General features: G+C 32.4%; 2 protein-coding genes and 1 long non-coding RNA gene across 10 annotated transcripts; 2 read left to right on the top strand and 1 right to left on the bottom strand.

Annotated features, from left to right (window-relative positions):
* Positions 1-4,016: 4,016 nt before the first annotated feature.
* On the bottom strand, positions 4,017-74,480 carry LOC123707333 (innexin shaking-B). Of its 7 annotated transcripts, XM_045657337.1 has the most exons (6): positions 74,392-74,480; positions 73,263-73,399; positions 72,304-72,463; positions 10,141-10,360; positions 6,306-6,429; positions 4,017-5,976 (listed from the first exon to the last, which is right to left on the bottom strand). In XM_045657337.1, the coding sequence occupies exons 1-6, from the start codon at positions 74,431-74,433 to the stop codon at positions 5,571-5,573; spliced, it is 1,089 nt and encodes a 362-aa protein (XP_045513293.1). In that variant the 5' UTR covers positions 74,434-74,480; the 3' UTR covers positions 4,017-5,570. The 7 variants fall into 7 exon arrangements, with proteins under 7 accessions (XP_045513293.1, XP_045513233.1, XP_045513266.1 ...); XM_045657277.1 differs by lacking the exons at positions 72,304-72,463; positions 73,263-73,399; positions 74,392-74,480 and adding exons at positions 30,075-30,831; positions 62,332-62,625; XM_045657310.1 differs by lacking the exons at positions 72,304-72,463; positions 73,263-73,399; positions 74,392-74,480 and adding exons at positions 30,075-30,728; positions 62,332-62,625.
* A 7,383-nt stretch (positions 74,481-81,863) lies between these two features.
* On the top strand, positions 81,864-86,103 carry LOC123707350. Its single transcript, XM_045657349.1, has 6 exons — positions 81,864-82,027; positions 83,163-83,317; positions 84,229-84,319; positions 84,859-85,005; positions 85,314-85,433; positions 85,867-86,103. The coding sequence occupies exons 1-6, from the start codon at positions 81,962-81,964 to the stop codon at positions 86,095-86,097; spliced, it is 810 nt and encodes a 269-aa protein (XP_045513305.1). The 5' UTR covers positions 81,864-81,961; the 3' UTR covers positions 86,098-86,103.
* Positions 86,104-88,466: 2,363 nt separating this feature from the next.
* LOC123707357 lies at positions 88,467-91,776 on the top strand. Of its 2 annotated transcripts, XR_006753485.1 has the most exons (4): positions 88,467-88,787; positions 90,601-90,762; positions 90,871-91,115; positions 91,557-91,776. It is a non-coding gene; the product is annotated as an uncharacterized LOC123707357 (long non-coding RNA). The 2 variants fall into 2 exon arrangements; XR_006753484.1 differs by having other exon boundaries at positions 90,601-91,115.
* Positions 91,777-103,661: the final 11,885 nt, after the last annotated feature.

The following is a 103,661-nucleotide window of genomic DNA, read 5'->3' as shown; positions in this document are numbered from 1 at the left end:
AAATGATGGGACCTGGTAAATACTCTTATTAATGGAGTTTTCTCGCTTACCCAGTTCTCACATATCCAGGTTTGACAGTACTATATACCTACTAAAAAACAAGAAAAAATGCCTAAACCTATTTGACACCTATTATGAGTAATTGCTCCGAGCTTACACGAGACCGCTATCTCGGCCCCGGTAAAATAGACCCACCGTTCAACTCTTGTTCGTTGGAATCTTCGAAGAGTGCTGGAGGGCAGAAAACTACGAATTTTAGAACAGGAACTTTAAAGATGCCATCTGACCGTAGCCGGTTTGAGCACATTGGAAGAGAAGCCACGGCCACATTAACTCAGAAAAACAATACCATATATCTGGGTAATGAAACAAAAGTTTCTGTGAGGTGCAAATTCTAAGCGGTGGAACAGACGACACAGTGCTTGGCTAATCCTATTAGCGTTAGAATAATGACCTTCAAACTCCGCCTTACAAAGCCACTGGAATAGATGCGATCTCTATTGAGGTATTCAAAGCGCTAGGCGAGATTAAAGGTATGCTAATAATGATAACATCTGTTGTAAGGTAAGGAAATCAGGAGAATTGCCTAAATAGTGTTATTCTATTTTCATAACTCTACACAAGAAAGTTTCTATAATAGATAAAGGTCTAATAGGTATCCCTATTCTATATCTCTCTGATATCACATGCAGTGAAAGTGTTACTTCATGTATAAATAAAATCTTTGAAGCCGGTTTTGACTACCCCATCAGAGTTGAATTTTTTACCTAGCAAGAAGTTATCTAAATTTCGAAAGAAATTGTAATTTATTGGAGCAATGTCCGGGGAGTGTGCTGGATGTCTTAGACATTCCTATGGAACCTCCTCTGATTTGGTAGTAATGTGTTGTGCCGTGTGTGTGCTAGCGTTGTCATGAAACAGCAGTGGCCTAGAGCACTTGACCAGCCTTGGATGTTGAGCAGCTAGCTTTTCCATCATAGTTTGCAGTTGCTGACAATAGACATCTTTACACTAGTGCATGACTCCCAATTCAATCGCACCGAATTCAACCGAGTAAATTTTCGATTAGGGCACGATTTGGCTGGTTCAGCCATTGCTACGATCGCTTCCTACGTTATGATTCGATTTAAAATCCCTTCATTATTGTTCCGGTTGAATAATGTAACGCAGCATTCGACGCGCATTTGTCGATTTGCTTCTCTCAATTGCTGAGGTTCCCACTTTTCAAACTTCTTCACCGTCCCAATTTGTTGCTAGTGTATTAATACAGTTTTATCTCTAACACCGCAGCCTGCAGCTAATTTTCCTAAAATCTTGATTATCAACTTTGGTTTCCGGACGTCGCCGCCGCCACACACATAATTAATCCTTCGAGCCGATTCTCTAGCACTGGTGCCACTGTGCGTATCTCGTACTTGCATGTTTTCCATTTTATAAATAGAGTAACGAAAAGATAAAAAATAAAGCGGTAAAATTAAATGAATCATCATTTCGAAAAACAAATGTACGAATAGCTGTAAAAATAGAATTTGGAATTTCTAACCAAAGAGGAGAGGAGACCTATATTTGAGGTCAAAGTGGCCAGTAGGACAAAATTCCAATGTCATATGTAAGGACCTAAAATGTTCCTATATGGCACGGCAGGTTGGCCGCTAAAATTAGGAGACAGGCGACAGGGTGAAGCTCTGATGATATTATAGTGTCGGAGACGGCTCCTACCTAATAAAAGCATGGACGACTTTCCGGATCAGCAATTCCATCTTCAAAGAACTTATAATTTCTTCCTCTAGATCATCTAAATTCGAATTAATCTATTTTGATTATAATTATTTATAAATAGAAAATTAAAACAAATTAAGTTTAGTCCCGGTGTCAGTGTACTTTTTACGCTGGCAGCATTTCCTTGCTGAATTGCGCTGTATTGATACTTATTCGTTGAGAGCAGTAGTTCTGGGGTACCACCGGTATTATCCACTAGGCGCCAACTTAAATCTTTAATTAGCACCTCTGCACTTTAACCAATCGGCTAAGAGTTAACTCCATTGGGAAGAAAAATCGAGGTTAGAGGAAATATTGATTAAATAATTGTTATTTTTGTTGGAGAGTTTTCGTTAATCTGAATTCGAAAGTATAGATAAATCGCTTCTTGTTGATAAAAGATAAATCAATTAAAATAATTTTGCTTCAGCTAAAAGCAGCTTCACATCTTTTAGTACATACATACGATACATAGGTTCGAACTCTTCGATTTACCTCTTATTAAGGGCTAGATTCAAAAAGAGACAGTGTTGTCTGATACGTAAAAAATGTATTGGCCTATCCTAAAGTAGATTTTATAGAAGTAATACGATTTTTTACAAACATACAAAACAGCATGTTAAAAGTAACATGTTTTGCAGAGTCAAAAGAAAACTGTTTAAAATTTTATCAGTGCCTGTAGCGTTGGAACTAAGTACGAGAATTTTGGCATCCTTTGCGAACGTACGCTAACTCAATATTTATATCACCCTATTGATTAGCAAGCTTGTGCCAATACCACTAAATATAAAAAAAACAGGAATATAGTACAAAGTTAAGTCTTAGTGCACGTATACGATTTAGCATGAAGTGTATTGTTATAGCATAATTTAAGCTGTCATGTTTTTGACATATGGAAGTAATAGATATTTAGTGCTAAGTCTCAACGGTGAATGTTCTTTTTATTTTGTAGTGTAGTTAAGACTCAGTTTCCGCGCTTAGACGCCAATTCCGTTGTGGGTAAATTCTTGGCGAATTAAGCCAGCCTAGGTCCTTTCGGAACCTTAAAAGTTTTCTGGGTACTTCGCAGGCTCCATGGAGCAACCCAACTGCTCCAAGGAATTAGCTCGTTTTGAAGCCACATCCACGCATTACAGGACTACGTGGGTGACTGATGATCATTATTTTGAGATTAATTCTCTAGAGGCTTAAAAGTCACTACCGGAAGGGCAAGGGAAGGAGTGGGTATGGGTCAGCCGGCAGCATTCTCGATCTTCTCTTTGTAAACTCTCCGGCAGCATCATTGCCGAGAGGTCCACTGTAAGGAAAACTTGTTTGACAGGGTCATTGCCTCCAGTGCATGGTGACACTTCGGTATTAGTTTGTTGTGTGTCTTTTTGTTATGTAACGGCATGACCAAAGACGTACTGTCAGGTACGAGTTTATTACTGCTACTACGGTTACAGTAGCTCATAAAAACCAACAAAATTAAAAAAAAATATGATTGCTTTGTGAATGCGGCCGTAATTTATTCGTATATGAGGTAAACATATTAAGTAAGACTAACACAATAAGTTGATGTTTTTAGAAATTATATTTTACCATCTGGTATATATGTAAATGTTAATATGTTTATTAAAATTTTGTTTATACAAAATAGAACGTAACTGAAATCAATAACGACTAGTAAAAAAGTACAATTTAAAGTTTTATCTTGCTAATAATAATCATTTGTCTGAGTTTTCACCTTTACGGGTAAAATATGTTTTAAATTTTATTTATAGGTTTTGGAAACCTCTTTGTAGTGGTAGGAATATTCTTGTTTCAGTGTCTTGTTAAAGACTCGTAGCCGTTGCTTGCATCAGTATGGACCACCCAAAGCATTGTATTCTGGTCATTGTCTTGTAGACAAGAGTTAAAAATAAACGAAATGAATTATGTATTGAATTTGGGAATGCTAGGTAGACTGATGTCTAGAGAAGCTGATCCCAAAAATACGTGTATGTAGTATTGTTATTTTAAATAGATATTAAGATATCACCATTGTCTTTTTAAACTGACTAAGTTTGTCTAACTTTGTTCGATAAAAACTATTATCAAAATATTGTATTTTTATGTGTCATGTGTGTAATACACAAGTAAAATGAATACTTTGTTCTTCATTGTGATTCTGTGACTCCAAGGATAATATTCCTCTCCACTGGATTTACGATAATTTTTATTAAAGGTGGGAGTCGTACTTTTTAAAAGGGACAAAAATAAAACGATAAAAAATATTTTTCCATAATTTATTTGGTATCGCTCGCGGTAACTTCTTTTCTTGACATCCCTCTATTTGGCACAATATTTGGCGTTTATGATTCTAAATACAATACTGTCATTCAATAAATAATTCATGATTTATTATGTCGACCAGACATAGAGAATGGAAGAGCATCTGTCAAAAAATCTGTAGACACGTGTTGTCTTTGTCTTACATTTTTATCAGACCGATCCATTCGTTATGTCTAAGCCGACGTATATAAACGAGTACTCAGTGACTAGAAACAAGTAGATTATGCGCTTAGATCTGAAATTACCAAGAGTCAGAAATATTGAATACTCTTATTGTGAGAATTCGCTTGATTTCCGTTACCGTACAATCTTATTCAAGCTTTCAGAGCTAAGCGCTAGCAGTATAATATAAATATTAAATTTAAATGCGCTATCCTTAATGTTCAATTAACTCTAGTCCAATGGCAGTATTGGTGTATATAATAATTTTTATAGTATATTTCTGAGTTAGCTAATATCAATTGGCAAGTAAAGAAAATCAGTGAGACTAACATTACATCGTTACAGACAAACAACCTTTACACTTATATTAGAAACTACTAAGTATTAAACACAACAACTTCCCGACGTTTCTCGTCTAACATTTTAGCAGATACCTTCTAGATCTAGAGCGTTCTGAAATAGAGCCGAAATAAGCCGAAATCTATTTCAGATATCACCTAGATGTAACAGATAGTATTCCTGTTTCATTCCGTTGATAGAAAATCTTTTTATACGATTTTCTTTCAGTCGCATTTCGAATTTATTAACCAACTAAATGAGCAACCTGTATATAAGAAATTTTACTTACAACTCCATTTATTCTTATTTCAAATTACTCATTCGTTTTGCGATTTCGTTAATGTCTTTTGACGCGCAAAAGTTCTGACACTCTTGTGTCGTCAATTTATTGCCAATTTTCCTTAAACCTAACCATCTTACATCATCGATTAAATATTTAATTATTGCTTTAATTTCATATTGGTCTGAAATATGCTGCAAGTGAGAAATCGTGTAAAAAGACAAGTGGTGTGCTATCTGTGTGCTTATCTTCAATATATTCGCTAGTTTATAGAAACGAAGCGGTCTCGACAAACAATTTCTAAGAGCAGCCAAACTACTATTAAAAGTACTTCTAAAAGTTGAACACTAGACACTCTAACGGGATAGCCGTCTCCGATGACTTTTAAAGGCTTTTGACAGAATTCATCCTGAGATCACGTTCTTAAACATAAAGTACAATCTATTATTGCTTTTTAGAATTGCACTATTAAGTTTACAAATACAGCTTAACAACTCTCTTTGATATACAAGTACACTCCACGGCTTGCATTGTCCAGCGTGGGCGTGGGATGCCTCAAGGCCATCGATTAGGTCCGCTAATTTAATGTTCATATGTGAACGAGGAAATTTTGAAGTCTATTGACACTTTATGAATTACAGCGCACTTAGACGGGAGGGTCCATGTGGCGCTGTAACGACGTCAGTCACGTGTGGAACACCCACCCTGGGACCGGAGGTCACGCGTCAGGAACACCGTGGATATGATGTTGATAGTTGTGATTTAATTTGTTTGCGAACTCATTCATGATATCCCTGAATATGACCGAGTCGAGGTTTTCCCCGAGGATGTATAGGAGGTACCAATCCCCCATCTTGCTCCGGCGCACGATCGTGTCTACATTGTCTCGTCTGACGAGTCTGAATCTCATTCTCATCATGTAAACGCGCATGCGAGGGGAGAAGATGATGACGATTCTGTAGATGAGTGTGATTAAGGTGAGGATGCCGAGGATGACGAACCAAAACCAGAGGAACACGTAGATCTTCTCGTTGACGACGTTCAGCGGCAGAATGCAGAGCGCGTCGTGGCGCTCCACCTCGCCCGACGAACCGAATTTGTTGAATAATGTGCATTTTACCATTCTGAAAGATACATATATTATATTGTAATAAATTAATAAAGGCCGGGTTAATAAAGATGTGTTTAAATATATCATAGTTACTTATTGAGTTAGTTAATTTTAATGTAAAATATAAACGTGACCTTGCAGGCTGAAAGGTAAAAATGAAAGGAGGAGACTGAATGTCAGGGGATGTTTTTATTTTATTATCAAGTTGAATTTATAAAATATTTTTAAGTCTAGTTTGAACTTGAGCTTAAATTGCTTTAATTACACTTGTCTATTTTAATTAATGTTAAGTTATGGTTAATACATTTTAAAAGTTAAGTATATTTTAATCAAAAAAAATACCTAGGAAATATATAAATCATCGGATCGATTCTGTCTTCCTGATCAGATTCCATGTAGGCTATCACATCTAGCCCAAAAGTCATGAACTCGCCGTCAAAGAAGCGGTTCATAAGGAACATTTGCCCTGAAATAAACAATTAATAATAAGTAAAAAATGATTTTCTAAAGGGGACTGTTTTCACTGATTGGTCTCGCAGGAAATTGCAATCATATGTGGTCTGCGACATATGTGTTTGATGTCTTTTCTACAGTACGATTTACATAGAACTTCCACCGTTACCTTCTGGAGAGACACCATGGATTGACTACTCGGTCGTGTACTTACCGCTCTTCAAAAGCGGATATTTCTTTTTAAATTTAATTTTTACTAACCGAACGCGATGTAATTTTACTAAAGATTTCTAACCGAATCTAACACAAAGCCACAGAGCTTCGCACATTAAATGTTATATAGTTTTATTATTAATATATAAAAATTCCAAAGACCGCATAATCATGACTAACAATATGTATGAAATATGATTTATGCCTAAATTACACATATGTTATATTATAAACAGAATGAGGCTAATCCCTATCATAGATTCTTTAAATCATTTTTAAAACTCGTGAACTATTGAATACAAGAGCCATTTTAAGCATGCTGGATTTACGTCAATTCGCATATCACGTTTCGTAATATTTTACAAGCATATTAATTCTAGTCTATTAACATTTGTATTTACAATTTTCTTAACCTATAAAGTTATACTAAAATAATTAAAAATTATTGAAAGGAATATAAAAACAAGTTTGTTCCCTGTGGCATACACTGCCACAAACACAAAAACAAACTTTGCATGCCTTTATAGGCTATAATTATATTATAATATTTATCTTAAAGGTCACTACAGTAGCCCAATAGTTCTATATGTTTGACCAATTATTACACGACTGTTTGAAATATCTTAGTTCTATGTACAGCTAGTTCTTAGCGCATTGTTACAAATTGATCCTCTTAAACAAATATACCCGTAGACGCTTCGCATGTATGTTTCGCGCTCGTACAGGTTTCGACTTTTGGTCAATGATTTTGGGTACGTTTTTATTAGGATCATTGTTATGCGATATGAATCTTTCTGATAAACATTTACGTGAGCCACAAAGACGGACGACGTTTTTCTAACTTGAACACGTACCAACGAACCATGCATAACATAAGGTGGAAGTTTTGTATTATTATTTTTCGATTTATATACGATATTATTATAAATTAAACACTAGTTATTGGCTTTTCGTATTAATTGTTCTATCTTCAACATACGTTAAATCTGTTTTATACATCAAAATCCTGGAAGCATTTGATAACTGTAAACAATTGAATTTAGAATTCTTGACCAAAGAGGAGATATTTAAGGTCAAAGTGGCCAGTAAGGACTGATAATGCCAATAAAATTTTAGTCCAGGTTATTTTTGAAGGTTGACATATTTGACAGTGGTCCAGACCATATTGTAACATAAAAAAAACTCAATAAGGATTACATAATTATTAATTTTATATTTTTATTATATTTAATATAAAATTACATAAATAAACAGTACACGAGCTCGGAGAGTGAAGGCCTCCTACAAAGTCTTCCAAATTTAAACCCCATTATTAACCAGTTATTTATCGATCTTCCAACGTATTACAGTTAGTGCCTCTTCAGCACGACTCTAGTATAAAGAGGTCGTCCCATAATAACTGGCCAACATTGTATTTGACTACAATATATTAAGCCATTTTGAATCATTCAAAACATGCTTATTATTCGATGCGAGCCACTTCCGTTTCAATAACAAAAATAAGGGCTCCGATTTGGGATTTTGCTGGTTATGCTGCTTTCTGGCGGGCTATTAAACTAGTTTAAAAGATTTATTTTATTTATTTAATAAACGTCATCACTATCTTATATTCTATAATGATTTCAAATAATCATAATAGAATATAAGATAGTTTATTATATTAATCATAAGCAACTGCAACAACTTAATCATAGGCAAATGACATCACTTGCCTATCCTGTTCATTTCTATTTAGTTCCACTCTCTGCCACCTACACCAAACTTTCAGTATATCGTCTGCAAACAACAAATTTGATGATATTTTCCAGTCTTTTGAAAAATAGTTTGGAAGAGTGTAGTGTAAGCTAGCATATAACATTATTCACATTTCAAATATTGCAGCTTTTTTGTTTCTGTCAAATAATCGTAAGAATGGTTTAAACATTAGCCAGGTAGTTTATAAATATCATTTAGGCCGCTAATTAAACGGCGCTGTTTAGTAAAGTGGCTAGGCTGTTGACTGAAGGGCTAATTAAACTAGTTAGCTACGACATGTATACAAAATGCATAAATAGCCATTAATTAAGCTGTTCTTGTCTGTTCTGTCTTTACCTATGCCTAAAATTGCATCGTGTTGTAAAAACAATATTTTCATTATACTTTATGATTAATGGCCACGCGTTTTAGTCCACGAAAGGCAGCCAGCTGTCGTGAAAGCGTCCTGAATCACAAACTAGTAGGAGCGTGAAGCTTCAAAACAATTATGAAAACCAGCTCATAGTATCGTGGTCTGTGCGAGCAATCTTGATAGCTCTTGAATATAAAAGCCTTATTATTTCTTAATATCGGATGCTAAACATTTGCAGATATAATACGTAAATATGATAGTATGAAAAACTTGAGACGCGCACCGTGGGCGTATAATCGATATAATATTTTGTATGAAGAACTACGTATATAAAATTTTAAGGTTTTTCTCCATGATGTTGAAGCTTCATGACACCACAGTCTTACGTCAGCATTATTAAGTATAAATAAAATTTAATATTGTTCATATTATTCCAGAAACGTCGTTCTATAAATAACAAATTTACTATAAAATTGTGTGATCCCAATTAACGCAGAGCCTGAACATTTAGAGTTACATTATTAAATTGAATGCATTTTTTACATCCTTCATAATAACTTTCTATACAACTAGCGGAATCACCAGGCATTATCATATACACGTCTTAGTAAAAATAACGTATCGTAACTTATGAATATTTAATTTCATCAAATATTCATAAGTTATTTTTACCTTAACGTAAAAACAATTAGTTACAATGATGCACATATATATTCATTAATAATAAAGACAATCAATAATTCTATATAAAACTGCATTCCAAACAATTTAATGTTACGTAAAAATAGTTCGAAATATAATTTCTCTCCACAAAATGGCTGATATTTACTCATTAAGTAGCGTGCATCAAACTGTCAACACATTTCACAGATTTTAGATTTGTATAAAAGTTGAATTTCATTTTGAAACGAAGTGTTGGCATCGTTGCGCATTGCACATTTTAATTCCTTTTTTGTGCAGATACAAGCTCGCTAAAGTGGATCCTATAAAATTTATTTTTATACAAATAAGTACATTTAAGCAAATAGTGTAGCTTTCTTTATTATAATTTACAGTTATAATAGTTATTATTTATACTTGAAAATGCTTAGATTATTTTTTTCACATGTAACATTATCAAGAGATCTATGCTATTGATACATATTTCAGAATGCTGTAATTTTCAATCTTAAAAATATTTTTGTTATATTTCAGCGATAAAACTTGGGCACCATTGGAAATACTATAATATTTATAAAAAAATAAACAATAGGTTAAATAATTAGGTAATTTTAATGTCACAATGTTACCCGTTATAACAATATTAATCTAAACTTCTCAACACAGGATATAGGACTGCAATCGTTACTAAGACAAAGCTCTGACAGAAATTCTAAATTATTTAGAACCAATAAGCCAACTTACCAATAACATTGACAAGAGCGAGCCCCTCGCACAGATAATAACGGTAGGCCCACCAGTTGTGGTAGCGCAGGTTCTCCCACAGATAATCCAGTATCAATTTCTTCTTCGTCTTCTTCTCTATCTCGGTGCACACACCTACGTCCAGGTCCATCATAAGGGCCCTGATTTTTCCTCCTTCCCATGACTTCCATAACCACCGTGGAGCGTAGAATAACATGGCCTGAAACAATGGGATTATTTTAAATATTCAAAAAACTTCGACCAGAGTTATATACAATTTGTTCTGAATGAACACCAACAATAACTACACAATTTATTTAAAAAATACATAATATACATGAAGGTAAATAATTTCCATCTGTATCAACTATTAAGTATAGTACTCTTTGACGTACACATGACTTTATCAAACGTCTCGATACGGCCTAGATTAGCCAACCGTTAAGAATAAGAAAAATTCACAAGTCATATTCGCAACGTAAGCAAACAAACATTAAACCTCCATTCATTAGTACTAACAAAGAAACTTTAGCGTTGCAATTTCCCGGCGACAGCAAGGGTTTTCATGGTTTTCCGAGCTTTCTAGAGCATCTTATGTGAAGCGTAGTCTCCGATACCTGTGTAAGGGTCCTTGGTCACGTAGGCATCAGGAGGAAAAAGTAGGGAATGTAGGGAAAATTTGCTAGCTCGGACGGCTGAGACTGAGCAAGTCAAGTGCTGTTGAGTGTTTGCACGATTTGCAATTATGCTGGCGCTAAATAAATTCTATGAAACAGTTCCATTTTTTATATAGGAATTAATAAATCAATTATTCAGTGCTCATAAACAGTTTTTCAAAGCGTTTAGAGGTGCCAATTATATTCCAAACAGATAAATATGTCCAACAATGCCAGTAACGTCATACATTGGTTAAGGTATAATAAGTGTTGATACTATTCATTTAAAAATAAAATATAAAAATAGCGTGTATTGGAGTACCATAATAAAGATTAGATTATTTTTATATTTAATATTAGACACGACCTCCGACTCAGTGAAGTCCTCATCCCCATTGTTTTAATTGTCTCTCATATTGGCTATTACTTTCTAATATTTCCCCGCTATCTCTTTTCTTTCTGTTAAAACATTGATAATGATGATAAAATTGTATAAATCAGAATGTGAGTCAGTTTTTTTGTATCAAGATTTATTTTTGCTACGATAACATAGTCACGCGTATTAACTTGTAGTGAATATTTGCTGACTTCAAATAGGGAAACTCGAACAATAACGCAACAAGTGATGGATTCACGCTCAAATGGAGCTGTTCATTCGCTCGAAAAGATAAGAACAAATATGCTCAGCACCTGCTCTGTGCTTACTTTATCTCTTAGACTATTTGTAGATATATTTTATGAGCTCAATTTCTGCTTTGTTGAAGGCCAAAACTATTAGACTTTTCGATACGTAAGTCGGAGTACGCTGTCTGTCATGCTACCGAAGCCTTCGGTTTGCAAAAGCTGGCAGCTTTCAATTAAAAAATAATTCATTTTTTTTAATTTCGTTCCGAGTGGCAGAACAAGCATTACACAACAATTATATTAAGTTTCAATGATATTGGTTACAGTAAAATTCACTGTCGAGATTTAGAATGGTGTGGATGCAAGTTAAGCCTTGTGGTATCACATTTGGACGGTTCTTTCTATATATGTGCCTATTTCACACGTGCTATTACGAATTACGAACGTGACAGTTACTTAAAGAGAAAAAAAGGAATTAATAAAAGATATACAGCATACCTATGGAACACATTTAATCTACGCATAATACCTAATTGACATTTCTTGGGTTCGATTTCTTTATAACAACGGATATTTTAGTAAAACATCTTATAGTTTTGCTTTATAGAGTCTTTATAAACACGAATTATTTCGACGTTTGGAGTTCTCAGCAGACGTGATCAGCGAGAGAATAATACTCGTTTTAAAATACGAATGTATTATGCACTATAAAAATATTATGTTCAAAGACAGTTTAAAATAGACAATCATTAGAATTAAAAAAATTTAAATGTAAAGGAAAATTTCAACACGAATTTTCTATTTTCCGCTCTTAGGTTTCATTGTAAATGGAGGAATTGTATTTTCATTAAATGCAATGTTTTAAACACCGGCTGAGAGTGGAATAACATTTAGAAAGTTGTTTGTGTCTTACGTTTTTAAATAATTACGCGAGAATATATTTTTATACTTTACTAGTGACTTGACTTTCCATTAGTTTTATAAAACAATGTATTATCTATCAAAAGAGCAGTGGTGGCTGATGTCTACGTGCGACTCTTGATCCTGAGATCATAGGTTCGATCCCCGGCTATGCACCAATGAACTTTCTGTTGCATTTAACACTCGCTCGCATGGTGTTAAGCAACATCAGAAAACAGATTATTAAAAACAAGATTTTCACTAAAATTTTACATACATTCACTAAAAATCTTAAACAACATCCTGTCCACCTGTCCAATACTGATACAAAAAATATTATTTTGCAAAAATAGTTGAATTATAAATTGTGTTATGTAGAAATTATTACCAAGTATAGTTAGCATTTCAAAAAGAACAGACTGGCTACCACGACACAGGGAAGCAGGATAGGGAATATTCATAGTTTTTTCTCTCTTTCTAGATACAGAAATATGGTTTACATTTAATGGAAGGAAACAAAAGAAAGCATATTAATGTATTTTCGTGCTTCATCTCGAACTAAATGTTTTGTGTACTAAAATAAATATGTTTATTGTTAATTCACATTTGTTGTGTAATTCATTATAAATTTACTTGAACAATATAAAAAAGTACCGATACATGATAATTTTAAAATTTGCTCGCAGGAAACGGAAACCATGGGGAATTTATTCTTAAAGCGAAACGATTCCTTTACTTGGCAAATGGATACAGTTAACATATATCAATATAGAAGTAGAAAACATATATAAAGTTTATTCATTGTCAAAGTAAATAGAGCATATTGTATTTTCTTTTATATTTAAGATTTATGTTGTGTCTCCGTCATTTATTTATTTTAGAAAAAAATAGATAGTGTGGATTAAAGTTAGTACCGCGTTTGTTACAAAAACATTTTTTTTTACAATATTTTAACTATCAAATACCATACTAAGTTTAAATTAGGGGCAGGAGGCTAACGAGCAAGCAGTTTACAAGTGCGTTGCCCGCTTTTAAGTAAAGTATCACTACCAATCGAACTCACAGTGTAGGTAATGTTTAAAGTAGGATATAATTTCTCTTATTTGATTATAGGTTTTCCTACTATACATGACAAGTTCAGTGCGAAAACTTAACCGACCTATATGTAACCAACTTTGTCAAGAGGTGGTAAGGTACGTATGAGATAGGAAACAATAACAATACATCATAAGTGTTTCTTCGTATTGAACAGTCCATAAAAGCTATGTTTTTGCTCGAGGCGTGCTGAATTCAGGGTTACCAGCTAATTGGCAGCACATTGGCACTGCGCGCCAATTGCATGGAAATTCACAAGAGTTATTGGCCAGTTTATTAGTTATCGGGAGATTTATTTTGACTGGTAACATTGACGCGAACAAATAATGTTGCCAGTGTTTCATGATTTTTAGTAGATCGCTGTATACTTAACAATGTAAGATTTTACAAACATATCCTATTCTTATGTTAAATTGTATGGAAGTATGTTTTCAATTCAATTTGTTTCAAGTGTTTGTTAAATTTCATGTTAAATTGCTCGCTCGTGATCAAGGAAATATTTTTTCATATTTCTGTGGTAGGATGATGTGTAGGTAAGATGATGGTAGAAATACAGGTAATGTTCTTTCTTCTCAGCCTAAAGCCAGAAAGATGCAAATAACTTATAGAATTATGAAGTGTAACTTCTTTAGACGCATGAGGGTAAAATTTTGACGGAAACGCCACGAAGATGTGCAGAGTTTTTGTCGAAGAAAATTGGCGATTGAGACCGATTGAGAGAGAGAGTGAGAAAAAATACACGCTATTGGTTGATGTATTCATTTAGTAGTTACATATTAAAACTTTAGATGGCAATTCTGTCGCATAACGTTTTGTACAGTAAACGCAGATTTTTTATTTATTTATATCATTAGCACGTATACAGCGTGTTCGATCCTTTGGCGTTGCGTAGAGATGTGGGGTCATTCTGCATCTTCTACCGCATTTACCATGACGAGTGTTCAGCTGAGTTTCATCATCGTACGTCGAGGCAGAATACAAAATTCCACCCGTATCACCTCGACGTCCGCCGTTTCACGACTGGGCGTTTTTCGAGCCAACTTTTGCCGAGCACCACCGCTATATGGAACCATCTGCATACTGAAGTATTTCCGAACCAATTCGACTTAGGGTCCTTCAAGAAAAGAGCGTACCAATTCTTAAAAGGCCGGCAACGCACTCGCGAGGCCTCAAGCATTGAGTGTCCATGGGCGGCGGTAACACTTAACATCAGAGGGGCCTCCTGCCCCCTGTTCTATAAAAAAATCCAATTGATTACCTGTTAATTCTCCCATTCATGATAGGCAACTTCGAGTTATCCAAGTGGGCCTATTGTTAAAAAGTCATGCCTTTAGTGATTTAGCTAATAAACCAACCACACCAATAAGTTTTTCAATGAGGTTCCTAATCATTTAGTCAGTTGATTTATTCCACATTAATGTGTATAGAATTACATGACCTCTCTCTTCTAATAAGACAATATTTTGAATTTCGCCCTGACTATTGAGGGATAGCTACACTGGCCAATTAATTAAAGGTGTTCGGCTCATTAATTATAAAAGTTGCATGTGTTGCATTTGAAGAGATCTCAATCAGATCTCGAGCGCTGGCAGCGATGAAGAGGAACCTTGTACGACACACAAATTACACAGACCATTTTATGCAATGATTTCAGAATCCTATATGTATAATCAAACGTTTAACCTAATTGTTCACTTACTTAAAATATTCAGGTAGAAATGCAATCTAACACACATATAAAGAATTTATTAATTTTACTTCAAAGACTAACTATAAGGAACATAGATAGTATATAGCAAAGTCAGAAAGAAAATTTGAATTACAATAAATCCCATACTTCTTATAGTCTCATCTCCTTTCGAAAGTAGGCGATCATGATGGTACTAAAAATAAATTGAGAAATTCACTTATTTAATTACTTCCGAGTTGAATAAAAATTATATATCTTGGTAAATTTTGTTCGCCCATACGTTTTATTGTAAAAATATTTTATTTACCAGCCAAAGAGAATGCCGATTAATTCTAATCAGCATTTCCCGATAAATTTTCACCCAATTTCATATAAAACTGTACTTGATTAAGCACCATTCCTTGTCAGCATTTCTGCCTCTTCAGAGCGACCTATCTCTGCCAGACCAGTAGGTCAAGATATTTATAGGTGTAAAAGTGAGCAAATTTTATATCATTTATATTATTAACTAGAGACTAGATCTGAGTTCCACTGGTTCTCTAACTAAGGTAACTCTGTGTGTGACTTTTGGTATTCCACAACAGCGTAATTCCAAGTAGGAATGGGAATTCTACACTATTTTATTTTATTAAAATATAATTGTGACAGATTATTTTTTCAATTTGTTGAATTATTCTAAATGCCTGGACTGTATAATAATTATTTGAACATACAAATATACAGTACTAACAATATTCTTAACCTTCATAGTAATAATAATAACTTGGAAACAGCTGTGCACTGAAATATTTCCGAACCAATTCGACAATTACGGTCCTTCAAGAAAAGTGCGTACAAATTCTTAAAAGGCTGGCGACGTGCTCGCGAGCCCTCTGGCATTGAGAGCGTCCATGGGCGTTATTACTTAACATCAGATGAGCCTCCTACCCGTTTGCCCCCTTTATAAAAAAATATTAAAATTAAAATTGTAATCGTAGAAAATAAAACAAATTTAAAAAGTTTGGTCCCTGTGGCAGTGTACCTTTAACCATGGCAGCATTTTCTCTCTGTGGATTTATTATTATATTAACTTTTATTTAGTTTGTTTCGGACTCGTTTTGGGTCGCAGACTCAGCGGAGTCAGTAATTGAGTAATAACACGATTCCAATTAGTTTATTATTAAGTTTATTATAAATTAAATTTGTACCCATTTAGCAAAACATTCGTAAGTAGAACCGTCTTGATACACGCTGGAACAAATTAATTATAAGTATGATGTTTATATTTTTATTATAAAATTCTAGAAATGGCTAGTTAGATTAAACTTTCAAAAGTGTGCATCGCAGAATGTCTGTCGTTAATTTTAAATTTGTTAGAGAATTTAGGCCAGACAGGTGCTAATTATTCCCACTAACTAACTTGTTACTAGCTCATTACAATAATCTTAACTAATAACGCTAATTTTTGTATTTTAACAACCAAGGCGTGAGAATGTTTGATGACCAATACCCACTCTACAATATAAGTCCATTATCAGAATATAATGGACTAAATAAAAAAAAACAGCACAAAAACGATTCTCGTACAATTCGTTAATATTGTCTTTGGTTTACAAGTACTTCAAGAAAAAATGCTAAGAAGAATTCCAACTGTCGATTTATGTAAATAATGTCCTAAAGCAATTCTTTAATATAAAAAAAATATGGCGCTACAACCTTTTTAGGTCTGGGCCTAAGATTTCTGTATCTGTTTCATGATCATTTATTAATCTAATATGCAAGTAGGTGATCGGCCTTCTGTGCCTGATGCACGCCGTCGACTTTTTGGGTCTAAGGCAAGCCGGTTTCCTCACGAGTTTTCCTTCACCAGTCAAGCGAATGTTAAATGCGCACATATAAAGAAAGTCCATTGCACAGCCAGGCATCGAACCTACGACCTCAGGGATGAGGTCGCACGCTGATCCACTATGCCAACACTGCTTCAAAATTTTATTATAAAATTCTAGATTGTTTATTTGTTATTGTAGAATTTTTTAATTGTTTAATATACAAATTAGAATACAAAGTTTTCTGATTATGGAATACTTTATTATAATCTAGAAGACGGCTGGATCAATCCGAGTTTTTTTTTAATTTATTCCTCGTACTTTGAGAAAGGATTTTATGTAGGGTTTTCCGAACAGTTTCCATGGGGTTATAGCAAAATGTTCCAAATGTTGGTGTGTGTAGCTGTAGCTAATTGAAAAGTCTAAGAAAAGAATCAGGCCAGTGGTAAATAATTTATGCCGTGAAATAATCACACTTATTCAAATAGCGTAAATTCCGGAATTTTAAACTAAATTCTAAATGCCATAATTTCATACAACACAGTTTAAAATTACAGCCTCCACTTGACCGGAGATTTTAAAATTTCCTGCCTCCTGATTTCAGAAGCAGCCGAACGTGTCGACACACTAATCGTCTCCCTCACACTTTTTCCTCTTAATTAGTTCATCAGGGATATTATTCTTCTAATTATTATACAGTTTTAAAGAACTAAACGCTAATGAGCAAACGTGGTTGGAATGTACAATTTCGTTTTAATATTAACTGCGATTAATGTTAACTGCAAAAATCCAATAAGAAAATAATATGATTTAGATTTTGTGACATATTTGTAAATCGTAACGTTTAGAATTCGATATTCTTTAAAGGGATGTTCCCGATGATGTTGATATGACGGAGAATGTTTATGTTACAGGGAATCGAACTAAGGATATCCTTTCTGTAACTTGGTAGTATTAAAAGAAGTCTTTACGAAATTAAGATAGACTTAACGCACAGATCACTAAAGGTCAAAAACATAAAGCGAAGTTAGGTAGCGTTTTATGTGTCTACACATATCTCTAACAGTGGCAATGACAATTACCGGCAAAAAAGATTCTCTCTTACTTAGATTTTTAGACCTTTAGATTTTTTTAATAAATTGTGTGCAGTAGAAAAAAGAGACAAAATATCTGGTTATTTCGTTCTGTTTGTCAAATCAAATATAAAATATAAATAATACAAAAGCGAAAATTATCATATTCCATTGATTTGCAGATTAATTTCATTACTTTTCATGATTGTCGTTGATCTACGTTCAAGATACGTTTTCATAAATTGAACGTATAATAAATTAACATGAATATGTTGTTACATAGGTTCTAAGAGTGAAATATTCAGAAACGAGGCCTAACGCTAACTATGACTCCAAAATGTCTGTATGTCGGTCTGTCTCGTTTCTTCCTTCTGTTCTTCCTTCCTTGATACCTTGATGAAGAACTACCGGAAATTCTGTTTTATTACGAAATTCAAATATTCGATGTGATGCATTTGATAAAGCTTATCATAACATACACTTCTAGTCGTAATCCCACTATATATTATATAGAATATATGAACGTACGATTATAGTTGTGTACAAACATCACGCACGCACTTACTCCTGAATGCTTTCAGTTCTTATATTGTTCTGTCAATAAATAAGTGATATTATTTGTCTCTTTTAATTTAGTATATAATACCGTATAGATTTATATATATAGATAACATATCTGTCAGCGGCGGTATTATCTGTAAGGATATGATAATTTGGCATAATTGAGCACTTTCCCACGCTCAAGTAGGCATATTATTTATGCCTTCATTAGCATTTCCAAGTATAGGCCAGCCCATAATTCAGACTAACTGCGTTTTGGTAAAACGAGCGGTTAACGCAACACGTTTAGTGCGACTCGCTGCGTTTCTCTATTTTTAATTCTACAACACAAGAGTAATTAAAAATAATAGGTAAGGGATACTTGAAAAATCTTTGAAAACAATTTTGTGTTATTTGAAATTTCTAACAAATTTTCATTCAGATATCTTACGAATAATTTATTCTCCATTTAGTACTATTAGTCTAATGGGTAAAGCTGCAACTTCTGAAGTCGCGATTCCGCGTTAGCTGTGCTCCATGATAGGCAAATGATTTAATGTCTTAGAGCTAAAAATTAAGCCCCGCCTGCCCTATTAGATTTTGACTTACTATAAAGAAAAATGTCACATCTATATGTCGTACATTTTTGTGTAACACATTCATCCGACTTCCAGTTCTCTTGCCATGTTTTCCCCAAAGGTACGGAACGGTAAGCCGTACGAGTAAAAACGGGTTGGAATGTACAATCAAGCCGTGTTATATACGATTTTACTCTATTCAAGCTACGCTTATTGTGTAGATATTTCAAAAATAAATCGCCTATTAACTGTTATAAAAACAAAAACAAAATAAAATGAATGCGTGGCTTCTGAAAGGTCAAACACGAGAGCTCTTCAACAAACGTCTGTTTGTTGCAAGGTCAACCGATCGAACCTCTTCATCAGGCAAATCGTTTCTTTTAATGTAACCGAATGAAATACAAGGCCGTGTGGTAATAGACAGGGTGGAAATAGACCTGTCTTGATAACGAAAACTATTATCAATTACACTGTGTAATTGTTGATAGTTTCAGGTTTGGCTTAATAAAATTTATTTTGAAAATCAGAAACAAAAAAATGATCTTCATACAATTAAATATTTTAAACAATAGATTAATTGATACAATTTTTGATCTCAGAACTGTAATAACACCTTGTATTTTTTTTTTAAATTACGCGTTCAGTTTTCAACTCGGTGGTTGAGCGTTTGAAACACGGTTGTTTAATGGATTTTTCTGTATGTATATTCTCTTCTATCAGGTAAACATCGTAAGAAAACCGGCCATAGAGCCAAAAATCAGTCAGGCAGAGCAGGCTGACTTTTATGAACAATAAATAATCGCGAAACAGCTACAGAGTCTCACTCTCATTTGGTGAAATAGAAATCCCTATAGAAATAGGCGTGTAAAAAATATGAGACAGACGGACTAACACTTTGTGTACTGTCATTAATAGGGTACACAAGGGTGGTGGTGGCTTGTAGCCTTTAGTTTAGTACTGGTGTCACTTTGTCTTTATTAAAAACAATTTTCCGGACAAGCTGAAGTACGTCAAGTAATGTTAATAATTAAAAATAAACTAGATAAGCAAGTAAGGATACAGCAGGTACAGCCTATAAAGAGGATCACCGTGATAGTTTAACAAAAACAATTACTAGCTACGCCGTAGGCATATTGTAGCATGTTTAACTGTATTTTATTATTTAATAAATCACAGTTCCGAAACGTTATATCCAATATAGTACAGAACTAAATTCATACCTGTTTTAGAAATTATAAAGAATCTGATAAATTATTGTAACACTACCGATGATGATAGTATTGATATTTTAGAAATCATTATAGCAGGAATATATCCAAGAGTGGGCCCCAATCATTGGAACAATACCTTTATTTAGATTGGCAATGAACAAGGAGAGATTTCGAATTTCGAACCTTTAAGAATTGGCAGAGAAATAATCATCATTATTCAAAATTCAAAATCATTTATTCATATAGATAACACAATGTACACTTTTAAACGTCAAAAAAAGAAATGTCTATGATTTCATAGACATGTTTTCTTCTATGTTTGCTTGCTTCTAATTTTACATGTACTGCCAGTTCTCAAATCAAGGGCGTAGAACGAAAGAGAAGAACTGGCAATAAAGTCGCCGCCACTCTTTTTAATCGCCAAGTTCAACCATTACACCATGTTCCACATGATATCTTAAGTAATGAATAATTATAAAACAAATATTTGTCCTCTATCAGCAGAAGGCATGGTGAAATAGGAGCACGCACGTGGGAACAACACGGAAATATTATTATTATTAAAAACACTTTAAGATTGAAATTAGACTTTGTGCACAGCAGGTATTCGATCACATGACCTCAGAATTACGAACCTGATTGAGCTTAAGTATCACGTGTATGGTACTAAAATATAGTACCATAATTCTTCAGTAATCATTAATGTACTAGATATTTAATTAATCCATAATACTCCGCAGTGATCGAAATTGGATAAAATCCTACTACATACTTCCACGAAAAAATGTCTATGGCAGATAGTAATTAGGGCGGCGGCCTCCAATCAAATGAATTGAGTTAAATATAAATTTAATCTTTATTAAATAATATTTATTTAAATTGCTGAGGTGACGTTCTCGCTTCGAGGCGAGTTGTTGTTCTGCGATGTACTTAATAGCGAAAGTATAAAAAAATAAATCAATGGCGCTACAACCTTTTAGGTCTGGGCCTCAGATTTCTGTATCGTTTCATGATCGTTTGTGAATTGAATACGCAAAGTAGGTGATCAGCCTTCTGTGCCTGACACACACCGTCGATTTTTTTCTGTCTAAGGCAAGCAGGTTTCCTCACAATGTTTTCCTTCACCGTTCGAGCTAATGTTAAATGCGCACATAGAAAGAAAATCCATTGGTGCACAGCCGGGGATCGAACCTACGACCTCGGGGATGAGAGTCGCACGCTGAAGCCACTAGGCCAACGCTGCTCTATAGCGAAACTATAGCCAATAGAATAAATGCGACACATTTTAACCCAGACAAGATGATATTTGTATTTATTTGTGCAAATCTAATTGTTTTAAAAATTAACGTAGCTTCTTATTGGAGGCCTATTCAAATTGCTTATTTTTTAAGGTTTACGATGGTTATATTGTCGAGGAATCTTTTAATAATAGAAGTAAAAAAGGATTTTTTTAATAGAATTATTTTTTTGTTAAAATTAAGAATAGTTTGAATTTTTTGAATAGTTGACTTGAATAGTGTTCAAACACGACTAAAACTATTTTTTCAATTGATTCGATCGATCGACTTTTATGCCCGCCTTCCACTGCGTATGGACCCATTACGGACTCCGCTATACTCGTAACGATGACATTCATACATTTGCTTCCACCAAAGCGAAGCCGGCATTAAACCTTGCTAACATTACAATGAAATTTTAATGATTGTATGTTGGGTGGAAGACCTTTAGAAAATACAACCTTGAGAACTTCTCTTTGTTTGATAGAATCATGAAAAATTATAGGGTATATAACATCATCCTTCGGTGAAATTAACTCTAGTGAAACGCTGTAAAAGATAACCTTTATTAATGAAAATAACAATCAGTGTAATTGTATTATTTTTACTTATTTAGATTAATAATTTTTAATTATTTAGACTTTACAGAATTTTCCCTGTAAAGTCAATACTGCTATAAGATATTTTGGGATATGATTTAAAGAACAACAAACACGAGTGTAATTGACGGTCTGTTTATAATAAAGAGAAAACAGTATTATTGTTTCCGAGACTTGATATTTTTTTAAAGTTTACTGCGTCCCAGATAATCAAGGTCACGTTTGTTTATAGAAATAAGAAAATTGAGTCATATAGATATATACAAAACCTTATAAAGACGTAGGCCTCAGATTTCTGTGAGACATTGTCTTTTTTAAAAGTTACTTAACTTTTGTGATCAGCGTTTTGTGTCTGACACAGGTCGTCGAGTTTGGGTCTTAGGCATGTCGGTTTCCGCACGATGTTTTCCTTCACCGTAGGAACCATTATTAAAAGCGCAGATATACAGAAAGTACATGGGTGCATAGCTGAGGTTCTACCTTTCGACTTAGTAGGCGGTGAGACGGACGCTGATCCACCTAGACCATACCATATAAAAATAATAGTTCTCCTACAAATTGCTTGTTTCATGTAATAAGAAGAATAATAGAAGGCAAACGGGCAGGATGCTCATCTAATGTTAAGTGATACCGCCGCCCATGGACACTCACAATGCTGGAACGCTCGCAAGTGCTTTGCCAGCCTTTTAAGAATTGGTACGCTCTTTTCTTTAAGGACCCTCAGTCGAATTGGTTCGAATACTTCACTGGGCAGCTCCACATATTAGAGGACCCGACAAAAACTACCTTAAGAAAGACCCAGTACATGATGTTCAAGTTATATAATATTTAATTATTTTGTCATCACACAATTAATTATTATAGTTATTATTGAAGTGAAACTTCTTTATCGGTCTTGGAAAAAAAATTACCGTCACATTTTTTCCGTTACGAGTCTTGCCTCTACCACGGTTCATTCTAAAAGATTTGAAGTCATTAATAAAAAATATATAATAAGCATAACAATGATAGTAATAATTCTATTACAATTAATGAATTTCTGTAATAATTCTGTAATAAGGTAAAATGAAATAATTGTATTATTTGTATTCATGTCTATGATAATAAAATCCTTTTGTTAAACTTTATCTAATTTAACTTAATTTAACCAATTTCTATAAAGTTGCATACAGTAGTTAATTTTTCGTAAAATAAGGTCATAAAGAAGTTTCACTTCTTACGTGGGTACACATTTTTATTTCACTAAAAACTTATTCCAAAAAATAAATTTACCCGTTTACCAGCCGTTTACTTTGTTCTATGATTCACATGATTTAACCTTTTATTACATTTACTTTCAGAAATTCGTGTACATATACGCTTCTAGTTGGCAAAGAAAGTATCATTCTTTTAAGTACCTAGTAAATATAACAATTAAGTTCAATTAATAAAGTTCGTTTACAATACGTATGAACTTTAATTAACTTATCATCAATTATTTTTAGTAGAAATAAATCCCGTAGTGCCCTTATTAAAGTTTCATTTATACCTGAATTCAAAAACAAAAACATGGAGTTCAGTATATGTTTAATATATTATGCTATGTATTAAGATAATCAGAAAGCTAATGTATTATTTAATGCCAGTTGACAATCTCGTGAATAGTGGTCAATAAAAACTAAATTAAGTATACATTTATTGAATCACTGTGAAAGGTACAGAGCCGAAAGTTTAACGAGTAAACGTTCATTAATAAGCTTTTTATAAAGTTGATGATTATTTAAATCATCCTAATCCTTGGGATTGATTTGCTCCAGTTGAAACAATTTGTATGACTCAAAACATAGCGATTAAAAAGAGTGGCGGAAAGTTTCTTGCCCGCCCTTGACTTGTGAACTGGTAGTAAATGTAAATTTACAATTAATTTAACTTCTTTAATTTTACTTGTTTACCTATATAAATAAAGTTATTTTGAGTTTGAGTAAGACAAATGTATCAATTGAATTGCATGACTATGTTTACACTTAACGTGGTTAAATCAGATCTGGAATACTGGGAATTCAAATCGTCTGTCAGTTTACTTATCGTTAATTACAGGAACCGGTAACGTTACTCTTATTCCAGTATAAAAATAGTATCATTTCCCGTTATGGGTGTAAATTATGTTTAAATTAGGTCGCGGTGTAATGGTGTCTGGCGTCCGCGCGCCGCTCAGGATCATTTGTACTTTGCGCTGATTATCTTCAAGGCTTTATGAGCTTAGGACGAGTTCACATTACATTTTAAGGGAATCTAGAGTTTATTTAGAGTATCAGAGAGCTCGATTGATTGCAGGATTCTCTCTGAACGCATACAACTCTGTCAATATGTCTAATTAGTGTGGATAAATGAAAATTCAAAACTGTCAAACTTTCATGTGTACCTGTAGTAATAAACTAGAACAAACCCGTAAATATTTTGTTTTATTACAGATAATCACTTTAAGCGTAGCTTTTATTAATTTAATTATGTAATTTATTATTTTTACATAATTGATTCTTCTAATATTTTAGAATTTCAACACTTATTTATTTATAAAAGCTTGCCAATGTTCGGCCCACTGATACATTGGTACAAGGATAACAAATACAATCTTTAATGTGACAAGTACTTATAGGCAATCATACCATACACGAAAAGATAATAAAAAAATAAACAAAACAATTGAATTATTAAAACTTAACGAAAATTGATTTTAATGTGTGAGGGGTGCAACTATTGATATCCAGACCGCTCTTCTATCGGAATGCTCAATATGGATATCCGTAAGTTTTGGCCAAAATACGAAAGGGACAAATGGAATGATACCTGGGGTATCCAGTAGAACACTATAATGTGGTTAACAAATTATAAAACAATGCAATAATTAATGTAAATTCAATCATTTACACATAAACAATAGAAACTCCAAATTATACGCCACACATTCACATCCTTAATAAGTCATTTTGTATTTGTGTACTGCAAAGCTGAATTCGCTGCCACAAAAAATGCTTAATCAGATTTTGTGTGAAATGTGTTCTGCCCTATAAAGTCAGAAGAAAAATTAGCATGTTGTTGGATTTACGGAGCCACATTTCGCGATCTCGACTGCAGCTTAGCCTGATGTTATTATCACCGCTTTTGGAATTGCTAATGAGCCGTACTTTATGTCCTTACGACTTTCTAGGTCTTACTTATTAGATTATCTGTTTATTGTCCGTCCCAACTTCTGTATACACAACAGGAACAAGACTTGCATTTGCGGTATCTCGGGTACATAGTGTCAAAATATTGTAGAACACTAAGACTGTTAGGAACATTATCTTAGCCTAAAGATATCTACTAGTATTTTGGAAAATGTATCATCATAATATTATACTTATTAGCCCAATAATAATTATAATAATTACAATAATAATTATTTATTACAATAATTATTATTGTATAGGCTAAATTATCATTCATGTAAAGGCACACTTTCTTTGTAAACTTTATTGAAGGAAGAAAAAATTGAATTGACCCAGTGCAAGTTACATTTGTTATGACTGTTTTGAATACATCGTGCTACCAAAATATAAATATGTTGATGTGTGTTAGGCACAGAAACTACTTGTTTATGAGTAAAAATTGTCTATGCAGTTATTTGAATTCTCAAAGGGATGTACCGCAACCGGAACATACAATTTTAACACAACTAAATTAATTTTCTTAAAATCACATACATATTTAAGACATAACCGGAAAATCAGATTATCTTTCGTAATAGCTTAGACAAGGTGAGTAATACAGAAACGAGGCCGAAGTAACAAAGGTGTTAATCGCGAGCTTAGTTCCGTCATTAGCACTATCGAAAACCGACTGTACCCTTTTTGTTCACATTATATAATTATTATGGCATCATGGTTTCCAGTGTTCGATTTCTTAAACAAAATAATTATCATAAAATATAAAAAATTCAAAATTTAGATTTATAAAATACTTAGGTTTTATTCCGGATAAGCGAACAGTTTCTATGGGGTAGCATAGCAAAATTTTCTATATATATGTATATAGCTGCCAAAAACAAAGGCTAAGTAAAAAACATAGTTTTAATATATATTTGTTTAAGAAGCAAATCGTCTGTTTTATTGGTATGTAACTTACATGTGGTATATATTTAATCATTATTTTACTGATACCACTATTACCACTGTTTCGGAAGAAATCAAACCCTCTTTACAAAAATTACTTTTTGCTTTATCTCCCAATTTATGAGACAAAAGGTTTTTAATTATTATTTAGTTAAACAAATTAGTGTAGGCGATTAGATTTTTCACTAAGAATAACACACATGAACGGTTATGAACGTCAGTTAAGCCTGTTTACATTCTGTTCAAAGAATTGCCTTGACAAGTACAGCTTAGTAGCTCTATCGGGTTCAAATTTAATACAAATGAATATAGTTTTATTCCATTTTCTTAAAATGTCTATGGGGTATATGTCGATAATAATAATTACAGAAATGTAATACTTTATCTATAGTTATTCTGGAAGGAGGAGAGCAGTTTGCCCTAGTGGCTTCAGCCTGCGACTCACATCCCTGAGGTCATAGGTTGGAGCCTGTGCTGTGGCTGTGCACCATGTACCATGGCTGTGCACCATTGGTCTAATTATCTATGTGCGCATTTAACCATTGCCACAGACCACATTCAAAAAATTTAAGGCCTAACCTTCCATTTTTTATTCTGAACGGTGGAGGACTAACATAAATGCTGACGTTTGCTTTTTAAATCAATCGAAATCGGACTTAAAATTATGAATTTAACTAACATTTAATAAATATATTAAATACCCGTGATATTGGGTTATTTTAATAATAAAATATTGCTTCATAAATTGAGTATATTTATAAAAGCCATAAACCAATTAATTGATTTTTGTTACAACATTATCTCTAATAATAATTTGCGGTACTATATCCACATGTTACCGACGCTAATATTGAGTAATGCCTTTTGGCACCAATCATGATATTAAGCGGTAATAATACTACAATGGCTCAGTGGTGTCTATGGAATAGATAAACAAGGATCTAATAGTAGAAACCGCAAGTATACTATTGAACCTATAAAACTAAAAAGCTGGTAAGACACCGTCAAACAAATAATATTTCCAACAAACTAGGCCTCCTGGTAGTTCTGCTAACAGATGGCGTAGTCTTGCTCTTTCACGAATTTTTTAAACGATATTGGCATGTGTTTAGACGAATCTAAACGTATTTTGATTTGATTGAATGCTCAATTAAGAAGGCAATGCCCTCCCAAAAAGCTACGACTCGTAATAGTAACGGCTGGTGGTTCCTGTCTAAAAGTTTCGGTTTAATACAAACTATTCACGTAACTCCGTCGCGTTCCGTATACCTTCAGTATATAACACAAATTACCAAATATATATTTAATGTATCTAAAAAAATTATAGAAGATATTAAAAAAAACTCTAGTATCAGTTTTTAGATATGATGGCTTTGTTATTCCTCTTTTCAATGCATCCTACAATTTATTATATATGTACATATCTTTTTTAAGTAGGTAATAATTGTTAACTGCGTTTTATGTTTATGTTTGAATGTGTATTCTGTTTTTGACTTTTGTGTATAATGTATGTAATTGTATAGATGTTGTATAGTAGCTGTTGGAATACTGATAAGAAAATAAATTAATAAAAGGTTAGGTTAAATATGAAAACATATTACATTTGTAGACGTAAAAACTAAGTAAATAAAAAATCCTACTAAACTGTTATTTTCTAAACTATCCTTAGACACTTTTAACCTTGGTAATAATACCAGAAATATTCACGGCAAGAGCAGATTACTCTGCTTTCAAATTTATGTTTATTCACTGATAAGAGATCTGGGTTATGGATTATTTTCACTATCTATAAAGTATTATGGGGTACCGAAATAACTATGACCACGTTTATACTTCGCCTGATCGTGAGACATTTCACTATAGTCTGTGGTTTAGTTAACTAAGGCAACCTTATAAAACCTCCTTACACGAGTGCCAATTAGACAATTTATATCAAAACTACTTCTAATACAAAAACTATTGTCTATGACATATAATTCAAAGATAAAATTTCTATATTGTTTTTGAACCTTATTTTTTTATTTTATAAAAAAAAATATTTATAAGGCACTGCTGTGTGATAGAAAGATGATCTAAGCATGTAAGTCGTAATTAGTATAAGTAAAAAAGTAATTATATTTCTTAGATAAGATTCTTTAGATTATTCTATTATCTGTTAACTAATATAACTGTGTAACATGACAATAGATAAAAGGTTGAAATGGACAAAAATAATTATACATTGGCAACCACGCGATGGAAAAAGGAAAAGAGTAAGACAGAGCAAGAGATGGGCACACGATATAAAGAGAATAGGAGGCACAACTTGGACAAGAAGAGCTAATATCCGAAAATGAAACGGGTCATATTATGTATTAGAATTAAGTTTTATTGTGAAACTTAAGTAAGTATAAATATATTTTACTGGGTGTCACCAATAAAGGCTTCATAATAATAATAATATAACTGTTAATGTTTCATTAATTTGTTTGTGAGTCTGTAGAAAATGCGCTAGATTTGGCTTTTCATTCATAGTTTAATTCTGAGATATTTTTTCAAGATATAAGTGATTGTTATCCTACGTATTTAATAGTTCCTATAAATATTTTTGAAATTATAATTTGTAAATGTAAATAATTGAACACGTTTTTAACAATTACAAATTACTTTATTCTAATATTTGAATTTATAAAGAAAAGCTTGTCGCAATAGAGCAAGGCGCGCGAAACTATAACACCTATAAATAGAATATTTATCAGGACCGTTTTACAATTTTTATTACTGCTCTTTAACGGGCCGTTAATCTCGCTAATCTCGTGATCATAAGGAATTTGTAATCAAAATATTGGCCGGCTTTGATCGTCATATTTTGTGCCTAGCTTACAATCACTGTAATTCTATAGTGTCCAATTATTCCTTGACAGTATTTGTCAATCAAAACAATATCATTATAGACATTGTTAATAACTATATATTTATCAATAGTATATATATATAGGTACTTTGCAGTAAAGGACGTAATACAATTTAAAAACGCTGTTAAAAAATAATGTCATAATAAAACCCTATTATTTCATATATTGTACATTTAAGCAGCCTTAAAACATTACACGCAAATATGTATGAACATATTTATTCAAACACTTTAAAATGCCTGATTTCACTGCTGACCTCAGGATCCATTAATTTCACGTAACTTTGTGATCGGTTTCCATTTGATAAATTGAAAATTTTCTTTAAAAAATCGCATATAGAGATATTGTACTCGTAATTTATTTGAAAATGTTATTTTAGTCTTACCATTGAACCCAAAACCTCAGAATTAGCCACATTAATACAGTAATCAAAGTGATTTACGATATACATTACATATTTAATCTCGCGGAAGAGATTGAGTTGTAACTCATTTCAATTTCCTCTAAAAATCTTTTGATGAATGACTGATATCTTGCATCCTCATAAGTTATAAACATACGATATCATTAGACGTAGTATGGACAAGGCCTGCCCTGATAATTTCATATAAAACATATAATTTATACATAATTTTTATTTGTTTATTATGTTTGAGACCAATGGGGAGTACTATTAATTAGTAGGCAGTGTATTAATAAAAACTAGCTTTGTAGAATATAAGTTAAATTTGTATCGAAAAGATGGATATAATGTAATCCATATTATTATATATTATTTAAATATAATAAAATAAGCTGGCGATTTATTTATTTATAACCAATTCTTATTCGTTTATTAAATATAAATTAAAATAAAACTCACCTGAAAGAATAGGCAAAAACACACCCATTGGTAGTATTTATAAATCTTCCTATCACTCATATCTTCCTTCCCTTTCTCTCGGCTGTTCCCGATGCCTGGGTATGGCACCTCGACGCCGACCTTCTTGTTGAAGAAGCTCTTAAGGGTGTACGTTGAATGTATCCAGCAGTATGTGTTCAACACGTCCTCTGGTATATCCTTGGTGTGGATGCAGTCTATTGGATTTCCGACGTACTGTCTGGTCGTGACGATAAGGCTGAACGAGATCAGTAGTATGACAGTTATAGAATAATGTAGCCTAAACACCGGTGAGTCGATGTGTACATAGTTCACCTTTATGAGATTTTTTAATCCGCGAAAAACGTCTAACATCTTAAATTCAGTCCACACCACACTTTGAATCCATTCACTAACATTATTTTACTCTATTTATTGTTGTAAGCACCAATTGAATCGATAGTTCGATGTTGTTAAGGCACTTTTTAATTTGGCAGTGTTGTCATTATCAAGCGCACCGTTCTTGTATCTTTTTTGGTATTTTTATAAACTTTATGAACGATACCATTGTGTCATATTTTCTACGTTTCATAATTGTTTTGTGTCATTTATCTGTCTTATCCATGATGTGATAACGTAGAGAGATGTGTCATCGAGCTGCGGGTGAATTATATATTCTTAATTAGGTGGAGAGGTTTCGTGAATAATTGGAATAATAATAGTAGTTTATATTCGTTCCAGCCGGCACTTATACACCGAGCTAAAATTTACGCTGTCAGTTTAAACGGTAGTCAGCCAAAATCGTCCGGTTCATGCTAAAATAGTTTTAATTGCTTTATTTAGAAATATACCAATTCAAGGATTGGACAGTGAGCGGTATGTAATACTTTTGATTTAAAATTGTTTTGTTTAGACTAAATAAGATTTAAGCGTGCGACATTTGTTAATTTATTTCGTGTCTAGGTCGCATAAAACAGTCTAAACAAAAAGCTTACAAATAAAGATTACGAAATAAATAAATACAGAGTTTCGTATAACAAATATTATTTATTAGTTCAACGTAGAAAAGACCAAGGGGAAGAAGGGGAAGAGTAGAAACGTTAGCCGGAGAGGAATGGAGAAAGAAAGCCATGGATTATATTTGAAAAAAAGCCGGATGTATGGTGTATAATCAATTTAAACTATATATCCATCATTTGTATAGATTGGAAATAAACAGGCTTTATTATAATTATTGCAACGAAGACAAACAATTTAAACTCATACATAATTTGAGCATTTATATATAAGATGTATGTTACAGCATCCCAAGTAACAAAAATTATTTCATCTGAACAAACAGGGCCAATTAAGACGTAGGAAGTACGCGTTCTAATTATATTATTTACTAAAAACGCTTCCACGTACCGTCTGTTGTCATGTAAACATAGCATAGACGTATTACCTTAGAGACGGCATATAAATAGACAAGGAACAATTATTGTATTTGTTACGACGTCCGGGCACCTTGTAATAACTAAATTTGTCTCGATCATGTTCAACCGCATATTACCTAGTTACCATACCAGGTAGGGTTTTTATCATTGGTATTTAATAAGAAACGTAAAACTAAACTGTTCTTTGGTCTACTTAGCATGATCGACTGCAACTTTCATAGCGCGCTCCCTGTGTTTTTGTATTGTTTCGAAGTGATTCAGACAATATTTGTATCACTACTCAACCTTGGTTGCACAAAAATTTAAAATTGAAGTCAATTGGAATGTTGCCTATCTATTGGAATATTGATAGCTCTGGTGCCGATCTTTTAAAGAAAGGATTATACGGTACCTGTCTGATACGTGTTTGCTAGTTATTTTTATAAAAATAGTTTGTAGTTTCATTTTTAATTTATTTTATATATGTTTTTAATTTTTATTGTATTTTAATTTAATTTTTTGTAACATTTATGTTTACAAATATATTTTAGAAATGATAGTCTGTAAAAAATATTGTAAATATAGTATTATTATTCAATAAATAATAATAAAAAATATAAATAGGATCGATTATTTATACAGTACAAAAATGTATTACCTTTTAACAAGAACAAAACTTTCTAAAAATTTCTTGAGACCGTTAATTTCTTTCAATTAAATTCTGAACAACACGTTAGGTCAGAGAACAATAAAACACGAATGTAGGACTTCAAAGGAGTCGTAACCTGTCAAAACGTACACCAGGTGAATATCATCATAACTGCTCATTGTAAATTATAACGTCTCATGACGAAATACATTCGGAATCGCAGATTTGTTTATTTGTATAAGATTTTGACATACGGGAGCCGTAGTACGCGCTAAGTTCTGAATTTTAGCACTTTGAAGGTCACTTGAACCGCAGCTGTCTTGATTTTTTCGTATTTGTTCGTATGGTAAGATAAAATATATTGAGAAAATCAACACATCTAAGAAGTAATTAATAGAAAGTTTTTGTGAATGAAGTTGCCAATGCAAATAATACCATGGTACGAAAATGCTGATCCCTCTAAATTGTTCAATTTACATGACTTTTGACTGTATTGAATTCTTAAGAAATCAGCTATACGCAGAGTACGTTATATTTCAGAACGGCTATTAACTATCCTGATATATCCGTTTGACCGAGACTTTTGCATTTCTTACAAGTAAGCACGGCAGCAGATTTATGAGATTAAAGAAAATGTAAATTCCAGTATGCTTTTATACTATATCACCTTGATAAACATGTGTATTATTCATAAATAAGGGATCAAAGAAAACTTTATACTTTGTCATAAACATTTTTACGTTTTACAATTTATGATTATTTAAACACTCTTTTGAAATGTGATGTGTCACTTCTAACAAGCATTAGCGATTTAATAAAATGTGGTATTAAAAAAAAGAGATTAGTCATAGTGACATATATATATATATATCAGAGACAATGTATTAAGAGAAAACGATGTCATTTGTTTTATTAAAATGGTAACACCACAGAATATTATAGGTTAGAGGTTGTAAATTGTCAATATCTCAAAGACAATTTATGAGCATTGAATCGATCGTTGAGTCCAGTCGCTCTCTAATCAGCGCGTGCGCTGGATCAATTGAATTATTAATGAAATAAATATTATTTATTATATCATATGATTGTCATCATAAGTCCATATTATTATGTTAGTTACAATATATTAGGTATATTTAATCATAAAAATAAATAGTTGCAATCCAGCCTTTCCGCTATTACTGTCAGTATTTTAGTATTCAATCTGGGTTGCATAGGTTAAAAGGCTTTATTAATTGTTAAAGACAACTTTTCCTCTAATTTCCCGACCGATTTTGAAAAAAAAAAAACAAAGCTAATTCCGTCAGGCTTCATGCCATGAAAATTCGTTTTACATTTAACCGACTTTCATTTCATATTGAGGCAGAAAATGTGGAAATATCACTCCAATCTTGTTATGAAAATTGTGATCGATACATGTATTTATAATGTTTAATTTTTGTTGATAGGTTATTTGAGTAAAATAAAAAATAATTTCGATATGTCTATCATATGGTCTTAATGACATTTGAGATTAATAACACACGCATATAGCGTGTTTAAGAAAATAATAATTAAATGGATAAATAGAAAACTAAAAAAAAATGTTTCTCTGGTATACCTTTAATGCAGGCAGCATTTCCTTGCTATATTGCGATACTTATTCCTTAAGCGAGGAAAGCACCAACTCTTAATTAATATATATAAATTAAATAGAAATTACATGCGATTAACAAAGACGACTGGAGGAATATTATATTTCAAAATTCTATTCCAGCTCTTATTCCAAAGATATATTAAAACTACAAAAATTTTGCATAAATGCTATTTAACCTTGTAGTAGTTAAGTATTTTGTTTCTGTTTCTTTAGATACTTCATAATAATAGTTTTAATAAATAAACCCTCTACTCCCCTGCCATATTATCCAGGGACTTTTTATACCACATTTTTTCCAAAAATAAAAACAATATACATTTAATTAATTCTACATTTAATTAATTCTACTAGTTCGCGAATGGCAGGCGTCGCGAAACTCATAATAATAGTTACACTACGTTATATTATTATTTTAACAGTTTTGAATTATTTTGTCATAGTTTTGTGCGTACAACTTTTATGATGCTGTGGGTGTATGGATCAGACGACAACGACCATAAATTGCACAATATAGTTTTTTCATATAAGTGTTTGTAGCAAAACCGGAGGTAGCTGTTCCTCGTCTAGGCGACGGCTCAATTACTTCATTATACCAGCCCGAGATTATCTCAATAATTGCAACTATTGGCAGGTTTCCATATCGCTCGCTCTGATAGCGAACACCCTTGTAAATCGAGTATTATGCCTCTAAATAAATGCTATTATTGGTTGAGTGGTTTAGGTATTTATGTACAGAAGGAATACAAATTATAATGAAAATACCTCTATGAATCACAGATACATCTTTTAGAAATATATATATATATATATTTATTTATTTATATATATATATTTATTTATTTTAAAAAGATGTACAGAGGGTATATATTTAGTAAATAATCAACTGAATTGTAATTTTACAGCATTAGTTTAAGTTTCTCTCAATATGTTTTTGTAAAGATAGTATCTTTCATGTAGTAATGTATGTATTGTTTAGTATTCATATATATATATATGAATACTAATAGATACAACATATTATTAAGTTTTCGATGATATCCTTTATACAAAGATTCTTTTATGAGTTCGTTATGAAGTAGAAAATCCATATAGTAAGTTTCGTAAATAATATGTATATCTCAAAATATAGGAGTAAATTAACACAATGGAATTCATTGTTTGTGGTATTATTGTGTACATAACATTTGTCATCTATTAGAAGCAATGTGAAGTGTAGAGTTTAGTTTTATTATAATTATGTAAATGTTTACGTGAGACACATAATTAAACTCACTAAAATATAGGCCAAGGTAAAGACAATACACCAAAACTAGTGTTATACGATTATAATAAATTACTGCCATTAGATAATCTATGGAAAGCCAGGGTTGCAAAATTCTATTTTTTAGCTTTTGATAAGGGTTACAACTCAGAACTCAGGTTTCGAGATGGATATACATAATGTTAATCTATGGTGAAATTTTGATTTATATATTATTATATTAATTTTGCTACGTGAAACTATCCACATGATTGTCCGTTGAATTTTCCATTTATCTAACGTATTTTTTTAAAGAAATCAAGCCTAATCTTTGCAACTTCACAGAAATAGATGGCTTTAATATGGCAACATTTCAATAAACTAACCAAAGTTAAGCTGTCAACTTGACATTTGCTTTGAATGCCTTATATATATTTAATTTATGTTTATCTATATTAATATTATGAAGAGGTATAATTTTGTTTCTTTTTGTATAGACGGCAAAACTACTGGATCAATTTAAAAAAATCCTTTCACCATTGGAAACCCACGTTATACGTTTATCAGAAACGTGGATATATAATATTTCCTAAAAAGTTAGGGTAAGTATATAATTGTGTAACCCAAGGTGTGAAAAATACCAATAACAATTCCTATAGCGCGTACGATGCGGAAACTATTGACAATATAGCGAAGCGATGTAGTACAGTGTTATAAAAGACATCAATATCTATCTAAGTCTGCGATAACTGTCTAACAAAAAAATATTTCTCTTTATGCCGACCGAATTAATGCGGTTAGAACCACTGAGCCCAGCTAGTATCCAATAAAGAAGTTTTCTGAATGCGTTGTACCTACTCATATAGACCACATAAAAACAAATATGAGGTTTTAATACTCTGCTAATCGTAAAATGAACTATTTATGTAGGAAAGTTATGTGTAATATTTGGTCTTCGTTTATGTCATCCCTACATATCTAGAATTGGCACCCGTCGCCCGCCCACAGCGACAAGCTTTAATTAGATTGTATTATTCATTCACTAATTCGAAACTGAGCTTTATTCAACCAAATCGTGTGTCACAGATTGACGAACTTTCACAGACTATTATCTATGTTCCTAATATTATCTAGATAGACTCAGCCCTAACAACCGAAATCACAGACGTACCATAATATAATGGCGCGAAAATTAAAGATGGAAACACCGTAACGAGTGATTTATCTTGGTTATGTAACTGGTGATTCTGGAACCAATTATAGGTGAAACTGAATTCAGATTTTGCGGCTGATAAAGTATTTCAATATTCGTCTTTGGTTTGATAGGTAGCGAAACAAAAGCTTTATCAATCTATATCAGATTATAATAGAAATGTTTAAAGTACTAACATACTCTTATTTTGGCCCTTCAATGGTAAACCTAAGATTCAAGAAAGGATATATACCATATAACAATAAATATATATGGACAAACTGCAATTAATAATTCAAAGTTGTTTTTAAACATCAAGAAATATTTACAGATTCACTTATGATTCGTCTTACAATTCTCTAGCATCGAGAATGCTGATGCCAAGAAATTTAACGTTTATTTTTTATGACTGTATTCTTGTACCTTCATATTTAATAAAATCTTAAGTACATTTTCGTCGAGTAGAGAAAACAATTCATTTTTTAGTAAAATTGAAAAATTAAACGACAAATATTTTTCTTTCTCCCAACTTCAATATATAAAACTAATAAAAGGCATTGCCATATTCTGGATCTCAGATGTCTGTATCTGTTCCGTGATCTAATAGGCAGGTAGGTGGTGAACCTTTCGTCGAATTTTGGGTCTAAGTCAGATGTTTTTCTTCCCCGTACGAGCTAGTGTTAGATGCGTCCATAGGTACTTCATTAGTGAATCTACGACCCCAGGGATGAGCACGTTGAAACCACTAGACCAACACTCTAACGTTCTCTCTTTCTACGTGTTTAGTATGAAATAAATGCCAAGAGCTTTCCTAGCTGTATTTTAATCTATCAGCCAGTCTAAAGGTAATCCTTGGTATTATTTATAAATATTGCTGTTAAGTGTGCTTCATCCGCATGAAAAATGATTTTAAATATTCAGCGCTAAACCGGCTCTGAAATCAGTTTTACTGCTTGCGTTCAGTTCCTGATATCACTGAAAAAAGATTTATGAATGGAATTGAATTGAATCGCCGATCTAATTCTGCATTTAGTTCGATTTCTGTTAGGCACTGCAAGGGACTTTTGAGCTTCAATATTGAATATATTACCGCTGATTTATCTTACTTTTACTTCTGGGTTAGTACTGCTTAGTAAGGCAAGCAACAAATTTATTTTTAGCTGAAATTCTCAATCAAAAATTTACTTTGAAAAATTAATAAAAAGAAAATAAAAACAAATTATTTCTAAATTTTTAATAGCTTAAGAAAATTGTAAATATTGTTTGTTAGATTTGGTTATATAAATAAAATGTTTCTTTTGAAAATATTGAATTTAAGGTCTGGAAATCTAGTATCGTCTTTTATTAAGATAACTTTTACACATTTAAAGAAAACACTTTTTTTAACTGATTGAAGCTAGGAATATGTATAAACCTATAATTATTTTACATAATTTTAATATCTTAATTAATATCTATTCAAAATCAAAGGTTAACCGAGTGATATTAACTGAAGTTATTGTTTGCACCATGCACCGATAGTTTTTGTTGATGTGCACAATTAACATTTCGTCCTACGCTGAATAATAGTGAGCCCGCCGCGAATGCACTTCAAAGAATAATTAATAAACCTAGTGATACAGAAATCTAAGGCTAAATACGGCTAATACCTTAGTTGTAATTACGCTAGCGTAGATTTCGTGTATATTATCACATCTTAAAGAAAAAACTTAATAAATAATTACACTATTTGTGAAAACAGCATAAAAATCTGTTCGGTAGATGAGTTTATCGGGTTCACACAGACTAACGTGAATGAAAGACTTCATTTATAGTATTTATATACAATAATTGTTAAAAATACTTTGTATACTATTATAAAAAACAATGCCAAAATCTAAATAAGGACCCAATCTAATTGTCTTTGACGACAAACAAAAACATCATTGGTATATAAAATACATTACAAATTGTAAACATTGAATTATTTGCCTTATATTTGTGAAGTTAAGAATTAAGATAATAATATTTAATTAAAGGCTATGGTTTAAATAAAATACATGGAACCACATCGTCGAAATATTTCAATATATTGCCAGTTTGAAAGAGTTGAAACTTGAACAACGAAGTTTTATGGAAACTAGCAACATTGTTTCTAACTTAACTAATATTAAACAGTTTTATACAGCTATTTATAACGGTAAAGTCGAAACTGCTAATTTAAACGGGGAAATTTAACGCAAATTTTGCATTAATTCAAATTTATAAATGGCTTTACAACAGTATAACTATGTGTCAACAGAGAGTATTCCTCCTTTATGCGAAAAGTTAAATCAACGTGAGGAAACCGGAACGCCTAAGCCGAAAAATTTACGACGTGTGTCCTGACACCCAAGAAATTCATACAGAAATTTTAGACCAACAAATTTATCTACCCAGCTTTCACCTATGTAATGTGGTTGTATATGTCATTCTTTCTTGTTTTCAATTCTTTAAGATAATGCTATGAATAGCGTTGTACACATTTAAAATCATTTCGGCAATTTACATTAAAAAATATTTTTTAATGTAAATTGCTGTTATCTGTAGTATTACGGTATAAATAAGTAAATAAATATATTAAAATACCTTTAAGTTTGTATTAATGATTGCTTGTTCTGTCTTTTGCAAAATTGTATAACAAAGAGCATTACAGAGGCGTGTCGAATATTTAAAAATAGGAAATCGTAAAGCATAGTCGTAACTGTCAGATCCGCATCATTTGATCGCAAACTGGAGTATACCTGCCAATATATCTCTAGCGTCATAAAAATGACAGTTTGTGTAAAATATCTAGTCACTGCACCTTCATAATTTACCGAAATGATTTTAAATGTGTACAACGCTATTCATAGCATTATCTTAAAGAATTGAAAACAAGAAAGAATGACATATACAACCACATTACATAGGTGAAAGCTGGGTAGATAAATTTGTTGGTCTAAAATTTCTGTATGAATTTCTTGGGTGTCAGGACACACGTCGTAAATTTTTCGGCTTAGGCGTTCCGGTTTCCTCACGTTGATTTAACTTTTCGCATAAAGGAGGAATACTCTCTGTTGACACATAGTTATACTGTTGTAAAGCCATTTATAAATTTGAATTAATGCAAAATTTGCGTTAAATTTCCCCGTTTAAATTAGCAGTTTCGACTTTACCGTTATAAATAGCTGTATAAAACTGTTTAATATTAGTTAAGTTAGAAACAATGTTGCTAGTTTCCATAAAACTTCGTTGTTCAAGTTTCAACTCTTTCAAACTGGCAATATATTGAAATATTTCGACGATGTGGTTCCATGTATTTTATTTAAACCATAGCCTTTAATTAAATATTATTATCTTAATTCTTAACTTCACAAATATAAGGCAAATAATTCAATGTTTACAATTTGTAATGTATTTTATATACCAATGATGTTTTTGTTTGTCGTCAAAGACAATTAGATTGGGTCCTTATTTAGATTTTGGCATTGTTTTTTATAATAGTATACAAAGTATTTTTAACAATTATTGTATATAAATACTATAAATGAAGTCTTTCATTCACGTTAGTCTGTGTGAACCCGATAAACTCATCTACCGAACAGATTTTTATGCTGTTTTCACAAATAGTGTAATTATTTATTAAGTTTTTTCTTTAAGATGTGATAATATACACGAAATCTACGCTAGCGTAATTACAACTAAGGTATTAGCCGTATTTAGCCTTAGATTTCTGTATCACTAGGTTTATTAATTATTATTTGAAGTGCATTCGCGGCGGGCTCACTATTATTCAGCGTAGGACGAAATGTTAATTGTGCACATCAACAAAAACTATCGGTGCATGGTGCAAACAATAACTTCAGTTAATATCACTCGGTTAACCTTTGATTTTGAATAGCTATTAATTAAGATATTAAAATACTTAAATATTAGTCGTTCTATGGACTGCGCGATAGAAAACTGAGTTTTTTATTTTATTCTATAGTTGCTGTTGATGTGAGGAGCGTGAAACAAATTATTATTATATTTACAATTCAAATAAAGTTTACAATTGTACCCTTATACTCTGTCAATCCGTATACGATAGTCTTTTGTTAGTTCCAACGCATTTATTTTTCCTACAAACTGTGTCTGACACCAATACTAACCGACGATATATGTCCGTGTTTCCGTTTAAGAATCCGCCCATGGAGCGTTTCTTCTCCCCTACTTTTCAATACAAAATTTACTTTAAAGATTCGATTAGGAATAATTCGTGGCTGCTATTTAACGCATTATCTTAAATTTAAATGGCATTCAACAATGTTGGCAGTAATAATCAAATATGACCACGGTCAATGAACATTCAATACAAACAGTCACACTTCTGAACATAAATAAACAAATTTGATTGCAAACAAGAGAATTGATCCTTTTTCGGTTTTTTGGAGTCGGTTAAAAATTATTTCAATTTGCTTAGCGCATAACACGGACACGTTGAACAATTTTTATATGTCATTTAAATTAGAAATAATACCGAAATGAAAATAATAGCTTGAATCGTATTCAAAAGTTGTAAGCTAAATATAAGCAATTATTACAACTTGGAATTTATCACGTTGACTATTTTAATCCGAAACCTATTTCCTAGATTGCTCTTTGGAGTTACTCCACATTTTTTGAAATTGCCGCAACTTGGTCGAATCGGGATAGTTTAAGAAAATTGTAAAACCAAGGTTGAAAGCCAGCCAATCAGCAATCACCATTTACGATGAAGATTTTTTATAAACAGTTTGGGATACGGTTTATTTTAATCCAAAGAAAAATCATTTATAAATACTCTGTTTATAATATTAATTCTACATTTTATTGAATGTATAACTGTATGTATGTAACTATATGTATGTAATGAAATGGTGAAGCGATTTTATTGATAGTTGTTATTAAGAGTTTTTTAGTGTTTTATTTTAAGTCTATAAATCTCTTACCCTCAAAGGTTATTTTGGCTTTGATGAAAAGAGGTAACTTTGTTAATTTAATTCGTAGAATTATTTTAAAAAATCCGCTATTTACAATATACTAATTTAAAATGTTCTTATAAATTAACAATAAATATATAAATGTTTAGTTTAACAACGGATTATTCACAGAAAGTAAAATAATATTTGCTCTCGTTGCAACCTACATAATTCAATCAGCAAGCTGAACGAATACGAGCAATAATCGATAAGTTTATTGATCTCTGATACTTTGTCGGTATTTTTAAAATACAGAGAAGCTCTGGATATAAAGTCACTTAAACAAAGTGAGTTTCGAAATCAATAATTCTACCTTTTGATCTTCCTTATAATTATTTTATTTTTATATTGAAACTAAATCGGATAAATGTTTACGTTTTTTTATAAAATAGCGGTAATAGTGTTTTCTGTCTTAAGTATTCATTACGCACATAGAGAATGACCTCCGGGTAACATTAAACATCTACATTATTTTGTATCATCGAACAGAATGGTACTTGTTATTGCTGTTGAAATTTAAAAAGTACGCCGAATTGTTTTTCACCGTCGTGTGTTTTTAACGACCAATACAACGAGTGTTGGTCTCATGGCTTGAGGTGAAGGAGGTGTGGTCGTTCAAATAACGGCTATAAATGATCACACAACAAATAATCCGAAGCCTGTACTTAGTTGGTGCGCCACTGGTTTTAAACTTGCGAAAGTTTTTTCGGTATCACCTCGACGTCCGTCGTTCCACAACTGCGCGTTTTCTAAGGCAGTTTTTGCCACGCACCACTATGTGGAACCAGCTGCCCATTGAAGTATTTCCGAACCAATTGGACTTAGGGTCCTTCAAGAAAAGAGCGTACCAATTCTTGAAAGGCCGGCAACGCACTTGCGAGCCTTCTGGCAATGTGAGTGTCTATGGGCGGCGGTATCGCTTAACATCAGTTGAGCCTCTTGCCCGTTTGCCTCCTATTACATAAAAAAAGGGTTTTGAAAACGAAAATGTTACCATCCCGCTAGGAAAGGAAATTCATCATTTTATACGGTAATTTAGCTTTAAGAAAAATCTTATCTCGTCAATAGCGGCCTAAGGCATAAAAATACTGAAAGCTAAGAAAATGACTCACAGGCTATTAAGCTTGGGTCGAATACCAGACCTTCCGGCGGAAAGTGACTAATTTACAGTCATTATAATACTAAAAATACTAGCTGAAAACTTATTATTTTAGCAATATCGTTTTTCATGTTGACAAGCCATATTACGTAGAGTAATACATCATTCTAAATATCAGAAGGACAGTGCTTAGTAATTTCTACTATTCAAGTAAAGTGTAAGATTTTTTGTTTCTTGATATTATAGTCAAGTAGTGTAGGTGAGTAGTAAAAGAGGACTGTCAGTGATGACAAGGATACGAAAGAGAATACTGCTGGCCAAACCTAGGCCATGTAGAAAAGAAGAATGAATGTACCATAGAAGGGACACATTAAAGAACCCATAACCCGACGAGCTTGATCATGAAAGTGGATGAAGCGATAATCGTATATTAAAACCATATCAAGTGGAGATCCGTAATAAACATAAATAAATACTTGAATAGTTCTCTATGGAAAACACTAATTTGGAGGAAGTATACGCCACGGAGCAGGGCTCTTCTGTAAACCCAATAACAAAGATTGAAAAATAAAATCCATTTCATATTGTAAATCCGTTTCACCGGTCAGTAGAAAGAGTGGTAGAGAGAGCCTTGTGTCTTGTCTATAAATTATATTTTGACTCAACAATTGGCGGAATTAGATCTCTATACACACTGATTCCAATAACTATGACGTCATGTAACGATGTATTGGAAAATGGTTCAGTCATAATTATTGGAATCGATTCTTTTGTAATCTTTATTCCAACTAAAACAACGTGATCAGATTACGGCTATTTGATTTCAATAACTTGATGATTTCACCAATACCTACCGATATTTTTCTATGTTCACGACAGCCACATACTACTTTGTGGTGTAAGAATGATTAGTTATTAAACCTCAATCCTTGTACGAAGCCTGTGCAAATTTTTATTAAGTATGGATTAGTTCAATAACCCATTTCTTGAGCTTGAGCATACCACAACATCAGAAGCTTGGGTTACAGGATTTGTAGGAAGCCACACAAATACGTCTCAGCTACCTCCTAAGTCCTAAGGACTAAATGGCATAATAGCATGTTTTCTACCTCCTTAAGCATTTTACCTACTTTAAAGCCCGCTTCGCTAGGCCGAGTTATTTCTACCATAAAATATTTATTTATTCATTCCCTATTTTTATTTTTACAGTAACTTTATACTAATACTATATAAAACGTAAACTAGGAACATAATAAAAAAACAAAACGAGGAAACATAAAATCTAAACCTTTTAAAAATGAATTATAAACAATGCAATTGTTATACATATTCAATAGACTCCTTTACATATTGGATTGGGTTCGTCTTTGCTTGACACATTGTCACTGATTTTTATACGTCAATTTTGACGTTTAGTGTCACATTTAGCCCTTCGATTATTACAATTAACCTTACACATCGCAAAATATAAATATTGCATTGATGTTGTCGGTAATAATTACGTTTAATATATATTCTTATTAAATGTTTAACTACTGTCTCAGTGCTATGGCCTCAGATAAATAAAAAAAGAACTGCTAAAACCTTTTTGGTCAATTTAATAGACAAGTATAATCAGCGGTGTTTGACACACGTCGTCAACTTTTTGGGTCTATGGCAAGCTGGTTTTCTCACGATGTTTTTCTCTGTTCGAGTTAAATGCGCACATAGACAGAAAGTCCATTGCCACAGCCATGTTGGTCCCCAGCGTGCGACTCTCATCCCGATCTCAGAGATGAGAGTCTCAAATAATCGTATTAAAATATATTTACCAGTTGATAGCTTGTATCAAAACGATGATTTTATTTATTTGATAGTAATGTGAAAGTAATCGTTATTTTATACCTCACCTATACGAAGAGTGCCGTTTTCTGTATGTACTTTATGTACGGAATCTTCGTCTGGTATAAAAAATCATGAAGGATTAACCCACTTGGGAGCTATTTTAAGAGGCATTAGGGTTATCCCGTGCGATACATCATACGCTACCAAATTGATCGACTTAGCTTATCATACAATACAAATCGGTTCCGAAAATAAATCTTTATTCGATTTTTTTGCAAGGGGTTGTTATTTATTGTTCTGAAAAACATGTGCGACCTATTTAAGTATAAATTAAATAAAATTGCGTCTGGGAGGCGTTGGACACATCTTTAGATCTAAGTGTCTTGATTGAAATTGAAAAAAACCTGTCCGCTTTCATATTAAAGGGATAAGGAATTAATTTAATAATTTACTTTTCAAAAACTTATTATTTTTATGGGTATTTAGGGTGCAATTTTTTTTTATGGTGCAAACGACCCAACGGGACACCCAAATCATCAGTCATCGCAGCCTAAGGGACACCCATTTTACTGGATGCACTGCCGGCCTTTAAGGGTCTTCTTATCTCCCAGGGAAGAGGGGGGACCGGGAGTGGATTCTACAGTTCGCTAGTTCTCAAAAGAAACGTGGTAGACTTCCAGCAATCAAGGCGATGCGGATGAAATTTTATTTATTGTATGACAACGCAAATAGTTGACTCTCATTATTCTACAACTGGGTTCACAGCGAATGATCGTTATTTTTTTGGAATTAAATCATGTTTCGAAACAAATGAGTCTAAATTCCCGACTCTCAACGCTGAATATTGCTACATCAAGAAAACTCTTCTATCTGCAGATGCTCGGACGTAGAAGAAAAAACGTAGTCATGAGACCAGTGTATCAGGCGCAGAAGACTAATCAGTTTGCAAATAAAGAAAAATATTTTTACACATCCCGAGTAACGGTGGATGAACTTTTTACTTTAATGCTATTCTTGATAACAACGATACTAATTCATCCATTGATCTCAGCGATTATGATTGATGCATCATTCCTCTGATCGAGTGCCAAGGCGCACAAATGCAAGTCTTAAGAGTCTCTGATAGTGTTGAGACGACCCCGTTTTGTATCTCGATTCTGGACAGGTGGCTCAATAGAACAGGTTTCGTTTTACTTCCTAGTTAAGTTTACGGATATTGAATATGTAGGAATATATACTCTATCGTTTCAACCTCCTTTATAGATTTAAGAAGAATAATATTTGACAGTAGGGTGACAGAATGTTTTCGAGTCTCATTTAGTTATTGATGAAAATAAGCATCAGTTATTGCTCTCCGACTGTTGTTTTAAAAATAGAACGAAAAAAGCGGAAAACATTTTTTTTAGTTTAGACTTGCATTTGTTTTTATTTATTTTGAACTCCTTAAATTATAAACTTAAACCTTTTTGTATAATGAATACATGATTTAAACAAAAAGTTTCAAACATTTACGAAATTTAAAATGGAATGGAAAAAAATATTTACCTAATTCATTGTTGTGTGAATGTGTTTATGTCTTCAATTATTAAATCTAACCTTAGAAAACCTATTCTATAGATCGCTCTTAACAATGCACTGTAGGCAAAACAGAACTCAGGAGAAAACTTTTCTTTTTTTTTATTCATTACTTGTATGACTTCCCATGTAAACTAACTCGCGTGGCTGTAGCGACATCTTCCGCAGGAACAAAGTTGTTTATTAAACGATGAATCGTGCAATCTCACGACAGGGACAGAATGCTATTTCATATATCACATTGATACTATAAAACATGAAAGGGTGTTGTCTATTTTTACGGGAAAATGAAACATCAAACGAAATCGGTTTCTGTTACCGGATATACAGTATGTAGTTGACGTTTTGAGATACTTTGCCTTACATACAACAGTTTTAAGCAAATTGTTTCTTCTATCCAGGTATATATGAGAACAGAGCGAAATACATAAATACATATGCCACGCGTAGTTTAAAAACTCAAACGTGGGGTCATTCAACCATGAAAGGTCGTACTCAATCTGATCCATTAGACGTTCATACGCAATCATGAATCAAATTTTAAGTTGTTATTTTAGTCAATAGGCATTTCATGTTATTGATATCTAATACTATATAATATCATTCACATAATTATTGTTTACTTTTGTAGCATCATCATCATCATAAAAGTAAATTCAAACTACCAATTTGAATCAAATGATTCAATGTAACACTGGTGAATTATACAAGTATACCAATACAAACCTCAAATTACAATCAACAAGCCTTTCTTAAAACATCAAACTCAACAAAGCTGGTCTTTAATATGCAATCAACATTAAGAATATATTGTTACTAATATTCGATGCTGAATACAACATGTATTAATTAAGTCAATTAAATATGCAATACCTAGGTATATGGTTTAACGATTAACTAAAACTTGAATTTATATATGTGGCCATAGGTCAGAATACGATAAATGTAATTTCATTACTTTACAGGACAAGCAATTAAATTATTAAGAAATCTTAAGTCATACTGAGCAAAAATGTATTTATCATTGTCTGATCACAGATTATAGTTTTATTCCGTCATCAAAGGTGAATTTGACACTACGGCTAGGCCGTATAGAATATATTGTTATTTGTAACTAATATCCAATTCAAAATACAAAATATATTATTTAAGTCAATTAAACATAGAACACCTACGTTTAACGATAAACTAAAACTTTAATTTATATAGATTATAGTTTTATCCCGTCATCAAAGGCGAATTTGGCTTCAACATTAAGAACATATTGTTATTTGTTACTAATGTTCAATACTGAACACAACATATAATATTTAAGTCAATTAAATATGCAACACCTAGGTACATGGTTTAACGATAAACTAAAACTTGAATTTATATAGATTAAAGTTTTATCACGTCATCGAAGGCGAAGGGCTGTTCAGTCAAGGCTAAGCTTTTCTTAAGGCCCAGATAATACTAAGCATCAGTTAACATTGGCCGAGCCGATTAACTTTTTGCTTATAAAACAATGTTTACTTTGCATTGACCTCTATCAAATGGCATTGATGCTTTTCGATGCTGCATCTTTTGCATGTGGATGACTTTTTGACGGCTGGTTTTAACAATGAACGCGTCCTTCGATTGTTTTTTTATTATTCGATATCGTCTGAAATGTATAAACTTTTCAACTTCAACTTTTAAAGTGCATATCTAATAAGAATGAGATAGAAACATAAATGTGTTGAATGTAAAAGGTATATGAAATAAAAATAAAAACATTATTTTGTATAGAATAGTATGAGCAGTGTTGGTTTAGTGGCTTCAGCGTGCGACTATGAGAGTCGCTAGCTGAAGACCTGAGGTCATAGGTTTGATACCCTGCTGTGCACCAACGGATTTTCTAGCTATGTGCGCATTTAACATAGGCCGAACAGTGAAGAATAACATCACACCACACAACAAACCGGCTTCCCTTAGACCCAAAAAGTCGACGGCGTGAGTCAGGCACAGAAGGCTGATCACCTACTAGTCTATTCGATTAACAAATGATAAGGTGTTTCCTTACACAGATAATATATATTATACTTAAAAAGGTTGTACCTCCCTTGATTTGTATTATTTGTTATGGAATAGTATAATAACAGACATACAGACAAAATGCCGTATCGTTGGCCAATTGATATGGCATTGATATCGTGATATAAAATGGTTGTATTATACCATTTCGAAATAAGCATGTACCTCTGAAATGTTCAATACAGTGACAAATAAATAGTACCAACCTAAAAACAAATAAAAGTGGATGTTTCCGTGTTCCTGAAGGCTTTTTAGCTCCTTTTAAAATCGTTTTTGTAATTTAACTTTTGTGTATGTATATACTATACATTTCTATTTATTTACTTGCTTATTATTGTTTTAAGTTTTGTGTGTTACGCCTACTTTTATAACAAATGTAAAACAATTAAAGGACATTTCTATAATTATAATCTCTATATTATGTATTTCATGTTTCCCTATTATAACTTGTTTATATATCTCATGTTACCTTATTGATAAATAAATAAACCATTTTATGAATGTCAATCAATTGTCTAAATAACTACACCTTCATGTGTTGTGAATTTTCCTCAAATTGAATAAGTCTTGAGTATTTCGAAAAATTTCACGCAATAAGTACGAAAATGGAATTATTTTTTTGAAGTGAAACTTCATGTATTTATAACTTTGTATTCATGTATATGATAATAAAAGCCTTTAGTAAAACTTTATCTAATTTCACTTTATTTAACCAATTTCTGTAAAGTTGCATATAGTAGATCATTTTTCGAAAAATAAGGTCATAAAGAAGTTTCACTTCTTACGTGTGTACACGCACACATTTGTTTACAATTCGGTTCATAAGAGAACCTTTATGCTCCCTACACATTACTTCACCTCAGAACCTTCTAATTTTTACTCAAGCGTAAACCGTAAAACTTAATTATCGCGGCATCTACCGTCAACTCTAATGAAACTGACCCTATTCCTACTAGAACAATGCTTGTTTTACATTACACGTATTGACTATCGACCTAAATAATCTTACTAGAAAATTGTGCCAATCACTCTTTGCGTATAATTTATTATCAAATACATAAAATCAAAAACAGCTAATTGATTAAAGCGATTCATTTACATCAATTGACTTTTCTCATTTTTCACAGAAACCCAACCATTGTATCGCTGTAATAACTGATGCTATCGTGTCGATGAAAAGTTTATTACGTTCGAGGACAGGGCATTGCAAGTCACAAGGCCATAACTATTGTTTGACGAAAATCGAATATCTAAAATTCGAGTCTAAAACTTTCGTATTAGACTCGAATTAACCAAATGTATTTACACTATGGTTTCTCTATTTGATACATGAAGATGTGAGAGAATGTGGTGACGTTCTGCTGTATAAAGAAGTGAGAAAGAAATTAAAACGGTTTTCCGCCAAAATCAAGAGAACCTACCAACTAGTTATAAGATTAGATATGTTTCAACCACGCGGAGTGAATCACTAGCATTATAATAATCCCTACTAAAAACTCGTGGATTCAAACAAAAATACGATGAAGAATAAATCAGGCCACTCGATAGATACATCTCGCGCCGAGCCGTTAAATTATTTAAACAAACCTATATTTATCGTTATTTATTTGAGATTATCTGTGGGTTAAGTTTGCCGGTGAAAAAATAGGTGTTGCCAGTTTTAAATATAGTTTACGATCGGTCGGGAAACAAATGTTTTATAGCTTTTTAATTTTTCGTTTGGCGTATTTGTTTTGTGTAACGATTTTCTTTCGTATGTTTTGTGATTATTTATACTGTTTTTATTGTAATGTAGTAACGTTTATTCTAATTGTTTATGAAATATACAAATAATTTAATAACAGTTTATTACATTCTTTTTACATTTGCTAATAATTATTACAAATGACAGTTCATCACTTGTAATAATTAATTTTCTTTTTTCTAAAAACAGTTAGTGAAATATTTCATAATTATTACTCGGTGTTCTTCCTTTGAATAGAATGTGTTGACAAGACTCTACCCAAAATAGTATTACATAAATAACTATAAAACACCAGTTTTAAACCAATTCGCATGTTGGTAAAATAATATTATAACAATATTTTAAATTTACCAATTCTCTAAACAACGTTAATGTATTAATTATAAAGAATATGTATTTATTTTAGTATCTATATACATCATATGACCACTGAAACTGACATTTAGTATAAAATAAAATTTTATTATGTATAAATGGAAACAATTATTTCTGTATTATTATAAAAAAGGTTACATACATTCTACAGTTGAGAATCGCTCTATCACCAATAACGAGTATGTCGCAATCATTTCTGTTTGAAAATGGATTTTTTTTCAGGGAATCAAAATCCCAAAGAACGATGCCTTCAACTTTAACACTATGCTGATTTTTGAGAGTTGGAAGCTCACTTTATTTTGTAAAAACGGGGACAAAATCGTCTTTTTATCCGTCGTTATTGTCAAATTAAAAAACAATACAAGAAACGGCCTGAAATTTTGTTTAAAAATTGTGCTTGAATTTAATGAAAAATATAAAATAATGCCTCGTAATTGCGACCAGAAGATATTCATTGTAGTTTATAATCTGTTGACAAAAACGTACATTTGCTTTAAAATAGTGTTGTCACATTGTTGGCAACAATCGGACGTTATTTAATGGAATAGTGTTGTATTATTTCTTGCTTTTTGGGTGAATAAAAAATAATTTGTTGTGTAAATTCGGCGAGAACCGGTTTTCGTTAATATAATTTCTTTATAATTAATTTAACCTGAGATGAGATTAAAATGATGAACTACGATCGTGAACTATTTGGAACCACCTGCTTGCGAGGTATTTCGGAACCAATTCGACTTAGCGAGAGAAAAGAGTGTTCATGGGCAGTATTTGTATCATCGGGTAAGGCTCCTGTCCATTTGTTCTTTAAAAAAAATACAGCGGTGAGTCTATCCGAATGTGGTGGAAATGTATGCAACCTACCAGGTTTTAGCTTTGTATTAATCTCCACAAATAGTCAGAATAAAAAATCTTATACATCAAAAGAAGCGATTTAGTTGGAGTGCACTCAAACGCCTTTGATATTGAAGAACGTGTTAGACATTGTAAAACGTTTATATAATATGAAATAAAATGTCATAGTTAATACTCCATTATACGTCGGCTTTAGAGATTTAAAATTTCAATTTTACGTTAGGCATCTTCCGGGAGTTGCGACTTCTCCCATCCTCAAAAGATATTCCTGATAGAATCGTAGACTAGCGTAAATGACGTATTTAAATACATAACGTCCGCAAATGAAAAACGGAAAGCATAAATATCTAGCAGCTCTGGTGTGCAGTTTTCAACATTCTGTAGTATATATGGACTACATTCATATATGTTACTGGATAAAAAAACAAACACAACATATGTTAAACGATTTAAGACCGTAAATAATTGTATAATCAAGGTTGCTATCAAGGTTGGGCCTGTGCAAACATTCGATTGCAGAATAATCTTCCGGAAAAATTGTAGGCAGTACTACGTTTATCATTGAGTGTTTAGATTTCGTTTAACAGGTTTATTTCAAGGGAAGTCAGCATATAAGTTACGTACATAAATAGGCGACCTCATCGCTGTAATGGAGTAATTCTTTGCGTATGTTATATGTGGAACTGTTTTATTTAAAAGTTCGACAGCATAGTGAACACAAAGATTGGTACAATCCTATACTGAAAGTTTGAGGTTAGTTTTTTTAAAGATTTGAAAAACTGAAGTATTTTCGAACCAATTCGATTTATACTTCAATAAAAGAGCGTACTAATTCTTAAAAGGCCGGTAACGCACTCGCTAGCCCACTAGCATTGAGAGTGTCAGAGTGTGTAGCAAAGGATAAGAACATTAGGTGCGGTTTCTGCCCGTTTGCCCTCTGTTCTTTAAAAACAGATATTAAAAATATATTAATATTGAATTGAACGCAAATACCATTTTAATTAAAAATTAACGAAAACATAACTGAAATACGATTTTTGGTACTTTTAAAATGAATATTAGTCAAAGTAAATTGTTGCAGCGGAGGCTGCGTTTTTGTGACTGATTGAGTTGACGTTCATTATATACGAAGTAGAGGACGGGAACAACTCTCTCAACTTGCTTTATACATTTAGGGCAAGTTATGAAGGAGGTGTGTCGGGTAATTTCATTATTACTGTATATGAATTTATTACTATTATAAAATAATAAAAGTTCACTGAAAGAGATCGCTTGAAGCGAAAGGTCTTTGCTATTCCAATCATTAAATTATTCCAGTTTTGTAATGCAATAAAATAATACTATTATTTCTCGTTTATTTAAGACCGTTGAATCTTTCACTTACATTAGTTGATTAATGAACTTCCTGCCTATACATAAATGTAGGAGCTTTTAAACTGTTTCTAACTGTATCGCATATGAGAGTTCTATACAATCTAAATTCATAGGCCATAGGAAATAATCAAGAACACTATATTTAGAATTAACAACCAGGCGATAGTAATGAAGAATACAAAAAACTACCAATTAATGACGGACCAATTAATAGAAGTTTTGATTTAATTGGTTCGACACCGTTCGCGGGGCACGTATTGCAGCTTGACGGATCGCTATCGGCTTCTCAGCATCAGACTTTCAAGCAGAAAGTGACCTTCTATTTTTAGTTCTAGAATAAATACGGGCTCGGAGACTAAGGCATAATTGGTGTGTATGAATGGGCTGCGACGACAGAAGGCCGCACAACGACGACGTCAATGTCAAAATTGTTACGGATGTAAACGAGGTATACAATATAATATATTCACAACTAATATTTACATTTTTGCAATTTTCTACGAAGCATTTTATTCGTATGTTTCTCTTCGTTTAGTAACGCTTCCTTTAATACGTTTGTTAATAGAAAATGTACTTAATTTGTGTTCTATTTATTAATAGTCCCTGTTGCAATGCACCTTTAATGCTGGCAGAATTTCCTCACTGTTTTGCGATCTATTCTATTTATTAGTTATTCTATATAAGGATAAGTATTCGTAAGGTCCCCTGAAAACGCCTTACCGTAATACCGTTTTCCTTACGATGGACTGTTTATTTCTGTATGGTTAAATAAATGTAATGTGACTTATGATAATATATTTTTTGTCGCATCTCTCGAAATTAAACAAACAAGCATATCATACACCGGTTCCAATTGAAAAAACGTTTTTAAATTCTTGTTCCTAATATATATTAAGATTTTTTTAATATTGTAAAATAATTTAACGACATTGGAGTGGTTCTATTTTCAATGATACCTCCATTTGAATTACAATACTGCCAACCTTATAAAATAGATAAAAGTCCAAAAAATATTGATTAATAATCCTATTGACAGGGTATTGATTAGGAATATTTAGCGTTCACTTTTTAATAGATTATTTTTTGATTTCTATTAATTATTTTTGCCTCGGACGTCAAACCGAAAACTATATAAGCATTATAAATAAATAAATTATAAATTTGTTAAAAGAGTATTCGTATAAACTGTAAATAAATTAAAAACTTCATTAAAACGACAAGAAAGTTTCCTAGTACACGAAATACAAATTCGTTCTCAGAATTATACTTCCCCGCTTTACTATGTTTAAGTTGCATCGCATTTATTGCCAAAAGCCAGCTAACACGTACCACAGATTAATATCTTAATTTACTATATATATCTGTATTATTTCGCTTTATTTTTGCAAAACCACAATGTTGTCTCTCCCCATCAACCGGTAGCAAATTACCACTCGTATTAACAACCAAAGATAGTTTAAATGTATAACTTTAGTTCGACAGTCAATATAACTTATTTATACATCAGGGCCATTTAGAAAACGACTTATTTTATTGAATGCAAGGGCGAGCTACTAGTTCAGAATATATTTTATGGTTTGGCAATAAATAGAATTTCATTATCTATGGCAAATGTCATCCGTCATAAAACCAACGTGTCTTTACGGGCTTCTAACTATTTCTAATGTTACTGTGAAATAGTTTAGACCATTTGTTTATAGCGTTCTAAGGGTTTTGCATTCTCCTACATAAGGAGAGTATTTAGGAATACATAACTCCTAGAATATTAAGGTTTATGATTGAGATATCACTAGGTGGCAGCGTCGCGTGTTTTAAAACACTTTAACCAGTTCGGTATATAATTTCTCTCATTTCCGGCAACCAACAATTCCCAAGCAACTGTTTATTATGATGTCGGGTTATGAATGGTATTTGCACATACATAAAGTTAATCGTCTACTATCATAATAAACACGTGCGATGCATTCGGTGAAAATGTATTTTGAGCACAGGAATTAAATCTCCGGTCTGGAGTTTATATTGCAGAAAATTATAATCACTTTAAGTGATAGAACGTTTTAAAACTTGTTAAAACTAATTTTAATGTTTCTCTGTGATATGTTTTTTTTGGAATACATAATTTATCAAATAAGTTTCTTTAACAAGTCGTTTGTTTCAATATAACTACGCTTTTGTTTACGTAGATTTATTAATTCCGATAACAGATGGCGTTAAAAATAATTACATAGTAATTAGTAGCTTTAGGCATCTAAACTAATATTATAAAGGGGAAACATTTGTGTTTTTGTATGTATGTTAGTAATGTTTTCACACAAACATTACTGGACCAATTATAAAAATTATTTAACCATTAGAAAGCTGCATCTTCACTGAATGACATAGGCTATATTACTATATCCCATTTTTTTTGAAAATGTATTTAAATTGAATGTGTTCCCTAACAAAAACATTATAACCAAAGTATAAGCCATGATGTGAAAAATTATCCATATAAAATCTGTTCATCGCGTGCAATGTGGAAACTATAGATGATGGAACAAAACAATGTTGTACAGTATAATAGAACGTGTCTATCTAATATATCGTCAATATCTACAAAAATAATGATTTACCCAGATAGAATTGTAACTAAGCATATCCCAAGTCGGAACTCCATAACATGAAAAGCCGTCATTTCATGATTAAAAAATCAACATTAAACAATTTGGATATAAGAAAATATTTAGCTCATAATATCAACTATTTATCTGTAAATGGCATTCAAAACGTTATATAAACTCAAGAAACGTTTATCTCTTAAACAAGTTCCGTTTCAATATGTAGCACTGGCGTAAAGACAAATGACAAGCCCATGGACACACAAAATGGGTGAATTCTTACGGAAAATAATTGTTTCGTATATCAACTTCGATATTGAAAATGAATATAAATAACTGATCAAATATTTCTATGTAAATCGCGAGCTGATCCACTCAATTTACATGAGGTCACTGGAGCGGCAATTTTTTATCGTATAGATAAGCAAAAATTAAGAGTCCTTTAGCCCTGTTTACCGAGATTTTATGAGCCCTTTTGATGATCATCAATTATTGGCTAAGTGGCAGTCGCATCCTTCAAGGATGGTTCTGTAGAATAAATCGATTTATATTCAACTATTAACGAGAACTTTTTTTATGACTTTCGTCATAGAAATTAAATAAGATTCGTAATATGTACTTTTATTGTCAGAGGTGGTGTGTAAATATGAAGTAGTGCTCATTGTGGACTACATTATTCTGACTTCCTTATGAGTAGATAAGAATTACATCATATCATTAAAATTGTATGGGAATGACCTTTTTCTTTTTCTTTTTTTTTAACAAACGGGCAGGAGGCTCATCTGATGTTAAGTGATACCACCAATGGACATTGCCAGAAAGCTCGCAAGTACGTTGCTGATCTGTTAGATAAGTTAACATCTATTTATTTAAATGAATCATTGAAAATAGGAGTACGATGTGGTTTATAGGCGAATGCGTATTATAATTATAACCATTTCAAAAATACTGCACGCTTTAACTAGTACTTAACTAGCTGCATACGGTTTTATTTGCGTACGAATGGTCTTTAATGTCATATTTAATACACTGCATTACACACATAAACGTAACTGGTTCTTTGAAAGAAATAAATAATTGTTATCTCAATTTTTTTTGTGTTACTGTGTGTGTACTTTGTTAGTGATAAATGTTATGTGTACATCTATGTCTATTTTTAAATTTCCATGACGAAAGCGTTTAATTTAACGGGCTAACCATACGATTTTTAGCTTAACCATACCATATTTTTTACCACAAAGTTATAGTTTTTCCAGTACCCATCTCAATGTAAAAAGTAACTCCAATAGTTTAATAAAAATATGTATGTATATATATATTTTTAATCTATAAGCATATAGCATGCAAATTGCACTATATTTATTTTCAATCAAACTAAAAGATTAAAACAGATATCGAATAAGATGCCAAAATGTTGCGGGTTAGTATGATGAAATGTTTTTTCAATCACATTTACAAATATTTTAGAATATATCATTATAATCGAGCCACTTAGTAAATATATATAAAAATAAAATAAAGCAATGGCGCTACAACCTTTTTAGGTCTGGGCCTCAGATTTCTGTGTCCGTTTCATGATCTTTGTAAATCTAATAGAGAAGTAGGTGACCAGTCTTCCGTGCCTGACGCACGCCGTCGACTTTATGGGTCTAACGCAAGCCGGTTTCCTCACGATGTTTTCCTTTACCAGCCAATGTTAAATGCGCACATAGAAAGAAAATCCATTGGTGCACAGCCGGGGTTCGAACCTACGACTTCAGGTATAAGAGTCGCACGCTGAAGCGACTAGGCCAACACTGCTCTCACTAAATATTATTCTATACAATAGAAATGTAAAATTTAAAAAAAAATACAAAGATTAATAATACAGACACAGAAATATATGTGTACGGTCCCAATATGTACGGAATATATTTAACTAAAAATATAAAATTTCTGAAATTATCTCTGTGTAAGTTAATAACATTGTAAATACTTTATATTTGTAAGTGCATTAGTAAATCAATGTTTTAATAATTATTATTATTACAACGTAGGTTAAGAATATTGTAAATATTGTATTTGAAATACTGAGTGTTGGAAATAATTGTAAATTTTACAAATCTTAAAAGTTATATTTCTGATATAATGACTGCCGTAGCCTAGTTTAATCCAGTATGTCCAAGTTTTTTGCCTGCCCCCACATTTATTTAAAAAACTTAGATTTTTTAGAAATTACTAGGAAACAAATTCAAATTCCGAAGAATTGTAATAATTTTTTCTCCACGAATTGGTTGAAACACAAATTTAAAAAAAAAACAGACTCCAGATAACTTGACTTACGCCTTATAAACATATATATTAGTCAACAGTATTTTTTCTCTATAGAAAAATGTGTAAATTACGAAAAGTCAAGCTCACAAAGATTCACTTTACTTCTTTTAAATAATATTCCAAATATTTAATACATTTACGGAATTTTGAAACCTTTATAAGTCTGAATGTAAATTTATCACGTCTGACTGCTTGAATATATCAGTGGCTTTAAAATGAAAGATTTCACAACTTTTAGACCTGAACAATCGTTCATTTATCACCGTATGTTAGATTTATTCGCTTTCTATAGAAGTTTCTTGAATATCTAAGGCGTATGAAAAGGTTTGGGCGGGCGGCGTAGCGTCGATTCATAACTCCATACTAAAAACTACATTATGTGACTAAAAATCACTTTATATTTTCAATTGGGAATACGTGAATAATATTATTATTAGTAAATCATTTTAAATAACCAGAGATTGTCTAGATCAGTGTTTCTCAACGTGAGAGCCACGCCCCACAGGGGACAATTTTATTGTTAAGGAAGGCTACTCGAAAAAATATTATTTTTTGAATTAATTGGAATTTCAGTTTTTAATTATATGTTTTATACTCTACTTACTGTATTTTGTTAACAATTTCCAAATAATTTCTTCCTAAAACACATATCATTTAAGTTTCTTGAGTGAGCAATTCAATTGAGGATATTAAAAATTATGTATTACAATATTACAAAAGAATTTTAAAAAGGCTAAGATGGGGCATGGTACAAGAAAGGTTGGGACATTGGACTAGATTAACATTTATTACAGTTTTAATAAAAACGGCTTAAAAATGATTTCAATAACTATTATACTAGATTGATTGACGTCATCAGGCATAATCGTAGCAAAAGATTTTAAAACATGGCGTACGTACGTGCAATACAACTTCGTGAACGTCATGTTGTTGAAAATTTTACGAATTTCAGTTTAACATGCCATCTTGCAAAGTCAAAATAGCTAAATATAAAGTCAGGAACCCTGATATTGGCTGACGATTTAAGTAAAACTTGAAAAGCTCCCGTAAGCCTATACAAATATTACCCAAGTTTAGTCTTACTTATTGCAGTCCGCCTGAAACGGATAGTTTTAACAAAGTTTGCCAACGGCTTTCCAAGACATATTGGGATCGTGAGAATCATTGATTGTATCATTAAAATGTAAAAGCAATGAAAGTATAAATATGTGTTTATTGATCAAATAAAAATAATTAGTGGGGCTACAATTTTAGATCTGGGCCTCAGATTTCTGTACTTATTTCGTGATCATTTGTCAATGTAATAAGCAAGTAGATGAGCAGCCTCCTGTACCAGACACACGCCGTCGAGTTTTTGATTCACAGGCAAGCCGGTTTCCTCACAATGTTTTCCTTCACCGTACGAGTGTTAAATGCGCACATAGAAAGTCCATTCGTGCACAGGAGTTGATAGAACCTTCGATGTCAGGGATGAGAGTTGCATTGAAAATATTCTATGGCCTATGTTCAACAGGAATAACGAAGTGTTCTGGTGGTGTATTTTTCAAATAAGTCTATTGTATTGGAGCCTACTTAATGCAAAAAAAAACAATCCATGTGTAAAGTGGTTAATCTAGTGGTTTATTTTCTCTTTATTATATTTAAGTTATTCTATATTATCTGTAGTTACACTTAACCACATTTAATTTTTTAATACTTTATTATGGTCCGTTGCCCTAACTATATAATGTAAGTCTAATTGTAGTATAGTATTTAACAACGAATTGTTAAATAAGGATAATCTGTTTTAATCGATTTGTTATATATAAGATACGTGAAACATCAGAAAAAAGAAACCTTGGACATTATATAAAATATGTCAATGAATAAAAAAAATCTAAAATTGCAGTCTTTATCGATTTCCAAGTACCGCTATTACCGTAAAACGAACGAACGAACGAACTACGAAAATTGCAATAGCAAATTTGTTTGTGTAGTCAAATGATTCTACTATAGGTATTTGTAGATTCTGACTTCTTCAAGATTGTAATATAAATCGCCTCAAAAACAATCCACAAAATAGTGTACCGTCACATGTGCAGGCATTAAAGTCAGCGTTTTATGCCGCACTGTGTGATTTATTCGTTTCAAATCGTGTTTCCAACTCTTTTGTTACTCCTGGGGTCTCCTTGAAATTCAACGTTATGTGAATTTATATTATGTATAAAGTTCTTAAAGTGAACTCCGGACTCAACGGATATTTTGCAAGGATATTGATTGTTGGAAATTGTTGGTTCTTATAAAGATTGTTTTTTAAATACGAGATGCGAGATGTAATTTTTGTTCGTCTTTATATCCTGCTGACTGCAAATGCAGCACTTGCAAGAAAGTCGTTCGCAGATTAACGCGATACACCCCTTTTTAGGTGTCTGAGAGACAATTTAATGATTAAGAACTGTGTTCTTCGACTAAATGAAGCTTTGCTACACGCAAGCCCAGCAGTGTACACTATACAATACTGCGTTTTTATTTAGAAACCTTTAAATGTTGAAATGATAAATGTTGGCCGATGCTAAACAATAATGCAGTAATGTTGCAAGTTGCTGCATTTCTTTTTTGCATTAGAATTATTTCTAGTACAGATTAGCAAGTATCGCGTTTCTTACACTTTTGCTCTTATCATATGTAAACGTAGAATTTTCATGCAATTACTGCGTTTATCAAAAAAAATACTACTAGTTTTAATTATCATAAAAAAAATTATGTTACATAAGTTAGCCCATTGTGATGTCACTTCTGCTAAAAAAAGAAAATCTCAAGAATTTCGATTACTGCAATATTAATTAGCAAGGTTAGAGATAAGGCTTTTTTGTCTATTTTTACATAAAATTTCATAACTGAATAGAAAGAAATAATCATTATAATCATCATCTTTTTATTTACCTATATAAATACTCTAATAGCTAATCCATGCGATATGAATTAAATTATCGTAACATAGGATTTATTTTCTAATTCTTTCGTAAAGATATTATTTTGCCATAACGGCGTCTGTATTTTTTTATTTTAGTTCGTAGATTGAATTATTAGGTACAAACTTTACGTTCAAGATTTAACCCATTATTAATTGTAACGTGTCACCCAACTGTTATAAACACTGGCCATAAATGATGTTATCACGTAAAACTGTCCCACCACTCACCGGGAAGAAAATATAACGGATATATTTTCAACACATCGGCTATTTATTTTACGGGTGAAAGTTGCGCTCATAACTTTTATTTTATAACTTTCGAGCGGCGATTAACGCCACCTATTGGTCATTTGCTCGTTTTATATCAATCAACAGCAAATTCTATCAATCGTTCCCGCCATTACGAGTGTCAGAAAAGCGCGCGAAAACAGAATGGACTACTGATAAGCGGCCATTTTGTCCATAAGCAACGTTTGGAAAGAGGGAAATGAGGACATAATGTCGACATTAGATTGCCAAAGAAGTTTAATGAGGAAAAAGTTTTTATGTAAAAATAAATAAGGCAATAACCACAATTTATATCCACTAATTTACGCGTCGAATAAAACAAACGAACGTTTGATGTCAAATCATAAACTATATGGACTATTATTTTATCGTATAACAGACATTACTGGTGTATTTTTTTTATTAATTTATAACACTCTACTGCTCTACTCCCCTGCCATATTGTCCAGGGACTTTTTATACCACATTTTTTTCCAAAAATAAAAATAATATATACTGGTATATTTACAAAACCTATCATGATCGATTCAGAAGTTTTAATATATGCCCAGTGATATATTAAATTTCTTTTGATAAACTATATAAAACTTATATTGAACGAATTATACAAGAAAGAAATTATAACATCGAGTTATGATATCGTAATTTTAATTTCTTTAAATATCTTTACGATCGCAATAAGTTTCTTTGAATTCCTCGACGCATCGTTTTAAAAATGTATTTTTGACAAGCGTTACACCGTTTGTATTTGTTTAGCGTACTTGACACGATTTGCTTAAAGATTTTCACAAAGAAAATCGTCTTATGCTCTGCAACGGAAACATTTTACTATTTAATCAATATTGTATAACGAAGCCCAAAATCTTATCTGTCTTTACAGTAGAGATAATATTCACATATGTGACACAGCTATGTTGTCATCATTATCTGTGGAAATCTTTGCCATATTAAAAAAAATACCGAGAAACACAGCTTTATATTTTATTCCTAACGTTGACTTGTATAAAGGCGAATTTGAGTTTTAGATTGTGGAGTCAGGAAGTAATTTTCTTTTTTACAATAGGTCTAATTATAGCGTAGACGCTTAGCTGCATTTAGCATATTTTGCTAAACGTGACATATCATAGTTAAACTAAGGCTAAAGATAATTTAATATTAAATAACTTTGTAAATTTTGGAATAAATTAATTCATAATAGTTAAAAACGATTTATAACTGGAATGTCTGTGTAATTTTAATATTTCCAAAGCCTAATGAAGACATTAACTATGGGTGTGAATCACGTGTACGTACAAAATAACTTTAACAATTTTATTAGCGTATGTTAAGAATATCGGGCGCTGGAAAATGATTAGTAGTTGTTTAATGTATTTATATTGTACGCGTTTTGCGATATGGGTCAACACTGTCCAAACGCCCCGTGCGATGAACATTAGATAGTTTCGACATTACGCTATGAAAAATAAGATAACTGGGCTAGGAAATGGCTTAATAAGTTTTGGAGGAACTGCGGATGATGTATAATCGTTTGTAGGAACGCCTACCATAAATATTTAAATTTAATTCTAGTGTCTTCCTAACTAATTAGCTGTCACGTTCGGATGAATGTTTAATTAAAATAAAACGCATATAAACAAACGCTCGCTCACATGAACAGTGTACATATACAATATGTGTATCGACTGCCTGCCTATAATTTTAGACATATTGTGTGAAAACATGCGTCGCTTTTCGCACACAATAGTTTTGACTGAAAGCAACTGTAGCCGCTTTAAAACTGCATAATACCTGCACTTTCATAGTATTCCTTAAACTCTTCAAACACAGACCACGCATCTGTGAATATTTAAAGCTTACGAGCGATTGTTACAAGTAACCTATTTAGTGATTCTTTTAAAAATAGACTATTAAAATAGGCTTTTACTTTTTATGACTCCGCTTCTGATAGTAAAATACATCAAATGTTCCATGTTTTACTGATCTACATAAAAGTAGGTGAAAATAAAAATTCACTGAAGTTTTTCTTGAGTTTTCCGTCGCTTGTACGGAGATATGGTATTTTTTTGTTTATTAACTCACGTGTCGCTATTAAAGGACGATCCAGGCTGACGAACGCTTAGACACAATTTAATGCACGTTTTTTATTTTGTCATTAACCTTCGAGATGCTCCGGTTTCAATCGACGTTTTATTTTAGAACGGTTTACGCGCGGCGTTTTGTTCGGACGAACACTCACTGATATCGAATCACGTGGTAGCCTCCCGCCACTAGCTGGACGTAAATAAAAAAAAGCAAAATTTTCGAATTTCGAATCGAGTTTGACAGTTTTGGCGGGAGCGATGAGCGGTTTAGCGCGGGCGGCGCGCCGAAGAGTTCGCGTCGACTGGACGGGCGGCCTCACAGAAAAAGCTTCTTAGGTTAAATACACCCGATGTGCAATCTATTTATAAAGTTAAGTTGGAGCGTGCAATACTCGTACAGCACGAGTCACAGTGCCTACATCATAATATTTGAAGTTATTAGGTCGGCTGATGAAACACGTCAATGTTTATACTATATTCACGCTAACACAATCAACTTAATACACCTCTTTGCGCTATTATAAACCAAATAAAGAATTTTAAAACGATTATTTTCTTTAAGGGATTCATTAGTTTATAAACGTACAAATTATTATAAGAATTTAGGAAGGAAACATTTGCGGCATCATTGTTGCATATTGTTGTGTCAGGCGTTAATAAAATGTAAATATTCTGCGTAATCAGAATGTTGTCTATGATACTATGAATATGTAACAATAAATATGTCATAGCACATAAGGAGCTGTACACTATCATTGTTAAGACCATTACTTATTTTAAGACTAAGATTTCAGAAATAAAATATTTGTGGCTTGTTTCGTTTTGACTTTTATTCATATTGCTTTGGACAGATCTTTTAATAAAAATTTAAAGAGATTTAGCCGAATATTTTAAATTTCTTAGACAAGACACATCTTGTCTACCTGATGGATACTATGATTTTGACAGAGTATCATAGGCTCACATTTTGCCAAAATAATAAATATAGAATAAACGCGGGACGCTGTATTATTTTTCATACATATATTTTCCGCAGTTTTATATTTGTTTATTACTTGATCAAAGATTAGTTTGGACGCTGAATTAAGTGATCATTCTAGGCACTTAAAATACACCAAAAGTATTGTTTTACTAATTAGAAGTTAAATCCGCCAGGAAATGAGGTTTTTAGGTTCGTCCACTTGGTACTTTGTAAAAAGGCTAATTATTACTGAAACTCTGTCAATTCATTTGAACATTTTCAAAGTTTCGTACACTCTACAAAACTTCACTCTGAATGAAATACTAATTAAAATATTAATCATTTTTTATTCGTCGATGTTGAAAGATATATTTGTTTATGGCGCAAACTTTTTTTGGTATTTCAACTAATTTTTGGTTCTACGTCCTGGTTAATTGCAACATACATGTGCAACAGAACAGCTTGAGGATGTACTCTATTTTTTTATAAGTAAGAAAGTATAATATTAAAAAAAATTATAATATTTTTAGTTTTAACTAGTTTCGTCCCGCGACTTAATATAGAGACTAAAATGGGTCACAATGATAAAATTTCATTTTATTACGTCGCCTTTGCATGTATATATTTTCAAAAAATCTCCACATAAACACATCTTCAAATGTTTAATGCTAGGGAGATTAACAAAAATGGTATAAATGGATACGAACTTCAAACGATGATATCAAATCACAAAATAAATTTCATAAAAGTTTGCAAATTCATTAATGACAACTACAGTGTAGGTTTACGTACAGTGCGATATCGACATATAAAACTATACCAGTATTAAAATATGTGCGTGTACTAGTATAAGTGAAACTTCTTTATAACCTTATTTTTCGAAAAATGATCTACTATATGCAACTTAAACTGATATTGGTTAAATAAAGTTAAATAAGATAAAGTTTAATTTTGTTAAACTTGAATACAAATAATACAATTGTATCATTTTACCTCATTACTACTAAGATTATTACAGAATTTCATTAATTGTAAAAGAATTATTACTATCATTGTTATAGTTATTATATATTTTTGTTATATGGCTTCTAATCTCTTCGAATCAACCGTGGTAGGGACAAGAAAGAGATGGCGCGTAAAAAAATGTGACTCTCTACAACGAATCTTTTCTCGTTTTTATTTATTATACACCAATGGTGGTACAACCTTTGTACGATAGGTCTGGTCCTCAGATTTCTGTATCTGTTCCGTGATAAATTCTAATACGCAAGTAGGTGGTCGACTTTTTCCATCTAAGGTATGTTATCCTTGTATCCTATGTTATCTTTCACCGTACAAGCAAGATATAGATAATATAACGATTATTTGTTTTTATTAAGCTCATTCAAAATCTTGTCTTTATTTAGTTTTAATTAAACATTCATCCGTTATTTATTAACCAATTGGGCGTGAAACAAATACATTTTGCTTCGCCCGTACATCTACTTGTCTACCAAAAAAAATTAACGATCCAACGCGGGTTGGATACCAATATTCAAATCGAACGAACGTCATTTTTTTATCGCTATATATAATTATTAATGATATATTGTGCGTTTTATGCATAGTGAGTAAATGAAATGATTGAGATGTTAAAAGTTTTTTGTCAACCTCGGAGGCTGTTATTTGCAACTCAAAAAAATATTTAACATCCAGGCTATCCTATACTCGTTCGTTTAACTTATGACAGGGACGTCTTCTGTGTAAGGGACACGCAAGGAACGTATGTCCTTGTTGTGTTGTAAAAAAATACAATTAACACAGCAATAATTTCCTTACACCATTTTAAATTGAAATAAACTTATATATTATGTATCGGACCTATATTTTACATAAGTCGTCATTATTTTTAGAATAAAACCTATATTTATAATTCTGCTTTGAGGTTCATATAACTTAATATTAATAAGTTATAAGTTCTCAGTAAGTATAGGCTTCTATTTCCCGTGATAAATTTTTCTTCAAAGTTAAATTCCAAACGAAGACCACCTTCTTGTGTTTAAAGTATTCCGCATTGCGAGTTCACTGTTGCTTTTTGGTATATAATAACATATCTTTAAAATTAACTGCAAAAATAGAAACCGGTAATAAACGACAAAAGAAAGATGCGTATATAAATCATAGAACTAAAAGCTTCAATGTCAGACGTCAGTTGCGTCAGATAATGTCAGGAGCCGTCAAAACAATATGATCCGGCTAATATTCACACTTGCACACCTAATCGACATTTCTTGGCACTCGTCAACGTCAAGGGCACGAAATTTGTGAAGCGAAAATTTTATAGGCTTGGATAGTTCTTAAACTAAATAAAATTTACTTAATATATATTAAAAATTCTTGTATAAACAGTATTATTGGAATTGAAAAACGCTTTTGTTTAGAGAAATTTTATCGCACTGAATAGATATTGAATTAAATAAAAAATAAGAATAATAGCATTTTTTCGATGTCAATATGTTTTACACTAGTATTGGACCTCCGACGGAGTGAAGGGCTCTCCAAAATTCTTACACTTGTCTCTATTCCTCGCCACAATTTTCCAATCCTGCCCCAATAACCGTATGATAGAAGGCTGTTCCTAAAAAGATAGGGATGTTGTCGTCAACCGTCGAAGGACTGACTTCGTCTGATGCAATATGCAGGCAGCCTATATCTATAATCAATTAAATAGGCTGCTTAATATCTACCCGTCTACAGTCTACGAAAAAATAGGATTAAAAACTGGCTATGAACACACCTTACGCAGTGTGGACATGCTTTTCAGACCTAATATGTAGTTAAACATTTCATTTATTCACTCACTCACTCACTTGCACCCACACACTCACTCATACACTCAGGCGTGTTGAAAATGGGAGAAAAAGTAATCATATAAAAAAGATGTAATTAAATTATATATATACATATATTTTTTAAATAATTTATAATTAAGTTTGTTATGGAAAAATTGTTTTTACTTAAAAGGGTTCGAATTAATAAACACATTTTTATTTTATCCCTTTTATTCCATCTTCACAATATTCTCGTGGACCCTCTCTTTTTTCGCCCACCAGAATTTTTTCTGGTGTAAATCGTATTAAAAGGCATAAAACAACAAGCATTATTGATACATTCATTTACGAATAAAAAAGCACATTACCGTCGAGTAGGTCATAAGTTATACTTAGACTTACTTTTCGATTTTGGTTACAATTCGATTACCAATAAATTCTGGACAATTTAAGCCTAAACATCACACGTAATTTGTTCTATAAATGTTCTTACATAACGACGAGTAGCAACAAGAAATAAAAAAGCAATATGTTTATACAAAGATATTGTTACTTATACATATAGAACATAAATTATAATTATAATTTTAGTAGGAACTACTAGTTTTAGAAGGGGCTACACGCGTACTACTGCGTTATAAATAGGTAAAATGTACATAGATTTCATCGTTTGCTCCACTGATTATAAACACTGCTGTGTTGGCCGAGTGGCTTCAGTGTACGACTATCATCCTTAAGGTTATAGGTTTGATCCCCGGCTGTGCCATGAAATTTCTGTTTTACGAATTAAACTTTCACTCGAATGGAGAAGGAAAACGTCATGAGGAAACCCGCTTGCCCAAAAAGCCGTCGGCGTGTGTCAGGCACAGGCTGATCAACTACTTGCCTATTAGATTGACAAATGATCATGAAACAGATACAGATATCTGAGGCCTAAAAAGGTTGTAGCGCCACTGGTTTGTTTTTGATTAGGCGAAGAATCAGCCAAAAATCGTATTGCATTTTGGCATAATGCTCAAAACAGCTAAATATGCCAGCAAACGACAACGTAATCCACATTTACAATATTAGAGGGAATATGGAAGCGTGCCTTATAAATACTGCATTACAGTCTTGCCTGAAATACTAAAATATCGAGTGCACTCCAATCTTATATTATTCAAGATCTATGTACAGTCAACGCCAAAAGTCTCTTTGTAAAATTTAGGTTAACACGAAAAATTTATTTCGAAACCTGAAGTTATTTCGGTTGATGAATATTTAGTTGTATACACTTAGATACTCTAAGCTTTAAATATATTTCTATGTCTCATTCCTCTCCTTCTGGAAGTAGCTAGGCTAGCTTAGGTTGCCAGGACTTAACGCACAACGGACCAAATGAGACTCTAAGTTCGGAAATTGAGTCCACACTTTGAGTCGAGAGCTGACGGACGTCCGTCAATGTTTCTTTTTTAGATTAAAAGAGAACAAAATATTAAAATAGACGAAGATCTCTATCACATTTACACAAAATGTGTATAATAATGAAATTGTAATAATTTATCTAGATTAACTTTTATAATAGACAGTACTCATGTATGTCCTTTGTTCGAACGTTCTAACAAGTCGTTTTATGTCGTAATTTGCACAATACTATAATAAATTTATTAAATAATATTGTGGCGGGTTTATATTTTCAACCACAAGTAATTTTTAAAGAGCCTCGTGGATAAACGGATCATAAAGCCTGTGGTATCAGGTTCAATTCCCAGTTAAAGCGCAAACATTGTTTGTGTTTTTGCCTCTGGTGAATGCGTGATCGGTATCGTGAATTTGCCATACGTTAGGTTAATTATGAATCTATGTTTATACTATAAAAGCGCATTTTTCTGATTAGAATTTTGCCTGCCCCTAAAAAGACAACCTCAGGGCCTTTAATGAGACTTGCGAGCTACTTTTTTGAATGAACTTTCATTTTAATCGAGTAAGTAATTTACAATAATTCTTTAAAAAATCGTACATTTCTCACAAATTATCTCTTTATATATTTGCTCAACATTTAACGCATATTTCGAGTATTAGACATGTCAAAACTCGGGTTTTTCACCGGGTCGAGATTTGAATCATTCGCATTGGTAACGATGATCCAGGAATTATTACTATAAAGAAATTTAGCCTAAAAATAAAATTAAATTAAATTAAATTAGCGGAAAATCAATACGTTACGGAAATATATGAAAGTAAATAGTGACGTTCGTGGTCTTATCTCGAGGCAGAATGTTTAATAGTTTCTTAACAAATAATTCTACTTAAATTGAAAATAAAAAATTTCATTCATATTTATCTGACACGAAATCCGCATTTTCTGAAACGTCCTTTCAATATCCTGAAGTATCACCGGATTACACCCTTTCTTTTGGACTTTTTCCCTGCTGAGCCGGTCATTTGACACCATTAAAATGGAGCCACTGACGGAGGACTATAAAAAACGTCGAATTGATAACGCTTTCTCTCTAGTATTAGTCGTAGTCGTTGTATATTCAGTTCAGATATAAATAGTTTTCCCAAACGTAAGTAAGGATTAATGGTATGTGCGGAAAAGTTAAGAAGTCGGCATATATAAATGGAAACTATGTTAATGTTTGTGCGGTCAACATTATTGTCGCTGGTCGCCACATGTGGACACAGAGCTGGTCCGTGGTGCACGCTTCAGCGGGACAAAGTATTAATTTATTTACAAAAATAAATACAATACAGAATCCTTGCTAAGCTTTCAATATCATCTTTATGGTATTTTAAATAGAGTTCTTGACAAGATGACATTGCGTGTTGTTCCCACGAGAATGTAAGTGCGTGCTCCTATTTCACCATGCCTCCTGCTGATGTCATGTGGAACATGATGTGATGGTTGCAGCTCCTTACAAACGTTGTGTAATACAAAAAAAACTTGGCGATTAAAAAGATTGGCCAAGAATTTAATGCCAGTTCTTCTCTTCCGTTCTACGCCCTTGAATTGAGAACTGGCAGTAAATGTAAAATTAGAAGCATTTAATGTAAATTTCTTGTTTATTGACGTTCATAAGTGTAGGTTGTGTTACCTATATGAATAAATGATTTTTGACTTTGACATAAATAGCAAGCATCTCTTAACGCATATGCTGGTTCGATCTTTCGTATCGTAATAGGCCGTGGTCTGATGAACTGATCCAGTGAAAAACTCATCGTCCTCAAAACTGTTCACTGTAATAAGAGAGGTGCTGTACAGAAACTAGTAAAAACAGATTCCGTTCGAGATGTTTCCTTGCTGACCACGACGCTCAGATACTAGCTACCGAGTGTTAATAGAGAGATCGTAATAGACGTATGAAATTATTCAATTACAATTTATATAGATCTGTTCACTATCCACTGATCTCAGTAACGATTAATGTGCTGGGAGTTGGCCGAACTAATATATACACTAATCTAGACACAGTGCTGGAGTTCGGCTTTCGAGATGTCTGCATTTAATCTAACCGCTATAAGCATATCCCTTGCATCCATTTTCCAGCATGGGTGCACCTGGGCACGCGTCAATATGACATATCGTCCTATTTTGAAGCCACATGTTAAAGTCATTACTTCTCATTACACGACTGCCTTCCATGTGTCGTTTGTTTTAATCGTATTTGTGATTGTGCCAAAATTTTCGCAATATATTAACATTCACTTTATTTTCTCAAGAAAAGCCTGATTTCTACACCATCACATAACAGGGCCGAATTAGGTATTACTTAGCTGAAGGTATTTAATCATTTTTATAGATTTTTCCTATTTCTTAATGTTTGAACCTTTTTGTATATATTATTTATTTCATCTTTGGCTAAATCTATATTATAATTTTTTTAACATAAACTCATAAATCAAGCATATTATTAAGACAGATCTACTAAAATTGTGCTAGGAATCACGTCATTTTACCTATATCTTGAATGGCGAATTCTTTTCGAATAAACATGAAGCATTTTTATTTTTCGCTTACCGTAAAAGGATTAAGATATTAAGTCTTTGTATGGATGATATTCACTTTCATAAGTAATTGGATACATTCGTGCAAGAGAAGCCGCGCTGAGAGCATTGACTCATCAAAAACCAATCAGTACATTTGAACAAAACTGTTCTTGTGTTAGTCACCGTCTGCCAATATTATTAATATATCATACAACACTATCTTATAAAAAAATCAGTTCTGAAAGTGTGTGTAGAGATAGCTTTTTGCTTCCTCTAAATACAACTGAGTTATTAGTCTGTGTAAGTCACAAGATTTATCGTTCCTGAGCAAGGTAAGAAAGACCACAGACAATTTTTTTAAAAATATATACCTTTATATATAAAACTTCTGTGCTTGTTTGTAAATCACGACTGGATTGATATTGAGGATTTTGTAATGTGTTCAAGTAGATTCGAATGCTGATTTACAATCAGATGATATTTTTAAATATTATTTTTTTCATAAAAGATCGTTTCCTTGGGTAATGTTTACTATAGACTAAGGGTTGTTGCATTATAGCTAATAGAGGATAAAGTATCACCGCTGGATCGATATCAGTACTGTCAAATATTTACTAAAAATTCTTTGTAACGCAAAAAGTTAATGAACATACAGGACCAAAACCTTGCACAGGTCTTGAATAACGATCCTATTGCAGTAATCCAGATACAATATCAAGTCTGCGGTTACAACGGATACGAAATAAAAGTATACATTCACATCTAAAGGCTTCCTTCGTCTGCGTTTGAATTAGTCTATAACCCTTGACTGTGTTTTGTTTAAAAAAAATCTTAAAATAGGTTCTTAGGTCTTGACGGTACTTTATAGATTATATTTATTTACGAGTCATTTAATTCAATACAAAATGTTGCCGCTTTAACACTTACCATTTTATAAAAATTGTATAAATGCTTATTATTTAAATTGTTAATTAGTACAATGTTATCAAGTCCTTTTAAATATTATGTTTTAGTCTCACTCCAAAGGATTTAGAGAAGAAGCGATACAGTATATGGAACAAGGATCTATCTTTTCTGTATCCTGTCACCAAAGTACCCTCTTATATTTTCTCAACAAATTTTAATTAGATTTTAAAACTTTTTTTGGTACATATTCGAATAGCAAACTGACAAGGTTAACATTATTTGTTAAACTAATAGATCGCGAAACGAATTATATTTTACTCATTACAAAATTGTATTTTAATGTACCATTAAACATTTCCAGTTGTTTATCAAATACCTCGGGAAAAAAAAAAAATACGATTCTGGATGGCTCGAAGGACCAAAATGTACGGTTCCTGGGTCAACGGGATGCTTCAAATAATAGAGAGCTTATTGATTTACTCTATATTTACCACTCGCGTGTTACAATAGAATATGAGCGAAATAATGACGTGCTAATTGCTATGTACCGAATGAATACAATTTAACAGTCAACCTACCTAGTATGCCTACGTCTGGCTATGCTCTCGGGGTGTAACTCCCATGATTTAGTTAATCGCTATGAACGAATGTAGATGAGAGTGCCTGCGTCGGGCTATACTCTCGGGACGTAACTCCGACGATTTGGGAAATCGTCACGCTTATAAGAGATCGATATGTACATCCATGGCACGTACAAACATAGAAATTCGTCAAGCTTGTAAATGAGCAAGAATGTACGAACCTTGGCACCTATGATTGATTGTCTCCCAGAGACCAATAAATTACTTATTTTGCAGATATGCATAGAGATGATTGTAAATAAAATAATATTCAAATAACTTATGATTTACGTATTTCTTGTTGACGGTAACTAACACGTCCTATAGCGATATTCTGGCTTAACTTAGTGGTTTTAAATTTTTATAATCTAAACAAAAGCAAAAATAACGAAGACGTACGCGAACGTCATGGTTAAATTGTTTACGCGAAAAATTGAGTGTTTATTGATAGATCATTAATAGACTGATAGAAATCTAATACACAATTAGTATTGTGTATTAAAAACATATATTTTTATTCCATCCATCGTTACGTTTGCCAAAATTCAAACCGCTTTCTCATAATTTAGTTTCTTGCTCAATTAACTCTGTATACGGTTATCTTCAAACTAACAAAAGTATTTAGTATCTGTAGATCATCCTGGAAATTGTGGATTAAGCACGAACACACACTGTTGTGTATTAATGGAATTTTGTGAACTTACCTGCAAGAAGAGCGTGAAAGCCACCCACTGGTAGTACTTTCCGTAGCGTCGTGGCGAATTTCCAGAACTCCTGACACCAGGATAGGCACCGGCTTCACCAGCTACCGTAAACGTTGAATGTATCCAGCAGTAGGTGTTCAGTACGTCTTCTGGTATGTCCCTGTCATAAATATTTCTTTGCTATATTGTGTTTTTCGTTCAGAACACTAATTTATAATTTTATGTTCTTGCAATTATAGTAAACCTTCGTATACTAAATAATGATGGAACTGTTTACTAGCTTAATTATGTAACATTCCAAATAAAGTAAGTATACCAAAGCATTTTAAAGTTCTTAAAATGAATTAATGAAATTGGTGACCGAAATTTCAGAGTTTGATTTAACCTTTAGACACCGGAAAAAATGTACAGAGAAATGTTTAGCAACAGCATGACAATTAATCTAACGATAATGTTTATACAGACTGATTCTAAGCCTGCCCATTTAACATGCCTAAGCAAGATTTGCATGTAATTTCAGAGCGGAAAAATATTATGACCTTAATTTTATTTCAAGGCAAATAGATACCAGGACTTAATAAAACAAATAAGGTACATTCTATAGTAATAAATTGGTGGTTACACCAACGCCAACAAAAAGCTTAATAACCCATCCTAAAATATTTTACATTGATCATAAAATTTATATTTTAAGCTAAATTATTGACTGGCCATCAAATACAATAATGTATATTCTTTTCCAACGATCTAACAATGGTACATGGAAGAGAAATCATTAATGAGTTATAGATTTAAGCTATTTACGTTGAGTTATTATCGTTACAATTTGAGTATTTAAACAGAAGTTATGTTTTATTATTTAGTACAAACCCATTTAATTTCAAGTTGACAATAGCGCCATCTAGTTTAAAACTATTAAACTACGTAGTGTCTCTGCAGCTTGCACTAATGTCACTCACCTTGTATGAATGCAATCTATAGGATTGCCCACGAGATGGCGTGTTGTTAGAGCTGCGCTGGCAGCAAGCAATGCTGCCGTTGTGGCTCCACAGTGTAGGCGAAATGCTATTGAGTCGATTTTGGGATTTATCCCTTGCTGCAATATCAAGAAATTGTTAGTACCTATTTTAACCTTACGCAAAAAGAGGGGTATTGGTCACAAACACTCATGTAACCGGAGCTCTTAGCGGGTAAAGAAGTTGAAGGCAGTTTTTTTAGAAGGCATATATACTTATACGTACTTAACTTAACGATGTGTTTAAGTTTATCAATCAACATTATTAATATCATGAATTGTATAATTAGTTATAGACTGAATAAATTCGTAAATTCAGCTAAGTGTATCTTTAAAATTTCATCTGCCAAAGATTATTAATATCTTCTTGTCTAAGTAATACAAAATAATCTGTTTTTATTTATGGAATCCAAAAAAAATGAGTTATATAACGCATAAAAACAAAGCTAAAATTTTACATTCATTTTCATTCTATAGAAGAAAACGCTTAGTTAGGCAAAAATACCCATTATGATTACCCAAATCGCGGTTGGCCAACCTCGAAAACCAGAGACAAAAGACACAACATTATTATTGTCCTTGACATTTTAAATATCTTTTCTGTCATTTCAATCGACGTTTAATAGATTGTTTTTACTCGTGGGCACAACTTTCAATGGGCGAATCTCTTAGGCTAATTCGAAGACTCTAGAATTATTTCTAGGAGACAAACGAAAATCTCTCGAACGAAAATCTTAGATTTCTTGAAAGTAGGCTGAAAGATTGTCTTGTTACCCAGCACCGACGGTGTATAGAGAAGAAACCCCCTGTGGGGCATGAGCCTTACGTTGGGAAATACTGCGTTAAATGTCGGGCCTGTCTTATATCTATTTGATAAACGTTAATTTGTTTTTCATCTCGCTTTCTTTTGGTCATAATAATCAAACATAATCTTCATTACTGGCACCATTCCGATAGCCAACTACAGTGTAGCTGCCCTGTGTCGTAATGTGCAGTCAATAGAAAACTATGTCGCTTTTTCGTGGTCATAAATGTCAGTACTTTTTCCACTAGAGATAGTTAAGCCTACTCACCCCTCCAGCGAGTAGCGCGTAGATGCTGGTGAGGATCTCCATGGGCCTGCGCGGGTGTGCAGCGCGCTCACGCCGCCGCCACGCGCCGCCCGCCCCCCGCGCGCCGCCCACACCGCGCCCGCGCCGCCCCCACGCAACACCTGACTCTCTGCGACACACATAACATTATTTCAACACCAGCGAATAAAAATGCTAATCCTCATGTAAAAATTTAATTTGAAAAAGCATAATCTACAATGTAAAACTACTTTAATGAATGGTAGAAGAACAAAACATAGAACCATCAATCGTTAAATTATTCCTATTTTAAAACTAGCCTTCGATCAGGCTAATATTAGATCAAATTCTATTTTACTAGAGAATCTATAAAGTACTACAAAGTTATAACGACAAAATCTAGACTACAAATTATTAGGTGAACGTAATTCATATATTTTGTCATCAGTGTGGGAGCAAATCAATAGTTTGTAATAAATAAGGCTTGGTCCGGCTTAAGGTTGGTACTAGGCAGTTAAATAACAATAATCACACCGCCGAACTCTAGAACGACACCGGCAGAATTCGAAGTATTTGAAGCTATGTAATAAATTATTCACCAGTATATCCCTTGAGCTAGCTTTATTTAAATGCTCTAATTTTGATTTAAAACGCTATATAGAAGTATTTATTACGCTCAGTAGTCTAAGTCAGTGAGATTGTATGGATATTTGTGACATAAACGAAACAATGAATAATATGTTATGGTAATTCTAATCATTGTTTCAAAATACTCTAAAATGTAAACTGTAGTTTACTTTCATAAAAACATGCCGATTCCACTGTTTAAACAAGAGTAGTCATTTGTCTTTTTTTATCAAAGTATAAACACTGCAATTTGACTGATTTTTATAAGAAGTGGCTATACTAACATTGATTAAGGATCACATTTACTTTGGAATAAAAGGTAAATATTTAAATAGCATGCTTCATCTAGTGCAATAGATAATAAAAAAGCGAATAGTACATTGCAATGACTTGTAACATGCAAAAATATTTGTCAAATAAAAATATTAGGTTTAATTTTTAACTGTTTAAAGCAAAGAAGAAAATAGCGTTTGAAGTTCGTCGTTTACTAAAGTCGAGTGAGCACGAAACATGCAAAAATTTAGGAATATGATCAAGGCATGCGACTTGCAACACTCACCAAATTAATGATAACGAAATCCAACAATGGCGCGAATTCAAATAAAATGTGGTAACGAAAGATTAGAGCGCGAAGATTAACTGCCGCTCGAGCTAAGCCTCAGTGAGAACTAAAAACACAAAATCCAGAACACCAGTACAGATTCACAGATAAACCAACGCATTTTATCAACCGACGAAATATTTCTTTTCAACACGACAGTTATACGCAAATTAATTGGGCCCTGAACGATCGCTACGATAAAATGATTATTTACATTCTCGTTAAATTACAAACGGACACAACATTAACCTCTTGATGTAGGTTGGCAGTAACAGTTAAAAAAATGAATAACGCAACGCTTCTCAAATCCCATGGAACATCGATTTTCACATTAATGTACCAGCAAAAATCGAATTTGGATACTCTCCAAAGTGTCCACTTTCTGTTGATTAATGTATTGCACAGAACCTTTATAGTTAAACTCCTCATTAAATTTCCTTGTTTACTATAAACGCATGACGTTTTAAAAGAGGTCATGGCCGTAGTTTTACGCCTAGTGTGATCCCGTAAAAGTTTCTTTCGCAACTTTTCTATTTACGCGAGATTGACGCCTGAGACCTACAAAGCATTAAACGGTGTTCGTTTACATTCAAATTTAACACAAGAACCGAGTTTAAACTGGATATTATATAAATAAAGATTGTAAACGCTGTCAAAAGCTGCCCACGTGTCAACATCCGAAGAAGATTGACGGCAGAACAACTGCGTTGATTTGTTGAGAAAAATACTCTTTGTATGTGATATCCCGTGACTCAGAAATATATCGGGATCTCGGTCAAACGTCTGCTGAATGGTATGATCTGATGGTGTTTATATAATTTAATGGGCAATTATCAAGTTCTTTGAAAGTCAAATTCAAACATTGAGAGCTATTGTGGTTTTGGGAGGAAGGATAATACGCCGACGTTTTTGGTAACGTAACCTTTTTAATTACAATTTCACTTTAAATGTATAATAATTATAAAATGCAGAAACATTTTTATGTAAACACTTTTTGCAATGTATAAAAATCTAATTCTGACTGTTCTGCATAGTCTGAACCCAAGTAGAAAAATAAAATATTAGCCTCTGACGCATTTTATAATTTAATCATCTACTATGGATGGACTTTATTAATTTTAAGCTAAATAATCATAATTACACTAGTCACCCGCATATGGATAACTTGGGATTACGTCGTAACATTATGTAAAAGTAAAAAAAACCGCTATGGGTAAGAAATTTGTATTTTTTTTTATTATATCATATCTGCAAGCCAAGTCGCGATGAAATAGATATGTAATTTTAACATTAAAATTGAAAAGAAAGTTTTACGTTTTGTTAAAGTCGCAAGCTTCTATGTGATCATAGTGGATATTACATCCGAATTCAGCAGATCAATTCGTTTATCGATTGCAGCGTCTGTAGCTATTATTACCTACCACGAAACTACACATACCTTGATTAAATACAGACCTTGAACTAGAAATAATTCACTAATGAACCATCTACTAAAAATAACATTTCACCTTTAGAACATGTTCTATCTTTACCACGTTGCGTCTGACTAACGCGGAAATATTTGTCCCTATCAATCAATTATCTTGCAAGTTTAGGTGTCTGTCCTAAACTATAACAAGGATTATATCATCATGATCCAGCAAAATCGGCCGTCATTACCGCTAGTTATGCTGCCTAGCTATTCTGCTTAACCACGTTAATTAATGTCCTATTTGACTGGATACTTAGCATATAACTAGTCTGCCATAAATACTGTTAGATAAAACTTTTCTTTTCTTCAACTTTTTAATTATTTTGAATTTGGCACGCGTATATTATTTTAAAAACTTCTTTCGATTTTGCGCCTTTTCACATATTTTTTTCGTGTTCGTCAAATTACAATATGGAATGGGGTGTTAAAGAAAATAGGATCGCAGTGATCAGCTTGCACAAAGTGGGTACGTCATCATACTCTGTCAGCGATGGTTTGGTGGGGCGTGTCTTTTTAAGGAGTCACAAAACAACATTTTTGTGAAAGATGAGTGAAAACGAAAAGCCAAAGTGTATCAAGATACAGTCTTGGATCATGTTGCAAAACCTCTCAACAATACCAATGCATGAACTACCCAAGCCTGGCTTGAAACTAACGTTCTGGACTTTATAAGAGCTGAAGACTGGCCCTTATCTAGTCCAGATCTAGACCCCTTAGACATAAAATTATGGTCAGTTTTAGAGGGCATAGCCAGCTCTAAACGACACGGTGATATTGAGCCTCTTAAAAAATCTTTGGAGCAAGCAGTGGCGAAATTTCCCTTGGAAACAGAGCGTAAATTGAAGTGGCCAAACAGATTTAAGGCCTGTGTAAAAGCCAAAGGTGGCCATTTCGAATAGATTTTTTTTTAATATTTTGTGCTAATTTATAGGTATCAATTTTTTGATTTTAATAATATTACATTACTTCATTTAAAAAAATTATTTTCATTTGTAACAGAACTTATGGTTGAACTAGGTACATCTATACATTCATTTACTCGCGTTCGATGAAAAAGGGTACTTATGACTTTCACACGATATATTAGTTATACCATAGCCATACGTTGTAACACATGACTCATTAATGGAGTAAAATCAAGACAAGACTATGAAGTGAGGAAAGAATACCGACAACTAAGTCTTAGCAGAAACTACGTGTATTAAAGTACTTATTGTGTAGTTATGACAACTTTATCTGTAGTTTAAGTTAAAGTTAGAGGACTGCATATACTATAAATTCTCTACTTGTGAAGCTAGCTGACAGAAATCAATGAAAGTGCCGATTTCTTAACTATTTTAGCAACAGTTTTGCTAACGGTTTGTATATATGAGCTATCAAATGACCCGCCTATAAAAGCGGACTATATATATAAATAAAACATCAAATTATTTCTTATAATTTATTTTAATTCTCATAAAGCTAAAATAAATTTAAAAAATATAAGAAGATTTATAATAAATTATTATTTTAAAAAAGCGATTAATAGTCAGCCAGAAGATTTATAAAAAAGTCACATTTAAAGCTCAGTATTTAGTAAAGTATTTCGCGCATGCATATTCATATGCTTTTCATAGCCCACATGAAAGATATGAAATCACCTGCGACTACTGAATCTCTGAGCGCGGACTCCTGCGTCGGGGCGCCCTCCGGACGTCTTTCCCATCGGGTGGTTGTGACAGCTTAGCGGCTAGCCACGCTCAAAGGGCGCAATTCGCCATCTAGCGAGTACCTACGACAACTAAAGAGACGCTTTATGTCGGTATCTTTCAGAGATAGTAACGTGGTTTACGTTGACCCAACTTATGTTGACATTTTTTCCTAATATTTGACGTCTCGTGAACTAGAACGAATCTAGAACGTTTTACATTGTTTAAACTGCACACTGGTGACAGAATTAGTCAGTAACATTTTACGCGATGTATTCTGATAAAATATTTTTTTTTTAAATAAGACTAGTTGCCTAATTCTAGAGCAACCTTCACGGTTATTTGAGGTAGGGATTAGAACACGTTGAAGCGATATAAGCCTCTTAATCTCCCTCTTTCGTTGTGTGAATATATTTCTGTGTTCTCCGACTTTTAGTCGAGGGCAAAACATATTTTTCAGTGCCTAATACACACGTCTTTTATCAAAAAAATTAGTCTTACTGTAACTAAAGTCTCTATTTCATTCCGAGTTTATGTAGTTACAAATGTGGTCATCATTTGTTAAGACAATTTAAAATTATATTATACCATCTTACGTCATATATCGAAAGGTTACACTGTAACACAAAGTCTTTCTATCAGAGCATCAATACAATTTAACAGATAGAATAAGTATTAGTTTTCGAGTATAACATGGGATAATTTTTCTTGGTGAAATAAGTTCGCGAATATACGATTAAACTTGCGCGTAGTTGGTCATTTGAATTTAGCCTAAAACAGTATTTAAAAAACAAAAAGGTGGTTAATCTTTCACTAATGCTTGCAAAATTACACTATTATCATCATTATTATCATCCAAATCAGTTGAACAAATCCAAACATTAAAATTTGTTTTATAACGCTTGTAAATTGAGTAAATTGACATTCAATACTAGTATTCATGAGACTTTAATGCGTTCCTAAAATATATGCCCTGATCTAACATTGTTACAACATTCGCATCGGTTTCCTGGGAATTGATGACTTCGGTTACAACTAAATTTTACGTTTAGATTGTTTGTTCGTGGCAGACTAGTATAACTTTATAATTAAGATGAGATTCTACCGCTGTAACAATGTCTGCCACATTTAACGACACAGATATATAATAAAATCTGGGTATCCAGTTAGATCTATTTTTCTTACAGCCATATAACCAAATTTAATTATCTTATAATTTAAATATAATATTAATATTGAGACATGAATGGAAAATCACAAGAACCTTTTTATACAATCGACACATCGAGCTTTCAAGCAGCTATAGTTTCTTTTCCATAGAAATATCTTTCGTAAAACGCCTGTCAAAAAGTGTAGCGGAAATTGAATTCGGTCCTCTGATATTGCGGATAACGGAGCATTTTATACTCCCCAGACCGTATCATTCCTACACATTTTGTATTTAAAATATTTCACGTACAATATAAAACTTTGAACTATTGTACTATTTGTTGATTTCCACACATGAGTCTATGCTACCTCTCCACTAAAACGTTTGATGGCTTATGTACTATATAATCCATGTCAAGTTAATCATTTAACAAGTAAAGTTTACAGCATTATAATGACTAGTAATATTATATAGTTACATATTTACATGGTTTAAAAACAGAGCGTGCTTTGCAACTTGCACATGTAAAAAATATTAGGACATAATACAAATACTTTATTTGGTTTCTTGAAAAACAAACTACTTTGTAAAAAAAATTAGCCCGTCGAGTAAGACATTCATAGTTAGTTAGTTAGTTAAGTTAACTTTCATGCACGAAAAGTTATTTTTGAACCGAAATAAAAAACAACTAGGTACCAGGGCGGTAGAAACGTGTGCAGCTTAGCATCATTTTGCAGGCAATCTAACTTTTACGACCTGCGATTTATTGCAATCGGCACGAAATATACAAATTTCATTTGTCATTCCGCACGGAAATCGTAAATAAATCCAGGAAAATCGTAGAACCTAGGATTACATTTGGACATTTTATTTATACGATCAGAGCACAGAATTAATGGTTAAGTCGACGATATCTCAAGCGATGCTTCTTCTGCCAAGACTTAGAAATAGTTTCATAATAACTTCGACCACAAAGTGGTTTAGTTTGAAAGTCATTTTTAAAAGAAAACGGCGATCTCTGTTTAAATTAAATATTTTTTTACTTTAAGACAATTACAACATACCAACTACCACTTTGCTTATGTATTAAATAAATTATATTTTGTACAGAATTAAAGAAACTTATCAAAATTAAACAAAAATGTAACAAGAATTTAATTAAGCGCAGAAGACAGGAAAAATTATGAATAAAAAACAAAACGTTAACGAACCATACAACAAAAACAGTAAAATAAAATTGGCGCATTCTTTAACCCCCAGTAAGATCAATTCGTATACAATAACCAGGATATCATAGCTGGCCTGCAAGTTGAAAGCATCCTAAAATGGGGTAAATTCACCCCAACAAGCCTTCAGGCAATTCAGGCGCTATTAGAACTCTCAACCACAGCGGAAACATAACCTCAAAATTTCACAAAACATTCCGAAATCCTGAACAATGACGTCATAAAAACAATCACTTTTTATTACATCGCTCAATTTTCATCTTATAAATACAATGAAAGGGAGCATGTACAAGGCTTTTTTCCTTGTGGATTTAATATTTTGGTTCTAATTCTAAATATGTATAAGAAATTGTTTCTTAATCAGAGTAATATAGATTGTTGTGACTTTGTGTTTTTTTTTACACAGTCAATTGTCATCAACAGCTGCTCTAGACCAATCACAGCCAAGTTGGCCTGATTCGCTGTTTGAAAATTTGATTGATTATTCATTCTATATTTAAATTTTCTCTAGTTAGATTTTACCTACTCTAGGACTAGGACTAATGGAAGATTAAAGATATGTTTCATACAATTCAGCGTTTTTTATTAGAATTCTTCAAACCCGAAAGATATATTATATACACAATTTCATAAACACTAAGCTAAACATAAATTAAACCACTTTAAAGCATATTCAATATAATCTAGTGTATACGTATCCTAAGTTATACATTTTTAAGCGGCTAGAGTAGGTATTTGGAACATTTTCGAGTACATTCTATATTCCGTGTGTAAAATGTTTATGTTTGTAAAGTGAATATTGCAGCTGCAATGGAACCAATTTGTTTTATAGTTGTGTTGGCAATTTTCACAAATGTTTGCGGCAATCCCCAAGAGGTTTCTTTTTTATGCTTCAATTAATTTATACTAGCAAATAAAGTGTCTTTGTTTAATGTTATTTAATAATTTATGTGACAGTCGAATTAATTATATTTTTATAAGTTAAATAGGCAGTGATGTTATACGATTTTAAAATCTAATAAAGGAAATTTCTAGAAATTCTTAATATACTATTCCCGTGTGACAGGCTTACTTAGTCTATATATAATCTATATAATCCGAAAAGGAATTAGTTCTCTGTGCGCTTTGAGTCCGTTGTGAGTTCAATAAGTCAAAATTAATTTTTGCACGAAATACCAAAGGGAAAATTGCTATATGTTTTAAATATTTCATACTGATATTTTGATTACAATTGAAGATATTTTTGTATAACGAAGCCATTATTGATTTAAAAAGATCCCTCGAAAACTAAAAGCAGTCTTTCGTCCTATGTGCTATGCTATGATGACAGACCGCACTAACCTAAGATTTTGTAGCTCAGTTCACACACAATAAAATTACATTTTCACTGACGAAAACGGCGTAGTAAAATTTTTAGTGTACAATTCTGGTTCCTGCTTATCTAGTTACAAGTTGTTTACATTCTATGTAAATTATATTTTGACAAAACAACAAGAAATTAATGGATTTTATTATAAATCTGATAAAAATAAACTAAGAAAATAACTCGCTATAAAGAGGCATAGAGCAAGGCACCGCTTTGAGAACTAAGTGAAATGTCAACTGTTTTCCCGCCAAGATAACATGTCCATTTTCCTTTATGTGGACAGTCTCTTTGTGAACAATTTTTGTTAGAAAACAACGCTGATTTTCTTTCTATGTGCCACAAACGTTTTGTCTTTCATGCTACATCTAATTTCTACCAGGCCAACAGCAAACGTAGACAGTATGTAATTATATATATCTTGTTTGCTTTATGAGACAGCGTGAAATTAATTGATAATTGTTTTTTTATTAATATTACGTCAAATATATCTGATTTGGAAGAATGTAGGTTACAGTAGAATTTTAATTCTGAAATACAAAAAGTTTGTATATCCTTAAATAACAAAAAATACTGGCCACTTGCTTTGAATAAAAAAAATTATGTGCCTAAATTTTATAAATAATTGTAACACATAAATGTTTTTAGATGTTTTTTCAAAACAATCGAAAGATAGCTAAAACAATTGTAGAAACACTTCAGGACTCAAAGTTTGATGAAGAACTACTATTTGACCTGAAGAAAGAGAACCAGGTCTACTTAAACAGAACCATGTCGTTACTCATCAAGTATATCGTTAAACGGTAAGAAATTGAAATAATGTAAATTCCATAAATTATAAACTATATAGACATTTATCACAAATCATTATGTGTAGTAGATAAGATATAATCATCCAACCCACAACGGATATTTTACCCGGAACAAACTTAGAACCTGCCAGTTATATCCATGAAGGCGGTCTCTTTCTCTATTTCGAAGCTTATCTTCTATATAATATATAATTCTACTGTACGTGTGTATTTCACTGAACACCTCTTTAACGGTTGGATTGATTTGAATAAAAAAAAATTGTATGCATTTGAGTGGCGCCCTGGATAGTTCAGATTCACAAATCAGGCCGACAGATGGCACTGCAGTCTGCATCTAGGTTATTTATCTATACTGCAAATAAAGAGATGGTATATATATTAAAATTTTCTGTGCATGTGTTCGCAATTAAACTCCTAAACGGATAGATTTTCTGGAAATGTTTGTGTGTTCAAGTGGAGTCGAGAATGATTTACAAGACGTAACACGTGTGTACAGGACGTCTGTCGAATCCGCTAGTTTTCTTATAATTATTAAAAATAAAGATTATTTCAATTATAATATGGAACAGTATACATTAATTCTAATATAACAGGTTTTGAGAAACCTTTGGTCAAATTGTACCAGAACAATGAGGAGGGACATGATTTTTGTTTTGTAATTGAGATTTTCAATAGGTCATTTTAGGCCCTTAATGGCTTACAATAAGAGGTCATGGTAGCTGACCTTTCTATGTTAGCGTAAAACCATTTGTCAGAAACAAATGAGCTTTTTCAAAAACGAGGTTATACTATTTTGCATAATGAATGTATCGATTGCATAAGACGTCATATTAGTGGGAAATACGATGCTGGGCTGGGGTGGGCGCTCATACAATTTACTAACTACATATTACAACTTTCAGCGAAGTAGACAACTACAGGTCTAGAAGGACGGACGCAATCAGCCGTAGAATTTACTCTTCCCTTGTAATGAAATTAATTGATATCGCAAAGGTACTATAAATCTTAATACCTGCAAAGATTATCCTGAAATCAGATCCGACATGTACCTGCAACCTACATACAAGTCTGACATAGAATTTCCAGTATTTGGAGCCAGATGCAACCCGGAGCAACAAATTGATTTAGAATCTTCAAAATTTATTCCACTTCTGACAGAACTATTAACATGTTTAATTTTATTCGAGGATATTGTTTGTAGACTTTCATTTACTTCCAAAGCGATATAGACAAAACAGTACTCAAATACCAAAGAACTATTATAAATTTTTTTGTACCAAACAATTCTCTATAGTTATTAATAACAAGTATTTGTATGCGAATAGATACAGTGTTAGATGCGCACAATGACATAACATCCATTGGTGTACAGCAGGGGTCGAACCTACATCCTCAGAGCCGCACGCTGAAGCCTCCAGGCCAAACACTTGCTACAAGCGACAATATCAATTTATAATTGAAGAATATTTTTTTTAAACTCTTCCCTAAAAAATAAAGTAAAAACTTCGGTAAAAAACAAATGGATTTTTAAGGATTTACCAAGAAACTCAAGCGCAACGAGTCGAATCGACACCGCCCACAGCTACTACATTACAGTCGAAAGTAAGGATATGCATGATCAAATGGCAGATTCTCAAGTTTTCCACGCATGCGCCAGATTGTATGACATTATGTTTACGGTAAGTGCATCTCACAATGCTTTTTATAAGATGGAAGGCAAATTGAAAGGATTGCTAGCATATATGGGCCCGTCTTAAAGGGATGTATTACTTCAGCGATATAATGACTACTTTATTATTTCCATGAGGAAGTCCATCATGAGACCGTTCACCATCACTGGCAGTCTATTGTGAGCCAACCATTATGATATATAAAAAAATATTACATTTATATTTCATTCTTTTTCTTGATTTTATTAATATATTTTATTAAATATCTAATGATAATATCTCTAATGATAAAAGTTAATCTAATTCATAATTTCCAGGCACCGAGAATGCTCTCTCAACTAGGTAATCTGGATGATTTGACTCCACGTATCCTTATTCGGAAATTAAGAGAAATGGAAATCAAACCAGTTCACCTTGGAGTCACTCTTCTTATTCAGGTAAATATGCTACTAAAATCATCATCAAGAATAGTTTTGGCTTAGTGGTCCGTGCGATTCTGATCCCTAAGACCCGGGCTGTGCAACAATGGACTTAATGTTTATGTGCGCATTTAACACTCATAAGGTGAAAGTAAATATCGTAACGTAACCGACATGCCTTAGAACCAAAGAGTCGACGGCGTGTATCTGTCACTGAGAGAAAGACTAATCACCTACTTGTATACCTATTAAGAAAATACAAATGATCACAAAACTAATATCGAAATCGGAGACTTAAAAGGTCTGGCGCTATTGTTTCTTTTTTATTACTCATCAAAAATTATAAAAATAAGTAGAAACTTGATATAGGACTAGTTTGAAAAGATTTAATCAAGAGTGTAATCGTTCAGGCAAAGTTTACAAGAGTGTTTTTTTCTTTTTATTTCTTCAGTACAACCTCCGAAACACAATCAACTTTGCTCTTCACTCAAAAGCCCTGGAAGTCCTTTCCACAAAGCCTCAAGAAGTTGGACCCCAAGTGATCGAACTACTAAAGGCTCTAGCTGCACGCCTATTGCCAATAGCTGAGTTACTCGACATCCATTTAGCACACTCTAGTCCAGCCTTTAAAGACACCTGTCCAGCAACATGGCTCGGTATTGTTAATAATAAAAATCCTTAGCCGTCCTGTGCACCTTTTTTTTCGTTTTGGTATATAATTGTAAATTCAAAAACGATATTGAATCCTTGGAATTTTCTGAACAATATTTCTTATTTCTCTTCAATATTTTTTTAATTCAGTTCATAATGTTTTGTTGAAAATGAATACCTGTATTCGGCGGTCTTCACCGCCTGTAAATACAGGTAGGAAATGGACACAGCACGTTTTGTTCGAAGCCAATTTTGGGTTGATTTCGATGTCTGATTATCACATGTAAACTGCAATATTAATTGATAAAGATAAACAGACATATAAAAAGATATTTTGTCAATACCACCTATACATAAATAGCCTTAAGCTATCCCATATGACGAGGTGGTTTTATTTAATTACTAAATACTCTCATTATGATCGTCAAACGTCATCCATTGAGAGTCACCTTGACTGTAAGGCTTCCTTGTATTCTCAATCTCATTTACTCGACATTATACAATAGCATTGCCTCATTATATGATTAAATCATACACCGTGAAAAAGCCTGGAAAATACGGTCAGGATTATGATATTTTTGATATATTTTTATTTATTTAAAATGTGTTTTATGTAACACGAAAGTTCTTTCTAAATTGTTTATTAAATATGTACCATGTTTAATAATTTGTTTTATTTGTTTTATTTATATCAAAACTGCAATTAACATGAAATAACTAGAATTGAATCTTAACCAGTAAACCATATAATACAAAAAAAAACACTACTATAAATTTAAAAAGTTAGGCCTCTATGGCGGTCCCTAATCAAGGAAACCAATATCTCAGAGGTCAACCGTACTCTTTAACCGGCACCAACTTTAAATATTTGAACACTTGTGCCCCACCTCCTAAGAGTATCTTCAAAGAGTAACTCAAAGTTATAATATAATAGTTAAATATTTCAAGAAAGGTTTCAGTCAGGTTTGACTCAGTCAAGAATTGTCTGATTAGTTACCGACTTATTAAAGGACGCAGAAGGTTTACTAATGAATCTAAAAACTAATTGAATTAAGTAACTGTTCATTTTATTTTTACTACTCTCAAAGTACGACAACATGACGGAATTACTCAAGTTTGACTTGACTTACAAGCATTATACGAAAAAAAAAGTGTTTATACATTTTACAAGGTATAAACCGATTAATCTAACTAATGTCTCTTGACTGAGACAAAATTTAATTTCTAATTGAAATCCGAACCTAATTTACTTAAATCATATTTTTTATATAGATGACTGTCGAATTAGACTTTTTTTTCTAATTATCAAGTATTTATACAGAGGTTGTGTGAATTAGATGATCTTTCCTGGAATAGAACGAACCGTATGTTCGTTCTATTCCAGGAAAGATCGTTGAAGTGTTAAATTTAGCAAGCTGGCTAGTATTTCACCTAAATTTTTATCCAGCAGTTTCAATTTCAAACACAAGCTACAGGTCTCTCCAACTTCAGATCAATATATATTCTAGTGGTTTGAATATAGTGCATCAATGGTGATGTCGTACATGTTCAAGTCTTCTCACAAGGCGAAAAACAGAATAATATAAAACCGAAATAGCCATGAATGTTTCAATGTAAGCAGGGCTAAACGTTGCCAGTTTGGCATTCACGAATTACTATCCCACAGAGCCTCCATAGATCAAGTACGTGATTTGACAGCACAGTAGACGTCGTAATATTTTAATGGTAATGTAAATTTATTGCTTGTAATATGTATAACCCGTAAATAGTATCGCGGCGGGCTATAAGAAACGCTGCATAAGCTATTATCGCTTGGGAGTCTAGATTAATTAAAACAATCCAGTTAGGTCGTCAATTGGCTCGCAATAAGGCCTAGTATAATAGTATTGTGACCATAGAGCCATAGAGCACTTTTGATATATAATTTGTCAAGAAGTAAATATATTTATCCTAGCTAAATTATTTTAGCCAAACAATGTTTACTTTCTTGTATTATTTACATTTAAAACATGTGAACCTCAAGGATTGGAAGGTCATTTCATATAGGCCCCTATTAGATCCGAAATAAGACGAATTAATAAAACTCCAAATTAACTTGATACAAAAACGTATTTTACTGAGCGCAGTCTAGACCTTTAGGTATAAGTTACGTAAAAATATTATTAATTCATTTGATGTTCTCTTATCAAGTACAAAATATTTCTTTTTACAAACTAACATTTTGTGGCGAAAACTAAAATAACAATAACAATTAGGTATTGGGGTCTACGGTTTTCGAATTCGCTTATCTCATAGCTCTATCATATACAATAATAATTTATGTGCACGCGCAACATGTGGATTAACGATATAGCGTTTATTTCTATAAACCACTGTTAGTTACCACATCACATCAATTGTATCGTTACATTGATACGATATATTGCGATGTTCTTGTTTTTCTTTCGTAAACAAACCCTGATTATATTATATTCAAGGAAACAGCAAGTAACCATTAACATTTATAGAGGAGAATGAAAATAAGTTACGCATTACAGTTGGCCAACTATCTACTTGGTGGTGAAAGAGCAAGTGCTCTTCAAGAACTCGGTTTCTTTGTACCCAGGACAAGGTTGTTTGCGATACCAAGGGCCAGAACCAGTCGGTTGCACATATTAACAAAACCGTTGCACCTACTGAATGCGGTCTCCGATACTATCGAAATCTTTATACGTTCGAAAAGTAAGTTCACGATATTGTGTATCTTATTTTTTTTTTCGATATTATGGCATTGGCTTAATACAGGTATGCTTTAGTAAAAATTCTACGTATTTCGGGCACACTGATCACCACTTAGCCAAAATTGCCTTAAGATTACGTTATATAAAAATCGGTTTATGAATAAGACGTTTACTACGCAACGATATGAGAAGAGTTTTTAACGTTTCTTTTATGTAACAATTTATGGGCTGTAATATTTATTGTGTAAAGAAAAATAGTGCACGATCACGCACGATCTCAACCGGAAGTGTGACAATGCAGGAAATCGTTCACTTTTCATGCACTTTTCGTTCAGTAGAAACATCCTTATGTTTATGGAAGGCGAGATGAGCTTTAAATAAGAATAATAACTAACATGGGTGTGAATACAGTAAATAATATCTTCTGAAAAACATTTCGTAAGCAAATTCCACAACTGAGATTTTTAAGGCAGTTTTTGCCGCGCACCAACACTATGTGGAACCAGCTGCCCACTGAAGTATTCCCGAACCAATTCAACTTAAGTTCCTTCAAGAAAAGAGCGTACCAATTTGGTACGCTCTTCTCAAAGGCTAGCAACCCATGGCCACTGCCCAATTGCCCCTGTTATATAAAAAAAAGAAGACAATTTTGTCTTCGTCTTTGAGTACATCAGCATAATCATTCCTTATAAACGAAATCTTTAAAAAACCAAAACAAAATAACGACAAATATCATCACGAAATTTACAAATGATAGGAATGCTAAAGTGACAAATATTTTTCTGATGAACCCATAAAAGGGTGCCACAAAATGACCGCCCATGTTATGGGGTTCGGATATTAACTCCTTTACTCTTGGGTAACATTTTGAGGAGATATTTAGAACATTTATCGTCGTCGTTTTCGAGTAACCGTAAAATGTTTGACCGAAAGATTTGTAGTTTAAAATAGCGCTCCATTTACGAATGTTTTAACACAATTTATTACATAATGTATAAATTACTAGTTACAATAACCAGGCTATAAATTTTGGAGATAAATTTTCGCCTTAGTGTTTGCCTTTCCACTCATGTAATTTTTTAAATCGGTCCAGTGATTTTGAAGATTATTCTTTACAAACATTTCTGTCATATTTATAATATTAGTATAGATAATACATTTTAATCGCTGTGTGACTTTTAATGAATCTTAATTATTACTAATGACAACAATATAAATAATAGTAACCTTTTAAAGAACCTGGAATAATCAACTTATTAATTTTTATTAATGAAATTACGATAAACATTTTGAAATGTTAACAATATAAAAGACCTACACGATTTTCTATGTCTAGATTTCACTTGGCCAAATAGGTATAAAAATGAAATAAAACTATCCAGACGATTTCCCTATACATTAAGATAAGAGATCATAAGTTAGATCTCAAATTCGTAATAACATAAATACAGCTGAGTGCTTATCGGCAATTTTTCTCAATAAATAACTCTGATTTATACGACTCTGAAACATTGGCTGGATAGTAAACTCAGCCATTTGATTATTTTTGCCTTTTTTCCATAGATGGACTGTTAAATAATGATTTCTAACGATGCCATGACCACTAGTAGCAAGATTTTTTCGTTACTTTTAATTATCGTGATTTTTTTTTTGAGGTCCTGAAAAACACACAAAATGCTTCGGTCGCTAAACCACTTAGTCTTTAAGCCTATTGTTATTTTACAAGCGTAAATTTATTTATATATATATTTTTTGTTTTTATTTAGAATATGTACACATATCAGTCGCTGCGTATTTCTACGTTCTTCTTTCAGTGCTACTATGAAAATAAGAACAGACATTTACCGTTATTATGGAAAATCTCAAACTCCCTTAGTCGTTGGTTTAAAGGTCTAAACAAAAACGTCTTAAATATAGACAAATAGCTGGACTTAGTATGAATTGGGCTGAAGTAAATCTTACTTTATGATTCAAAGGTAAGGTATATAATCTCAACCATTTTTCTACGTTACGCAGTTAAGTGTTTTCTGGAGCTTATAATACTTTGAGCTTTTTGTTGGATATATGACATTGGCTTTTTACAGTAAGTATGAAAAAGGTGTTCGAAAAACTTAAGGGAATTGAACTTTACCGAAACTCATGTGACGTAATGAACATATGCTCTTTTACTAACACTGTAATGTTATGACTGCCTGGTAATAAGAAAGGGTGACAAATAACGCTTTGACGCTGAAATTTTCAAATAAGCTTTAGCAACACTAATTTTATGTTACCCTGATGATGGAGAACTTTGGAAACCTGCCATTATTATAAAGCTGGACAATTTAAGGTACCACCAAATCCGCCTTTATACATAGTTCCATTTCTTGTCACTTAAGAACTCCTAGTACATTTAAAGAAAATAGGACTGTTTCGACCGTGTCGTATTTAAAATAAGAACCTCCTTCTTGCTTGCCTTGTTTAAAGTCCTACTTATTTATGCATACTCTGTCGCTATGGGAGTCTGGATAAAGAGGGATGATCAACTCTCTGTCTCACTTCATTCCAGGGAACGTATCGAACTGCGAACTCCACGTTATTTATGTATTCCTATTTCATTTAAGGTGCTCACGTGACGTCGATAACCCACGACCAAAAAAGTTTATATTTATTTTATTTATTTGAAATAAAAACTTTAAACCGTATTTACCTTTACAGCAAATATTTTTTTACAGACAATCTCTGTTGACAGTAGTTGCAAAATAACAATCAACTTAATAAATTATTTCAGAATTTCCGTAAGTACCGGAAGCAAGGGGGGGACCTTAGGAGGTCATTGGCTGTAGTAATTAAAAGATTACATAATGCCATCCTTTGTCTCGGCACGTTGCATATTCAGCAGGGGTCGTGATCCAGTTCTTAGGATATAAATGCAGGCATACATTTTCGACACCTCGTAACTCCTTTTTTAATAGGTCAAGAATTAACGTAAATTGGAATTACGTACTTCCAAGGAATAAAGAAGCATGAATTTTAATTTGTAATTGGAACATTTTATGTCATTAAAAACTTATTCGATAAATAACGTACGTATCATTATTTTCAAAACAAAACGAAAATAAGCGTCATACAGTAAGGGAACAGAAAAATGGAGCAAAAAAATACTAAAGTATGTGCAACAAACCAAATAGAGGGAGTGAACTTAGAAGGTGGATAGACCAAGTTAAAGAACAGCAAGGTGGCTCATTGCAGAGAGGAATGGCGAGATAGCGGGCCTTTGCCAAAAACGGGCATACGTATAATAGAAACGGGTTTAAATGTAAATTTATCTAAATTAAAGGCTATTATCATTAGAAGTAATAACAACGTATAAAAACCATTTACATTTCTAGCCCTGCCTATGTCTAAACAATGAAACAATAGTTTTCAAGAAAAATCTTTGCGGTATTGATAGCTTTGTAGGAACTTTGTTTTACGCCATTAGAAGTAGCTCATTACCTACTTTTAGCGTCTTGTATTATTTACAATAAACAAAAAAGATCCATTTTACAGAACTTGTTTACAGTTTTTATCGGACTAATTGTTGTAAAAAACAAAGTCACGATTTTATGAACAGATTTTACATGTGAATATTAAGTAACTTTATGCAATCATTAAATTTATTTTTAATTCAGTGTAATTTGATTGTTAATAAATATAACGTTTTAACTCTTCGTCTTCGACTCCAATAAAAACTGTAAATAACATAATTAAGTTAAGATAACGTAGGCAATATTTCTGTACCGAGTTACGAAAAGAGCACTACTCAAAATATTGGCTACGCACCTGAAAGCCATCTGGTACTGCAATTTTTGTCCGTTGCATCAGCTTACTGTCCGTTTGCCCTATAGTTGAAGACATCAAAATATTATACAATCACGTACTAAGCTTATACAAACTCAAAGTCAATAACAGAAAAATCCTCTTAAGGATTTAGATATATAAGTTAATTAATTAAGACGAAATGTTTGACGCAAAACGTCTACCTGATTTCAGTGCCTAGAGCAAAAACTTTTTGTCTTAATTAAAAATAAATTTGTAGCCCAGCTTCAGAGACGGTTTGTCACTTTTATATCAAAAGAAGTGTGAACACAATCCGTCTAGTTGAAAACACGTCAGTTTCGTACAATAAAGTTGATGTGTGGTGTGAGTGTGAACAATCACTGTGCATTGTGCAGTTGGCCAAACTACAGCTATTGTGTATTCTCCATTGTGTACATGACGTTTAGTTGCTTATTTCGATGTCAAAAATTAAAATTAAATTAAATTTATGGAACCCTGTGGGTCGGTAAGTTTTGGTTTATCTGTATAAGTTCAACTCGCTTCAAATAAATAACTTATCTTAGTTAAAGTTATAATGAAAAAAATGTTTTTTCCCTACCATGCCTGTTTTCAACGAAGAAAAAGAGTTCATAGATTACAGAAATATTTTTATCGCTATGTTTTAACATCGGGTTAAATTGCTATCCAATTATTTCTCCTTAATAAGTTTAAATTAACAGAACAATAGCAAGGTTTTGTGTTGAGCCAAAGAAAATAATGTGTTGCCAAAAAACTTTAAACTAACTACACACGAATTGCTGCGCTGGCTGACAACGGACCCGTGGGAACCTGGCTCTCAGTAGGTGAAGCTGAAACCGTTTAGTATCAGGACATAAGAACTTGTTAGGTTGCTCATCTTAAAGACAGCTAAGACGATTACGGAGAATTACTTTTCATGTTGTTTTTTAATTTTTTAATAGCAATGAATTCATATATACAACATTGTTACATATATATATACACATTATTAACATACTGAATTAAGAAATATTCATTAAATTTATTATAATTCTATTTATTTTTAAGTATTCTAAGTATTCTTTTCATGTATGCTGTTGGTAAGTTGTGAAAACCATTAAATAAATACCATTGCATTTAGTGCATGTTTAATGACGCATGCGCGCCAAAAAAACACGTTTCAAAATGAAACTTGGCGGCATTGAAATGAAATGACCGTGGGAATATTGTACATCAAGAACAAATTGGTACCAGGACATCAGAGCAGTTAGAGAGGTTTATATCAAGTACACCATCTTTTCTTCCTGCCAAGTGGGGAGACACCGGAAATTCGACATTTATTTCCGGTTTTCAATATCTTCTAGTTCTATGACATAAAAACATATCAGTGATCTTATTCTTAAAGCGAATTGATCTACTTTGCTTAATTTTATTTGGTTTTTTTTTATTCTTTTAACAGAATTTACTGCACGAATAGTGTGGCAATAAAAAAATCCCTATCCACAGAAATAAATTATCAGGTCAGGTTTAATACGATATTTAAAAAAATAATAATAAGTGTAGATGATGTTGTTAAGGTTGAATCAGACGAGCAGAGTTGGGGCGGTTCAAAAAAATCGAATTGGTAAACAATCGGAATTGTAACTAGGAAATCTAAAAATGTTATTTCCACGGTTTTGGTGTAATCGCTAAATCCCGTGGGAATAACCGTATGTACCCCACAATTTCACACCAGGGAGGCAGAACTCAAAGGAGCTTATTTTGAAAGCGGGGCTATACTATAATTGTGAAAAGTGCGACACCATTAACGTCGCACCCAATTATTTGTTCCATACATAAAATGCTTTTTTTTTGTAAAGCGCATTCAAATTTATACATTTTATAAATATTTAAAATTTATATTTACAAAAGAACAATGTATTTAAATGATAGTTTAAGTTTTCATATATTATATGTGTTCAAAAGAACGTAATTCGCCGAAGTAAAATACAAAATTAAATCAAATCCGTCAATTTCAAAGTTATATCTCGCAATAAAATATACGACGTAATAAAAATGGTTAATTATTTCGGTTCGTTTATCTTCGTTTAAATGACCATAAAACCAAGGCGCACTTCGAAGATCACAGTTAAATTATATTAATAGGATTAACCACTTTGTGAATTTCAATATAAATTTCGAAAATCGATAATTAGAATTTCCAGTCCATCCACCAACTCCTAACAGTCTCACAACGATATAAAATGCAAATATTAAACAACAACAATGAATGACAATGAACACAAAATATATAATGTATTATTAGTCATAGAGCACGCCAAATGTATCTTAAAGGCGCCAACTGTGTTGGCACTTGTTGACGCAGGCAGCCTTTATGCTAATCGATTCCAAAATTGATAAAGTCGTCCATAAACTCCTTACACACTTCTACATTCCTAATAGAAACTATCCATAAGGCAGCCCTAAGTCAGCTTTGTCCCGTTATCGAAGCGAGGGTTGGTTAGGCGGGTTGGTTAAACGAGATCTACAATTTTTTGTTATAAATAAATAAACCAAGGTTTTGAATTATTTTTCATATTTTTTAATATTTTTCGTATGTCCGACTTACATACGAACTAACCTAATCTAACCATTTTCGTTTAAAAAAGTATTTATTATATTTAAGATTTAAAAACGTAACACCCTCATGGCCAAAATAAGGCAGATAAATTTCTGTGTGTCTGCTTATTTAATTCTTATTATGGGCTAGTAAGGCTTCAATACACAAATCCGAAAAAATATAACTATATCTATCTATCTCATCGGATATGAAACCCAGATAGATATATTTTTTTTTCAATTTTTTTGACAAAGACAAAAAAACGAAGGAGGTTTCGTGTAACTTTTTTATGTAATCATGATGATAAAAATCCTACAACCCTTAGTCTTGGCCTCAAGATCTCTGTATCTGATTGGTGATCACACCCACTTGAAGAGACTAGGGGCAAGTACACTTTCTCTTTGAACTAGGTATACATCTTCTTTTATGAAGTGTAATAAAGCTTTTTCTTTTTTCTTTCTATCTTTCAAAAATCCACTCACCACAGCTATGATTCGAACGCACGCAAGAGTTGATCATGTCCATTAGGTACTGAAGATTTCCGTACATATATAACTTGGCCACTTGTTCGTAATCTACAATTTATACCAGCCAGAACCACAATAAGTCGGAAAGTAGGCTGGCTATTATGAGATTAATGACGTCACAGATCGAATGACAATGCCTCCCACACAATGGTTATAGTCATTTTTGAATACTTTGGCCATTGAAGATTCATTACAATATAACCGAGCTGGATTAGAACATCTTCAATTTCAGCTAATAAAACTTTTCCATAGAAACTTTTTTGTGGACATTGCGCTAGTCTTACAAAGAAGATTCAGATCGATAGAGTTGTCAGAATATAGGGAAACACGTGAATTACGAGCAAGCTTACCACATAACGTGAACTTGGCCGCAGATTTCGACTTTTTGAGTCTAAAGTTTCGTCACGGTGTTCTCCTTCACTGCTAAATTGGCACATAAACAGAACAGTCCATTGACGGGGGCCGAGGACCGAACCTACGATATTAAAGTCGCATGCTTAAGCCACTAGACCAACACTGCTATATGTCGCATCCCAATAGAAAACCTTAATATCCGAAGACCAAATCTAATCTGGTCGATAGATGACGATCTAATTAATTCAATTCTTATGATTCTAGTAGATTTTACCAAAAGAATTTTTTTTCACACTTACATCCCCTCCAGTTTTTCCTTTAAAAATGATAAAATAAAAGATGCAACTAAAATATAATGAGTGCTTTACACTTATATACGCGAAAGAGGTATTGATAAATGTAAATTTAGAATCAATTAAAAAACATATTTGTTGAGGTTCATACTTGGTTACCTATGTGAATAAAGTTATTTTGAATTTGAGTTATCCACTTAATTAATCCCTGCAAAACCACGGCCAAAAAGCCTCCAATAATTTCAGGTCATAATACAAGATTATGGTCCTGCATAATCGTTAAGATAAGAAAATGGCTGACGAGGTGCGTAGTCAATATCCCTCACATTGTAGTGATAAAAATATAACGGACGAAGATAAGAAATTTCGTACCCAACGTCGCCTTAAATAAGTTATTACTTTGCTTTTACGGTGTGGCATTGAACAATTGTTTAAGATCTGGTAAAATTACAATGTGAGTTAAAAATGCAGCCATCATTAAAGGTACACTGGCACAGGTACCACACTTTTTAGATTTATTATAATGTATAGCTTAAATTAATAAAAAAATCAATAGCGCTACAACCTTTTTAGCTCTGGGCCTCAGATTCTGCATCTGTTTCATGATCATTTGTTAATCGAATAGGCAAGGTGATCAGCCTTCTGTGCCTGACGCACGCCGTCGACTTTTTGGGTCTAAGACAAGCCGGTTTCCTCACTATGTTTTCCTTCACCGTTCGAGCTAATGTTATGCACACATAGAAATAAAATCCATTGGTACACAGCCAGGGATGATCGATGGCCATCGAACCTACGACCTGAGGGATGAGAGTCGCATGCTGAAGCCACTAGGCCAACACTGCTCAAATTAGGATTATATATTAATTCATGATTAATTCCAACACACAACACAAATAAAATATCGTGTTTTATTAAATATATCGTCAATGTGATTGATTCCCGACTAATCATCAATTGTTTTGGATGCCGTTTCTTCCAAGCCAAATTTCTCGGTCTGTTATTAAACTGATATTACAATATTACACAGATGTTTTAATCCGTCAAAACCAAACTTAATTAAAACAAATTAACCATTTAACTTCTCAAATGTAATTTCCATTAGTGAAAAGCGAGCTCTTTAGTTGCGAGATTTAAAAGCATCGTTATTTTTGTATACAATTAATATTAAATTAATTTTAAATACCGCATCTTCTGTAAATAGACGTATAATAAAATTATTAATGAAAGAAGTTTTGTAATTTATTACAAAAACAATTTTATCTATGGGATTATTCAAAGATGTCTATGGATAAAGAATAATCTGAGGAAGAAAAATAAGTAATGCTGCCAGTCTTAAAGGTACACCGCCACAGAAACCAAACTTTTTAAATTTTTAAGTTTTAATTTTTTATTTATTTATTATTATTAGTATGTAGGTTTAGAAAATTGTAAACACTGTATATTTGATTGTTATGTTTAGGTTTTATCAAAAGAATAGTTTCAAAAAATTTGGAAAAAGTAATACAGTTCAAAATAAGTTAAGAAATTACAGATTTCGAATCGATGCACTGAGGATTGAAATCTACAATATGTGTTTGGTTATTAATCAGCGAAAACCGTATTTTTTATTATATATTACGTATTCACTCGTTGCCGGTGAGTTTTAGTACCACAAAAGTAGTAGTAGTAGTGTTTTACCCACAAAAATAGTATACTTCCCTACTCTGTACCATGTATTACAATAGTACTAGAGGTAAATTACATCTATTTATTAAAATAAATATCTGATATACGATTAAGTATTTCATTTTAATGACCTAATATATGACTGCTGTAGTTTTAAGGCTTTAGAGAAAATTTAACCAGTACTGTGTCGTGAGCTATTTTCTAATACCTCTGAGTTATAGAGTGTTAGTGTAAATTTGAAAAGAAAAACTAAAGCAAAAAGTTATAGTGGCCTACGGGAAAGTGCGTGGAGTTTTTACGACACTTGTTTGAGTGTAACGAGGGAGGGCTCATTAACTCATCGGAGGCTTTGTTGATGCTGCCATTTCCGGGAAACGGGAAAAATGTTGTTAGAAGATTTCTAAAAGACTAGATTAAAATATTGCTCGATGTGGGTCGCAGTGGTGCGTTTTACTTATTTATTTATACTTTGTTACCATAATATACATAATTATACATACAAAAAACAAAAAGTAAGTTGGTTACAAAAGTTACTAGGCAACAGGCGACCTACCTCTAGGCTTATCGCTAACAAGCGATTTCTTCCAGGCAACCCTAATGTGGAACAATAAAAAAGATACACCTACAGAGGGTAAAGTACAAAAGTTGCGTTTTCGTGTTTTATTACGTATCTTTGTACTGCGACTTCGCTTATCTAAAACTAATTTAGTGTCCAGTTTTATTGCCTTTATTATTAATCAATTTCTATCTAACATTTAATCATTGTGTTGTAAAAATCAAATTTGATTGATTCATTATTTAATAACGAAAATTTTAAAGGCTTATTTACGAGTCAGCGGTCTAGAAACATGGAGTTTCACGCTTATATAACTTTAGTAAATGTGCTAAAAATAATGTTTTAGAGAATGGCCTAACTGCCTATGATTAAATTGACTTAGAAATTGGTAAAACTGCTTTTAGGACCGTTCGAAAACATATTCTATTCGGAGCCCAGACCCCTGTAATTGCATACTATAGGTTACAGCCGCTTCACAAGCCGCACCAGCTCTATGGAACCAACAACAGAGCGTACTTTGTATTGTACCTATATGCCGACTTTGTTCTAATATCCAATTTGGAATTTCACATCCTCGCCGAGGAATTTTCGACTTCACTATCTCTTAATCTAAGAATTAAGAATATAGATTCGAGATTTAGCGCTAAATATTACAATAGAATGTCAAAACCATATTTATCGTTTTTAAAACCTTAACATAAAAAATATATATATTTAAAAATGTTGTCCCTGTAACGCTGGCAACTTTCCTCTCTGTATTGCGATACTTAATTGTTGAGCGAGGAAACAACCAGCGCTAGGTCACCGGTACTATCTAACAGGCGCCAACTTAAACCTTTAATTAGCCCCAGTGCACTTGAACCTCAAAACGCATTGGTATTTGACATAGAACAATTGACTAGCTCGCGCTATATCCAGTTTCTGAAAATACCCTAAGCTGAATTTTCTTATAATTTTATTTTTAAACTGTTCTCGAAATATTACATAAAGTAAACAGCTTAACGCTTCTAAGTAACATAAAGAAATTTGTATGCATTTCTTAGTTTCGATTTAATTTTTTATTTAATCATATATAAATTGAAAGATTTTTAATGTTAAATCCGTTTTACCGTAAACAGAATTGTTTCTAAGCATCCCGGTAACAAAGTAGTTCTTTCTGGTGAACTGCTTATTTTATTAAATAAAATAATTATGTTACACAGGGATTATAAAACAATCTTTTGGTGAAAGAAAAAGATATGAAAAGAAAAATACTCAAGAATACAATAAAGAATTGTCGTATCAGTTAAGCTGTAACGAAACTTTCAGCATTTCTAACTAAACTATAATATATATGAAATAATGGTTATGGTTGGTTGGTGTATGATTACTGTCTCAAAATTTGTATCATTAATCTTTAACCGTCTTCCAAAACGTAATAATTATAATTCCGAGTTAATTTTCACCGTTTCTGACCAAGTAAGTGACATTCATTGTTGGAATATTTGGGAATAATAAATAAACTAAGATGTCCTTTACAGGGAAATTAGGGTTTAGTTATCAAGTTAATAACTGGAGTTTTCTGGGATATTCGTATTCTTCTATACGGTAGAGCAAAGTCGATGGTTTGTTCATTTGGCCTTCTTTAAGTAGCATAATCTTTGACACTCGCAAACTTAGAAGCTTTAGATCTTGACTAGATTATAATATTTAAGTATCACTTTGTCAGTGATTATTCTTTACTTCACACTAGTAAAACTCAATAAGTGATATTTTAAAGGTCATTTGGACTTGCATTTCGCATGTGTTCATACCAATTTCATTTTTGAAGTTTTTGATATTTTCAAGTCGTTTGTTTCTTCAACTCCCTTATATCAAACGTCCTCCTTCTATTAGTCTCTACTCTATTAGTATTTTTTATCAACCAGGGCAAACGGGCTGGAAGCTCACCTGGTTTTAAGGTATACTAACAATGCCAAGAAACTCGTAAGTGCGTTGCCTTTAACATGAAAACATAATTATGTAAAACGACCTTACAAAAATTAAATAAGCCGTTTAACTAAAAGTAATAATTTGCCTCTTATTGTCAAATTGTGTTTACAATGTGATGAAAAGAGACAGAATACTTTAGTTAAAATTATAAGGTGATTATAATAATATATTACGTTAATATTTAAACTTATAGTTTAGCTTCAAAAGCATCAATTGTAGATTTGAATGAATATATGAAAGCTGGTTGGTTTATTAAAACAATTTCGGAAATTTAAATAAATTACGTCTGATGATTACCGTACAATCATTAATTTGACTAATTATTTTAACTTACGCATACAATGCAAACCGATATTATAGCAATTGATTATTATAGCAATTCTAATTCCCAAAAATTACGTCAAAGAACCATATTTTGTTATTTTAATCTATTTTGGTTTTAACTGTCTAAATGAAAAAATCTAGACGATTTAAAAATGAATTCTGCATTGCGTTGCGCATTCTATTAAACTTTATATCAGTAGATAATGCAATTATAGGCATTTTTATATGTTCGCACTGTAGAGTATCAACCTACTTAGCAAATCAGATGCTTTATAACGACTTTAAAAGGTTTTCTGTGTCATTCCGGGCATTTTAACATTTGTTACAGATAATATGCGTATAATTACAATTGTAAGGAGATATTTACCTATATTATCTGTTCAATATTGGAATCCTTCAGCGTAATATACAAAATCATTAAACAATTATGAAAAGGCTTCAATTGAATCTGTTAAATAATATATAAGATGGTATTTTTATTTTCGAATTATTAGTCGTATATGAAACAAGCTTTGAATAAAAAAAATGATTCATATGATTATCTACAATCCTGATATCTAGTTTATCAAATTATAAAACGCGTAACGACCATGCAATTTTTGTACTGTACCTTACATCATCAATTTTCAACCCTTTGAAGATTAACAGGAATACGTCCATGTCACACAATATTTATCACAATAGCAATTTGTCAAAGCACGGGAGAACATTAATAAATACGTCACTCTATAGCAATGTCTCTACACGCCGCCACGTGCGTACATCCCATCGCACTCATCATATCTGACGCCCATACTACGATTTTTTAACAATCTTCTTTATTCTAAACACAGATATATCACATAATTTTATCAATACATTAAAACAACTTCGTGTTGTACAGCTTTGATGTTTTACGTTGAAATAATTCACGAATCAACAAATCTGGGCCAACGTAGTTTATTTTTTGACACAAATCTTTAGTTAAACTGATTTATTGTTCTCGTATTTATAGATTTTGTTCAATTTTTTTTATAAAATTTTTGTACAACGTCTTGAATCGGGCGATCATTAATCAAACATTATCAAAGTGTGTTCGAACGCACCTGAACGAAAAGCGCGGGAGGTTCATCTGTCAAACTCACTGACATCAAAGTTTGCCGCCAAAACGCATATGAAAATCGTTCACTCAATCCCATTGTTTGGCACAACTGTATATGTTCTAACTTTTTAATATTATGCACATTTTCACGGCCAGTGTCAAGGGATTTTATAATACGAACGTTAAGTTAGGAGGCGCGCTAAAACCGACCAACACGGTAAATGCTGAATGGCGGACTGGATGTCAGCAGGCATGTCGCGGCAAAAATTTTCTATCGTTTTTCTCGAAACATATGTTTGTTTGACAATTGTAGTATATTTATAACTCCCCTAAATTTAGCGACCTTTTTGTTTTTGTGACATCGCGGCGTTGAGAAATTTCGTCGTTAATGTTACGCGAGGTCATTAAATTAATGTTTTAGTATTCTTTAGTTATTTGAATATCTATTTATTTAATTCATTTTGTCTTATTAACTGCCTTTCTCATGTATCGTGTTGTTATGAGAGATTTTTGTGGTAGTTGTATAACTCACTAATTAAATTAATTTTAGATTACAGCTTAACCCTTAAATAAACAGAATAAAAATTTGTAATGGACTTTTATGCATTTATGTGATTTTTTAAATTTATATTCTATTATGATCTTGCTAAAAACGAGGACCTGTTAAAGTGGCGAACATAGTTACATAATAACATTTCATACAGGCACAGATTCGAAATAAAAATAAATCATGTGTAAGGACATTAACAGTATAATGCATTAAAATTATTACAGAAAATTTACATTCTAAGCGAGAAATTAAGTTTAAGCAACATTTTATTATAATACCTCATGTTTTGTGCGACGCTTGACCCCCATTCTTCTACTTACGACAAGTCGGTATAAAGTTGAATGGATGCGTTTCTTTCTCGGTTTAAACACTTTAAGGGCCTTCACCTTGCTTTAAGATTATAAATAAGGTATCCCTGTGGGGCGTGGGGGTGATTCTGCAGTTTGATACATCCTTATTGGATAGGTTTTCACAAAGATATAGGTAAATATGTCATTCACAAGAAACCATAGGGTCTTTTATAATTTTTAAGCTTCGATTTTTTTTCTATATTTTATTTTTTTTCTTTATTGTATATTTGAATTTTGCCTTTAAATAAATTTATTAGAAAACTATTGTGCATAAACGGTGTATTGGATAATAAAAAGACGATGGTGAAAATCGCGAGTGGCAAGGTCGCCAAGTATTGCATGATTGTGAAGAAGCCCACATAAACGGTTTGATATTCATGACTAACAATTTCTCCCATGTCGTTGGAGTTGTCGTCGTTTGAGAGATGGAAGAGTAACAGCTGGCTTTTATACCAGTTATTTATAAAGTGCTTCTAAAACGAATTAAATGTCATAAATTATTAATTAATTAATTCTAAATAGAAACGAGGCGATTCCACTTTTATGTTTGTTTTTTTTTAGATACGTATGTTTTTATAACAATTCGTTTAACAAGATACACTAAACATATAAGTATATTACCAATTGCCTTCCCCATAGTTAAAGCATATGGCGTATTTCGCATAAATTCTGTAGTCCATTCCCGTCAATAAAATCCGTCGGGTCAGTAAAAATGGCTCTTCAAAAAAATCGATGTAGAAGATTTCCAAAAGTGCTTTACAATAAAAAAAGCTACCTTTAGAAAATACTCGCCATTTCAGGGTTAAA

This window comes from Pieris brassicae, chromosome 1, assembly GCF_905147105.1.
Source record: "Pieris brassicae chromosome 1, ilPieBrab1.1, whole genome shotgun sequence".
Taxonomy (NCBI): Eukaryota; Metazoa; Arthropoda; class Insecta; order Lepidoptera; family Pieridae; genus Pieris; species Pieris brassicae.
This window is presented reverse-complemented; position numbering and strand designations above follow the sequence as displayed.

Excerpts from the sequence above, each read along its gene's own strand:
- LOC123707350 (XM_045657349.1), top strand. The coding sequence starts at position 81,962 with ATGGAACCAATTTGTTTTATAGTTGTGTTGGCAATTTTCACAAATGTT. Across the intron at positions 82,028-83,162 it reads TTTGCGGCAATCCCCAAGAG|ATGTTTTTTCAAAACAATCG; the intron begins GTTTCTTTTTTA and ends AAATGTTTTTAG. Across the intron at positions 83,318-84,228 it reads ATCAAGTATATCGTTAAACG|CGAAGTAGACAACTACAGGT; the intron begins GTAAGAAATTGA and ends TACAACTTTCAG.
- LOC123707333 (XM_045657277.1), bottom strand. The coding sequence starts at position 30,446 with ATGTTAGACGTTTTTCGCGGATTAAAAAATCTCATAAAGGTGAACTAT. Across the intron at positions 10,361-30,074 it reads GTTTTTGCCTATTCTTTCAG|GCCATGTTATTCTACGCTCC; the intron begins GTGAGTTTTATT and ends CCATTGTTTCAG. Across the intron at positions 6,430-10,140 it reads CGCTCTTGTCAATGTTATTG|GGCAAATGTTCCTTATGAAC; the intron begins GTAAGTTGGCTT and ends TGTTTATTTCAG.